The sequence below is a fragment of the Rhipicephalus microplus genome, unplaced genomic scaffold, assembly GCF_043290135.1.
Source record: "Rhipicephalus microplus isolate Deutch F79 unplaced genomic scaffold, USDA_Rmic scaffold_18, whole genome shotgun sequence".
Classification (NCBI taxonomy): Eukaryota; Metazoa; Arthropoda; class Arachnida; order Ixodida; family Ixodidae; genus Rhipicephalus; species Rhipicephalus microplus.
The window spans coordinates 3,371,406-3,493,301 of record NW_027464591.1 but is presented as its reverse complement, the minus strand read 5'-3'; the positions used below and the strand labels follow the sequence as shown (position 1 = coordinate 3,493,301).

Here is a 121,896-nt window from a genome sequence, read left to right as displayed (position 1 = left end):
GTTAAGGGGTTCAACTCTATCATGAGGGTGCGTGTTAAAGAACCCCAGGCGGTCGAAATTTCCTGAGCCCTCCACCATGGCGACACTCATAACCATATGGTGGTTTTAGGACGTTAAACCCTACAAATCAATCAAATCAACTGTATCATGAACCCCTACCTACTAGCTAAACTTTCTGCCATACTTGTAGTAACCCCACCCCTAAAAACATGGCGGCTGAGTCATCCAGAACTGCACAGCATGGACAAGTGTTTCATTTTTATTATCTTTGTTGTTGAGAAAACCGTAGCAAGCAGCACTAATAAGGGCTCCTTTCCTGGTCATTTGGGCCTGTTTATTTGTGCATCGGCCATGACTTTCTTGCGCAGGTGTTCCTTGTACGAGAGAATGTCCCCTTTCCACTTGGTGACTGTCTGGTTTTCGCACACCCAGATCTCTTCGGCAACGCGGCTGATGAGCCGGAAGTCGTGGCTCACCAGGACCATGCCACCGTCGAACTCCGCTATGGCCTCGGCAAGCGCATCGATGGTCTCCATGTCCAAGTGGTTGGTCGGTTCGTCCAGCAGCAGCAGGTGGGGCACCTGCCATGCCAGCCAGGCGAACACCACACGGCAGCGCTGGCCGTCTGACAGTTGCCGAATCGGGCAGATCTGCAACGTCACAAGTGAAGCAGGGTGAAACTGGGAATCTATTGAACACTGGACATAAATTTTCAATTCTCAGTTCTTGAGACAGACGCAAGAGGAAAGAAACAATTGACCTCAACTAGCCTGCATACATTCATAAGAGTGGAAACAGATTATATTGATAATAAATTTGGTTTCAGCAGAAAATTTCAAGCTACAAATGAAAAAAAAAATGATGTTCACCGGTCATAATTTTTTTTTTCCAAGCAGCTTTCATGCAACAATAAGGTGGATGACAACTTTCCTCCAATGAAAATTACTCTACCTTGCAGGCTTTGCTGAACCAATCTGACACTTAATTCAAACTTCATCGCTCATCATGCGTGTGCTTGACAGCATCGAGCCCCCAGAAGCAACTAAAAGTGGCAGAATAAGTCTGGGTGGAACTTAACGAAGTCTGCCTCAAGTAGTACTTCACTCCACTTTATTTCCTTAGCAATTGAATAGGTGAACAGAGGGGGTTATGGCAGCAAAAAAAAAAAAAAAGAAACAAGCTTACATTTATTAGGACTTAGTTTCATTAGCCAATGATTACACCATGTTTGTATGTTGTTAACGTCATGCTGAATTAATGTTTGGTCATGAGTGTTGGTTACTGAATGGTAAATAACACAGTCATCTGCAAACATGCAAAAGTTACACGATACATTCGTTGGTAAATTGTTAACATAAATAAGGAAAAGAAGAGGTCCCAGGACAGGGCACCTGACATTACAAGCAGTCGTTAGAACAATGATTGTCAATAAGAATGAACTCGGAGTGGTTAGTCAGGAAAGATGTGATTCATGCAAGTACGTTGGGGTCTAGAATTAAAACAGAGATAATATTAGAATGAGGCGTTTGTCAGGGACAGTAACGAATGCTTTAGCAAAATCTAGGAAAATGGCATCAGTCTGAATGTTACAGTCAAGGTTAGAATGTAGGTCATGAAGGAAAATGGCCAGCTTTGTTCGCAAGGATAACCTTTTCGGAATCCATGTTGACAGGGATGAAAGAAGTGTATTGAATCTAAAAGGTTGATAATATGGGAGTATATGACATGTTCCATGATTTTATAGTGGACACTAGGTAAAGATATGGGACGGTAATTTAGTGGCGAGTCCCTGTTACCCGATTTGAAGACTGGAATAACCTTCCCCACTTTCCAGTTTGGTGGCAGAATGCTTGATAATAATGACTGCGAAAATAACAGTTAGGTACGCGGCACACACATGTTTAATGTTTATTAAGAGTTATGAGTTAATATCGTCCTCGCCTGCAGATAATGAAAGCTTAATATTTGCTATGATCGAAATGACCTCGCTGGTAGAAAAAATAATTTGGGACATAGGCTCCGTAATACTAGAGGGGGAAGAAAGCTCAGAAAAGGCAATTTCGTTGGTAAAAACCAAAAAAAAGGGTCTCGCTAAAGATATTCGCACATTGAATGTTGTTATCTGCATCACCATTCGCCTTTAGAACACTTATTGTGCACGTCTCCTGAGGGTTCATCACCCGCCAAAATTTGTGAGGGCTGTTTGCAAGTATTTAAGTAACTCTTCATGAAAAAAAAAAAGAGTGCTAGGCGTTTCGTGTAGCCGTCAGATAATCTACTTCTGTGGCATAGTATTTGTCCCATGCAGACGAGAGCTTGGACTGTTTATCTGATCGAAATAGACGGTTCTTCTTGTTTTTTAATTTCTTAAGTGTGTGGAAAAACCATGGCTTATTTCGGTTAGCAGTGAACGTGGTTTTTGGAATAAACTTCTCGACAAGAGTGGCTAGCTTATCTTTAAATATGACCCAGTTTTTATCAACAGAGCGCATTTGACTTATTCTTTTGAATTCAGGAAAGAAAGACACCAGTTTGTTATTAAAGGAGCTATAAATGCCTTGGTCATCAAGGCGGATTGCTCTAGCGGCTGAATCGAGTTTTATAGGCCAAAACGATAAAGTCGCTTGTATTGCCTTGTGGTCACTAATGGTGCGTAGATATATTATTGATGATCAGCTCTCTGAATAACTAGTTCATATTAAATTTAAGATGTTAGAATTGTTTTCTGTGACGCGCGTTGGTAGGGATACCAGTTGGGTTAGATCGCAGTTGAGACAGAAGTCTACGAAATCTTTTGCAGACTCGCAGCCTACAGCTGACTGAATGCTACCACTCCAATCTATTTGAGGAAACTGAAATCTCCAAAAAGGAGTATCTCTGCTCTTGAGTAACGCTTAATAAGGTCACTCATATTGTTGTTTAGATGTGAAATCTGGAATACTATGTGGAAGCTTATAACAGACGCCTATAAGAACGGTATAGGGGCAAGCACGACAAACGACCCAGAGAATTTCAAGCTTGGGAGCGTCAGTCCTGGCCATAGAGCACGATAATTGTTGATTCACAGCTATCAGAACACCACCCCTTCGTGCGCCAGTGCGGTCCTTTTGATAAAGATGAAATCCTAGTAAGTGATCTAGTACCTCTGCATCGGTTACATCATTTGTTAGCCATGTCGTGGTAATTACCAAAACGTTACTGCTGGACGATAAAACAAGCTCAGAAAAAGCGTTCTGTTTTGGAAAAAAACTATGTGCATTAGAGAAGACTATTGACAGCAACAGGCTAGAATTAGGGTGAGGTATGGCGGTGTTCTAGGTGGATTAACGCCGAAGTAACCGCTACGATACTTCCTTCACAGTTTGAGATTGCTCATCGTAGACGTAACGCATGTGACCCATTAGCAGTGTTTTGCAATTCAACGAGAGAACAGCAATTTGGTTTTAGCGAAAGCAATCAGATGCCGACGGACGTGTGGAACAGGACGAGAAAAATCTTCGCCAACACTGTAAACAGTTACCTTAAATTTCCGACCATTAGAAAGTATCACTTATTTTGTTTTATAGACTGGGAATTTAGCAGTTATGGGGCAATTGTGGTTATTATCTTTATGGCAACCCAGACGGTGGGCACGCTCAATTTCGTTTGGATCAACAGAAATACCTAGATGATCACAGCAGTGCTTGATAACAAGTTGTTCAGCTTGGAAAAAGGTTTCTGATCCTGTTGATTCAAGAAGGCCATAAAAAATAAGATGACTGCACTGAGAGTGATTCTCAGCGTCATCCACACACGCTTCAAGCTTGTGCAAAGAAGTATCAGTCACGTTAGCGGTGCCCACTTTCAAGGCTTCCACATGAGAACGCAAAGAAAAAATATTTTGGTAATGTTCTTCTACATCACTCATGCGTCTAATAAGATCTGCGATAGATTTATCTGTTTATAATAAATGGGACTTAAGGTCCAGCACCTGGTTAAGTAATTCTGTCTGACCAGTAGATGCAGTTCAGTGAGTACAGCATTGGATGCAGGGCACGAGTTGCTTTCAATATAATTTTTTGTTCAAACACAGCTAAACGCAACTAAAGAATAATACACTGGTGGATACGACTCATGTTCCATGAACTCGGGTTAGGGCATATTTCAGTATGTTTTGAGTAAGTGCTAGAATATCTGAAATTTCGAATATTTTTTAAAGAGTGGTTTCTATTCGCACCAAAACTTCGCCATTCAATTTATTTGAACTTCCTGAAGACAAATAGAACAACCAACATCTGATTGGCAGTGGCTCTTCAGATTTTCAATATGCTTCATCCCATCACTCTTGCATGTCCCTTAGTGCACTAAGGGACAAAGAAGGCAAAGTAACTACCAATATGGATAGGATAGTTAAAATAGCGGAGGAGTTTTACAGAGATCTGTACAGTAGCCGAGACAACCACGACCTTAATACTATAAGAACTAGCAGTAACCCAGACGACAACCCACCAGTAATGATAGAAGAAGTCAGAAAAGCTTTGGAGAGCATGCAAAGAGGCAAAGCTGCTGGTGAGGATCAGGTAACATCAGATCTGCTGAAAGATGGAGGACAGATTGTGTTAGAAAAACTAGCCACCCTGTTTACGAGGTGTCTCCTGACGGGAAGGGTACCAGAGTCTTGGAAGAACGCTAACATCATCTTAATACATAAGAAAGGACATGACAAGGACTTGAAGAATTACAGGCCGATCACCTTGCTCTCTGTAGTGTACAAGCTATTTACAAAGGTAATTGCTAACAGAGTAAAGAAAACATTAGAATTCAATCAACCAAAGGAACAAGCAGGATTTCGAACAGGCTACTCAACAATTGACCACATTAATACTATCAATCAGGTAATAGAGAAATGCTCAGAGTATAACCAACCACTATACATAGCCTTCATAGATTACGAGAAGGCGTTTGATTCAGTAGAAATATTAGCCGTCATGCAGACACTGCGGAATCAGGGTGTAGATGAAGTATATATAAACATTCTGAAAGAAATCTACAGGGGATCAACTGCTACCATAGTGCTTCATAAAGAAAGCAACAGAATACCAATCAAGAAGGGTGTAAGGCAGGGGGACACAATTTCCCCAATGCTATTTACCGCGTGCTTACAGGAGGTTTTCAGAAGCCTAGAATGGGAACAGTTAGGGATAAGAGTTAATGGAGAATACCTCAGTAACCTGCGCTTCGCCGATGACATTGCATTGCTGAGTAACTCAGGGGACGAATTGCAACTCATGATTACGGAGTTACACAGGGAGAGCAGAAAGGTGGGTCTTAAAATTAATCTGCAGAAAACGAAAGTAATGTACAACAACCTCGGAAAGGAACAGCGCTTCGAGATAGGTAATAGTGCACTTGAAGTTGTAAAAGACTGTCTACTTAGGGCAGGTAATAACCGCAGAGCCTAACCACGAGATTGAAGTAACTAGAAGAATAAGAATGGGGTGGAGCACATTCGGCCAGCACTCTCAAATTATGACAGGTAGATTGCCATTATTCCTTAAGAGAAAGGTATATAACAGCTGTATCTTGCCGGTACTTAGCTATGGAGCAGAAACCTGGAGACTCACAAAGAGGGTTCAGCTTAAATTGAGGACGACGCAGCGAGCAATGGAAAGAAAAATGGTAGGTGTAACCTTGAGAGACAAGAAGAGAGCGGAGTGGATTAGGGGACAAATGAGGGTTAAGGATATCACAGTTGAAGTAAAGAAGAGGAAATGGACATGGGCCGGGCATGTAGCACGTAGACAGGATAACCGCTGGTCATTAAGAGTAATTAACTGGATTCCCAGAGAAGGAAAGCGGGTTAGGGGGAGACAGAAGGTTAGGTGGGCAGATGAAATTAAGAAGTTTGCGGGTATAAATTGGCAGCAGCAAGCACAGGACCGGGTTAACTGGCGGAACATGGGAGAGGCCTTTGTCCTGCAGTGGACGTAGCCAGGCTGATGATGATGATGATGATCACTCTTGCATAGCGGCAAAGCTGCCTTTCAGGTTCTGCTATAGTTACAAATAATAGACTTTGGAAGCACTGGTTCCACTATGAAGATGATAGATATGGCAGAGGTGGGGGCTCAATTATGTTATGGACCTGAAATTTGGGCAACAAGTCTGAAAGATCGAATGCAAAATATTTTTGGCACACAAATTTCAGGTGTTATATATATATTCATGTCCACAAGGCATATTCGAATCTCTAGACTCAAAGGGAGCAGACCCTTTCCCGCTACATCAGTTAGGCTTCCAAGGAAGTTGAAAGAGAGACTGAGGAAATGGCATCTTTGACTTTCACTCCTAAAGTGTTGTCAGCAAGACTTCGGCTGCACAAAGTTATGTGCATAAATACAATTCGGCCTCTGCATTGCCTTATTCTTGAGAAGACAATAATGAAACACCACCCTGCCAGCACTTCATCAACTTAGCCACTTTCACACACTTTCATGTTGTTCCCTCACATGAGTATGAAGAATTCTCTCCAATTTCTTTTCTCTATAGCTTCGCTTCGAAGTATTAGAAAAAATGCTCTAGTAGAACTATTTAGGAATATTCTAAAAATATTCGATCCAGTTCACACTAAGACTTTAATATTCGAATTCTCTTCGCAACCAAAATTTTTCTATTCGCAGATTTAGTTTTGAGGACTGCCCGGTTGTCTAACTGCACAGCCATCTCTCCCTTCCCGGTTCACGCAACTCTTCGTCGTAACCCACCTGCTGTCTTCCAGTGAGACCATAGCGGCCAATGATCTTGCGCATCTCTTCTTTTTCCTTGACCTCTGGGAAACTGGACATCATGTACTCCAGAGCAGACATGTTCAGGTTCAGTTGCTCAGACAGGTGCTATGCAAGAAAAAGCATAAAGATGGATGTGATCACACCCATTCAGAACATGCGCAGATGATGCTGGGGGCTATCAGTCACTGCATAACGAAATGTCAACCTTCTCATTTTACTGCTTTCAGCACTAGGTTGAATCGACAAGCACAAACAATTCATGACTAAGCAAAGTTATCGACAAGCACAACTGCTCACACAAAGCCGCTCTTATAACTGGGAATAAAACAGTGCTCAAAACAGGGCAGACACAGAAAGTCATGACGATCCTCTGCCCATCCTTTATGTAAATATCTATGTCTGTTATAAAAGATGTTATACTCTCATTGAAAGCGTGATGAATGGGTTATCGCTCATGCCCAAAGAGCTGACAGCTGCATAAGAAGCTGGCTGTAGTACACAGGTGCAGAAGCAAACAATCATCTTACCTGATGATATCGAGCAATCTTCAGGTGCGAATGTGTCCTGATTAAGCCGTCATTAGGCACAAGCTGTGTGGGAGAACAAACCGCATCAGATATAATGTTCAAAGACCACCAAGAAGCGAGTTCCTTGTACTGCGGCAACAAGCTCATGCACGAATGCTCAAGACTAAAATGACGCAGGAAACACTGTCACAGTGCACACACTGAGGCAAGAAAGCCCCGCGGAGCAAATCTCGTAAATAGCTAAGAATCAGTGGAGAGGCTAGACAACCAATTATGAAGTGAGAATAGTGCCACTGGAAAGGCTAATGAAGAGAGTTGCCGCAAATTACTTCATCGTAACCATCGTGTCACACTGCCCGCACTTCGTAGTGATCATGAACCACTAGACCGGTGTCAAACCAGCTGCCTCACCTCGCCACAAAGGAGCTTCAGGAGAGTCGATTTGCCGGCTCCGTTGGGTCCCACCAAGGCCACCCTGGTATCTAGGTCAATGCCAAACTCCAGATCTTTATAAATCCAAGGCTGCAAAAAACACCCATACGTCACGCACCATTCATCTAGATACGGAGAAATGACAGATAATCTCGTCGATGTAGCACCCACGCTCGGTGCACCCGACACATGAGTCGAAGATTAAGTACATCTTTGCACTCAAAAGCAGCTCCTGCATTCAATCTCCATCTCAGATTACAATACAGTATACTGCAATATATTGGACCTGTGTACAACAGATTTTTGGATACAACAGATCACTATTTAGCCCAAGTTTAGTCTGTGTATCAAATTAATAAAGCGAGTTTCACTTTAAGCAGGCCCCAATGATACGATGAACCATCAGCTACAGTGAACAAAATCAGAACCCCCCCCCTCCGAAATTCGGTGCAATAAGTGCACTTTTATCGTGTTGACGTGGACTGACAACGGACTTGACTGTGCCGCCCTCTGTGCACTAAACCCACGGGGATTTAAAATTACGGTTGGCAACATTGGTAGTTCCCGGTCAAGCCAAACCAGTCTCAGAGTACGTTGGTTATGCTCGTGGATCAAGCGTTACAGCTGACTGAAATGAGACTCAAAGCGATGGCATTGTCGCTAAACGGTGCTTCCCATTCTCTTACCACAAACTTGTTTGAGGCAAATAGAAAAAATAAGTGTTTGTGTTTTGCGTTAGATGTCTGTCACTCACTGCAGTAGCACTGTTTTGCACTGTGACCCAAGGTCTGTAAGTAAGACATTCTGGTACTCCAAGCAGATAAGTTCCACTGTCAAATTAGAATGCTAATGCGAGAGATGCTTTAGTGCAGCTCAGCTCAGAAGTTTCAGACCAACTTTGGTCTGTCCAGCGGGCTGTAGAAACTGCAAGGGCACAACAGTTCCTAGTGGCCTAATTTCAAACAAATGTGTGTTCCCGTCTGCACAAATAAGAAAGGATTTCATCCAAGCTGATCAACAGAAGGGGCTTAAAAAGCCTGCTAGAAACTCTTTAACATTGGGCTAAGCTTTGCTACTGTGCAGGAGCCGCATAGCATTCCTGCACCTACTGTAACATCACTCACTCGTTAAGGGGGGACACTGGTCTTAACAGTGAAGATTTTTACTATTAGAGATAATTTAAAGAATTTAAGTGTGTATATGTGCACCTTGCTCCTGTTTTCGAAAATGTGATCAGTTTTATTGTGCCTCAATTACTTCTCAGAATATCAAAAAATGAGCAAAGTGTAATTAGGCCATTTTTTATTGGTCATTATGGCACTTTCCCTCAATATATTTTGGTTCAGTTTAAGATGCAGCTGTAGCCAAAGGTTTGCCACGTGGAGCTATGTTATTTATATTGATGCTGATATACATTACCATATAAAAATTTCCAATTGTGTTGATGCCGTATAATTCTGAAGTGTAATTAGCTCACATTGCTATTCACAAAATTTCATATGCTCAACTTAGCCTTGCCATAAAAAATATCGTAGCTCCACAGTTTGACTCCTTACGAGTTAAACAGTACAACATTTATTAAAATTGGCATAACGAAAAGTTTCGTAAGGCTAGTCAGGCTGGCAAAAAATGTGAAGCTGAAAAAATAGCATTTGAAGTTGTTGACATTCACTGTAGAAATTTTTTAAAAGGAATTTTTAGTAAATTTTATTTAGATGTTCCTGTCTGTTTCTCTGCTAAACAAAACAGAAAGTGTCCTATTTCATTGAAAGAATCATAAAAAACAATTCTAATGAGCAAAGCATCATCTGAGCCCCACCATGGCAAGTAGCTGGGGGTAGGGTTGGTTGGTATTCAAATGACCATGGGGTATGAGACTAAAGCCATTGTTTCCTCATAAATGAATGGGAAGTCGATTATAATTAATTAACCATATGTATCTTTAACTGTCTGGATGTTAATCATTAATTAACAACCTGTAAGTTAGATAGCATGCTGCCCTATGTAATAGATTTCTATGAGCTGAGCATCGCTTACACTCAGCCACACGCAGATGTAGCGTCCCGAGACGGTACAGAAAAGTGCATAGATTTCTCGTTTCTAATGAGCAAGTTTTACCGAGAGGTGGTGAGCTCAGCTGCAAAACTGTGGTGAAACTAAGCCAACGCACCTTCACCCTTCGATATCGACCTCATATGCGGAGCATGAGGTGCACTCTATCCGCTGCTTCCGCGATCGTTCACACATGCGCTTCACAGTTAATTCTACGAGTCTGTGCGTAAATCGCTACCATACACAGGTCTGATCAGAGCGGATCGTGAATGCAAAAGTGCCTAATGGACACCGATTCCACCAAACTCTCGTCCCGATGGTGCACTTTTAGCAGACCCCTTCTTGTTCAAAGCCCACCTTTTACCGCTTCGAAAAACTTGTTGGGAAGGCAATTTCAGACAAGTCTCCGGGCATCTGGATTGTATGAAAGAACTACCAGCGCAAAGCAGAAACACAGTGCGTTGAGAAACATGCATGGGCACATAAGCAGGGGCACGCAATCAAACAGCCACGATGGCGAATGCGGAATAATATTAAAAAAAAAAAAGACCCGTCGATCACACCAGCCAATGGGAAATGCAAGATGACGCTCTTGAAAAAAGCGCCAGCCAGGTCAGCCAATGGGAGACTCGATACGACTACTCGAAATGCGCACTGAGTGAGAGCCAATCAGCAATTCGGGAACGACCTCCAGAAAACTTGCGGCAGCGGCCTTTCTGCTTGGACGACGCTATTTTGAGATTCGCACAAAGGAAACAGCTTCAAATCTAGCTTAATGTGGCAACGCTCGGCCCGCTGAAACGCTAATGGGCGCCCACGAAGTTCAAACAAATGTTTTTTTCTTCTGGGGGCATTTTACAGCTGCCGGAGCACTTTGAAGACCCTTACATCGCAATTCCAGACCAACTTTAAAGTGAGTAAGTATAATGTGAGAAGTATAAGTGCCCAGAAAATAAGTTTCGTAAGAAATATATTTTATGGCCAGACTTAGTCATTCCAAGACCTACGTCTCCAATTACCTATTTACTTGAAAATAGGTCAAGCACGAATATAGTTCGACCCCTACTTATAGTGTTCTACGAGACGAAAAAAAAAAAAAAAAATATGCGAATATAGGTCGACCAATGTTTTTTTTTTTAATTTAAAAATAGAGAAATTGAAATTTAAGAATAGAGAAATTGAAACATAGCACACCCTTATTTACATAACTCAGCGCCATAATCGCTGCCGAAGCTGTCATCTTGTCAGATGTGCAAGATGATGTCGTCATCGGATTCTTTGCAAGCATCCGCGACTTCCCAAAAAACAACGTCCTTGCTGCTACCACTGCCGATTTCTGGGCGGCGAAAGGCCTGACGGTGACATTTGCATGCAAACAGACGGTCCCGCTGCTTTCGCCAACCCCTAATCAACGTCTCATTTACACAGAACTCGTACTGCATTGCACAATTGCTCAAGTCCTCGGTAAAAAGTATCACTTGGCACTTGAAGTCCCCTGTGTAGCTCAGCCGATGTGACATCATCCAAACTGCGCACAACCAAATGGTGGTGGTGGTTAAAGGAAGAAAGCGCCAAATTTCTGCAGCCTAGGAGGGAGCATAGCGAAGCGTCTAAAGCAAGTGTGAACCATCACCCCGTCACGCCGACCGTGTAATGAACAAGGTGTTAGGCAGTGACGGCGAGGCCTCTGGCCAATGCCAGTGCGGCTGCGCCCCGGAAGGCAATACCTGAAGCACGGCTAGCGGGTAAGGGGCTTCACAGCCAATACCTATGAAAACCTTGGATTTCAGCGCAAAACACGGCGGAATGGCTGCATTTGATGGGGGCGGTTCGCTGCTATTGCAAAATAACTTTTTTCTCGATTACTTAAGTAGTCGAAAAGGAGGAGGGGGGTCTTTATTTCAGATTTTATGGTACTATATAACATGCGTATGCAGCAGGAACCACCTTAAGAACAGCAGGCGAGGCAGTAGAACGCCATAAGCTTGGTGCTTTTGGTCGGTTTGATCGTGAATTTAGGTCGAGATTTTTTTGGTCACATATATAGGTCATTAGCTGGTTATGAACAATATTTTTGGAAAAAAAAAATGAAGGTCGACCTATATTCGAATAAATACGAATGAACTTGCGCTGCAATTTTGTGAATAACTGCTGCTGATGATTGAAGTCTTTTGAATACACTCAGCATGTATTCAGACTCTGCTGCTCTTGCCTGAGAGGCAATAACCGCCAAGTACAAGACTTCGTGAAAACATTACATAAAGCCAGACATTCTATATTATAAAAGCAAGATCGCAGGTGCGTTCGATTGTTTATAATGTCAGAAGAGGTAACGATAAGTGATGCTTACCCCGTTGTCACTGTACCGGAAAGACACATTCTGCACCATGATCACCGGAGGAGGGATTGGACCACACGAGGGAAAGTAAAACTGCACTGTCTGTAATGATCAAGGCAAGGTCACATTGCGAATTCACCTGAAAAGCTAATGTTATGATGAATGTAGTCATTAGCCAATTGTTTAAACAGCTAAGCAGCTCTGCCAGATGCAAGATCACACAGAGAAGTCTTTGGAGCGAAGCAGACAGCACTCAAACCCGGACACTGTCTGTTAATGTCCAAAAATGTACCAAACAGCTCAGTTTTAGCACACTCTTGCCGCCCATAGACGGCATATGAAGAATACCGAAATTCGAGACACCTGCTACTGTATCGCTTGGTAAATCCAACAGCCTGCATATTAGTGTGGAAATTTTGGCAGAGATGAACAAAAATGGCGATACACTCAAACCTCATTATAACCAAGTTGTATTCCTAACACTGCAATTTGTTATAACCAAAAATTCGTTATAACCAACATATTGTTCTAAAAGTATATTCCTAACACTATAACAGCCTGCATCATAGTGGGCAAATTTGGGCAGAGATGAACAATAATGCTGATATACACTCAAACCTCTTTAGAACTAAGTTGCATCTCAGACGAATATAAGTTTGTTATAACCAAAAATTTGTTATAGAAGTATATTGCTAACACTATTTATTAAGACTATTGTTACTTACTTCATTATAAACAATATTTCAGTATATCCGGGTTTGTTATATCAAGGTTTGAGTGCACTAGTTTTCATATGTCACTAGCAAATTTGTTGTGTGAAGCTAAGACAGCCTTTCCAAAAGATAACCCAGTAGTCACACACATACAGCATTCCAATTGCAAAACATGTTAAGGGGGCAGACTGGTCTTAGACATTTTTTTGTTTATTTTTTCTGTGATCTTGGCCAAACTCAGCAGGATTATGGAGTTTTGCTGCTGATTTCAAATATTTATTTAGTCTTCCCGTAACTCATCTTGTTCCTGAAATAACTTAAGTTCATCCTTATTGTTTAAGGTCACCATAGAAAAAAAAAGTGCTCAATTAAAAGTGGTATTTAAGATATGCCAACATAGACTAATGACTATAGATTGAACGTATACAAGAGGTTTTTGTTTTTAGGCTTTTCTTGGCCATTTTACAGCAAAATGAACTATCCACTTTCAAAAGCAGCTAGAATTGTGATAAAATTTTCATAAGTTATTAATTGAAAGACTTGTGCTCAGAATTCTGCTCCCGTACTTGCATTCTACACACATACAGGCTTCCACTGCAAAAGGAATTATTGCTGTACCTGCCCTAGCTGTAGAGATATTGAGCCTCAAAACTGAACAGTCGTAAATTTACTTTTTTGAGAAAAAAAAGGAAAAAACTGAAAACGCAGCTTCTTCAAAACGCAACAATCATGGTGCGCATGTTTTGCGATACTCGTAAAGGCACTCATAAATTGGTAGTAGAGCTTTAGACACAGGTGCTGGCAAATTATAAAGAAGTCTCAAAGTCTGTTCCCCCTTTTTTGCAGGTTCTGCATGTTAACAGCACCAAGAATCTGGACAGCTAGAATGAAATTACAAAAAAATTTCCATTTCCTGGTATGTGAAAATTTGCAGAGAGATAGAAACCAAATATGTCAATTTAAAAGAAATGAATTTTTTTGTCACTTTTGGGCCCCAAAGACCAGTCTGCCCCTTTAGGCCACATTTGAGGTTTCTCATGCAAGTTTTGACTTTCCTGTACTAAATGAAACGTAGCTTTAGAAGACTTCTTCAAGCAGTTAATTATGGCGCAATGCTCACACTCGGTGTAAGTTTTGCACTGGCAAGGGAGTGGAGTTTTTTGGTCATTTCTTGCTATTCCTAGAGCCACCACGTTTTTCCTTGTGGGCAAACCCATAACTAGCATTACTGACTGAACAACTACAGTGTGATGAAGTTTGAAGCTTGTAAGCTCAACTACCTTGACGAATTCTGAAAAAATGATGAGTGGCAAAGGCCGCAGCACTTGAACGTGACCCATCTTTTCTCAACAGCAAAATCAAAGAAAGTACTCTACAGTACGCACCTTGTCTGCAATGACCTTTTCGGTCAAACCAGCTGCCACCATTTTGCCAAGTGTCTTCTCCTTGCTCTGGGCTTGCCTGGCCAGCTTGGCGCTGCCATGGCCAAACCGAGCTATGTAGTTCTAGCAAGAGGCGGAGCATCACATAACGATAAGCAAAGGGTTACACCCTAAGTGAGCTTGCACTTTTCATAAAAAAACATGAATATCTCAGTGGGCATGCACGAATATCACTCCTCGGGTTCTAAGCCAAGTTGAAGCAAATTCAAGCTGCAGCTGGATTTTAAAAGTAGTAAGGCGTAGGTTATAAGCGGTAAAATACGCTAAGTTTTCAAATTTTTTATATATTGTCACGGGGTCGTGACGTGGCCGAAGACAGGAGACTTCGTGTTGGGATTTAATTATTTATTTGGGCGAACCTGTGCCCGGTAAACGTAAAGTCCAATTACAGCAGCAGTCTCGCACAGATAGCAGTCTCGGACTGATAGCGGCGAACGGAGCGTCGGCCTTCGATCAACAACTGACAAGCGGCGAAGCGCGTCGGCATTTATACTCTTGCCGTCGAATGTTCTAGCATCATCGCTGGCGGTGGCGTAGGTTCCAGAACAATCTGTACCGTTCGCACAGTGGGCGTGATGTTATTGAAAAGATCTACTACAGTCTGGAACCTTCTCTAAAACTGCAGGCGCGGTTTGCGCTGAGAATCGTGTGGTGTTTTGGGACGATAACAAAAACTTAGGAAATGGAACGTGGCATTGCCCCCCTCTGAAAAAAGGCATCGTCCCGATGCTTTAACTAAAGATGAAAGTACAATAATAATACAAGAAAGTACAATGAATAAATTACGATACAACAATAATACAAAAAAAAACACTGGTTCAGTTTGTTAACGCGCATGAAACGGCTTGAGGCGCGCGACATGGACGACTTCAGGTCGCGATCGGCGTCGTTGAGAGTTCGTGATGCCGTCGGGGACAACCTCGTAATCAAGTGGGCCGAGACGTCGAACCACCCTGTACGGTCCGAAGTACCGTCGCAGAAGCTTTTCACTTAGTCCACGTCGGCGTATCGGCGTCCACACCCAAACACGTTCACCGGGCTGGTATTCCACGAAGCGTCGTCGAAGGTTGTAACGGTGGCTGTCGGTCGTCTGTTGATTCTTGATACGGAGCCGCGCAAGTTGTCGGGCTTCTTCGGCGCGATGAAGGTACTCGCTCACATCGAGGTTTTCTTCGTCGGTGACGTTGGGTAACATGGCATCGAGCGTCGTTGTCGGGCTCCTTCCGTAGACCAATTTGTATGGAGATATCTGCGTCGTCTCCTACACTGCCGTGTTGTATGCGAAGGTCACATACGGAAGAATGGCGTCCCACGTCTTGTGTTCGACATCGACGTACATTGACAGCATGTCGGCGATCGTCTTGTTAAGCCGCTCGGTGAGGTCGTTGGTCTGTGGGTGGTACGCTGTCGTCCGGCGGTGGTTTGTTTGGCTGTATGCCAAGATCGCTTGAGTTAAGTCGGCAGTGAATGCCGTTCCTCTGTCGGTGATAAGGACCTCCGGGGCGCCGTGACGTAGGACGATATTTTCGACGAAGAACTTAGCTACCTCGGATGCACTGCCTTTTGGCAGGGCTTTTGTCTCGGCGTAGCGGGTGAGGTAGTCGGTAGCTACCACGATCCACTTGTTTCCGAAAGCCGACGTCGGGAACGGCCCCAGTAGGTCCATACCAATCTGCTGGAAAGGTCGGCAAGGTGGATCGATTGGCTGCACAAGTCCCGCTGGCCTTGTCGGCGGTGTCTTGCATCGCGGACAGTCCCGGCATGTCCTCACATAACGAGTGACGTCGGTGGTAAGACGCGGCCAGTAGTACCTTTCTTGTATCCTCGCGAGCGTGCGAGAAACACCGAGGTGCCCTGCCGTCGGATCGTCGTGCAGGGCCTGCAGGAGTTCTGGTCGCAGAGCTGAAGGCACCACAAGGAGGTACTTAGCCCGAAGCGGTGAAAAGTTTTTCTTTTGTAGAAGACCGTTTCGTAGAAAAAACGACGCAAGTGCGCGCTTGAATACCTTCGGGACTTCGGCAGTCCTGCCTTCGAGGTATTCTATTAGGGCCTTCAGTTCCGGGTCGGCCCGCTGTCGTTCAGCGAAGTCGTCGGTAGTGATCGTTCCCAAGAAGTAGTCGTCATCCGGGTCGTCGGGTAGTGGTTGGTCGACAGGCGCACGAGAGAGACAGTCGGCGTCGGAGTGTTTTTTGCCGGACTTGTAAATGACAGTAAAGTCATATTCTTGAAGTCTCAGGCTCCATCGTGCGAGGCGACCTGAAGGGTCCTTCAAAGTGGCTAGCCAACACAAGGCATGGTGGTCGCTCACAACTTTGAAGGGCCTGCCGTAGAGGTATGGGCGAAATTTTGACGTAGCCCAGATGATGGCGAGGCACTCCTTTTCTGTTGTGGAATAATTTGCTTCTGCTTTGGATAGCGATCGGCTGGCGTAACTAATAACCCTTTCAAGTCCGTCAGCCCTCTGCACAAGAACGGCGCCAAGACCTACGCTGCTTGCGTCAGTATGTATTTCTGTCTCGGCGAATTCGTCGAAATGGGCAAGTAACGGAGGCGTCTGGAGGCGATGTTTAAGCTCCTGGAAAGCGTGTTCCTGTGGCGTTTCCCACTTGAACTCCACGTCGGCCTTGGTAAGGTTAGTGAGAGGATCGGCGATGTGGGCGAAGTTTTTCACGAACCGCCTATAATAGGCGCACAGGCCCAGAAATCGGCGCACGGCTTTCTTGTCAGTGAGCGGCGGGAAGTCGGCGATGGCGGCTGTTTTCCGTGGATCAGGACGAACTCCAGACTTGCTTATAACGTGCCCCAGAAACAAGAGCTCTTCATACGCAAATCTGCACTTTTCTGGCTTCAGTGTGAGTGTGGAAGTCTTGATGGCTTGAAGTACAGCTTCAAGGCGCCGAAGATGCTCATCGAAACTCGAGGAAAACACGACGACGACGTCCAAGTACACAAGGCAAGTCTGCCACTTCAATCCTGCCAGTACTGTATCCATAACGCGTTGAAACGTTGCAGGCGCTGAGCAAAGGCCGAAGGGCATCACCTTAAACTCGAAGAGGCCGTCCGGTGTTATAAACGCCGTCTTCTCTCGGTCTCTTTCGTCGACTTCGATTTGCCAATAGCCAGTCTTGAGGTCCATTGACGAGAAGTACTTGGCGTTATGGAGCCGATCAAGGGCGTCGTCTATTCGTGGGAGAGGATACACATCCTTTCTTGTGATTTTGTTCAGGCGGCGATAATCGATGCAGAAACGTAGGGTCCCATCCTTTTTCTTCACTAACACCCGGGGGATGCCCACGGACTCTTGGACGGCTGGATAATGTCATCTCGCAGCATTTCATCAACTTGTCTCTTCATTGCCTCACGTTCTCGCGTCGAAACCCTGTACGGACTCTGACGGAGTGGTCTGGCATTTTCTTAGGTTATGATGCGATGTTTCGTGATTGGGGTCTGCCGAATTTTCGATGACGACGAAAAGCAATCTTCGTATTGCAGGAGAAGGGCCTTGAGCTGTTCTTGCTTATCGTTCGGAAGTCTGGGATTGACGTCGAAAGCTATGGGAGGGGCTTGGTTCCTCTGAGCAGGTTCCGCAGAATCGGCGAGGGCGAAAGCACTGGTGGCTTCGACAATTTCTTCGATGTATGCGACCGTTGTTCCTTTGTTCACATGTTTGTACTCATTGCTGAAATTCGTGAGCATAACCGTTGCTTTGCCTCCCCGCAGCTCTGCAATTCCTCTTGCGACGCAAATATTTCGGGTGACCAACAGATGCTGACTGCCTTCAACGACGCCTTTGAAGTCGGGTGATTCAGGAGCGCCGACTGAAATAATGACGCTTGAGCGAGGCGGAATGGTGACTTGTTCTTCCAGCACATTCAAGGCATGGTGTCCAGACGGCGTGCGCGGCGGTAGTGCTTCTTCTGTGGATAACGTTATCGACTTTGTTTTTAGGTTGATGACAGCACCATGGAGGCATAAGAAGTCCATGCCAAGGATGACATCTCTCGAGCAACGCTGTAGGACTATGAAGTCTGTAGGATAAATACGGCCGTTAATGGTGACTCTTGCTGTGCAGATTCCTGCAGGCGTTACGAGATGACCTCCGGCTGTGTGGATTTCAGGGCCTTTCCAAGCTGTCCTAACTTTCTTTAACTTCGCGGCGAACGACCCACTGATGACACAATAGTCGGCTCCAGTATCGACGAGAGCGGTCACACTGTGGCCGTCGATAAGAACGTCGAGGTCACTAGTTCGCCGTCTCGCATTACAGTTAGGGCGTGGCGTCGGGTCACGGCTGCGTCGGCTTGTTCCGCTGCTTCCATGTTGCGTCGTCAGGCCACCTTCGGTAAGTGAGCTTTCGCCGTCAGGGCTTTGGCTGGTTGGCGTTGTGTTCGGAAAGCTCCGTCGCGGCGTCGTCGTCGTGGGAGGATCTTCGGTAGTTCGTCGCACAGCAACCGCACCTCCACCGGTTGCTGCCCTTAGTTTCCCGGATACGGGCTAGGAGACCGGCCCCGCGTTGGGCCAGAGTACTGTCGGTGGTGCGGTGACGTGCGGCGGCTGGGCGACGGCGAACGCGAAGGGCTTCGTGGTGTCCACCGAGTTCCTGTCAGGTAGTCGGCGATGTCACGTGGTCGTTCTCCTGGCTGTGGGCGTGGTGCATTGACGGCGAAGCCACGCAGTCCCATCTGTCGGTACTGGCAACGGCGGTATGTGTGTCCGGCCTCGCCGCAGTGGTAGCAGAGCGGGCGATGGTCAGTGGTGCGCCAGACGTCAGTCTTCCTCGGTGCACTGCGCTGGGCCGTTGGCGAACGGTATGACGTCGGTGGGGGTGGTGGCGGCGGTGGCGTCTGTCGACGGAAGTGCGATGGGGCGGCGTTTTGGCGTGGACGGGGAGGAGCGTTGTGGCGCAGTGCAGCGGCGTAGCTCATAGCTTCCGGCTCGTGCAGCGGTGCGTGGGGAATTTGAAGTGATTGCTGAACTTCTTCTCGCACAATGTCGGCGATTGAATCCACTTGAGGCTGCGCCGAAGGCAACAGCTTGCGCAGCTCTTCCCGCACGATCGCTCGGATCGTTTCACGCAGGTTGTCGGAGTTACTGGCTTGAGCAGCAGCGCATTCTGGAGTCAGGCGACGATTATACTGTCTGGTGCGCATGTCCAGGGTTTTTTCGATGGTGGTCGCCACGGATACAAATTCTTGGACGGTGTTCGGTGGATTCCTCATTAGTCCCGCGAAGATGTCTTGTTTGACCCCTCGCATGAGGAAACGAACTTTCTTCTCTTCAGGCATGTCTGGGTCAGCGTGACGAAATAGGCGGGTCATCTCCTCTGTAAAAATTCCAACCTTTTCATTTGGTAGCTGAACCCGGGTCTCTAATAAAGCAGCGGCCCTCTCTTTGCGAGCGACGCTCGCGAACGTTTGTAGGAATGCGCCACAGAAAACATCCCACGTTCGGAGCGTGGACTCCCGATTTTCGAGCCAGGTCCTTGCGGTGTCTTCCAAATAGAAGAACACACGACGCAGCTTTTCGTCATGGTCCCAGTGGTTGAGGGCGGCCACACGGTCGTATGTTTCTAGCCAGGACTCTGGGTCTTCGAACGATGACCCATGGAAAATTGGTGGTTCCCTGGGTTGATGCATGACCATCGTGGGCTGGGCGGGGGCGTCCGGTACGGCTTGACGGGGGCGTCCTGTACATGAACGAAGCAGCCCCTCCACCAGATGTCACGGGGTCGTGACGTGGCCGAAGACAGGATTGATTGATATGTGGGGTTTAACGTCCCAAAACCACTATATGATTATGAGAGACGCCGTAGTGGAGGGCTCCGGAAATTTAGACCACCTGGGGTTCTTTAACGTGCACCCATGGCCGAAGACAGGAGACTTCGTGTTGGGATTTAATTATTTATTTGGGCGAACCTGTGCCCGGTAAACGTAAAGTCCAATTACAGCAGCAGTCTCGCACAGATAGCAGTCTCGGACTGATAGCGGCGAACGGAGCGTCGGCCTTCGATCAACAACTGACAAGCGGCGAAGCGCGTCGGCATTTATACTCTTGCCGTCGAATGTTCTAGCGTCATCGCTGGCGGTGACGTAGGTTCCAGAACAATCTGTACCGTTCGCACAGTTGGCGTGATGTTATCGAAATGATCTACTACAGTCTGGAACCTTCTCTAAAACTGCAGGCGCGGTTTGCGCTGAGAATCGTGTGGTGTTTTGGGACGATAACAAAAACTTAGGAAATGGAACGTGGCAATATAGCACATTTATGCCTGAACAACATGGTTTAAATTTTATGGAAGAAAAATCATTTTGGGCAGAGGTAGTATGCTCACTTAACTCTGACAGGCGGGCTAGTGACAGTGTGAATTCCAACTGCACAAGCCGGTTCACGGTATAGCAGCCCCACGCCACACTAAAACAATCTTTACATACAGGCTGCACATAGTTAAACAAGTTTGTTTGTTAATTTCAAATACCATACCTACTCGCATAAATTGCACACCCCTAATATTCTGTCAGTTAAAAAAAATATATTACTTGGATATTTTGTGCTCCCAACTTTTGACACCGGATGCATGCGAAGATCTGTTGGGCCTGTCGCGCTAACTGTTTGCCTCGTTCTCTGCATCTTCGCTGCAACGCATGCTTGGTTGATTTTGGACGTTTAGCCTTCGTCATCCGTCCGTCGCGTTTTACTGTTCTCTTGCGAGGGGCTACAGCAATTATATATACGGCGAAATTCCAAGCTTTCCGTTATGGAGTTTGCCAAAGAAAACGAAAATCGTACCACCACCAAGCACTTCAGCGTAAAGTACTTCAACCTGTGCCTATGGTGCGGTCGGTAATGGTGAAATGAGAAGAGTGCACGCTTCCTGATAGAAGTTTCCTGCTGTCGCAGATTTCCTTTTCAATTACAGTGAAACTTGTACATCCCCAGGTTTCGCGACAACCTACATATTTAGATGAACCGGTTTGGTCCTGGCAAAATCCCTATAAAGATGATGTATTAAATACCTTGGTTATACGATGCAGCTTTATGCCCACCCCGCATTTTTCAATTACTTTCAGATTCCGGTTGAAAGAAAAAAAAAAAAGTTTACTTGAATCAAACAGCCACCATGTATACACGAGAGCAAACTATGAACTTGCGTTTCCCTAGGTTGACGATTGGAAAAGTAGAGAGACAAGATGTCTTCTTAGAATGGAAAATTTATTCTCCCCAAAGTTCATGCTCTTTTACATACGCCTCGATCGCGTGCGTACATATCCAAGGTCGTTACCTAGTCAAGCTCTATCTACACAGAGCAGCTTCAGCCGGCCTATACTCTGATATTTTCGCATTTTCGGTCTGTGGAAAGCTTTATTGGTTGAGATACAGCTGATCTCCTTGCCTTTGTCGCACTTGCAGTCACAGGCTTGCACAAGCATAAGGTCGCGACGCAGCTGTTTTCACCATGCAAAACCTTTCTCTAAATGATCAACTTTGGTCATCTTTCCAACGGACTGGTGCAACCGAAATTACTTTCACTTGATATTATTGTTTACAATAAAAGCACGAAACCACTAGTTGCACTTCACAAGCAACAAATTGGAACCCGCACAGCTCTGTCGTGCAAGAAGGTATTCTACAACTCATGGTCTGTCGCCATTATGTGATAGCCATGACACTGTGTCTCACTCTTCTGATAGGAAGCTGTTGGCAACATGAATTCGGGTTTGTTTCCATGAGCTGGCAATTTTTGGACTCTACTCATTGGCAGAAAGATGCACGTAGATTTAAATATTTTTTTAAGTTGGAGAATAATGATTCACTCACACCTCCTTTAACTAAGCAATGCTGCGATTAGCTGCCACTGGCGAGAATAATTTAATATATACCTTCCTCGCAGAAGCCTAAGGCCGTGCCGTGGGCTTATTCAGGCAGTTTGTAAACGCTTTTGGGCATGGCCGAGTGTCACGGCCTAGAATTTTAGTTTAGATTATGCGAAGCCCTAATTATAGCACGGTTTTGTGTGGTCCCCTACAAGTCTTATAATAGGGGTTCCACGGCATGTGCACTGCATAGTTCCTCCGTTATCACCGGGTTGTGGGACCTAGTTTCTCACAGCATCGTCAAAAAGAGCTTCGAGAAAATGGGACATTCGGACACGCTGGACAGAACGGAGGGCAATGTGCTTTGGGAGGGCGGCGGCAGAGGCCGCGACAATGGTTCTCAATTCGACCTCTCGATCAGCAATTTCGACTAGACCGAGCGTGATCGGATCTGACTGGTTAATATACGTGCTAATTCTGTTAGATAAACAAGTACACTTTGTTGATCGATTTATTGATATGTGGGGTTTAACGTCGCAAAACCACCATATGATTATGAGAGACGCCGTAGTGGAACGCCCTGGAAATTTCGACCACCTGGGGTTCTTTAACGTGCTCCCAAATCTGAGCACACAAGCCTACAGCATTTTCGCCTCCACCGAAAACGCAGGAGCCGCTGCCGGGATTCGATCCCATGACCTGTGGGTCAACAGCAGAGTACCTTAGCCACTAGACCATCGCGACGGGGCCAAGTACACTTCGTTCGTGCTCCAATTAATTTTATTTTCTGTAATGTGAGCACGTTAGAACCACTTCACATTACCGCATATGCGTTCGTGAAATCCCTGCGTAATTTGCACACCTCCTTCTCTCAGCCCCAAAATCGCAAAAAAACTTGCACAAATTATGGAGTAGATATGGTACCTAAAACTCTGAAAAGTTTAAATTCTTGATGAAACAATTTCGAGTACTGCAACATGCATTCAAAGATACAAAGTACCTGAATACTACCAGAGACAGATACTGTGTTTGCTTGCGTAATGAACCCACTCGCATAATGAACCCATCCCCACCTTAGTCCTTTAAAAAAAAACAAGAATCAGTCTTTTGCTGTATGTGCACATTTTATTTTGGTGTGATAGCCAGTGCCATTGAAAATCCAAACGATGTAAATTCATGCCTTTATATTACAAAATAATGATTCAATAGAAGCCAAAACATAGTTTATTAACAACCATGCTAAAAAGCTGCGAGTAGTGCGAACACAGACAATGTCGATCAAAATTTAAGCCATGCCTTTGCGGCAGAGCACCATTTGTTGAATGCAATAGAAAGTAGAAACCTTCTGCTTATAGCGCCACGCAAGCACAGCGGCATGAAAAGAAAGGAAAAAATAAAATTAATTTAAAAACAAACCGCAACTGCAATGTGCGTGAGTCGCCATCCGACATTTCATTTTTGTAGACGATAGGCCGGTATGCTAGCAACACAGTCGGTTTTAAACTTCAAGTTGGCCGAGCATGCACTGAAACATGGAAACCGGCGGGCTGGACAACACTTTCAGTATTGATCCATGCGCGTTGGCTGGTACATGTGCTATCCACACAGCCGCGCCGCACATGCCTGGACATCTGCCTCACGGAAGCGGAGGGCGAAAGAGCATCGCCGATACGCTTTTTCGCTTGTGTGCCGCATGCGTTCCGGCACGTGAAGTACGGCTGCACAGATAGCACATGTACAGCTTCAGGTTACAAAAAAAAGGTTCGTGACGGTATTTCGTGGGCCAAAACAAGGACAGTTTCCCCTTGTGCAAAGCGAAGGGGAAGTTCTCTGACAGGGCTCTGTGCTCCTGCCACTGAATTGAAGACCAGCAGCAGTTGGAGAGCGAGTTATTTAATATCGTCATGCGCAACTTTTGCTGTTAAAAATCCCTGATTATTATTATTTTTTGTTGCCCTGCATTATAAATCCTTCTGCCTGATTGGCATCAATATTTCTGAAAAAAATAAAGGGTGGGTTCATCACGCAAGTAAATACGGTATTCACAAGGATTTTGGATTCTAAAAGAACCGAAGTCCGTGCTGTATTATGAAACACACTGTTACACCAAACTAATCAAATGGCTTACTTACTTTCATGTGTGCTATCTGGCTCTGTTCCCAGTTGTAGCGCTTCATCTGGTTTTCCAGAAGTTCAATGCGTGTCTTCACAAAGGCATCATAGTTACCCTAGAGTGCGGGGAGAGAGAGAGCAAATCGACCATCACACACCATTGCAGCAGTGCCCTGTGCGGGATTGTTCTCAAAGTAAACAAGTAGAGGACAAGCTTACACCATAATACTTGAGCTTTTTGTTGTCTAGATGAATGATGTTTGTACAGACGCCGTTCAGGAAGTCCTGAGAGTGGGATATGATCACCAGGATTCGTTTGTACCTGTACAGTACGAAATGCCACCAAGAGCAAAAATGTCAAGCACAAAATGAGAGGTGTGGCAAATTTGTTTTTTCTGTAGTGCAGAGTACTTTCTTTTTTGGTTTGTAGAGGGAGTGCACATCTGCGCGAGTGCCCGCAGTGGCAAGCAGCGATATAGGCTCGTAGGGCGTAGGCCTACCTGTCTGCCTCAAACTCACCCGTGCGCATTAACGCCCACTGGTTTGCCCCTGGTGCGTCGTGTGCGCCACCACCGCTTTGTGCTTCATCAGCGAAAGCACACCCCCGGTAGGTGCATCCTTGTGTCAAAATGCCAAAATCAGGGGCGAAATTCATAGATTGACCATGGAGAAAATTGGTTTTACAGCCGAGCCCACATATAACGGCCCCACTTAAAACTAACTTTCACTTAAAACGAACAATATTCGCGTGACCGTGAAAATATTGCTACATGAATGTAAATTGAGATTCTAGGGGGTGACGCGCATGTGTGCCTGACGAGGAAGACGAAGGGTGGTCTCCGCTCTATGTCTAGTCTACCAGTCACGCCGTTGCTGCTGCTGGTTTGAAATATATTTCATCCACAGCCTCGTCGATACGGCGTCTCTCTTCGGTAACAATATGCATTGTTTCAATGCCACAAAATCCCAATAACAACGAACATCTCCGAGCACCGCCGATAGGTTACAGCGAACAGAGTCGGCGCTCTGCCGACTTTCCGGGAAACCACTTTCAACTACCGATCAGGCATCGGCGAGGGGCCCATAGATTCTCATCATTAAACCCCAACCCTGCCTCTGCGTCCCTCTAGTTGCCGCTCTTTCCGGACGCTTTATGTTACGCACCCCTTCGCCATTTGTGTCCCCCCCCCCCCCCCCCCGCTCTGAGCACCCCGCATTGCCTGATGAGGCCTATGTTTTTACACTGCCACCAATTTTTTGAAGACCGGTCGGCCATCTCCCCTGTTTTTGATCGCTGGTACTTTCGTTGGTATCGCCGGCCTGGAGTTACCAGACCATTTGCCGACATCGTCGGCCACCAACTCTATGCGATCGTCTGCATCTTGTCTTATCGTATCGTTCTAGTGCACGCGCTTACGCTACTTCACCCCACCTCTGATAATTCGAAGTTCGTTTCGTGTTCAGGACTTGTTCTCGCTCACTTCGAACTCGGCTCAGCATGCCCTCAGCGTGCATGCGGAAGCGTAAAAGCGGCTGTTAATTTGCGCAAAACGAATCGCGAAATATTGAAGTCTGCGAGGCCACGCAAACCTGCTGGGGCGACAGAACGATCCTTTGACTACGGCCGCCGATGCATTGCACACCGCCGCGTGCGCCTATCCAGGCGGCCGTCCTTTGACCTCTGCGCGCGTAGGCACTCTTTTCTACGCACGAGTTGCACGATTCGGGGACCTTTCAAGCAAGCTACCTGACCTACCTCCTTCCCGCGTGTTCAAGGTCACCTTCCCACCGTATCCTCCCCTCTTCACCTTATCACAAATCCTTGCCCTTCTTTTGCAAATCTGCTCTGCTCTCTTGATAAGAACTCCTTCACCAGTCTCCTCCGCTCCGCGAAACCAGCCAGCTGGTTCAAATTCAGAAGTTTCGGTTTCCGACTAGGAACAGACCCAGAGCTGTTTCACGCATTCTGGCATGTGTGTCACGTGTGCGCGTCTTGCTCGCTCTTAGTGTGCCTGTGTGTTCAGGATGACAGACGCGAGGCCTTGCACGCTTTTTCTTGCCGCTCAACAAAACGCCGAAAGTGGGACCGCTTGGATTGGGCGTGACCCGCACATTAGTGCCGCGTTGCATGGCGCTTGATCATAGCTGTTGACCACCTGACAGCGAACTTGCCTCTTCGGGCGTCCCGGTATTCAGCTGTGGAGATGGTGAATATTTCGTGGGCGGCGGTGACAGCTACATGTGCGTGAAACTGTTTTTGAGAGGCCAACTTCGTTGACGTCGGGCCCGATGCCGAGCCCGAAGCTTCTAAACAGGACCACTGCAGCGGCAATTTGTGGCAGCGTGTCGTCGACCCCGACATGGGAGAGCAGGTGGGAGAGCATCTGTTGCGATGGTTGCATTACGGTCGATGATGATGCCAACACCGTGGTACAGTGTATGGATTAGGGCATTGTGAATGAAATACGCGGCAAGAGCGATTTGAAGAAATCAGATTGTGAGAATGATGAAAATTTAGAGCCACAGTGCCTCATGCAGCTTATGCCACGGGCCTCGGCGAAGAGCACGCTGCAGATCGCCCTTATCGCTTCTGCTCTTCGAAACATGTGCGTCACCGACATTTTTGGGCGAAAAAATTGTGTTTTCACTCGCAACTTTCTTAAAAGCTGCGTTTCATTTATTACGAACTTCGGCATACAGCAAATGGATGCCGCGTCAGGCTCAAGTTCGTTATAAGCAGGCTCGACTGTATTCATCAAACTCTGGGAACAAGTGGGTCGCCGTTGCTACAGACCATGCGACCAAGTTTGCCATCACTAGAGCGCCCCACCAGCAGTCCTACCGACGTTGCCGTCTTTTTGCTCCTCGATGTTATTCTACACAATGGCGCTCCTCGGCAATTGCTCACCGATCGTGGACGTGCATTTTTGTCACGTGTACTCGGCGACCTTTTGCGCTCTTCCTCAACGCAACACAAATTGACCACTTCCTACCATCCTCAAACAAATTTCCTTACTGAACGCCTAAATTGCATTCTCACGGACATGCTCTCGATGTATGTCTCATCTGACCACCATGACTGGGATCTAGCACTACCTCACGTGACGTTCGCCTATGATTCATCTTGTCATGATACCGCGCAGGTTATTCGCCATTTTATATGCTCTATGGCCGTAATCCGACCTTACTCGCCTATCATTCATCTTGTCATGATACCGCGCAGGTTATTCGCCATTTTATATGCTCTATGGCCGTAATCCGACCTTACTCGCCTATCATTCATCTTGTCATGATACCGCGCAGGTTATTCACCATTTTATATGCTCTATGGCTGTAATCCGACCTTACCACTGGACACCCTACTACCCACTACTGCACCTCCGCTGAGCAAATACGCCCGTGATGCTATCACTCGTGTTGACCACGCACGTCAGATTGCCCGTTCTAGGCTGTTGGCTTCACAAGCAACCCAGAAGGCTCTCTGCGACAGTAAGCATGTCGACGTTGACTTCTCAGCTGGTTCTCTAGTTCTTCCCTGGTGCCCAGTTCGTCGTGTTGGGTTGTCAGAGAAATTGCAATCTCAGTACAAGGGACCTTATCGTTCATACGACAAATAACGGACGTTACCTATGAGGTCATTCCAGTCTCTGCGACTAACCTGTCTGCAAACACCCCCAGTGACGTAGTCCACGTCAGTAGGTTGAAACCATACCGCCCTCCTTCTGAAGAACACGTATGAAGTGCACAGAGCCGGTGCTTTTACAACTGGGGGTAATGCTACGTAGCTATCACACGAAAGATGAACCATTCTATGGACAGAACACGAAGAAGAGGACTGGTTTACTCGCTCTGTGTGCTGCGCTCCGATTTTATCAGTGTAAATACACTGGCAAATTGTCACGTCCCATCTCATTTTACGTAACAATATCAAGGTTGCTTCCCCGGTTACTTTCTCACATAAGAGTTTGCAAATAGATGTGCTTATATGAAGAAATGACGATGAATAGAAAACATCATTATATCGGGGAATCCCTTATATGGAGGTTCGTTATAAGCAGGCCCCATGTAAATTAAACACAGCTTTAAAAAAGTTGGAAGTAAAAACACAAATATTTTCCCTAAAGAAGTCCGTGATACTTGTGTTTCGAATCGCAGAAGCGACAACGATGGTCTCAAGTTTATTTAATGTGGCAGTAGGCTCTTCCCCAAAGCCCATGGCATTCACAAGCTGCTTGAGGCTATTAATGTAGCCAATTGCTACAAGCTCACTTGTGGCCATTGGCTCGAAAGGTTTGACGTCCTTACCATTCGATTCCTCCAAATCGCTCTTGCCGTGCCCTCATCTGTGCATTGTTCAGCAGTGTCACCATCATTATAGGCCTTAATGAAATCGCAACAGATGTCCCGCATGCCCTTCCATAAGGGAGTTGACAACGCGCTGCCACAAATTACCCCCAGAGTGGTCCTCTTCAAAAGCTTCAGGCTCGGCATCGAGTTCGACATCAACAAAGCCGGCGTCACGGAAACAGTTTCACCCACATGTAGTCGTCACAGTTGCGCAAGCTGCCTTCACCATGTCCACAGCTGAATATAGGGACGCATGTCACGGCAGGTGCTGTCGGGCGGAAGCGCTGCACAACGCGGTACCTATAGTTCGCGCGGATTACGCCTAAGCCAAGCAGCCACACTTACACACTTCACTGAACGGCAGAAAAAGTGCAGAAGGCTGCCATCCTAACCACAGGCACAGGAACAGCGAGCATGTGCGACATAGAAGCGAGCACATGTGGAACTGCTCTGGGCCCGTTTCTAGTCTGAAAACGGAACTTCTAAATTCGAGCCAGTGTTGCCGGCGGCTGGCATCGTGTGGCCACGGCGACTGGCAGAGTTGCCACGGCTATGGAAAAGTACCTTTGGCATGGGTACCGAAATGACATGGAATGGACGAAGACGACAATGTTGTAGTGGGGCAGAGTTTGAGCAGCCCTGCTGATCTGCATTCCTGTGAGCAGAGTGCAGTTTTAACCAGACAAGTGTTAGCTTACTAATCATTTCCCGTATCAATAAATTGAAGCCACACAAGGCATGAAATGTCGAAAAGGGAAATTATAAAGAGTCTGTACTGTACAGCCTACAACTCACAGGCAGCTTTTATAAATGCCACAAAAACGTTTTGTCAAAGGCGACGTGGACAAAATGCTGACTGGCTAATCATGTAATCTACCCACGTTTTCAGTTCTTCCTCCAGCCAGACGCAAGCGTCCAAGTCAAGGTGGTTCGTGGGCTCGTCCAAGAGTAACACATGCGGTCGGACGTAAAGTGCACGGGCCAGCGCAATGCGCATCCGCCAGCCTCCTGCATAAAGGTAAATACATAAAGGTAAATAAAAAAATGCACACAAAGTTTACCACAGTATTCGAGGACCTTTGCCATACTACAGTCTATGCTCACTATAACGAACCCGTGTACGACAACCTTTTGGATACAATGGACTAATCTTCAGCCTGAGTCTGGTTTGTGTATTAAACTGATAGAGCAAAGTTCCCTTTCAACAGACCGCGATACAGCAAACTGATACAGCAGACATGATAGATGTGGCAGAAGTGTGGGCTTGATGAACACTTTTTTGGACCTAGAATTTGGGCAGGAAGTATAAAGAATTGGTCACCGAAAATATTTAGCATCCAAAATTATTGATTTTCTTGCACATCTACAAGGCAGATTTGGAACTACGACTTGAAAAGAAGCAAACTTTTGTCCACTCCATTGTTCGGGCCTCCAGAGATGTTGAATAAGGAGCAGAGGCTGAGGAAATAGCAACTTTGCCTTTCATGTGTAAAGTCTTGTCTGCAACACTTTGGCTGCATTAAACCATGTACATAAATACCATTCTGCATTGCCTCATTTTTCATGAGACAACTATGATATGCCACCCCACCAACGCTCCATCAACGTAGCCAAAACAAACACTTTCACATTGCTAGGAGTCCTCTCTAACTTTTTTCACTTTAAGGTATTAGAAAAATATTCTACAAATATTCAAGAAATATCGTACTTGCTTTCGTAAAAGGTGCACCCCCAGTTTGGTCACGAAAAATCAGTTTTTTTTATTTCTGTGTATAATAGGCACAACCTAAACATGGCCGTGGTCAGTGGTTCTGTACCATATTTGCACAGTTGCAATTCAATGCCCTCTTACATCAAGGGGAGAGGCTACCATCAAATACCAACTTTTTCCTTATCGCTATGAAATTTTCAGAATATACTCACAGCAAAAGCATTAGAACCATGTACCATAAAAACCGAAATACAGGTCGAACTAAAAAAAAACGTAACAAAATAGCCGACTCTTGTCTTATACACCGGTCATTGGCAAAAAAAAAAAAAAGTGAAAGTCTCGCAACAATGGGGCAGGTGAAGTCGTGGGGCAAGGCTAGGCAAAACCTTTAGTGTACTAGAAACCCAATTTGCCTTGGTTATTTGCTGTCAGCCTGCTGTTTTCTTTTTTCTATTTCCTTAAAAATGAGTGGTAATGGATGGCAGTTTACGATAGGCTTTAAGAAACACGCTATTGAGTACGCCGAAGTGCACAGCAACCTTACGGCATAACAAGATTTCGGTGTATCAAAGAAAAGCGTCCGACACTGGAAGAGCCAAAAGCAGCGCATCACATGCTGCAGGGGAAAAAACAAAAAGCCTACACGTTTCGTGGATGGGTTGCAGTACACCCCTAACTCGTAACGCTACTCATCAAATTCATCCGCGAGCTGCATGCAAGGTCGCTATCCGTAACAGCGGAGTGCACCTTCGTAAAAACTCTGGAGACAGCACACGACTCTGGGCTCACGAGGGCACAAGTGAAGAGCTATCGCTCGCTCGAACGACGCCTAGCGCTTTCAACCGTTTGTTTCTGGGTGTCGTCAGCATAAAAATCTCTCCCGGAAGAGATAGCCTGCAAGTCTTTCTGCAAATGCCGCATCAACAGCGCATTGAATGGAGCGGAAGACGATTCCCTCTGTCGCGTTGCTAGCTAAAAACTGACGCCGTCGGACTCAAGTTAAGGCAAGCCTGAGTGACGGCACTTTGTGGACTCTTGGTGTTTAACTAATACACATAATTAGTGTCCAAATAAAAAGAAATGTCACCACAAAGCAGCTGGTCGTATTGCGTACTTACCAAGGTAAGGGTATGCCACGATAATTTGCAATATTTAAAAATTTTGTATTCAGAGATTCAAAGTTGGCAGCGTCGACATACATTCCAGTTTTTACGGTAAGACTTCATGAAGCTAAGTTCACTGGCTCTCATGTTACGACGGTATGTCAGAGTAGTGCACATGGTTCCCTTATTCCTGGTCTAGAGAACTTTCAAAAAATGCTGGAACTGTGAAATTGACTATGATGATTCCCAGATTGATAACTCAGGGGGTGACAGAGCTCTCTTTTTTTAATTTCCTTACTGAAAATATTTTCTATCAAATTTGACTAGGTATCATAAATAAAAAACACAATATATAAAAAATAGGCTGGTATCCTCCGCAGAAGTTCATTCACATACTACATTATAAATAAAAAGATCTATGGAAATACGATGAGTGTTTCCAGAGGCTGTGAGGCTAAAACAAGCAGCCTCACAGCCAAAAAAGTAATTTTGGGAAAACGACATTAGAAGTTGTGCCAACGATATTCCATTATCAAAAGGCACAGGGGTCATAATCTTTCAAGTACTTTGGAATGTACAGTTTCTTGTATGCACTGCATTTAATTTGAGGTGTCGTGCTTTCCTAAAACACAGAAAGAATATCAGCTTTGGCATGTTTTACGACGTCAAACCTCTTGCACATGTGGTCTTTCATTTATTGTGCCCTTTTTCCACTTATTTTTTTTCTTAAGCTTTTCTGACTTCAAAAAACATTTTTCTGTTTTTTGTATGAAGTATCATAAGAGACATGACAGAAAAACATCGTAATCTGATTAGGCCATATACTGCAACAATTTACAAGCTTTCTTGTATTGATATTATCCCTAACATAACTAGCACTCTTTATTGTATTTGATCCTTGAATCATATTTATTGGTACAAAGACAGAGTGGTCCTCTCAGTATGACAGTCCATTCCTTGATCCCAAATAACAGGCTGTTTTGGCCAAAACATTGGAAATAGGAATTTGAGCAGATTTATATATATATATATATATATATATATATATATATATATATATATATATATATATATATATTGTTACAGGACAGCACACAGAGAAACGACGTTACAGCTAAAATATATTTACACGACGCCAAGCCTAAGCCGAAATGGCAAGCTAGAGCGCGCCCCACATCACAGAATGACGTCTTTCTCGCAGTCTGTCTTGATTCTTCAGCGTGATGTAGTCTGGTAACATGACCCCCGAGTGCAGAAGCACCGTCTCGGTGCTTTCTATGATGTTGCGGAGTAGTAGAGCTTAAGTCAGGAGACATGAACAATGTCTGTAGACATTGGAGATGATGACCTCAGCGGGGGCTATCTCATAGGTAACGTCGGTCACCTGGCGCAAGACGCGGTAGGGTCCTGAGTACAGGGAAAGCAGCTTCTCAGAGAGACCAACATGCCGAGTCGGTGTCCACAACAACACAAGTGAACCCGGGGCAAAGGAGACGTCACGATGATGTGTGTCGTAACGTTGCTTCTGTTGCTCTTGCGATGCTATGAGGCGCTCCCGAGCGACTTCTCGTGCTTTGTGAGCTCTGGTGATAGCGTCACAGGCGTATTCAGTCGGCGAATCGACAGCTGCCAGAAAGATGGTGTCGAAAGGTAGAGTTGGGTCGCGGCCAAATAAGAGGTAGAATGGTGAAAACCCAGTGGTATCGTGGCATGAGGAATTGTATGCAAATGTGACAAATGGCAATGCAACGTCCCAGTCTAGGTGGTCAGAGGAGACGTACATGGAGAGCATGTCAGTTGAAGTCCGGTTGAATCGTTCGGTAAGCCCTAATGGGCTTGTTGTCACCACAAACTAATGTTTGTGGTGACAAAAGGACATGTTCAGAAGAGCAGAGACGAACTTGGGGCGGACTGGGCGTATCAGGCGTACAGGGCAGGTCAAGTTGCACCGTGCTAGCTGAACAGTAAATGAGGGCCGAATAGGCGGACAAAAAGTCTAGACCGAAGATAACATCATTGGTGCAGTTGATGAGAACAGTGAAGAGGACGGAGGTTTGATGTCCGGCTATAGCAACGCGTGCTGTGGAGACACCAACGACGGCAGTTGCACTGCCATCAGCAACACGAACACACCGTGAAGAGGCTGGAGTCAAGACTTTCTTTAAGTGGTCACGAATGTGCGAGCTCATAACAGAAATTTGGGCACCAGTGTCGACTAAAGCTTTAACAGGTAAACCATCCACTTTTACATCAATAAAGTTCTAGTTGGTCGGGAGGGTCAACAGAGGAATTGTAGGGCAAGTCGTAGCAGCAGCGTCACCTCCAGGAGCTGCACGAGTTAGTTTCCCGAAGGAAACTGTCGGGCGAAGGACGGGGATGGGGAACAAGGTGGCGGAGGAGACCGCAGGAATCTACGTCGTGGTGAAGGCGAGCGGCTGTACTGGCCATTGGTCGTAGCAGTCATGTCGTAATGAGCTGAGTCATCACGGGAGTCGGTTCTTGGCCAGAAGGGCAGGCTGATGTGTCAAAGTTTATGAAGTTTGGGTTTGTGCGCGAGGGCGAGGTCCACATGCTTAGGCAATGACGCAAAATGTGTCCCACTCGTTCGCAACTGTAGCGAATTGGCCTGTCGTCAGGCGTCCTCCATGCGTTTGGATCTCGGTTATGTGGAGCAGGACGCCGGTAGTGCTGACGTGTGTTCAAGGTAGGCAGACAGATATCTGGCCGGTGCACAAAACAAATCGTCTGAAGGCCCGCGTTTGCCAATTCTTGGCGCACGACGCTCTGTATGAGGGATATGGTGGGCTGAGGATCGTTCGGCGTCGGGACCCTCAAGGGTGCTGGTGACATCGCTTCGATTTCGAGTCGAACGACCCTCGTAATGTCAGCAGAGGGTGGATTGGGCTGGGTCTCAAAACAGACGGAGGTCCTCACAAGTTGATGTTGCTGCGGTGTTAGGAAGACCGGTGAAGTGGTGGGCGATGCAACGGCTTTTAGCCTCTTGGAAGCGTCGACACTCCTTAATGACGTCTTGAACTGTCGAACAGCCTTTAAATACAAGAAGGCCAAAGGCATCATCAGCGATGCCCTTGAGTTTGTGTGCAACCTTGTCGGCTACAGTCATGGTGTTATCAGCTTTACGGCAGACGGTCAAGACATCTTGAATATAGGCCAGGTAGACTCCGTGGATGTCTGGACACTGTTACCAAGCTCTTTCTTAGCGGCCTGCCTGCAACCGGCAGATTGGCTGAACAACTCCTGCAACTTCGTCTTACAGACATCCCAACTGGTGAGCTCTTCTGCATTGTTATTGAACCACGCCTTGGCCGGACCTTTCAAGTAAAAGATAAGGTTTGCCAGCATCACGGTTGGGTCCCATCTGTAGTTTTCACTCACGAGCTCGTAGAGCTGAAGCCACTCATCGACGTCTTCGCCGTCGCCCGAAAAGTTGCCAGGATCGCAGGGTGGAGTAGTGGTCACAATGACCACATGTGAGGTGGGTGCCGTTAATGCGCGAGGCGTGGCTGTTGGCGCAGCATCCCTGTCGTTAGACATGTTAGAAGCGGCAACTTGGCGTCCGCTGCGAAGTTGCGTCGTGCTTTGCTACCCGGCCCCCCCACCAAAATGTTACGGGAGGGCACACAGAGAAACGAGGTTACAGCAAACAAATATACACGACGCCAAGCCTAAGCCGAGATGGCAAGCCAGAGCGAGCCCCACATCCCAGAACCACGCCATCTTTCTCGCTGTCTGTCTTGATTCTTCAGTGTGATGTAGTCCAATATATATATATATATATATATATATATATATATATATATATAAGGGAAAGAAGTGTATACCTAAGGGCTCGTTTTTCCGTGTTTTAACACAATATTAATGAGATATAACAGACAGTAATTCCACACTCGTTGTTTGGCTTATAGATGGCGCTGACTGTCGCTCCTACTTCTAAATTCACAGATAAACCCAAAAAAGTGGATGGAGGGAGGGCCGCTGTGATAGCTGAGTGGTTAGAGCATCGAACGCGTAATTCGAAGGTCGTAGGTTCGATTCCTGCTCACAGTTGGTAATTTTTTCATCCACTTTTCCTTCTTCTTTCTTCTTATTTACATTCCATTGGTTCTAATAACTTCCCCTGTACATTCCTTGGCATTACTGTCTGTTATATCTCATTAATATTGTGTTAAAACACGGAAAAACGAGCCCTTAGGTATACACTTCTTTCCCTTATTTCATTGAACGAGGGTCTCGTACTGGCAGACTTGGTGTGTTTAGGTTGTATAAGAGGGACAATTAATCAGCTGCCCGCTCATAATAAGTTCACGTGCTACGTGACGCCAAACATGCGCATAAGAGTGTTTTCACACTCGTTGTTTGGCTTATAGATGGCGCTGACTGTCGCTCCTACTTCTAAATTCACAGATAAACCCAAAAAAGTGGATGGAGGGAGGGCCGCTGTGATAGCTCAGTGGTTAGAGCATCGAACGCGTAATTCGAAGGTCGTAGGTTCGATTCCTGCTCACAGTTGGTAATTTTTTCATCCACTTTTCTTTCTTCTTATTTAGATTCCATTGGTTCTAATAACTTCCCCTGTACATTCCTTGGCATTACTGTCTGTTATATCTCATATATATATATATATATATATATATATATATATATATATATATATATATATACACAGTCAAACCTCAATATATCGAACACGGATATATCGAATACGGATATATCGAATTATTGCCTATATCGAACGGTTCCTATATCACGCGGGAAATCGCATGCATTATTGATTTTTTATTTCAAACAAAGTTTGTTATATAATGGATATATCGAACTCAGCCACCCCAAACCGCCCGCACTCCATTGACAGGCGGCGAGCTTTCCCGCAACTCTCGAAAGTAGCCGTAGAGCGGCGGGCGTTTACGAATGCTGCACACATCGATGGCGCCGAGAGCGCCACTTTAACGTAGCGGCGTACGCGCGCCGCAGCCTTGCAGCTTGCAGTCGTTGCAGTCTCTATGGTGTCAACGGCACACTGCGCACTTGTTGCAAGCTCCTCCCCCGTAGCATCGGCAGGCATCGGTCGTTGTGCTCGCAGTGTTCGTGCGTTCGGACTTAGGCCTGTCGCGCGCTGTGGTGTGTGTAGTGATGGCTGCAAACGCGAAGAAACGGAAGACCCTGACTTTTGCTCCAAAACTGGAAGCTATACAGTGCGTCGAGAATGGCGAGAAGTCGAGCGTTGCGGATGAGTTACGCATACCAAGGAGCACCACACCGACGCCCAGCTGAGCAACATTGAAGTGGTATTCCTGCCGCCTTACACTACTTCGAAGCTCTAACCGTTGGACCAGGGTATTATCCACACGTTTAAGTGTAACTACAAGCCTCGGCTGATCGACATTCTGTTCGTAAAACTCCGGATGGGCCAAGATCTGAAGATCGATCTCTTGGGAGCCATCCAAAGGCTCAAAGCATCGTGAGAAAACGTCAAGCAGTCGACGATAGCCAACTGCTTTCGGCATGCGGGCTTTGGTCGCACTGATGAGGAATCAGTGGAAGAATCCGAGGAAGCTGGGTTGGCATGCGCAGATGAAGAAAACGAGCTCGCCGAAACGTGGAGCAAGCTGGAGAGCTTTGTAGGTGCCGAGCCACAAAGCATGTGCATCGAAGACTTCGTTGGAGGTGATGACATCACTGGTACAACGGCGGAGCTCACGGATGTGGAGATTGTCGCCGAAGCTACTGCTGAGAAGCCAAATGAAGACTCTGCTGAGGTGGATCCCGCAAGCGCTGATGGTGCCCTGCTCTCGACGTCAGCTGAGGTAGCTGCCTTGGCCTTTGTGCGCCACCACTGCGGCGCGATTGAAGGCACCGGCCTATCACTTATGGATCGCCTGGACTATATTGAGGACGCAGTCGTCAAACACGCCATGGCCAACAAAAAGCAGGCTACTCTTTTTCAATATTTTATACGAAAGCAATAAATACTATGTTTCAATCTTCAAGTGAGTATTTACTGCACCACGCTTGATCGGGTCGTTGGTTGTTTTTAGCAAGCTGTTGAATTTTTTTCGTGATTTTTTTATATCAAATTCTGGATATATCTCGCGATCGCAGCGCCGTTCGATATATCGAGGTTCGAGTGTATGTATATATATAAAGGAAAGAAGTGTATACTTAAGGGCTTGTTTTTCCGTGTTTTGACACAATATTATTAGATCTAACGGACAATAATGCCAAGAAATGTACAGGGGAAGTTATCAGACCAAATTGTAATGTAAATGTGAAGAAAGAAAAGTGGGTGAAAAGATAACACTCGCTGCCATGGCTACAGGTGGTGCTGACTGACACTCCCACGTTTAAATCCACATAAAAACCCAATAAAACGGCTGGGGGAGAGTCGCTATGGTAGCTCAGTGGTAGAGCATCAAACGCGTTATTCGAAGGTCGCAGGTTCGGTTCCTGCTCATGGCAAGTTATCTTTTCACCCACTTTTCTTTCTTCATTTACATTACAATTCAGTCTAATAACTTCCACTATACATTCCTTGGCATTATTGTCGGTTATATATATATATATATATATATACACACACACACACCTCACCTCTGATATACTACCCTTCATTAATGGTCGGTGTAATCTGCAGAATAAATCTACAGGGGATCAACTGCTACCATAGTGCTTCATAAAGAAAGCAACAAAATACCAATCAAGAAGGGTGTAAGGCAGGCGGACACAATCTCCCCTATGCTATTTACTGCGTGCTTACAGGAGGTTTTCAGAAGCCTAGAATGGGAACAGTTAGGGATAAGAGTTAATGGAGAGTACCTCAGTAACCTGCGCTTTGCCGATGACATTGCATTGCTGAGTAACTTGGGGGACGAATTGCAACTCATGATTACGGAGTTAGAAGAGCAGAAAGGTGGGTCTTGAAATTAATCTGCAGAAAACGAAAGTAATGTACAACAACCTCGGAAAAGAGCAGCGCTTCGAGATAGGTAATAGTGCACTTCAAATTGTAAAAGACTATGTCTACTTAGGGAAAGTAATAACCCTCGGAGCCGAACCCAGAGATTGAAGTAACTAGCAGAATAAGAATGGGGTGGAGTATATTTGGCAAGCACTCTCAAATTATGACAGGTAGATTGCCACCATCCCTCAAGAGGAAGGTATATACCAGCTGTATCTTGCCGGTACTTAGCTACGGAGCAGAAACTTGGAGACTTACAAAGAGGGTTCAGCTTAAATTGAGGACGACACAGCGAGTGATCAAAAGAAAAATGGTAGGTGTAACCTTAAGAGACAAGAAGAGAGCAGGGTGGATTAGGGAACAAATGGGGGTTAAGGATATCGTAGTTGAAATCAAGAAGAAGAAATGGACATGGGCCGGGCATGTAGCGCGTAGATAGGATAACCGCTGGTCATTAAGGGTAGCTAACTGGATTCCTAGAGAAGGCAAGCGGGTTAGGGGGAGACGGAAGGTTAAGTGGGCAGATGAGATTAAGAAGCTTGCAGGTATAAACTGGCAGCAGCAAGCACAGGACCGGGTTAACTGGCAGAACATGGAAGAGGCCTTTGTCCTGCAGCGGACGAAGTCAGGCTGATGATGATGATGATGTAAATCTGCGGTGCTTTCATTCCTTCAGAAGATTCAGGAGAACTTGTGGCGATACCAAGAATGGCTCTAAGCGCACCTAATATTGCATCATGAGTGCTTTATTTCACCTCGATATGCCCGAATTCAGAGTTCTGGAAGTCGGCACGCAATATGCTAGATGGCAGCATTTGATGATGATGTACAATATGCTGATATGCTTATGCTCAGCGACGACAAATAATTGCGCAACGCGTTGGGTCTCGCATTTCGAGGGTGGACGTGCTGCTGCTACATGACGAGCTCAGCTGGGCGGTCTGTGGCTGATGTGCAGTGTGCCCAACCATTGTTTCAAGGCACCATTGGGTGATTTCATTAGTTGCGTATGATGAAGCACACCGCGGATAGCCCGCTGGCGCGATGTCTTTGCCCGGAAAGTTCTCATTCGTCTCGTAGCAGCTAGCTCCGTAGAGTGGAGCTAGCTAGGCTTAGTAACAACTCTGCGTAGTAAGCTCGGCCACTATACCCGACGTTTAAAAAAATGTGTTCGACTGCGAGTACAAAGTGTGGTTCCCCGATGGTCTTTGTTAGGAAGTCTGAAATGCACATAAGCAGAACCTATCAATCGATGGGTGTCTGGTGGGCCGGTCCGAAACGCCCGTTTTGCAGGTCACTTGAAGGAATGTGGCACAGGTAGCGCTTGTAACGCCCGAATGATGGTTCGCGATTGAATTGCGATGTCTTGGATATGGCGCGCAAACCTGTGAAATTGAATGATCGGTACCGTTCAGCACGTGAAATTTCGGTTGTGATCATGCGTATAATCTAGGTGGTCTGAATCGTCATTGGCGAACTTCCACGATGGCGCTTTCTTTTTATAGCTTTTTGTTTTCTTCTATTCGTGTTCATTTTCTTGGCAACGCAGGTATTTTGATGTAAATTTTTCGAAATGCCCACCGCATCGCATGCCTCGATTCTCGCACATGAGACACTGCATGCTCAACACGTTTTACGCTAGTGTAGCCTATGAAGAAGGTTGTTTTGGCTGACATGCAGATATTCGTGACTTGGGCCAAGCATATATTATCAGCGGTCTATGCTGCGGTGAAATATAAAATTTTCGAAAATTTTACCCCGCGTAATAAGCGCACCCCAGTCTTGGAGTCAGATTCATTGGAAAGAAAGTGCACCTATTACGCGTGTAAGTACGGCACTTAAATATACAGTAAAAGCTCGTTCATTCGTATTCCACGGGAACGCTGAGCAATTTCGAATTAAACAAAATTCGAAATAAAGAAAGTGAGCAAAAAATGGGTGGATTTCGGGGGTGGGGGCACGAAAAATATTTATTGGCCAAAAAAGTCGGTGATGACCATCCCTTTCTTTTCTCTGAATGCCACAGCTGCGGCTCCCTGTTCCAGCACGCGGACGCGGCGCAGGGAATCCTCTTCACCCTCTTCAAAACTGAAGAAGAGACGCGCCACATTAAGTGCCTCCATCACCGCAGAAGCTGACGGGCGCACAGGCGCTTCGTCATTTTCGTCTTCCTCACCTCTTCAGTATCAGGCTGCGCACCGGCTACTTGAGCGATAATGTCCTCATCAGTCAGGGCACCACACACCGATGCACCGGTATCAACTTCGACATAATCGGCAAAACGTACGCACCGAAGAGTGTCGCGCAATGCCACTGGCATGAGCTCCTCAGCCCCATCCACGTCGACGTCACAACTATCCTGCGCACTTCCAGCTGCAAATCCACTGTGGCGGAAACAGTTTGCGATTGTGGTCGCGGTCACCTGTTCCCATGCGCGCACCAACATGTGCATGGCAGTGAGCAGCGTAATGCCGAAGTCCTTCCTGTCGCCCGCGCACAAAATCATTCGTGAACGAACAATGTGCTCGAGGAACAAAGTGACGCTGCCGGGAGCGGCCTAGGACTGCTAGGACTACTCCGCCGACTCCTCAGCGTCCCGTGGGTCCCGCGTACAAGTGGTGCCAGGCGCTGAGATAGCGGAAGGGCTACGAAAAAAAAAATTGCTCCCTGGATTTTGGAGGCCATACTTTGCTCGGAGGCCACTTGAAGCTCAAAAAAACTGGTCGTGCCACCTATCATTCGACCGTAAAAGCTACCGCTAATGTTTGACGATGACGCCCGGTGGCGCGCGCTTCGAATTATCCGTAAAGGCAGCAATTTCTGTTCGAATTAACGATTCGTTTTACACATGGTCTCCTATGCACTGCGGACCAGACTGCGGCGACCATTTCGAATTACCGTATTTACTCGATTCTACCGCGCCCTCGATTGTAACGCGCACCCGATTTCCACCGCGAAAAAAAAAAAAAGTACGACATCGATTGCAACGCGCACCCATTTTTCTCGCTGGCCCGCACGATCACACCACTCGAAAAAACGACTCCTTTAGGGAGCGTCTTTCATTTAAATATGAAGTACGGGCGAAGCTTGTGCCCATCTGACGTGTAACAGAGCATTGCCGTCACTGTAGTTTTACCGTGGACCGATGTCAGCACGCGAACTTGCTTCGCCCCCTTCTTCTCGACGGTTGTGGTGCCAGGCATGTCGAAGTAAAGAGGCGTCTGATCGGCATTCCCGATTTGCCCAAGCAAGTAGCCGTTAATGCGCCGCAAGTTTATAACGAACCTCTGAAAACTGTGAAGCTTTTCATCGTACTCCTCCGCAAAACTTTTCGCATATGCATGTTCCCTTTCGGAGGGAAAAGCCTTTCCTCTTCATAAAGTTAGTTAGCCAGCACCTGCTCGCTTTAAACTGGCTCCGCATTAGACCTTTTTCTAAGACTAATTGCATAGCCCGCACTTGGAGCAGTTCTGTCGCCCCGGGCCGCTGTGCCGCTCGCTGCTCAAGCACATACTCGCCGAGCAGCTCTTTAATTTGCGAAAACCGACCCTGCTCTGGTCCACTGAAGCCTTTGCGTGAGGCTTTGCTGTCGACAATCTTCTGCTTTTGTTTCCGCCGGTCCCACACGCACGTTTCGGGAACTCCGAACGACTGCGATGCGGCCCGATTTCCGTCCGTTTCTGCACACGCGATGACTTTTCTTTTAAAAGCGGCATCGTGGTGCGCTCGAGTTTTTGGAGTCGGCCCTTCGACGCCGTCGATGCTAATGCACTACTAGATGACGAACTCCTCAGCACACGTACGAAGTGCCGCACATGGGAAACACATAGGCAGAAATGGCCGACGCGCCATGCCGACGCACGTAGGGGGCGGCCATTTTGGATTTGCCGATGGCAATAGATTGACCGTAATTTTTTTGTTCGTACTCGATTCTAACGCGCATGCGATTTATGAACTGGCTTAACCGGAAAAAAGGTGCGCGTTAGATTCGAGTAATTACGGTATCCAAAATTTCGAATTAATGAGGTGTGAATTCACGAGCTTTCACTGTATTCTATTTTATTCACACTAACACTTCAACACCCGATTCACTTCACACCTAAAATTTTGCAATTCACACAGCTAAAGTAAAAGGTGCAAATGAATGCCATTTGTTCCGAGAGTCCCAACAAGGTGTTCTTAAAACATAGGATGGCAGTTTTTTTTTCTCAGTGCAAGGCAACCCTCATTTGAGAGCCAGGACAGATAATGCCTTGTGTGGGTTTTGATTAGTATCAACGAGGGTGTGCTTTCTTGATGGTGGTGCAATCAGCTACTGCAGAGTGAAAATTTTTCATGACAAGATATTTTGCACGTCTTCCGAAAAACCTCATGGATATGAGAGCTGCACAGTCCCCACCCTAAGAGGCGAGTGTCAGATTGCATAGATTTGGCATGCCTAAGTGAGTGAGTGCGAATGCCATGTGGGTAGTCCAGATCAGTTGGTCTGAAATATGAAGATGCTGTTGACCCTGTAAAGTGTATATAGTTGCATCTCAATCTGACCAACTTTAGGGCAAGCTGTGTACTATGAATACTACAGTCGACGTACAATTTCCCGTACGCCCGAAATTCCGGACATGTCCGATTTCCCAGACTCATCTGAGACACCGTCGAGTTCCCCAAAGAGTCAATATATTAAAAAGTGTGAAATTCTGGATGCTTATACCTTTTGGCATCCGATTTACCAGACTATTTATTGTTAACCGCCGACCCAAAGTCACCACCACCGCCGCCATTTTGGTTGTTTTCATATCCTCGAACCCGCCATACTCGCATTGCAGGTATGAGCAGCACCGCCGTCAACCGCCGTAACCTCGAAACCGCGCGTGTCCATTGCCAGCCGTAGCTTAGCGGCTTAGCCAAGCCTAACCTCACTGTATTCATTCATGTGTTGTTTTGTCAACTCTGCAATTGTCGATTGTTTGCTGCTGCGTGCTATCTTCAGTGATCACGTTCCCCGACCTTGAGCATCCACCAAGTTCCTAGCTGTTTTGCACTGCGCTATTCGAGCGGATTCGCCGTTTACAGCGATGGCACCGATTGCTCCTTCATCTTCGTCCGAACCTTTGAAGTGCACAAAGCCCCCTCGTTGGCTCACGATGAAGAAGAAAGCCGCCATCATTGAACAGGTCCAACGCGGTTGGTCGAAGGCAGACGTGAGAAGGGAGTTAAGAATTTCGAAAAAAAAAAAGTGTTTCGGACTTCATCAAAAACAAGGTGAAGATCTTGAAAGTGGCTGCCAAATCAACCGGGGCTGAAAAAAAGAATGCAAGCCAAGGTGTTTACCCAAAGCTCGAGGAAGCGCTCAACGTGTGGCTCAGTGCTGTGATCACCGAGAAAATCCCGGTGTCAGGCGAGATCCTGATGCAGAAGGCGAAGGTTTTTGCGCTTCAGATGGGCATAAAGGACATCAACTTTAGCGATGAATGGCTTCGTAATTTCAAGAGTCGCAATCACTTGACGTTCAAGAAGATGTGCGGGGAAAGCGTTGCCATCGATGATTCCGTTGTCGCCGAATATCGGGATGGAAAGCTGCAGTCCTTGCTCCAGCACTTTCCACCTAATGATATTTTCAACTGCGACGAAACTGAACTATTCTACAAGCTGCTGCCAGAGAAAACGCTTGCATTTGTTGGTGACCCTGCCACGACGTCAAGCACAGCAAGGAGCGGCTCACTGTCCTCGTTAGCAGCAACATGTCAGGCAGCGAGACGCTTCCATTATTTGTAATAGGCAAGAATAAGCATCCAAGATGTTTCAAGCGGGAAGTGGCTCTGCCTCTTTTCTATGAAGCTAACAAGAAGGCGTGGATAATGCAGCAGTTATTGGAAGCATACGTGTGTAAGCTAAACAGAAGGTTTGTGCAGCAAAATCGAAGAGTTCTGCTGTTTGTAGATATCTGCGCTGCACATGGCCACACGAAGGACATAAAGGCTATATAGTCGCACACAAATATATCGAACTTGAAGGGGATCACGAATTATTTCGATATATGAAAAATTAGATATAAAAATATACAGGCCCTGAGAGCTTACCTGTAGCGTATCATCACCTACAATAGGTGCACGAATGACAACTAATTCTGCACACTAACCGAGGCCTGCTTCCTCGTTTTTGAAATGTTTAAAACGCTAGTCTCAATTTTATCACACGCAAAACACGTCGCCTATGTGCTTGTCGTCGTCATCTTCACCGGTTTCCGCAAGTTCCGCCATCTCGAAGCCTGCCTTGCGGAAGCGGTTGACAACTGTGTCCCTTTTTACAACTCGCCTGGCATTGATGATCTCTGTGAGAGAAAACTTCGCGGAGATTTCTGGTTACTCCTTCCTCATCCACTGCTGGATGTCCTGGCTGCTGACAGCTTCGCTTTCGCCAGAAATTGCTTTGCCAACGTGTTGTAGCGCTGCTTAAATCGGTGAAGCCACCCCCTTTTGTTGGCGAAGTTGTTTCACTGAGTACAGCGGCGCACCATTTGACCTTGGCGATCAGCATTGGGCCATTCACCGGAATGTTCTTCAACTGCACTTCTAAAAACCAGGCATAGAGTGCCTTTTCTAGATTTCCGTGGGCAGAAGTGTGCACTTGACAGGCTCCCGACGTTTGGTGCTCCGCCTCCTTTGCCTTAATATCTGCCTTGTAAGGTACTTAAAGGGCTCTATGGTATCCCGATGTCGTCCGCGACGGTCGAACATTTCTCGCCTGCCGCAATACACCGAATAGCCTTCAACTTCGTTGCCAAGGCAGAGGTGTTGCGCTTCTCAACGCCGGCCATAGCTGCACTAGAAGTCGACAATTCAAGGAGTCCACAGTGGCTTTGCACACCACGCATGCAAAAGAAAAATGCTGCACATAGAGTGGTACGTAGGTGACGCGACAACTCGAGAGCAACAATGTGCTCGCGAGGCAATACCTGCAAGGGCAACAGCAAAAGGCGCAAGCTGTGGTTGGCTGATTGAACCTTGCAAAACAGCAACAAAAAAATAAAAGAAAAGGCGAAAAGAGGAGCACGTCGACTCTTTCGTTCCTGATCTCCGAGCCGACGCGTACACAGAGAAAGCATGAGAGAGAGAAACGAAAAAAAAAAAAAAAGGCGTTCCGCAAGTTGTAGATTGCGCAGTCCGAGCCCGGCGCGGCGTTCGATATATCCGAAGGTGGGTCAAAATACCGTTCGATTAAACGTGTCAATTTCTATAGTTTAACAAAGGAATTTCAAGGAGAGAACTTGCGAGTTCGATATAACCGTGTTCGACTGTACAGATTCCTGCAGCAATCCTGCAGCTGATGGACCAAGGCGCGATTCGGAATTTGAAGCATCATTACAAATCATGCGTGCTCAGCTGCATGGTGCTCTGCTCCAACAACGAGAAAAGCTACTCTGTTGACCTCAGGTCTGTCATCGGCATGCTAGCGGAATCGTGGAAGGCGGTCAGGCAAGAGACTCTGCGGAACTGTTTTCACTACGCGAGCTGTACACTCGATGCCGAGAGGGCCGTCTCGCTCCAAGTGAACAGCGTGTGTGACGAACTGCCATCCCCGGATGTTGCCTTCGACGATCTGCCGCTGCCGGCGTGTTGATTCCAGCCGGGATAACCTTTGAGGGCTTCGCCGACGCTGACAAAGACCTCGAGCTATGTGCGGACTTGACCAATGACGAAATCATTCGTGAAGTTACGGAGGATTCCGACGACTCTGACACCGACAATGAAGAGCCATCTCCTACACAACCAACGAGCTCAGAGTTGACGCGAGCACTGGTGACACTGTCATCGGTGTACAGCGGCAACGTTGACTTAAATTGAGCCAGACATGATCGCGGGCAAGCGGAACGCCATGCAAAAGAAAATAGAAGACTTCTTTGCGCCCGAGTGCACACCACCTATGAGATAGCGCTGGTCCCGTCGGTTTTTTTTTATAAACAGCTCTTTTCAGAGCCACCTAAACAATGCATTGACTGAATTGCAATGGGAATCTTGTACTCCGGCCGTCACTTTCTCAGTCAGCGAAAAATATCTACAAAAGAAGGTGCGTTTTCACGTGCATTCATTTTTCGGGACTGCCCGATTTTCCAGACGTTTTTGCGGTCCTTCGAGGGTTCGGGAAATCGGACGTCGACTCTATTGCACTGCATTTTTCTTCCCTTTTGAAAAGTAATTCTAATACAGTCGACTCTTGCCAATTCAAACTAAAAGAGACCTCTGAATTTTGTTTGAATTATCCCAAGTTCTCAGATAGACGACTCCAGGTGAGGTAACACCACACATTATGATTAGGCATTGATTTTAACACATTAAACAATTTTACGGTTTTTAAGCCCTAACTGCATGCAGTGAACAGAGAGCAGAGGTGTAAAGTCCACAAGTTTATTGGCAATTTATTGCTGATCACACCTTTTAAAGAAATTGTGAATTGCCAACTGCTTTATTGCTGTAGGTATGTGCCTTCAGCACAAAGCTCTCTGTACCAGTTGAGGAGCATCACAGTTTACTATGCGTGTGCTTCGTTTCAAACATTTGTTTATTTGCAAAAACTCTTTCCTTGAAGGCCTCGGGCATTTATTTTGCATTTTTTATACTGTTAGGACTATATAAGCACACAAATTTTTTAATATTAGTACCGGGAAAGCAGTAGATATTTTCTGGTATGGACCTGCAAAAACTATGAATTGACCAAATGATGGAGTTTGAATTAAGAGGCTTGAAATAGATTGAAAGAATAGAGGGCCAGCAAAAATAATTGAATTTTGTTTAAGTTAGCCGTGAGTATGAATTATTAGAATTTGAGTTATTGCGAGTCTACTGTATGTGGTTTTCTGTCAAGCAAATCAACCAGTTAATAAATATTTCTGCATAATTACAACATTTTACTCTATGTACTACATTAAGTGCAAAAGTATTCGCCAATAAAAGCCACGTCTTCACGTGGCTAACTGCCCTGCACTTACCCGAAAAGTCCTTGCACTTCTTTTGCTGCATGGCAGGTGTGAACCCAAGACCGTGCAAAATGTAGGCCGCCTTCGTCTCGGCCATGTCGGCACAAATGTCGTCGAGACGTTCATAGACGTCGAGCAGCTGCTCTTGGGCATCTGCATGGGTAACCAAGAAAGACCCGGATCAACAAAAGGTGATTATAACCCTTCCGATGATTAAACCATTCTGTTTCTGCAAAAGCAAAGCAAAGTGAAGTTAAGCCAAAACGATAAAGTCTGAAGAGGCTTTGCTACAAGGTGCCATAAGTGACAAATTGACATGCAGCAATGGGTGCTATTACCGTATTTACTCGCATAATCCTTGCTTTTTCTTTTTTGGCGGAAAACTGATGCAAGGTTAGGGTGTGCGAGAACTACGCGGGGAAAACTTTCCACGAAATCGTACAGAGCTGAAAAGAAAAAGAAGTGGCCGCAAATCGGGATGCTCACACCAGCAACTAACAGCAAACTTTGAGGAGTACTACTTAAAACTTACCTAAAAAATAAAACCACAAGTTCAAGGAAAGATTTATTTTAGACACAAAAAGTGCAAACAAATAGTCGAGAATTAGAATACCATACACAAAGCTTGCGGGCGTTGCGGTAGCATTCGTTACTCAACAGGAGCCCTCAAAAGGTAAGAGTAGCATGTTAGTATTGAACTGATGGCTATTGAACAGAATCGTCCACAGTTTCCTTCTGAATAAATAAAGTTTACCATCAATCTCAGTCTTATGCATACGGCAGACCCTACGCGTTTTGGTGGCTTTCAGCTGCTATCTCCAGTAGCGAACACAAAACTCGTCGATTTTGAAGGGCCTACCGGGCGAACACAAAACTCGTCAATTCCGAAGGGCCTACCGGCGGCCCTGTATCCGTTGTTTAGTACATGATCAATTACTTTCAACTTGAAAGCAGCCATGTAGCTTCTGTATCACCTCATAACGTGACAAGATTACCGACAAAACATAGAAAACACGCAACGCGCACTTGCCGCTTCGGCTTGGATCTCCATGCAATGATAGTACGCTTGATGCTTAAGAGATGTTGCCAGATAGCGTGCGCTATTATCATCAACGGCTGGAACAAGCAGACGACATTATTGCGGCAATTTTCGTGGGTGCGATAATTACACGAAGAAAAAAAAAATCGCATTTTTGTTGGGCGATGTGGGGGGTGCAAGAATTATGTGAGTGCGAGGATTACGGGAGTAAGTACGGTAAATGCACCTTAGTAGAAATAAAGCATCGGCAAGACTAAACCTACCCATAAACAAACACATTGGCAACAGCGAAATCTGTGAGTACAAAGATTTCACAACACTTTGTGCGACATATGCATACACAAATAAAAAAAGACTAAAGAAATGCAACAAATGAAAATGAAAGATGACCCTTATAGAATAGCAGATATGAAAATTTACAAGCATCAGTACATGCATTATTAAAAACAAAGGTGACGCACACACACAAGTAAAGAAAGTAAAAAAATATATGCAGTATTGCTCGCATAATCCTTGCACAATTTTTCATGGAAAACCGATGAGAAGGTAGGCGGTGCGAGAACTAAGCGAAGAAAATTTTCTGCGAGAACACACAGAGCAATGAAAAAAACGAAGTGGTTGCAAATTGGGATTTTCTTGCCAGCAACTAACTGTAAGCTTTGAGAAGTGCTAATCAAGACTTACCTTAACAATAAAACCACAGGTTCAACACAAGCCAAGATTTATTTGAGACACAAATTCCGCAAGCAAATAGCAGAGAATTCGAATACTGGACGCAAAGCTTGTGGACGTAGCATTAGTGTTCGTCACTCAACCAGAGTGTGCAGAAGGTTAGCATGCGACATCAACCTTAGGCTGATAGCTATCTAACACGAAATCGTCTGCAGTTGCCTTCTGACGAAATACAGTAGAATCTCGATAACACAAATTCGTAGGGAGCCCGCAAATTGGTCGTATCATCCCAGATTCGTGTGAATTGAAGTTGATTATGAAGATAGACAAGAACTTTATTGGGTGAACTACGACTTGCTGAAAAAGTCCACGATTTCCTTTCAAGCTATTCTGCCTTCGATGACTCTCAAGAAAGCAGTCTGAAAGGAATGAAACCTTACCATGGTTTCCTCACTCACGCTGCTGGCACTCAAGGCACGTTCACACTTGACCAACGAGGGAGCGAAAGCGGCAAAACTCACCGGAAGTTCACTCGCTTCGTCGCTTAAGGGGGCAGACCGGTCTCAGACATTTTTTGTTTATTTCTTCAGTGATCTTGATAAAACTGCGCTGGATTATGCAGTTTTTCCTGCTGATTTCAAATGTTTAATGAGTTTTCCTGTAACTCATCTTGTTCCTGAGATAACTTAAGTTCACCACTATTGTTAAAGGCCACCACAAAAAAAAAGTTTAATTAAAAGTGATATTTAAGATTTGCCAACATGACTATAGATTCTAATGACTATAGATTGAAAGTATGCAAGAGTTTTTTTTTGTTGTTTTTAGGCCTTTCTTGGTTATTTTACAGCAAAATGAACTATCCATTTTCAAAAGCAGTTGTAATTGTGTTTCAATTTTGATTAGTAACTAATTAAAAAAGCATGTGCTATATATTCTGATAACATACTTGCATTTTACACACATACAAGTTTCCACTGCAAAAAGAATTATTGCTGCACCTGCCCTAGCTGCAGAGATATTGAGGCCTCAAAATTGAACAGTCCTTAATTTCCTTTTTTTTGAGAAAAATAGAAAAAAAGACAAAACACACAGCTTTTTTAAAAAGCAACAAACGTGGCGTGCATGTTTTGCGATCCTCATAAAGGTGCTCATAAACTCATAGCAGAGCTTCTAACACAGGTTCTGGCAAATTATAATGAAGCCTCGAAGCCGATTCCCCATATTTTTTTTGCAGGTTCTGCATGTTAACAGCACCAAGAATCTGGACAGTCAGAATGAAAATACAAAAAAAAAATTACCACTTCCTGGTGTGTATGAAAATTTGCACAGAGATAAAAAAATACTTGCAGAAACCAAATATGTCAATTTTAAAAACGAAAAATTTTGTCACTTTTTGGTCCCAAAAACCAGTCTGCCCCCTTAAGTGGCCAGAAAACCGTGCCGTGAAGTAGGCGCAATCAGTCCTGGAGCACAGGAGAAGTGAAGCGAAAATGCCAGAGCGACCGGAAAAGCACATCTGAGCGCATCGAAACTGTACACATTCGTTTTGCACCTTGTACATGCGATCACAGACGCTGCCTTAGCCACTTTGAGAATGCATTTCATTTTGCCAATTTTCTATGCATTAAAATTCGCATCGTGTTCTCGTTACACATGCAAAGCACTGAAAAGAAACAGTTTGCACCTTTAAAGCGCCACGCACCAGGCCCCATACCAAATTTTAGTTAGATCGTGGAAGTTGTTCGGTGTCCGACGAGAAACACTTTGCCACAAAAATGTTTTGAATCAGTTCATTACGAACTGAGAAAACAATTTTTTACAAGCGGCGCAAAACGAGGATGAGACGAATTCATGTGAAAAAATGAAGAAAAAAGAACGCTCGCATTCCCTTATTGTGGCTCGTTATTTATTTAGAGGTTTATTAATCTCTTCAAGCAACAAATAAATAAACTACGCGTGTTGTGTTAAATAATTTTCGCCATGTCATGGGCCACTGTTGGCAACGTCAGAGCACAGTCGTCTACGTATAGGACCCACGTCACTGCATTGTCATGTACGTAGGGCCATTTATATGCGCACGTCATGCTCTCACTCTCTGGCGTGCGCCCACAAAAGGAAGGAGGAGCAGCGTTCATCTTGAAATTTGACCCATTTCCGCGGCGCGTAGCGTTGCAAATATTGGTAGACGTGATCATGAACGCCTCATCTATGCATTGCGCTTGTCAGCTAAAAATTGTCAAACCTGATGAGTGGCCCTTTAAAACATAGTTTGGGGAGATACACCACCACAAACTGCACGAAGCGGACGCACCAGCAGCGGCGGGTTCAGCTGACAGTACAAAAGCAAGACACCCTGGGGCATTCGGACTCGCTGCTGCTGCACCTTCTTCTACTTCCAGTGTTCTCAGCGATCGTAATACAGTCGAATCTCGATAATTCGAACTCGGAGGGGCCCGACAATTTGTTCGAATTAAAGGAAGTTTGAAATAGTGAAAGCTAAGTAAACGGAGGGCTCCCCATGCAGTGGCGCATGTGCATTGACCTAACACACGAGGGGGAAGTTTCAGAAGACTTGCATTTACTGACAAAATGCAGGACATCCGTCATTAATTGAAGTAATCGGTGATGCACGTCTGCACATTCTTGCCTTGCAGCGAGTCAATCAATTTCGCAAACAGCTTGCAAAACATGCCTACTTTGGCTTCAGCATTCTCCTGGCAAGATAAGTTGCACGCTGCCATGTCGAGCGTCAACACTCTTTAACAACGACAACAACGAGGCATCTCCGTTACTACCCTCTGTGCCAAAGCCACAGCGTCGCCAGCACGTGACGAAAAAGGAGGAGTGTCTCCACACGGAGAGAAGCAGATCGGCATTTGCGAGAAAACCAACACTTCACGGCAGCTTTTTTTTTGCTCTCTTTGCGTTTGCGCGTGTCGTTGAAAGAAGGGTTACGTGGCAGGGACGGGAATGGGGAAGCATGGCACCGGCGCGTGAGAGAGAGCCACTCTCCGTGACAGTTTTGTTTTCTTTCCTTCTTTATCTCTGCGGGTGGCGTTGCAAGTCATCATCATCATCAGCCTGACTACGTCCACTGCAGGACAAAGGCCTCTCCCATGCTCCGCCAGTTAACCCAGTCCTGTGCTTGCTGCTGCCAATTTATACCCGCAAACTTCTTAATCTCATCTGCCCACCTAACCTTCTGTCTCCCCCTAACCCGCTTCCCTTCTCTGGGAATCCAGTTAGTTACCCTTAATGACCAGCGGTTATCTCGTCTACGCGCTACATGCCCTGCCCATGTCCATTTCTTCTTCTTGATTTCAGCTATGATATCCTTAACCCCCATTTGTTCCCTAATCCACTCTGCTCTCTTCTTGTCTCTTAAGGTTACACCTACCATTTTTCTTTCCATTGCTCGCTGCGTCGTCCTCAATTTAAGCTGAACCCTCTTTGTAAGTCTCCAAGTTTCTGCTCCGTAGCTAAGTACCGGCAAGATACAGCTGCTATATACCTTCCTCTTGAGGGATAGTGGCAATCTACCTGTCATAATTTGAGAGTGCTTGCCGAATGTGCTCTACCTCTTATTCTTATATTCTTATTCTTCTAGTTACCTTAATCTCGTGGTTCGGCTTTGCGGTTATTACCTGCCCTAAGTAGACATAGTCTTTTACAACTTGAAGTGCACTATTACCTATCTCGAAGCGCTGCTCTTTTCCGAGGTTGTTGTACATTACTTTCGTTTTCTGCAGATTAATTTCAAGACCCACCTTTCTGCTCTTCTAACTCCGTAATCATGAGTTGCAATTCGTCCCCCAAGTTACTCAGCAATGCAATGTCATCGGCAAAGCGCAGGTTACTGAGGTACTCTCCATTAACTCTTATCCCTAACTGTTCCCATTCTAGGCTTCTGAAAACCTCCTGTAAGCACGCAGTAAATAGCATAGGGGAGACTGTGTCCCCCTGCCTTACACCCTTCTTGATTGGTATTCTGTTGCTTTCTTTATGAAGCACTATGGTAGCAGTTGATCCCCTGTAGATTTCTTCCAGAGTGTTTATATATACTTTATCTACGCCCTGACTTCGCAGTGTCTGCATGACGGCTGATATTTCTACTGAATCAAACGCCTTCTCGTAATCTATGAAGGCTATGTATAGTGGTTGGTTATATTCTGAGCATTTCTCTATTACCTGATTGATAGTATGAATGTGGTCAATTGTTGAGTAGCCTGTTCAAAATCCTGCTTGTTCCTTTGGTTGATTGAATTCTAATGTTTTCTTCACTCTGTTAGCAATAACCTTTGTAAATAGTTTGTATACTACAGAGAGCAAGCTGATCGGCCTGTAATTCTTCAAGTCCTTGTCACCTCTTTTCTTGCGTTGCAAATAGAAGGGTCTCAACGTGGCAGGAGTGGAAAAGGGAGAAGCGTGGCACAGGCACGTCACAGATCGGCATTTGAGAGAGAGCAAACATTTAACCGCAGCCTTTTTTTTTTTCCCTTTTCCTTTCCTTTGCACAGCGTTAAGGTGTCGGAGGTGCTGCGGCGGGATTGCGTGGGGTGCTGAGAACATTTTCGGAGCACGATATGTTCGAATTAGGCATCGCAAGTGCTTGCACGTTCGAATCACCGGGCGTTTTCACCAATTGGAATACACATAGCTTTGACGGGACCTCATTGTGTGTTCAAATTAACCGAAGTTCGAAGTAAGCATGTTCGAATTAATGAGACACGACTGTTTAAATCAAGCTCTTGATGAAAGCGTCTCTGTCGAGGCCGGGAGCTTTGTCGTGCTGTGCAGGTAGTTTGCGATTGCACCGATGCGAACCACCGCTGCCACCTTTACTGCCATGTTGAAGGGGTGGCCGGTTGTTCACATCACATGGTTTGAGCCGTGCCGTTGCGTTGGTTGCCTTCGTGAAGTGGAAAGGCGCTAAGCTACCATGTGACGAAAAAATTGGTCTGGGACCGTTTTTTCACGTTTCCATCATGGCATTGTTTTCCGGCCACTGACACGGTGAAGCGAGAAAAATTTTAGTGAACTTTTCTGCATTTACTTGCATGGAGGTGATTGCACGTTTGTATCATCCACAGAGGCTGGAGAAACCATTCATACAACACCGAATCACGGCGCATTTTATATGAATAGTCCATCTAAAGCAACCTTCAAATTCATATCATCCTGAAATTCGTATCAACCGTAATTGTACCATTGAGATTCTGCTTCAAAGTTTACCATTCATTCCAGTCTTAGGCACACAGCAGGCCCAACGCGTCTTGGTGGCTTTTAGCTGCTTGTGCTGCCATTTCCAGTGGCAAACACCAAACTCGTCAACTCCAAAGCGTTTACCAACAGCCCTACTGCCATTGTGTAGGGCATGATCAATCATTTTCAACTTGAAAGAAGCCGTGTAGCTTCCGTATTGCCCCATAGTGTAACCACAGAACCGACACAATGAAAGGCACAAGGAACAGACACAAGAATACATACAGCAATGCACACTTGCCACTTTGGCTTGGCTAAGTTTGGATTGAAGCTCCGTGCATTGATGGTACGCATGACGCTTTAAGGCACCCTGCAACACTTTTTGAGCATGGTAAAAAAACGCTGCCGATCGGTAGTAGAGGCTCCCAACAACACGCGAGCCAAATATTACAGAACAGCACGCGGCCTAGAATTCCCAATTTTATCAAAGTCAGCTAAAAATTGCTTGCTCTTCTCTCGACAAATCACGTGGCCCCACTTAAAACGAACTTTCGCTTAAAACGAACAATATCCGCGCGACCGTGAAAATATACATTGGTTCAATGGCACAAAATTGCACTTACAACGAACGTCCCCAAGCGCCGCTGATCGGTGACAGCAAACGAGTCGGCGGTCTGCCGACTTCCCGAGAAACCAATTTCGACCACCGATAAAGCACCAGCGAGGTGCCTATACATTCTTATTGTTAAATGCCAACCCTGCCTCCGCGGCCCACTAGTTGCCGCTCTCCCCAACCCACAGAGGAAGGCATGCCGCGACTGCTTTTTGTTACGCACCCCTCCATCCTTTGTCCCCATACTATTCTGAGAACCCTGCATCGCCAGACGAGACCCATGTTTTCAAACAGCCACCGATCTTTCGAAGACCGGTCGGCCAACTACCTGCTTTTGATCGCTGGTACTGTCGTTGGCGTCGCTGGCCCTAGAGTGACCAGACCATTTGCCAACATCGTCGGCCACTGACTGTATCCGATAGTCTGCATCTAGTGCACGCACGCACCCTATCCCACCGACTCTGATAATTTGCGATTCGTTTTGTGTTTCGGACTTGTTCTCGCTCACTTCGCACTTGGCTCAGCATGCCTGCCTTACGCATGCGTGTGGAAGCACAAAAGCGGCTGTTGATTTGCACGGAACGAATCGCGAAACTTCGAAATTCGAGAGGCCACGCAAACCCGCTGGCGCAACAAAACGATCTTTTGACTACGGCCGCCGATTCTTCGAACACCGCCGCATGCACCAATCCAAGCGGGCATGCTTTGACTTCTGCGCGCGCAGGCACTCTTTCCAAGTTTTTCTATGCACGAGTTTTGCGGACCTTTCAAGAAAGCTACCCAACCTGCCTCCTTCCAGAGTCTGAGTTTTCAAGGTCGCCCTCCCGCCGCATTCTCCCCTCTCTTTATCGCAATTCCTTGCCCTTTTCTCGCAAGTCTGCTCTTTTCTCTTGATCACAACCCCTTCGCCCGTCTCCCCCACTCCGCGACGCCCGCCACGCTGGCTCGAATTAGTTTCGTTTTCTGACTGGAAACAGGCCCAGAGCTGTTCTACGCGTTCTGGCATATGTGTCGCGTGTGCACGTCTTGCTCGCTCTTGGTGTGCGTGTGTGGTCATGATGGCTGGCGGGAGGACCAGCACGCTTTTTCCTGCCGCTCAACAAAACGTCGAACGTTGATTGATTGATTTGTGGGGTTTAACGTCCCAAAACCACCATTTGATTATGAGAGACGCCGTAGTGGAGGGCTCCGGAAATTTTGACCACCTGGGGTTCTTTAACGTGCACCCAAATCTGAGTACACGGGCCTACAACATTTCCGCCTCCATCGGAAATGCAGCCGCCGCAGCCAACGTCGAACGTGTGACCGCTTGGCTTGAGCGTAATCCGCGCGTTAAGTGCCGCGTTGCGGAGCGCTTGATCATAGCTGTTGACCACCTGGCAGCCAACTTGCCGCTTTGGGCGCCCCGGTATTCAGGTGTGGAGATGGTGAATATTTTGTGGGCGGCGGTGACGGCTACATGCGCGCGAAACTGTTTTTGCGAGGCCGACTTCGTCGACGTCGGGCCCGATGCCAAGCCTGAAGCTTCCGAACTGCGGCGGCGATTTGTGGCAGCGCGTTGTCGACTCCGACCTGGGAGAGCGGGTGGGACATCTCTTGCGATGGCTTAATTATGGCCGATGATGATGCCGACACAGCGGAACCATGCATGGATTGGGGCAATGTGAATGAAGTACGTGGCGAGAGCGATTTGAAGGAATTGGATTGCGACAACAACGAAACTTTGAAGCCAGTGCCTCATGTAGCTTATGCCAAGGGCCTCGGCGAAGGAGAACCCTGACGTTTTAAATGAACTCGAAACCACCCTTATCGCTTCTGCTCTTCGAAACACGTGCATCACGGACTTTTTTGGGCCATAACAATGTTTGTGTCTACCCTCGCAGCTTTTTTTAAAAGCTGTGTTTAATTTACTACGAACTTCGGGATACAGGGAACGGATGACACGTCACGCTCAGGTTCGTTATAAGCAGGCTCTACTGTATGTCCAAAAATCACACGTCAACGACCCATCTATGAGCCATTGGCTGATTTGAACATGGTGCGCTCGCTCGTTACAGAGATCGCCGCGGAGGCTGCTACTTGTCCACGCGAGCATGTGCGATCATACTTAAAAACCGTGCATTTGAAGAAAAAAAAAGTGCTCAAGGTCGCGAAGAGCGCGCGACGTTTTTCTGTGGCCTAGCCATCCCTACCTGCTTAGCTTCTAGAGTTTTCGACGGGACGAGAGAGGAGAGAATGCAATTGCAGCATGCAACAAACCTTTATAACTCCATTCGCACTGGAAGGATTCTTAAAATGTTTGCGTCGTTATTTGTGAGGCAATCAGCTCTTCTAGTTGTCTGTACTCTAATTCCCAGCCAAAGCGTTTCTTCTGTGTGCTTTTTGATTCATTTTTGTTGTCATTTTTGACCAAACTACCATATTAGAACTGTACTGTTTATAATAATTTGTTCAACTTGAATTATACACACTCACAGCGTATTTTTTGCCCCCCCCCCCCCCCTTATGTAATGCCCTCGGGCCTTTAAGGATGCTAATAAATGAAATGAAATGAATTCATTCTATGGTTACTTGAAGAAGTGTTTCAGGGACCCTTTAAGAAATGGCTTAGGCTGTCGTGCGTGATCATCATCAGTGGCTGGAACGAGCAGATGACATTGCCACTGCAATTTACGGGGGAGTGGTAAATAATCATGGGGAAAAATATATATTTTTGTTGGGTGATGCAGGGGGTGCGAGAAATATGCGAGTGCGAGTTACGAGAGTAAATACGGTATTTCCCTTTTCACAAGTACTGCAGGATTAAAATGCACTATTTTGAAGCCAGAAGAGCAGCAATCTATTGGACCACATTTTGTTTGCATCAAATGCTCAGGGGCAAAAATTAAATCCCCATAACTGCAGTCTAGCTGGCTACAGGCTCATGAATTATGACTAGTGTCGCCAGAAAATCAATGTCTCCCTCAAAATTTGTACGATACGGGATCGTATCACCCAAGATCCTGCTATACAACAAAATCGCCGCGAATCACTTCAGAGACGGGCATGTTCGCCAGTTTGCAACGATGTGGGCAAAGCAGAGTGAGAGACGTCGCACGTACCGTCGTCTTCAATGTGTGCCAGTTCTTCAGCGAGCTTCTCGAGACGATTACGCTCGCTGTCCACCTCCAGGACGGCCTGTAGTGCTGTCTTCTCACTGGGCGCAATCTCTCGTGTCAGGTGGTAGATGTCCAACTGCGACTGGATAGGCACCTCCCGGCGACCTAATGCCGACAGCAGCGTCGATTTGCCTGCATTTTTAAAGACCGTTGATGAAGCAGGGGCAACGTAACAAAGTCCGTTGTAAGAATGTTCCCATGTTGCCTGGTGCTCGATGAAGAAAACACAAAGCGAGCAAGCCTCTTACTGCAACAAACTTGCATATTTTTGCAATTTAATGGCCCCAATGTGGAAAAGTCTTAAGTGCAAATCTACTTGAAAAGCACTGGAGACACATTCAATGCCATTTCTGTACAAGTAATTAAAATCACGACTATGCTTATGGACCTTTTCACAAGACGAATGTGACAGCAGCAAACATGGGACAAATTGTGCGATCAAAATTCAGTATGAGGTCCAACAAACACAGCTCTTATCCCGTCGATCAGAAAAGGTAACAATCACTGCTACCAGTGGCCAATTACAGCCATAAATCATAAGACCTGTACACAGTTAGCATTGAGCCGTTGTACTAAAAAGAAAGACACGGAGCAAAAGGGAATCATTACTCTAGTATTTCAGTCATTGCTGTAAGTCTGGTCACTGCAGGGTGCTGAAACTTTGCTCCATGACTGGCCCACATTATTTTTGTTGGGTGTTGTGAAGAGAGTGTTTCAAAGAACACAAAGTGCACAGCGCTTAGCCGTTCAAGCATGACAATCACTTCACATGGCGATTAGGGTCCTTGCACAATAACTAGACACTTGAGGCCTCCGGGCTGATGCGTTGTGGTATGCATATGACAAAAGGAAGGACCTTTGTCACTCACTGTAACTGCATTATTGGGCCGTCTGGTGATCACCTACTGCTTACTGGCAGGCTATTATAAAGCTTTAATTACTGAGGGCTGTACACTGCAAATTACCACAAGCAACTTCTCACACATGGAACACATCTAACTGTACTATGCCACTCAATCAAATAAAAATGTTATGCGAAATAAACCCTGCAAAAGCTCTTTTTGCCTGCTTTATGTTCTTTATAGAGCTTGCTAAACAAGTATTAGCTCCACAATTATATTATAGTCCTAGTATATCAGCCTTTCTGTATGGCCTCAGAAGGCAACATGTAAAGCTGGTAGAAATGGTATTGACGTTGGGTTCGATATTAAGGCAGGCCTTGACAAAATCTCAATGCGCAAAACCATTCACCATCGCTCCACAAGCGCACAGGAGGTCAGCAAATGGGACCAGACACTCAACAAATGCTTGTGATAGTAGAGGGACACACACCGCTGCCGTTGAGGCCGATGAGCCCATACCGCTGGCCACAGTTGAGCTCGAGGCGCGTATCAACCAAGATCTCCACGCCGTGGAAAGTGATGGACAGGTTGTCAATCTTGACATCCCGCGAGCGTGGGTGCACTGCCAACACTCCTGTGCAGGCCCTAGCCGCCGCATTCAACCGCACGTCTTCCTCGAGGCGCCGCACGAGCTCACGCTCCGCCTCTGCGAGATTGTTCACACACACAACACGGGTATTAAATCAGTGTCAGCATTGCTGTCTCAGCGCTGCACCCCGAAAAGGCTGCAGGCAATGCAAATGCTTACAAAAATTATTTATCCGTTATTAATATGGTCGCTAGACATGCTTACTTATTTCTTTTGTTTTTTCCTCTTTTTCTTTAAATGATTTATGAGTGCCTTTTCATTTGAATTCTGTGTGTTGTACATTTTACTTTGCACGTAGGCATACAATTTTATACGCTCTTTATAACTTTGTGGTCACAAATATTTTGTTTATGGCCATTCTCTTTCACCTATTTTAAGGCATCTATATGTAATGCATCCCTTAGTAGCCAAACAGGCAAACAATACAGACGCAGGATAATAATATTACTGCACAATTTCTGTTTGCCGATAAATCTACCTTTAATTAATCTTTATCACAAATATACAAGGCCACTTTTTCAAACAACTGAGTGTTTCCAGAGATTTTTAGGTTATTCAAATGAGAAAACTGTAAAAACTACAATAGGATTAAACTAATCTATTGTGAGGTTTTCAATTGTTTGTCCTAAAATTAATAACTGCTCTTCATACTCCCCACCTGCAAGTGATTGATGGTTTCAACGGAGCCTGCCAACAAGTAGATGAACGCCATGCTCTGTTTTCATCACACAAAATGAAGCTTGCCAGTTTTTTTTTTTTCTTTTTTAGGGCAAAGTAACATGTAATTGAACAATACTATGGGAGAGCTCCCAAATTTGGGCCAAATGATGTTTTGTAACATGCACTCACACTGCACAATACAGAAACTTCCACCATTTCACCTCCACCAAAATGTGACCACCCCAGACAGAAGTGAACTTGCAACCTTTGGGTCAGCAGCCGATCACAGTTGATTCCCCGTGGCAGATGTGTTATGCAGTTCAGTGTCACACGAGCACTACCGACACAAGCTTGACGACATTTAGTACGACCAATGTCCATGAGGCAAACAGAACAAGTGCTCTCAAAAGCACCAATTAGAGACAGAAATATGTCTTCTCAGCCAATAACACCAATGTACATTGTTTGCAAGCTTTCCACGAAGTGTCCAGTATTTTTGTCCCATCGTCAAGTAGCTTGAAAATACTTCACTGAAGTTTATGAACAATCCTTGAAAACAGCACTAATTTAGTTGTTCGAGAGATGATATTGCTTGCACATTTAATTTTATTTTTGCATGTGCTTCAAAGAAATCCCTCAGAAACATAAAAAAGTTGCAGTAGCACTATGGCTGCATGCCACTTAAGATCAGGCATGATTTTTTTTTTTGAAGTTATATTCACAGGCTTTGTATGTCGATGTCACTGTGTTAACAATACCGTAATAACAATAATAATGATCACTGCGGTTAAACATCCCAAAACCATCATATTGTTGATTACGAGACACCGTAGCGATGGGCTCTGGAAATTTCAACAACCTGTGGTTTGTGCACCTAAATCTAATCACACAGGCCTCAAGCCTCTTGACCTCCATCTTGACCGCGGCAGGAATTCGATCCTGTGATCTGCGCGGCAGTAGCCGAGTGCCTTAGCCACCAGACCACCGTGGCGGGTTATAACGATAATACTAAGAAATTAACTGACAACTTATTATTGCAGTAGACTGAAGGAGTAGTATGTGGGCAAATAAATTAAAGAAGGTTTATTGAGGTAGTTAGCAGAAGTACTACCACATTTGGACTGTGGGTGTGTGCGACGCATCACTTGCAACAGCAGCAAAAGTACAACTTTTCCATTTTTCTCAATGCTCAGGGACCATGATATGTTACGCGCAAACAGGAAGTCTGTGATTCAATTGTTTTTATTGAAAACTGTGCTACAACTGATTGTGTAAAAGCATGTTATTTACATGGTAGTTTTCATGTACACATGGCTTAGGAAATGCTAATGAAGTGTGAATTTAATTCATGAAAGGCTTATCATAATATTTTGCCTGAAGGAGATACGAACATTAAAATAACAGAGACATTAAAAGTCAACATACAGGTGATATCGTTTGTCAAGATGAAAGTATTCATTTTGAAAATCTCGCTTCGTATTTTCTTAGACACCTAGCATTAATTCAAATGCACCTCCCCTGGAATCGCATCATGGCAATAGAACTCGAACAGCAGCTGTGTGACAAACACTGGGCGACTTTTGAATCCCTAGTTCACACCAAATTTCCAATGGCCCATGTGCGGTTGCAGGAGATGCAGCCACAGTCATGTTCAGCTTTTGACCACAAAACCCTTGCCTTCAAGCAGTTTCTTAATGGTAGAGGAACTCTGACATACAAAGGGTATCCCAGCTACTTGTTTTTAAGATAACTATGTGATGATACTTGCAGGAGACATTTACAGTATGCCTACACTCATATGTGACACAAAAAACCGTTTTGGATGATGCCCAGTGGTTAGAGATTGGTACAGTAGCATTTCACGGCAAGGCAACATTTAATCTGAAGCCGAATACTTTGTTGGCTTTTGACTAACTGGTAAAATTCGGTCAGCCTGCTTTAGACAAACCTCCGTATTCAGCAACGCTCCTCGACTTGAACTTGGCTGCTACCGCCTTCAATGCCGCTCAACTGTGTTCAAGTCAAGCAGCATTTCTGAATATGGGGGTAAGTGCCAAGAAGTGCGACAACCTTTAACACCCCCTCTGTATATGCACGAAAGATTTTTCCTTAATCCTTTTTTTTGCTTATTAACCACCTCTACACCTAAATAGTTGATGCGACAGTGACAAATTTCTTCAGGGAGCCGAACAAGGAATACTCTATTTCGCAAACAACACCGAAAAGACAAATGGGAAAGGATCCCATTGAACATAGAGTTTGACCTCTAAAGCAGAAAGTTAAACGAAAAATGCATCAAATGAAACTAAACACCTGTGCACAACACTATAATATTAATATCTGGAATTTTATGCCCAAAGACCACCATATGACTATGAGGAGACTTGGTGAGTTATACAAATTTCGACAATGTGGCGTTATTTGGCGTGCACAAATATCACGCAGTACACGGGCCTCTAGCATTCGGCTTTTGCCGAAATGCGACCCCCGAGGCCGTGGTCGAAGCCGCCACCTTAAGGTCGGCAGCCGAGCACCATTATCACTGCACCGCTGCTCCCCCTCCGCACCATAGAGTTGATGGTGTTCGCGACCTGTCACTCAAGACGGGTAGACCTGAGGTCACGTTTCCATTAAAAAGAGAAAACTTTCACGCCACACACCGCTCATGTTGTCGCCGTTCAGCAGACAGTCCCCCTGGCAATCCCCGTTCTCGATGGTTTTGCCGGCGGCGTCGGCATCACCGTTGGCCGCATTTTTGACGCTCTTCTTTTGCTGCTGTTGGTTCCTGCTCTTCACTGCCTCCTTCTTCTTGGCATCGCGCTTCTTTTTGGCGTCGGACGGCATGGCTCTCTGTTGAAAATGCAAAGAAAACAACGACGCTCGTGACGTAGTTGGTTTCGCCGACGCGTACATATTTTATAAGCCTAAACTAGGTTAGCGAGACACCCGATAGCAACTATTCCATCACTTTGCCTTCCCATATTTCAACTTCGGCAGAAGAAGCGTATTTAAACATAGTACGTCAAGAAAATGCCCAAGCGCCCGTGGCTTCCTGCGATCAGCTGTGACGCGCGCGTCCAGGCAATTTTTATCAGCGGCAGTCTCGGCTGTTGTGCGTAGGCTAGCAGACTATTTCTTTCTGCTTTTTTTTTTTTCCGTCATCGGGAACTTCAACAGCGGGCCGCGAAAGAGAACGACCCACTGGCTCGCCACTGTCTACAGGACAATAGGAACATTGCGCGGGATCTCATCAATTATCGACGAAACCTCGACTGACTCAAAGGGATCGGCCAGACCGGCTGATTGCCGAATACTCAATTAAGCGCAGCACCGCAAGATATTCTGCCGCGGACAGCAAACACGAAGTCCAGGCGCTGAATTCGCCAGATCAACGCGCTGTTTCTGTAAAGAATACGCCGTAATTTATGCTCAGCCCGCGAAAACAGTAAAATAAAAGTAAAAATAAGGGCGTCTGACGTATGACAAAGGACTTCCCCTACTAGGCCACCCATTCATTCCGCTGGCAAGGCGCTTCGGCTACTTGCGGTGAAAGTAGGCGCTTTACGTACGCTGTGAAGGTTTCATAGGCAAACTTTGGACATCCGCTTACCTTTGGTTTCTTCAAATTACGAGGCTCTGGTTGCTTGTTTCTTTAAACGCGCTAAATAGGCACGACCAGGTTACATCCGAATCTGAATTCCAGAGACAGACCGAAGAGCAGAGAGCGGCGTGGTGCAAAAAATAGCGCCGCAGCAAGTAAGTGCAAACATAAAAAATATACAACACCAATATAAAAATAAACTAAATAATATTTATGTTGCACGATTTTGGAATAGTTATGCCAAATATTTATTTAGTCGTTTTTTTATAAGTGGATTGACGTCATGGAAAACTTAAAAGCGTGACGACTGTAGGTTTGAAGCAAAAGAGCAGCCATGTTGCTTCAAGAGGCAAAGTGGCAAAGTTGCTTCAAACAACTCCTCCTCCTCAAACTAGCCACTCTACTTAAACATTTCTCACTTTCGTTTTTATTGATGCTACTGTCTAAAAACAACTTGTGCGGTTTAGCACATCTTTTGTTACACAGTGACAGTTGTGATCTGCTTACTTTAAATTTCTGTATTGCAAACTTGATGCACTTTGCCACCAAAAACGTAATGTCCGGTGATGTGACGCTCACTTGCGTTACAGCAATGGGTTACAATGGCTGTGCTTGTGTTGCGCCAAGATATCTCGTAATTTTTCTTACAGTCCCCAAAAAGAGAAGAAAAATCTAAGAGAGTCATTTTTTTTCTCTTTTCTTCTTTCGCGGTGATAGACAATGATGGGAAACAGCATGCGCATGACCCCCGGGCGCGAGAGTCACGACGGAGGTGATGCGCACCACGGAGGAAGAAAAAAGGTAAGTCGGATGAAAAACGCACCGCGTAAAAATAGCGGCCGTATGGATAATGTGAGTGGGGCGTGACGTGTGACTTATGTGGGTATACTTGCGGATATATATATATATATATATATATATATATATATATATATATATATATATATATATATATATATATATATATATATATATATATATATATATATATATATATATATATATATATATATATATATATATATATATATATATATATATGTGTGTGTGTGTGTGTGTGTGTGTGTGTGTGTGTGTGTGTGTGTGTGTTTACTGTGTGCATATATATACAAGTTAAATTTCTCAAGACAGAATGCTCCACTGCCGGCCTACAGCTTTGACACTTAATAAAAGAACTACACTTATATTACAAAACATCGTCATGAATTTGCTGGGCTTGCAATGGCCATACGCCAATATAATACTTGGAAAGCAGCACAATTTAAGCTGTGAATACAAAATAAGAACTGGTTACAGTGAATTTACGCAGATTAACAGACTGTCTATATATACAATCGGTACTTTTTATTATGTTTAAGATAACCCCATTCACGTAGAATTTATTACTCTTAGGTACACGCTTTCCTTCAGATCGGCCTCCCGGTATTATAAGCACTTGAAGCTTACATAAAAGAAGCAGAGTAAGCGCGAAAGCACGCGGTTTAAACAATACGAGCTTTTCAGAAAACATTATTTATTTTCTTACGTAACATTGACATGACAAAACTGAGTCGTCGCCGATGTAAATGTTGTGACAACATTAGTTATACTCGGGTTTCTCATGAAACAATCGAGCGCATGTGTGCTCTGGGTATCGTGTGTATCGTGTATGTGTACTCTGGGTAACAGTGCTCTGGGTATCATAGAGATTGCCGACATAGCGAGCGTATGATTTATTCGCAATATTGATACTTATCCTCTCTTTGTAGTTCGCCAGTAGCCACTAATAATGTCGCGTAGCTCAAAGGGCTGCTTTGAGTAAGAAGCTAGGCAGATCCGCTCAAATTACGACTTAACGTGTTCTATTTTTTTTTGTCGGTAGGTTTTTGAAACAGTGAATGTGTTGACGCAATTTCGGCATGTCTGCGTATTTATTTGTTCACCATGGCACGTAGCAGGTGTGCATACACTTGTGAAAGCTCGGAAACGCATTAAACGCGCTAAAACGAGCAATTACACGCTTTCGCGCGCGCGCTCCCAATGAAAACGCTTTTGAGATTTTCAGTACCATAGAACTACAGCGCCGCCGCTACTGTCACCCGCTGGAGAATCAGCCGAGATACGGCGCGGCCGCCTCGTTCACTCCACTGCCCCCTTCTAGTACACTGTACCGTCGTGACTGTACTACAGCGTACTAGAAGAGGGCAGTGGGCTTACTCCCCGGCGGAGAGTATGCGGCTGGGTGTCTCCACAAACGTCGCCAGTGAGTGTTTCTCTTTTCGCCCAGGCGGCGGCGCTGGCATCGCCATTAATCGATGGTGAAGTTACCGATGGATGGAAACTTAGCAGGATGAGCATGATCTATAAAGAAAAGGGGGACAAAACTGACATAAACAACTACCGTCCTATAACAGTGACGTCAGTGGTCTACAGACTGGCGATGCAGATTATAAAGGAAAGACTGCAGGCGTGGATAGAGGATGAGGGGGTGCTGGGGGAACTGCAGAATGGGTTTCGGAAACACAGGAGGTTGGAAGACAATCTGTTCTCACTGACACAGTGCATCGAAATAGCAGAAAAGGAACACAGGCCCATGTGGCTAGCATTTTTGGATATCAAGGGAGCGTACGATAGCGTGGTTCAAGAGGAATTGTGTGGAATACTGGACACACTAGGCGTGGAACATGTAGTCACTAATCTTTTAAAGGGGATCTATAAAGGTAACAAGGTAGTTATAAAGTGGGAAAAACAGGTATCCAAGCCTGCAGAGGTAAAACGGGGGCTTAGGCAGGGGTGTCCCCGGTCACCCTTATTATTGATGATGTACCTACAAGGATTAGAGGCAAAATTAGAGGGAAGTGGACTGGGCTTCAACCTCTCTTTAGTCAAACAAGGAAAACCTATTGATCAGGCACTACCAGCATTAATTTACGCAGATGATATCGTGCTAATGGCCAACAACAAGGAAGATTTGCAGAGATTGATGGACATCTGCGGTAATGAGAGAGATAGGTTAGATTTTAGATTCAGTAAGAAAAAATCAGCAGTCATGATTTTCAATGACAACGAAGGTAGTGAGCTTAGAATACAGGAGGGCACGCTAGAGATAACAGAATACAAATATCTGGGCGTATGGATAAGCAATGGGATCGAGTATCTGAGGGAACAAGAAATATACGTGACGACTTAAGGTAACAGGAATGCAGCAGTCATGAAATGTAGGGCACTGTGGAATTACAACAGGTATGATGTTGTGAGAGGAATATAGAAAGGGGTCATGGTTCCTGGGCTGATGTTCGGCAAAGCGGTCTTGTGCATGAGATCAGATGTTCAAGCAAGATTAGAAATTAAGCAACGTGGAATAGGTAGGCTTGCTTTAGGAGCTCACGGGAATACACCAAATCAGGGAGTACAAGGTGGTATGGGATGGACATCATTTGAGGGCAAGGAAGCTAGCAGCAAGATAAAATTTGACAAGCGATTGAGAGAAATGGGGGAAGAGCGTTGGGCTAGGAAGGTTTTCAGCTACTTGTACATGAAGAATGTCGATACAAAATGGAGGAAGCGAACCAGGAAGTTTACTGGTAAATACTTAGAAAACAGCAGGTGGCCAAACCAAAAAGAACTATCGGTTAAGAAGAAAGTGAAGGAAACGGAGACTGACATGTGGAGAATGGGCATGATTAAGAAGTCCGCACTAGAGATATATCGAACTTTTAAGCAGGAAATTGCCTAGGAAAGGATATATGATAATACTCGGGGTAGTTCTCTACTGTTTGAGGCCAGGACGGGAGCACTGCGAACCAAGACATATCGGGCCAAATACGAAGGGGTAGACACAGTATGCAGTGCGTGTGGAGAGGAAGAAGAAACTGCCGAACACTTGATAATGTTCTGTAAAGGGCTTCACCCTATAGTTCAGGATGATGGCGCAGAGTTCTTCAAAGCACTAGGGTTTAGGGACCGGGAGGGCAAAATAAACTTTAAGCGGGTAAACTTAACTAGAAGGAGGTTATCTGATTGGTGGCTAAAGTCAAGGCACGAGTGAAAATTAAACTCTTCACTGCAAAGTGTGAATCCTCAAACTCACTTTTTAAGGAAAAAAATTAATATAGTTTTTGGTTCATTAGGTATTACGGCTTAGTGGCGCTAGCCACCGCCCGATCTAAAGGGTACAGCCATATCTATCCATCCATTGATCCATTCATCCATCTATTTATCTATTCATTCATTCATCCATGGAATTTTGTGTGAGCCAAGGAGGATACGTAAAACTTGCTGGAGTGGAAGGAGCGCTGTGCGAGTGAAGCCAGCCGCCGCCATCTTGCCAGTGGCAAAAAGCGTGCTCAGCGCCATTGGGAGCTGCTGATTTCGTTCGTTCTTGTTTCACCTTGTCGGCATGTAAAGACAAATGGTTTACAATGGTTGCCTCTTGCGTCGTTTACGGATGTGCCAACAGGTTGAAAAAAGGTTGTGGCTTCACATTCCACCTGTACGTACACGAAAACGTCCTCGACATAGCCATTCCGCGCTCGTTACTACAGGGAGCTATATCTGACGCAATTTAAGCGTGCAAAACATAACAGTCCGGATTTGTTTTACAGGTTTCCTAAAGATCCCGTAACGCAGAGCCTCTGGGAGTGGGCCGTTCGCCGTGAGAAGTAGAATGCGAAAAACTGAGATCACTTCGCTCTGTGCACATCGCGCCAGAGTGCTTTGACCACCTCTTTGACATTGAAGGGAAGCATGTGAAAGTGGCATTGAAGGCACTTCAACTTGAAGAATGGTTGTGGATCAGAAACAAGCTTACGAAAGTCCACGTCCAATTGGAAAAGCAAGAAAAGGAAGGTATGATATGCTGTACAACTGATCGAGTGCCTCAGTTGCCGACGCTTTGGACTTCTGCGAACAAAAGCGAAAGCTGCCGCAATTCAAAGGTGCCAGCACAAGATTTACGTTTATTAGAACTTTTGATTGCTTGTTTGACATCTTAAACTCCAGGAACCCGCTGGCAAGGTCGTACAAAGCGCCCCTCCGGCAGGGGAACGAAGCATCCTGGAAGTCGTTTTTTGCGGATACTCGAGCGTACATAAACGGGCTGAGAGATCCGGCAGTGACAGAAGAACTGAAAATAAAAACAGATTCATTGGTTTTTGGATACGCATGGCAAGCACGGAAATAATGTTTGACAGACTTGTCACCCAGGGTCAGCTGAAACACTTACTGACACACAAACTCAGTCAAGACTATGCCGAAAACTTCTTTGAATAAACAAGTTGATGAGGCGGCCATAATAACAACGCAACAGCTTCGCAGTGTATGTCTGCATACAAGCGTCTATTGGTTCAGATGGAAGTCACGTCTTCAAGTTCTGGACACTGTTCCCAAGATGTTCTCTCCGTATTGAATGCAATGACTCCTGCAGCCATGGTAGATCCAAGAAGCAATCTCACTGACATGCGCAAGGCCCCAGTCCTGCAGTGCGATGACCGCGACAATACGCATCGCATTGACTAGCCCAAAAGCTTTTCTGCTTTTGTCGGTTCCGTGGTGCCATACATAGCAGGCTTCATTGTTCGAAAGGTCGAACTGCAACTACCTGTGAAGAGTGCATAGCAGCCATGCACTCAGATGAGCTGACACCTTTAATTAGATGTAAGAGGCGAGGTAGTCTTGTTTCACCGTCGCGAGATGTCATTAGCCTCTGTAAAGAAGTCGAGGACTGAGGCGGCTACAGGCTGGATGTGATTCCATCACAATGGTGAAATAAATAGCAAAACACTTCATCCTGAAAGTTCTATGAGCCTCCTCCGAGAAAAACTGATTTCATAAACTAGAGCAGCACGTCCTAGACTTTGATACGCTTGATAATCAGGTTTACATTTTGTGCAGGCAAATCGCCGATTAATACGTAAAAGTGGGGATACAACACATGACGAAGGAAAAAAAAAAACGAGAATCGGTAAAAAGTTAGGTGGGACCACTTTTGACAAGGGCAATAATTTTAAACCACCAGTAGGGCACACATGTTTTCGATTATGTGTTTGCTTTAGGCATCGCTATTTGATGCATATGCACTTTCATCGAGTTCTCTACATGCCACTTGGCTGCGTACAAGTCGCAATAAACATTTACAACCAGAATTACTTGTTTTAGTTGCTTTATAAACACACGAGTCACTTCACCCGCAGCGCGTTGAAGCATAAATTAGCAGCGCTCGGCTCTTTTCTGCCACTGGCAAGATGGCCGCCGCACTCTTACCGCGGCTTCACTCTCTCCCGTAGCGGCGCATAGGCGGCTTCCACTCCAGGAAGTTTTATGTATCCTCCTTGGTGTGAGCGTGGCGGCTGGAAGTGCTGGCCAGCTCTTACGCAGAAGCAGTTGTTGAGCGACGTGCTATTGCTGTGGCCATTGTAGCGCCCAGTTTTTGCCGGCAGCTGTGAGCCGTACGCACCGCTGAAGAAATCGGTATGTGCTTTAGTGTCTAAGCCATGCTGCGATATCGGCAAAACCACTGTTACGCGCCTGGGTGCCGACCTGGCTATGTGTTCGTGAAGGGTGGGCCGAAGCTGTCGTTGCTTGGCGTCCCGAAGGATGATAACAGTAAACAAACAATGGGAGAAGAACCTGCGCTGAGCGGACAAGCCCCTAGAAGACACCAGCGCTGTGTGCGAGCTTTACTTCGAGCCGCGTTATGTGCTCAGAGACGATGTGCATATTGCTGAGGGAAAAGAGGTGTGGATACCTCGCAAGAGAGCCCTTCTCCGCGCTCGTTTATTCAGACATAAATACACAGTTCACTCGTTTATTTCAGACATAAATACACAATGTGAAGTATGTCCTAGAGCTTAGGCAACAAATGACCTGATGAGGCCTTCACCCTAGACAACACCGTGCCCCAGACTAACCAATCTCCCTGCCAGCTAGCTTATAGAATGTTTTCAGTAAACATTCCTAAAAAAGAAAATGAAGGAGTTTGCAGTTTTTAGCTCAATGGCATGACGGTGGCTGTAACCCGAGAGGCCACGTAAACAAGAATTCAAGCAATGTTGTTTTATTCCATTTTTTCAACAAGGTGAGCCAGTTGATATCAATGATTGCGTCACGGTATGCTGCTGAAGCTCTCCGGCCAGGCTCCTTGAAAGAAGAAACCCTGAAGGACTTCCTGTCGTACCTTGATCAGTGGGAAAAGCATGCCAAAGGAGCTTGTGGATTTTTAAGTGACTCCACAGCAGCCGGATTGCGGGTCATCATTTCAAGCACTTTCGAGTTGCTTACCTACTTAACATTCAATGTTGGATACAAGTACCACGGCCGCTGAATCAAAGCGCACAGGGTGCGGCCTGCTGCGTGGAGTCGCCGCGCATTGGCGAGGGAGGATGAGCGTTGTTGACAGTTGCGGCCGCAAGTTTCGCGGGGGGCGCTAGTAGAAGAAGACACAATAGAGGTGTGCGCCAGCTGGTCGGCGCGCCGCCGCCAATGATTTTCACCTGAGTTTTCACCGCGCCGCCACCGCCGACATGAACTGATCGGCGCGCCACCGCCGCCGCCGCCGACGTTTTTCATCGGCTAGAGTGCCTAGAATATTTCTCCTAGCGTCGTGAACGGGCCGGCCGAGGAGAAATGGTATGCGATACAGCCGCCAGGTGGCAGTACCGCTCTCTGGCGCGCTGCTTTTTCGGCAAGCTGGGGAGGCAGCAAGCCGGAGCAGACGCTTTGCGTTCAAATTGCAGTGGTGGTTTCATGGCTTAGCACGCGATTGCCTTGTTATCCTGCGTTTTCCACGCAGACTGTAAATAAAGCGTGTGAATTTGAAAGAAATGTATGCGAGCTCTCTGCCTTGTTGAGATTTTGTGTCCTCCTGCCGTGCCGCCTCTTCATAGATTGGCCGCTCGCGCGTTACCAATGCTAATTTTAAATTGCGGTAATTAAGGGGTGGCCAACCGGGGGCTCCCAGCGGTACGACTGTTCAACACAAAAAATCACATAATTCTCTCCTCATCCACGACCACCATTCCCTCCCGTAGGCTGCTGTCGCGACTTTGTTGTCATGTGCAGAATCGCAGGCACTGTACAAACCTTCTTCTCGCAACTTTTTATATATACAATGTATTATGGACACTTACTTTCCCTGCACTCGGTGGCAGACCTGGACGCACCCACGTACAAGGGTCATTATCTCTTCGATTGGCCCTTCACGCCTCGAAGTAATCAGAAAAACAAATAATCCCTATTGAAAAAAACGAATGGTGGGCATGATGTAAACCACCACCCACCATTATAGGGGATTAATGTAGTGGGTGAATGGTGGGAAACGCCCACCATGACGCATAGTGGGTATGGTGGGTGCTGCAGTGCCGGCAACACTTGAGCGCGAAATGATGTCAGAATCACAGTGACGAGCTGCCACAAAAAAATAAAAAAGAATTCTATAAAAACAGTATAAAAAACACCAGCCCCGTAAAAAAAAAAAAAAACCCACAGGCTCCACGGCGGATCGAACGTGCAACCTGCGGATTCCCACTCGAAGATGCTAACCACTGCGCCACACCAATTTTTTTTTCTTTATTATCACTGCGCCACACCAACATGACGTTGATTGTGTGTTAAATACTTAGTTGGCATACAAACTTACGGTTCAACTTAAGTTATGTTTGTCGTGTACACAACATAGACAAGATCTACACCTGCTACTAAAAATTGCACATTTATTAAACACAAGCAACTGCGGCCTGTAACGATTGCACTATGTTAATGGCACTAGTGCTGTTTTTTTTTACAATTCACAACTTCAAGAAAAAAAACCAAGTGGACTGGGGAGCAGCAACAGTTTACCGGCGGGGTCTGCCAAGTTCAATATCCGTTTCGCGCTCGTTCTAAAGGGCGACATCTGCTCACACTTCAAGACGCTTCTAGGCTCATTCCATAGATACGCCCGCCTAATTTATTTGATTGAGTATTGGGATGCATTTTCCGCAACGTAGAGGGCGGTCGCGCCAGCGCAATGCTGTAGCTCTTTCGCTAAAGCAACAACTACATAACGGCTTGGCCAAAACGAATGCAATGTGCCGGAAACATTACGCTATCATATTGGTTCACCAAGCATACGAATTGCCACGTCTGAGTTCTCGTACAAAAGCTAGAAAAGTGCCGGCGAGTGCGACCGGCGGCTGTCGGTGAGAAGACACTTAATTACGTTCTCTGGGAGTGCTTTAATTGCGTCACATCGATGTTTGTTGCTTCTTGAGCGGGCACCATACACAGCGAAAAATGCTTCATTTAGGTTAATTGATGCCATGGCTGTGCTGTATAGTCATACTTAATCGTCGAAATCGTGTATTCTGAAACTCGGAAGCACGGATAACACAATTGTACGGGCTCGGTCGGTAGGCCTAACCTTTGGTGGAAATCATGGTGGTAGAACATGTAGTGTACAGATCCCAGCTTGGTACACTATATAAATTGCCCGCCATTATAAGCCCACCCATCATCTGCTTAGTGCCTCCCAGCATTATCGCGGTGGTGGGCAGAGCTTCTCAGCTTGGTACACCATGTGGCCCACCATAACAAGCAGCACACATCATCTGCTTAGTGCTTCCCAGCATTATCGCAATGGTGTGAAGAGTTTCTCAGCTTGGTACACCATGTAGCCCACCATAATAAGCACAACCCACCATATGCTTAGGGCTGCCCAGCATTATCGCAATGGTGGGCAAATTGTCCCATTATTGCCCACTATCTAGCCTCTGCTTTCCACCATCATTTCCACTTTACCCATCATCTGTACACCATACCACCCAGTATGTCCCGGCATAACCACCATATTTTCCACTACGTCCCACCATAGCCATCATAATTTCCACCATGCCCACTATTATTTCCACTACGCCCACCATGTTTTCCAGTATCCACCAAGGCAATTTTTCCGATAGGGATGCCAAAGCAATGACAGTGCGCCAGACGAAACCACTGGCGCACTGCCATTGAATCAGTCTCCTCAGGTACTTGCACCTCAAGCAAGCTTTCCCATCCTGCGTAGTAACCAAGCACTTGGGCGAAAAACATCCGCTTCCGAAACGGACGCACTTAGTGCCAGCAGCAGGCTCAATTTCGCAGCCGCAACAAAGAAGCAGATCGTCGGCCCTTTTCAGCGAAGCGAGCGCGTCAGTTTCGGTGCTGACATAGTGCTCTTCCACATTTATGCCGCGGCAGTAAGTACTGCAAAGGTACCCATCTGCAGCACCTACTTCCTTGCTTGACGAAAACACTACGTGTTTCAACACGCACACGTCACCCGGCACTGTATTGTAGTGCCATGCGAAGCACAATGCTTCTGGGTTACTGGGCAAGCAAATTTTGCTGCAAAATGCCGACGGCCGCGTTATGCTGTGAAACGGGTGCGGCGCCTGTGCTGTTTCCTCGCCAGCGGCAGCATCATCACAGGCTTGGGAAGTCGTGGGTTCATTCGGCGCTTTACGCTTAGCAGGCGGAGCTGTGCAGTCAGCAATATTCCTCTCTTTTCTTTTTCGAGGCACTGGTTTAGTCAGGTAAGCGGGGCCATCCGGGAAAATGGTAGGAACGGCGTCCGGCGTTAGCGATGGTCGTTCACGGTCGAATTCGACGTCCTCGCCGTTGATGACATGCTTGAAAGTTCTTTGGATGTAGCGATCATCAAAATGACGAGAACACACTACACAAGTTTCGTCTAGAACTTTGTCACCTCTTTTGATGTTTCGCGCCCATTCTTGAAGACGAACAGGGTCCGCCGGAGCCCTGAACAGAGACACCTTCTCCTTGAAAGACTTGTACCCGCCTTTGCACAAAGGCACAAAGCACGTTCTTCCTTTTTTTTTTTTCAGGCATAGTCACACACAATCGCTGCACGAGAATTCATGGCACATATTCGAAACGTAGCGAGAACACGCTTCACCACACAGACAAGTCGCCACCCGACACAACGTTGAAAGGCACGGCCGGCACGCAAACTGACGTGCCAGTTGCAAGTAGCGCCTCCTAACGCTGAATTCAAATCAATGTCCCAGTCGCCGATGGGGAAGGCGCCTGTTCATGACACTAGGAGAATATTCTAGGCACTCTACATCGGCGCAATCGGCGCGTCATTTATGCGCCAGTACTGACTTTTCACAGATTTGTTTTCTTTTTCATCTTGATTTATAGCTTCGTTCCACATTTTATGTAGCCAGTAGAAACCAGGCTTCTTAGTTATCTTCATCCAGCTTCAGAGACCGAGAGTACCACTACGAACAGCGGAACGAGTTCGGCGGCCGCTGCATGAAAGGACATACTGGACAAATTGACAAAAAATAAATGTAACAGTTACAGTAAAGCATAGACACTGCCATCTTTGGCTTAAAAGCAATTTTTGCTGTTTTTTGTGTCGTAATTAGCGATGATTATGGTGATACGACGTTGAATGTAATGGCCCAGCGTTTTGATGCGTGCGAGTTCGCCGTAGCACAATTCGAATATTCATACGGATGGAAAACGGCATCATTATCAGTCCAAGATGGCAGCCTATAATTGTGCCTGAAACATGGCGTATATAAAGAAGAAATGAAGTGGCAGCAGTGCAGCACGAATTCAGCGTGTTAGATGAAGGGAGGAGGAGGAATAAATGAGGAAGGACGGGGAGGTTAGGCGTTAGATGAAGAACTACACAAAACCCCGAAGGATGAAATCGAAAGGGAGAAGTTTAATGAAGATTAAAAGCGTCGAGGCATAATACATGCTGGAACCTACTCAGGGTATATTAGCACCTGTCCGCGGTGTTAAAGTTGATAATTTTCGAGGATGACCACTTATATGCAGCGTCTGAACATGCTGCAGAAAATATTCACCATCTGTTTTATTCTTTAACTTATCTGTTTGTACCGGCCTTTTAAGACATTGGATACCCGGGATGAAGATGCCAAGGCAGTAAGATGGCAAGAGAGAGAAAGGAAGGCTGGGGGATTCACCCTATCTTCGCATCCGGTTTGCTGCCTAGCACTGGGGGTTGAGAAATAGGGGCAAGAAAGGGCGAGTTGAGAGACAGAAAAGAAAACGCATGTGCACTCAGGAGTAAGATGGCAAACATAACAGAGGATTTATTACATTCTGTACAGACAGGGCGAGAGGTCTCTTGCGAATGAGCTGGGTGGCTCACTATAAAGTGTACGTTTTGACTTAATCAGGGAATGGGTCCAGAATGCGCTGTTGAATCACGAGACACACACGCCATTTCTGACGGTGCCGCTCACACTCGCTCAAGTCAAGGTCTTTGATTGGGGCGTGGCCACCACACTGCACCTGTGACACTAAGAAACCATTGTGGTCGTCTCGTCAAACGTCTTATGGTGTCGGAATGCCACCTCATTTCCCGGCTAAGATGGACAGTACACGGCGGACAGCAGGTTGGCAGCCCTTCGGTGACTTGTTCGATGAACAAAGAATGCGGCCCTCCCCCGTCGGCCCAGGCGCCGCGCGTAACAACGGCTATCCAGTGGTGAGAAGAGGCGTAATAAGCTTGTCTGAGACCACCAGTTTTAAAAAGAACAAAACAAAATTTTAAAAAAACTTGCCAGTAGACAATTTACAAAAGACGGCTGGATTCATTAAAAATGCAGAGACCTACATTTGAGCGACATGTCATATATGACATAGTTCAGCAAACTGGTTTTCATCACGTAACTTGAACGGACCTACTGGCACTGGGAGAGGTTAAGAATGATGGTCGCTGACAGATCTACTTCTGTTGCGAAGGTAATGCTCAGAGTCAACCAAATAAAACTTAACATTATATTCAAGTCTTGATAAAAAAATAAGTCAAGTTAGAAAGCTCCTCAGGTGGCCAAATAATAAATTACTTCACCATACTTTATGAAGAAGTAATTTGCAAATAAATAATGCAACCGCTGTTTAAATGACATTCAATGACGTGACCGCAATCAACGGTGTGTCGTCGCTATAAAACTGGAAAGTTATATGTGGACGCGATCGGGCAAATGCGGCGGAGAACGAATATGTCACGTAATAAAAGCGATGTGATGTTGCACATTTTCATCTTTACAACTCCGTGCCCTTCTGCTTGCTCGTGATGTGTTCGAAGGAGCTAGCCAAGTCTCAGGTAGAAGTCAAGCAGAGTAGCCGGAGCTGATAAGAGCAACGTTTATGTTCACTATTTACACACTAAAGGTAGCATCATGGAAGATGGATGAGAGCTTCTGAGAGCTGGTTCAGAGCGTCTCGGTGCTCGCGTTTTAAGCCGTGGTCTTCCTAAAATTCTCTGCAGGAGAAAACAATAGACAGTTTGCAATAATCTGCAAGGTAGCTTTTCTGTAAGGTTGGTTTTTCAACCCAAATCTCGGGTTCACAGACTGCTTTTCTCGCTCATTTTGTTTTTGCCATTCACCTTTTTGAGATCTTGTTGTGCTCGCGTGCCTTTGCTGGAATTCGGAGAGGTGACATTTTGTTGTACTCGCGTGCTCGCGTGCATTCGCTGGAATTCGAAGAGGTAAAGACACAATGAGGGAGAAAAGCAGTCTGTGAACGATAGTTTTTGGTTAGAAAATAAACCTTACAGGAAAGCCGCCTTGCAGATCACTGTAAATGGACAGACTGCATGTCCATTCAGTCCAGGGCAGTCCAAAGAAATTGTCGTCTTCATATCCATCCCCCAAATGGTGAGGGTAGTGGTTAGAAGAAGGTGCCTAATTTCTGCAGCCCAGCAGGAAGCACGGCGCAGCGAATAAAGATAAAAAAACGAGAAGGAGAAGGAGAGAGAAAGTCAAACACTGCCTTCTTTTCTACCCAGGAAATAGAAAGGATGCATGTTCAGTTCGTCACACGGCGAGAGAGAAACACAACGTAGGTCATAATGCAATAATACGCACAACACAGCACAGTGCAATAACGTTGCATCGCACGTGAAGAATAGGGCCTGCAGCGCTAAGCAGGCTAGGGCCTGGGGGAGTGGAAGACTTGAAAGCACCACAGAGTGTGGGAAACATACCTGACGACGGATCCCAACCTCTCGGCTAATTATCAGCGCGTCTCGTGGCACGTTGAACAAATCAAGCGGCCTCGATTTCCGACAGCTCTTCCTAGGCCGTCCGTCAGCCAGGCGTGTCCAAAGAGTTTTTGACGAGGGGAGCCAACAGCCCTAAAGAATTCGAAGTATGACTTTCGTGTTGTCGCCTCTTTTGGCGCACCTCGAGAACGTTGACCCGGAACAAATCAGGGTAGGTGAGGTGACTTTCCGCTAACCTTACCTGCTTTCCAAACCAGTTACTGCATGCAAGCTTCCCTAGAATGGATGAATGTGTGATTGAAGAAAAAGAAAAAGACACTATCTTTCCTTGCGAGTCTAAAAACAACTTGTGCGGTTTAGCACATCTTTTGTTACACAGTGACAGTTGTGATCTGCTTACTTTAAATTTCTGTATTGCAAACTTGATGCACTTTGCCACCAAAAACGTAATGTCCGGTGATGTGACGCTCACTTGCGTTACAGCAATGGGTTACAATGGCTGTGCTTGTGTTGCGCCAAGATATCTCGTAATTTTTCTTACAGTCCCCAAAAAGAGAAGAAAAATCTAAGAGAGTCATTTTTTTTCTCTTTTCTTCTTTCGCGGTGATAGACAATGATGGGAAACAGCATGCGCATGACCCCCGGGCGCGAGAGTCACGACGGAGGTGATGCGCACCACGGAGGAAGAAAAAAGGTAAGTCGGATGAAAAACGCACCGCGTAAAAATAGCGGCCGTATGGATAATGTGAGTGGGGCGTGACGTGTGACTTATGTGGGTATACTTGCGGATATATATATATATATATATATATATATATATATATATATATATATATATATATATATATATATATATATATATATATATATATATATATATATATATATATATATATATATATATATATATATATATTATATATATATATATATATATATATATATATATATATATATATATGTGTGTGTGTGTGTGTGTGTGTGTGTGTTTACTGTGTGCATATATATACAAGTTAAATTTCTCAAGACAGAATGCTCCACTGCCGGCCTACAGCTTTGACACTTAATAAAAGAACTACACTTATATTACAAAACATCGTCATGAATTTGCTGGGCTTGCAATGGCCATACGCCAATATAATACTTGGAAAGCAGCACAATTTAAGCTGTGAATACAAAATAAGAACTGGTTACAGTGAATTTACGCAGATTAACAGACTGTCTATATATACAATCGGTACTTTTTATTATGTTTAAGATAACCCCATTCACGTAGAATTTATTACTCTTAGGTACACGCTTTCCTTCAGATCGGCCTCCCGGTATTATAAGCACTTGAAGCTTACATAAAAGAAGCAGAGTAAGCGCGAAAGCACGCGGTTTAAACAATACGAGCTTTTCAGAAAACATTATTTATTTTCTTACGTAACATTGACATGACAAAACTGAGTCGTCGCCGATGTAAATGTTGTGACAACATTAGTTATACTCGGGTTTCTCATGAAACAATCGAGCGCATGTGTGCTCTGGGTATCGTGTGTATCGTGTATGTGTACTCTGGGTAACAGTGCTCTGGGTATCATAGAGATTGCCGACATAGCGAGCGTATGATTTATTCGCAATATTGATACTTATCCTCTCTTTGTAGTTCGCCAGTAGCCACTAATAATGTCGCGTAGCTCAAAGGGCTGCTTTGAGTAAGAAGCTAGGCGGATCCGCTCAAATTACGACTTAACGTGTTCTATTTTTTTTTTTTGTCGGTAGGTTTTTGAAACAGTGAATGTGTTGACGCAATTTCGGCATGTCTGCGTATTTATTTGTTCACCATGGCACGTAGCAGGTGTGCATACACTTGTGAAAGCTCGGAAACGCATTAAACGCGCTAAAACGAGCAATTACACGCTTTCGCGCGCGCGCTCCCAATGAAGACGCTTTTGAGATTTTCAGTACCATAGAACTACAGCGCCGCCGCTACTGTCACCCGCTGGAGAATCAGCCGAGATACGGCGCGGCCGCCTCGTTCACTCCACTGCCCCCTTCTAGTACACTGTACCGTCGTGACTGTACTACAGCGTACTAGAAGAGGGCAGTGGGCTTACTCCCCGGCGGAGAGTATGCGGCTGGGTGTCTCCACAAACGTCGCCAGTGAGTGTTTCTCTTTTCGCCCAGGCGGCGGCGCTGGCATCGCCATTAATCGATGGTGAAGTTACCGATGGATGGAAACTTAGCAGGATGAGCATGATCTATAAAGAAAAGGGGGACAAAACTGACATAAACAACTACCGTCCTATAACAGTGACGTCAGTGGTCTACAGACTGGCGATGCAGATTATAAAGGAAAGACTGCAGGCGTGGATAGAGGATGAGGGGGTGCTGGGGGAACTGCAGAATGGGTTTCGGAAACACAGGAGGTTGGAAGACAATCTGTTCTCACTGACACAGTGCATCGAAATAGCAGAAAAGGAACACAGGCCCATGTGGCTAGCATTTTTGGATATCAAGGGAGCGTACGATAGCGTGGTTCAAGAGGAATTGTGTGGAATACTGGACACACTAGGCGTGGAACATGTAGTCACTAATCTTTTAAAGGGGATCTATAAAGGTAACAAGGTAGTTATAAAGTGGGAAAAACAGGTATCCAAGCCTGCAGAGGTAAAACGGGGGCTTAGGCAGGGGTGTCCCCGGTCACCCTTATTATTGATGATGTACCTACAAGGATTAGAGGCAAAATTAGAGGGAAGTGGACTGGGCTTCAACCTCTCTTTAGTCAAACAAGGAAAACCTATTGATCAGGCACTACCAGCATTAATTTACGCAGATGATATCGTGCTAATGGCCAACAACAAGGAAGATTTGCAGAGATTGATGGACATCTGCGGTAATGAGAGAGATAGGTTAGATTTTAGATTCAGTAAGAAAAAATCAGCAGTCATGATTTTCAATGACAACGAAGGTAGTGAGCTTAGAATACAGGAGGGCACGCTAGAGATAACAGAATACAAATATCTGGGCGTATGGATAAGCAATGGGATCGAGTATCTGAGGGAACAAGAAATATACGTGACGACTTAAGGTAACAGGAATGCAGCAGTCATGAAATGTAGGGCACTGTGGAATTACAACAGGTATGATGTTGTGAGAGGAATATAGAAAGGGGTCATGGTTCCTGGGCTGATGTTCGGCAAAGCGGTCTTGTGCATGAGATCAGATGTTCAAGCAAGATTAGAAATTAAGCAACGTGGAATAGGTAGGCTTGCTTTAGGAGCTCACGGGAATACACCAAATCAGGGAGTACAAGGTGGTATGGGATGGACATCATTTGAGGGCAAGGAAGCTAGCAGCAAGATAAAATTTGACAAGCGATTGAGAGAAATGGGGGAAGAGCGTTGGGCTAGGAAGGTTTTCAGCTACTTGTACATGAAGAATGTCGATACAAAATGGAGGAAGCGAACCAGGAAGTTTACTGGTAAATACTTAGAAAACAGCAGGTGGCCAAACCAAAAAGAACTATCGGTTAAGAAGAAAGTGAAGGAAACGGAGACTGACATGTGGAGAATGGGCATGATTAAGAAGTCCGCACTAGAGATATATCGAACTTTTAAGCAGGAAATTGCCTAGGAAAGGATATATGATAATACTCGGGGTAGTTCTCTACTGTTTGAGGCCAGGACGGGAGCACTGCGAACCAAGACATATCGGGCCAAATACGAAGGGGTAGACACAGTATGCAGTGCGTGTGGAGAGGAAGAAGAAACTGCCGAACACTTGATAATGTTCTGTAAAGGGCTTCACCCTATAGTTCAGGATGATGGCGCAGAGTTCTTCAAAGCACTAGGGTTTAGGGACCGGGAGGGCAAAATAAACTTTAAGCGGGTAAACTTAACTAGAAGGAGGTTATCTGATTGGTGGCTAAAGTCAAGGCACGAGTGAAAATTAAACTCTTCACTGCAAAGTGTGAATCCTCAAACTCACTTTTTAAGGAAAAAAATTAATATAGTTTTTGGTTCATTAGGTATTACGGCTTAGTGGCGCTAGCCACCGCCCGATCTAAAGGGTACAGCCATATCTATCCATCCATTGATCCATTCATCCATCTATTTATCTATTCATTCATTCATCCATGGAATTTTGTGTGAGCCAAGGAGGATACGTAAAACTTGCTGGAGTGGAAGGAGCGCTGTGCGAGTGAAGCCAGCCGCCGCCATCTTGCCAGTGGCAAAAAGCGTGCTCAGCGCCATTGGGAGCTGCTGATTTCGTTCGTTCTTGTTTCACCTTGTCGGCATGTAAAGACAAATGGTTTACAATGGTTGCCTCTTGCGTCGTTTACGGATGTGCCAACAGGTTGAAAAAAGGTTGTGGCTTCACATTCCACCTGTACATACACGAAAACGTCCTCGACATAGCCATTCCGCGCTCGTTACTACAGGGAGCTATATCTGACGCAATTTAAGCGTGCAAAACATAACAGTCCGGATTTGTTTTACAGGTTTCCTAAAGATCCCGTAACGCAGAGCCTCTGGGAGTGGGCCGTTCGCCGTGAGAAGTAGAATGCGAAAAACTGAGATCACTTCGCTCTGTGCACATCGCGCCAGAGTGCTTTGACCACCTCTTTGACATTGAAGGGAAGCATGTGAAAGTGGCATTGAAGGCACTTCAACTTGAAGAATGGTTGTGGATCAGAAACAAGCTTACGAAAGTCCACGTCCAATTGGAAAAGCAAGAAAAGGAAGGTATGATATGCTGTACAACTGATCGAGTGCCTCAGTTGCCGACGCTTTGGACTTCTGCGAACAAAAGCGAAAGCTGCCGCAATTCAAAGGTGCCAGCACAAGATTTACGTTTATTAGAACTTTTGATTGCTTGTTTGACATCTTAAACTCCAGGAACCCGCTGGCAAGGTCGTACAAAGCGCCCCTCCGGCAGGGGAACGAAGCATCCTGGAAGTCGTTTTTTGCGGATACTCGAGCGTACATAAACGGGCTGAGAGATCCGGCAGTGACAGAAGAACTGAAAATAAAAACAGATTCATTGGTTTTTGGATACGCATGGCAAGCACGGAAATAATGTTTGACAGACTTGTCACCCAGGGTCAGCTGAAACACTTACTGACACACAAACTCAGTCAAGACTATGCCGAAAACTTCTTTGAATAAACAAGTTGATGAGGCGGCCATAATAACAACGCAACAGCTTCGCAGTGTATGTCTGCATACAAGCGTCTATTGGTTCAGATGGAAGTCACGTCTTCAAGTTCTGGACACTGTTCCCAAGATGTTCTCTCCGTATTGAATGCAATGACTCCTGCAGCCATGGTAGATCCAAGAAGCAATCTCACTGACATGCGCAAGGCCCCAGTCCTGCAGTGCGATGACCGCGACAATACGCATCGCATTGACTAGCCCAAAAGCTTTTCTGCTTTTGTCGGTTCCGTGGTGCCATACATAGCAGGCTTCATTGTTCGAAAGGTCGAACTGCAACTACCTGTGAAGAGTGCATAGCAGCCATGCACTCAGATGAGCTGACACCTTTAATTAGATGTAAGAGGCGAGGTAGTCTTGTTTCACCGTCGCGAGATGTCATTAGCCTCTGTAAAGAAGTCGAGGACTGAGGCGGCTACAGGCTGGATGTGATTCCATCACAATGGTGAAATAAATAGCAAAACACTTCATCCTGAAAGTTCTATGAGCCTCCTCCGAGAAAAACTGATTTCATAAACTAGAGCAGCACGTCCTAGACTTTGATACGCTTGATAATCAGGTTTACATTTTGTGCAGGCAAATCGCCGATTAATACGTAAAAGTGGGGATACAACACATGACGAAGGAAAAAAAAAAACGAGAATCGGTAAAAAGTTAGGTGGGACCACTTTTGACAAGGGCAATAATTTTAAACCACCAGTAGGGCACACATGTTTTCGATTATGTGTTTGCTTTAGGCATCGCTATTTGATGCATATGCACTTTCATCGAGTTCTCTACATGCCACTTGGCTGCGTACAAGTCGCAATAAACATTTACAACCAGAATTACTTGTTTTAGTTGCTTTATAAACACACGAGTCACTTCACCCGCAGCGCGTTGAAGCATAAATTAGCAGCGCTCGGCTCTTTTCTGCCACTGGCAAGATGGCCGCCGCACTCTTACCGCGGCTTCACTCTCTCCCGTAGCGGCGCATAGGCGGCTTCCACTCCAGGAAGTTTTATGTATCCTCCTTGGTGTGAGCGTGGCGGCTGGAAGTGCTGGCCAGCTCTTACGCAGAAGCAGTTGTTGAGCGACGTGCTATTGCTGTGGCCATTGTAGCGCCCAGTTTTTGCCGGCAGCTGTGAGCCGTACGCACCGCTGAAGAAATCGGTATGTGCTTTAGTGTCTAAGCCATGCTGCGATATCGGCAAAACCACTGTTACGCGCCTGGGTGCCGACCTGGCTATGTGTTCGTGAAGGGTGGGCCGAAGCTGTCGTTGCTTGGCGTCCCGAAGGATGATAACAGTAAACAAACAATGGGAGAAGAACCTGCGCTGAGCGGACAAGCCCCTAGAAGACACCAGCGCTGTGTGCGAGCTTTACTTCGAGCCGCGTTATGTGCTCAGAGACGATGTGCATATTGCTGAGGGAAAAGAGGTGTGGATACCTCGCAAGAGAGCCCTTCTCCGCGCTCGTTTATTCAGACATAAATACACAGTTCACTCGTTTATTTCAGACATAAATACACAATGTGAAGTATGTCCTAGAGCTTAGGCAACAAATGACCTGATGAGGCCTTCACCCTAGACAACACCGTGCCCCAGACTAACCAATCTCCCTGCCAGCTAGCTTATAGAATGTTTTCAGTAAACATTCCTAAAAAAGAAAATGAAGGAGTTTGCAGTTTTTAGCTCAATGGCATGACGGTGGCTGTAACCCGAGAGGCCACGTAAACAAGAATTCAAGCAATGTTGTTTTATTCCATTTTTTCAACAAGGTGAGCCAGTTGATATCAATGATTGCGTCACGGTATGCTGCTGAAGCTCTCCGGCCAGGCTCCTTGAAAGAAGAAACCCTGAAGGACTTCCTGTCGTACCTTGATCAGTGGGAAAAGCATGCCAAAGGAGCTTGTGGATTTTTAAGTGACTCCACAGCAGCCGGATTGCGGGTCATCATTTCAAGCACTTTCGAGTTGCTTACCTACTTAACATTCAATGTTGGATACAAGTACCACGGCCGCTGAATCAAAGCGCACAGGGTGCGGCCTGCTGCGTGGAGTCGCCGCGCATTGGCGAGGGAGGATGAGCGTTGTTGACAGTTGCGGCCGCAAGTTTCGCGGGGGGCGCTAGTAGAAGAAGACACAATAGAGGTGTGCGCCAGCTGGTCGGCGCGCCGCCGCCAATAGTTTTCACCTGAGTTTTCACCGCGCCGCCACCGCCGACATGAACTGATCGGCGCGCCACCGCCGCCGCCGCCGACGTTTTTCATCGGCTAGAGTGCCTAGAATATTTCTCCTAGCGTCGTGAACGGGCCGGCCGAGGAGAAATGGTATGCGATACAGCCGCCAGGTGGCAGTACCGCTCTCTGGCGCGCTGCTTTTTCGGCAAGCTGGGGAGGCAGCAAGCCGGAGCAGACGCTTTGCGTTCAAATTGCAGTGGTGGTTTCATGGCTTAGCACGCGATTGCCTTGTTATCCTGCGTTTTCCACGCAGACTGTAAATAAAGCGTGTGAATTTGAAAGAAATGTATGCGAGCTCTCTGCCTTGTTGAGATTTTGTGTTCTCCTGCCGTGCCGCCTCTTCATAGATTGGCCGCTCGCGCGTTACCAATGCTAATTTTAAATTACGGTAATTAAGGGGTGGCCAACCGGGGGCTCCCAGCGGTACGACTGTTCAACACAAAAAATCACATAATTCTCTCCTCATCCACGACCACCATTCCCTCCCGTAGGCTGCTGTCGCGACTTTGTTGTCATGTGCAGAATCGCAGGCACTGTACAAACCTTCTTCTCGCAACTTTTTATATATACAATGTATTATGGACACTTACTTTCCCTGCACTCGGTGGCAGGCCTGGACGCACCCACGTACAAGGGTCATTATCTCTTCGATTGGCCCTTCACGCCTCGAAGTAATCAGAAAAACAAATAATCCCTATTGAAAAAAACGAATGGTGGGCATGATGTAAACCACCACCCACCATTATAGGGGATTAATGTAGTGGGTGAATGGTGGGAAACGCCCACCATGACGCATAGTGGGTATGGTGGGTGCTGCAGTGCCGGCAACACTTGAGCGCGAAATGATGTCAGAATCACAGTGACGAGCTGCCACAAAAAAATAAAAAAGAATTCTATAAAAACAGTATAAAAAACACCAGCCCCGTAAAAAAAAAAAAAAAAAAAAACCAAGGCGCCACGGCGGATCGAACGTGCAACCTGCGGATTCCCACTCGAAGATGCTAACCACTGCGCCACACCAATTTTTTTTCTTTATTATCACTGCGCCACACCAACATGACGTTGATTGTGTGTTAAATACTTAGTTGGCATACAAACTTACGGTTCAACTTAAGTTATGTTTGTCGTGTACACAACATAGACAAGATCTACACCTGCTACTAAAAATTGCACATTTATTAAACACAAGCAACTGCGGCCTGTAACGATTGCACTATGTTAATGGCACTAGTGCTGTTTTTTTTTTTACAATTCACAACTTCAAGAAAAAAAACCAAGTGGACTGGGGAGCAGCAACAGTTTACCGGCGGGGTCTGCCAAGTTCAATATCCGTTTCGCGCTCGTTCTAAAGGGCGACATCTGCTCACACTTCAAGACGCTTCTAGGCTCATTCCATAGATACGCCCGCCTAATTTATTTGATTGAGTATTGGGATGCATTTTCCGCAACGTAGAGGGCGGTCGCGCCAGCGCAATGCTGTAGCTCTTTCGCTAAAGCAACAACTACATAACGGCTTGGCCAAAACGAATGCAATGTGCCGGAAACATTACGCTATCATATTGGTTCACCAAGCATACGAATTGCCACGTCTGAGTTCTCGTACAAAAGCTAGAAAAGTGCCGGCGAGTGCGACCGGCGGCTGTCGGTGAGAAGACACTTAATTACGTTCTCTGGGAGTGCTTTAATTGCGTCACATCGATGTTTGTTGCTTCTTGAGCGGGCACCATACACAGCGAAAAATGCTTCATTTAGGTTAATTGATGCCATGGCTGTGCTGTATAGTCATACTTAATCGTCGAAATCGTGTATTCTGAAACTCGGAAGCACGGATAACACAATTGTACGGGCTCGGTCGGTAGGCCTAACCTTTGGTGGAAATCATGGTGGTAGAACATGTAGTGTACAGATCCCAGCTTGGTACACTATATAAATTGCCCGCCATTATAAGCCCACCCATCATCTGCTTAGTGCCTCCCAGCATTATCGCGGTGGTGGGCAGAGCTTCTCAGCTTGGTACACCATGTGGCCCACCATAACAAGCAGCACACATCATCTGCTTAGTGCTTCCCAGCATTATCGCAATGGTGGGAAGAGTTTCTCAGCTTGGTACACCATGTAGCCCACCATAATAAGCACAACCCACCATATGCTTAGGGCTGCCCAGCATTATCGCAATGGTGGGCAAATTGTCCCATTATTGCCCACTATCTAGCCTCTGCTTTCCACCATCATTTCCACTTTACCCATCATCTGTACACCATACCACCCAGTATGTCCCGGCATAACCACCATATTTTCCACTACGTCCCACCATAGCCATCATAATTTCCACCATGCCCACTATTATTTCCACTACGCCCACCATGTTTTCCAGTATCCACCAAGGCAATTTTTCCGATAGGGATGCCAAAGCAATGACAGTGCGCCAGACGAAACCACTGGCGCACTGCCATTGAATCAGTCTCCTCAGGTACTTGCACCTCAAGCAAGCTTTCCCATCCTGCGTAGTAACCAAGCACTTGGGCGAAAAACATCCGCTTCCGAAACGGACGCACTTAGTGCCAGCAGCAGGCTCAATTTCGCAGCCGCAACAAAGAAGCAGATCGTCGGCCCTTTTCAGCGAAGCGAGCGCGTCAGTTTCGGTGCTGACATAGTGCTCTTCCACATTTATGCCGCGGCAGTAAGTACTGCAAAGGTACCCATCTGCAGCACCTACTTCCTTGCTTGACGAAAACACTACGTGTTTCAACACGCACACGTCACCCGGCACTGTATTGTAGTGCCATGCGAAGCACAATGCTTCTGGGTTACTGGGCAAGCAAATTTTGCTGCAAAATGCCGACGGCGGCGTTATGCTGTGAAACGGGTGCGGCACCTGTGCTGTTTCCTCGCCAGCGGCAGCATCATCACAGGCTTGGGAAGTCGTGGGTTCATTCGGCGCTTTACGCTTAGCAGGCGGAGCTGTGCAGTCAGCAATATTCCTCTCTTTTCTTTTTCGAGGCACTGGTTTAGTCAGGTAAGCGGGGCCATCCGGGAAAATGGTAGGAACGGCGTCCGGCGTTAGCGATGGTCGTTCACGGTCGAATTCGACGTCCTCGCCGTTGATGACATGCTTGAAAGTTCTTTGGATGTAGCGATCATCAAAATGACGAGAACACACTACACAAGTTTCGTCTAGAACTTTGTCACCTCTTTTGATGTTTCGCGCCCATTCTTGAAGACGAACAGGGTCCGCCGGAGCCCTGAACAGAGACACCTTCTCCTTGAAAGACTTGTACCCGCCTTTGCACAAAGGCACAAAGCACGTTCTTCCTTTTTTTTTTCAGGCATAGTCACACACAATCGCTGCACGAGAATTCATGGCACATATTCGAAACGTAGCGAGAACACGCTTCACCACACAGACAAGTCGCCACCCGACACAACGTTGAAAGGCACGGCCGGCACGCAAACTGACGTGCCAGTTGCAAGTAGCGCCTCCTAACGCTGAATCCAAATCAATGTCCCAGTCGCCGATGGGGAAGGCGCCTGTTCATGACACTAGGAGAATATTCTAGGCACTCTACATCGGCGCAATCGGCGCGTCATTTATGCGCCAGTACTGACTTTTCACAGATTTGTTTTCTTTTTCATCTTGATTTATAGCTTCGTTCCACATTTTATGTAGCCAGTAGAAACCAGGCTTCTTAGTTATCTTCATCCAGCTTCAGAGACCGAGAGTACCACTACGAACAGCGGAACGAGTTCGGCGGCCGCTGCATGAAATGACATACTGGACAAATTGACAAAAAATAAATGTAACAGTTACAGTAAAGCATAGACACTGCCATCTTTGGCTTAAAAGCAATTTTTGCTGTTTTTTGTGTCGTAATTAGCGATGATTATGGTGATACGACGTTGAATGTAATGGCCCAGCGTTTTGATGCGTGCGAGTTCGCCGTAGCACAATTCGAATATTCATACGGATGGAAAACGGCATCATTATCAGTCCAAGATGGCAGCCTATAATTGTGCCTGAAACATGGCGTATATAAAGAAGAAATGAAGTGGCAGCAGTGCAGCACGAATTCAGCGTGTTAGATGAAGGGAGGAGGAGGAATAAATGAGGAAGGACAGGGAGGTTAGGCGTTAGATGAAGAACTACACAAAACCCCGAAGGATGAAATCGAAAGGGAGAAGTTTAATGAAGATTAAAAGCGTCGAGGCATAATACATGCTGGAACCTACTCAGGGTATATTAGCACCTGTCCGCGGTGTTAAAGTTGATAATTTTCGAGGATGACCACTTATATGCAGCGTCTGAACATGCTGCAGAAAATATTCACCATCTGTTTTATTCTTTAACTTATCTGTTTGTACCGGCCTTTTAAGACATTGGATACCCGGGATGAAGATGCCAAGGCAGTAAGATGGCAAGAGAGAGAAAGGAAGGCTGGGGGATTCACCCTATCTTCGCATCCGGTTTGCTGCCTAGCACTGGGGGTTGAGAAATAGGGGCAAGAAAGGGCGAGTTGAGAGACAGAAAAGAAAACGCATGTGCACTCAGGAGTAAGATGGCAAACATAACAGAGGATTTATTACATTCTGTACAGACAGGGCGAGAGGTCTCTTGCGAATGAGCTGGGTGGCTCACTATAAAGTGTACGTTTTGACTTAATCAGGGAATGGGTCCAGAATGCGCTGTTGAATCACGAGACACACACGCCATTTCTGACGGTGCCGCTCACACTCGCTCAAGTCAAGGTCTTTGATTGGGGCGTGGCCACCACACTGCACCTGTGACACTAAGAAACCATTGTGGTCGTCTCGTCAAACGTCTTATGGTGTCGGAATGCCACCTCATTTCCCGGCTAAGATGGACAGTACACGGCGGACAGCAGGTTGGCAGCCCTTCGGTGACTTGTTCGATGAACAAAGAATGCGGCCCTCCCCCGTCGGCCCAGGCGCCGCGCGTAACAACGGCTATCCAGTGGTGAGAAGAGGCGTAATAAGCTTGTCTGAGACCACCAGTTTTAAAAAGAACAAAACAAAATTTAAAAAAAACTTGCCAGTAGACAATTTACAAAAGACGGCTGGATTCATTAAAAATGCAGAGACCTACATTTGAGCGACATGTCATATATGACATAGTTCAGCAAACTGGTTTTCATCACGTAACTTGAACGGACCTACTGGCACTGGGAGAGGTTAAGAATGATGGTCGCTGACAGATCTACTTCTGTTGCGAAGGTAATGCTCAGAGTCAACCAAATAAAACTTAACATTATATTCAAGTCTTGATAAAAAAATAAGTCAAATTAGAAAGCTCCTCAGGTGGCCAAATAATAAATTACTTCACCATACTTTATGAAGAAGTAATTTGCAAATAAATAATGCAACCGCTGTTTAAATGACATTCAATGACGTGACCGCAATCAACGGTGTGTCGTCGCTATAAAACTGGAAAGTTATATGTGGACGCGATCGGGCAAATGCGGCGGAGAACGAATATGTCACGTAATAAAAGCGATGTGATGTTGCACATTTTCATCTTTACAACTCCGTGCCCTTCTGCTTGCTCGTGATGTGTTCGAAGGAGCTAGCCAAGTCTCAGGTAGAAGTCAAGCAGAGTAGCCGGAGCTGATAAGAGCAACGTTTATGTTCACTATTTACACACTAAAGGTAGCATCATGGAAGATGGATGAGAGCTTCTGAGAGCTGGTTCAGAGCGTCTCGGTGCTCGCGTTTTAAGCCGTGGTCTTCCTAAAATTCTCTGCAGGAGAAAACAATAGACAGTTTGCAATAATCTGCAAGGTAGCTTTTCTGTAAGGTTGGTTTTTCAACCCAAATCTCGGGTTCACAGACTGCTTTTCTCGCTCATTTTGTTTTTGCCATTCACCTTTTTGAGATCTTGTTGTGCTCGCGTGCCTTTGCTGGAATTCGGAGAGGTGACATTTTGTTGTACTCGCGTGCTCGCGTGCATTCGCTGGAATTCGAAGAGGTAAAGACACAATGAGGGAGAAAAGCAGTCTGTGAACGATAGTTTTTGGTTAGAAAATAAACCTTACAGGAAAGCCGCCTTGCAGATCACTGTAAATGGACAGACTGCATGTCCATTCAGTCCAGGGCAGTCCAAAGAAATTGTCGTCTTCATATCCATCCCCCAAATGGTGAGGGTAGTGGTTAGAAGAAGGTGCCTAATTTCTGCAGCCCAGCAGGAAGCACGGCGCAGCGAATAAAGATAAAAAAACGAGAAGGAGAAGGAGAGAGAAAGTCAAACACTGCCTTCTTTTCTACCCAGGAAATAGAAAGGATGCATGTTCAGTTCGTCACACGGCGAGAGAGAAACACAACGTAGGTCATAATGCAATAATACGCACAACACAGCACAGTGCAATAACGTTGCATCGCACGTGAAGAATAGGGCCTGCAGCGCTAAGCAGGCTAGGGCCTGGGGGAGTGGAAGACTTGAAAGCACCACAGAGTGTGGGAAACATACCTGACGACAGATCCCAACCTCTCGGCTAATTATCAGCGCGTCTCGTGGCACGTTGAACAAATCAAGCGGCCTCGATTTCCGACAGCTCTTCCTAGGCCGTCCGTCAGCCAGGCGTGTCCAAAGAGTTTTTGACGAGGGGAGCCAACAGCCCTAAAGAATTCGAAGTATGACTTTCGTGTTGTCGCCTCTTTTGGCGCACCTCGAGAACGTTGACCCGGAACAAATCAGGGTAGGTGAGGTGACTTTCCGCTAACCTTACCTGCTTTCCAAACCAGTTACTGCATGCAAGCTTCCCTAGAATGGATGAATGTGTGATTGAAGAAAAAGAAAAAGACACTATCTTTCCTTGCGAGACCACGGCTCAGTCCCTGGAAGGGAAAGGGGAGAGTGGAGAAAATAGTTTAGAAGTAGGTAGGAGGAGAAGGTTTGGAAGAACGTGACAGTCATGGCTGCTAGAGCAGAAAGAAAATAGGGGCCGTTGGCAGGGCAGTCCGAGTCGTACAACTTGGAAATGTGGAGCTGCAACCACGTACGCACATACCTATGGCCATTCCCACAAGAAAAAAATGTCCTAGATCACCTTTCTTGGGCAAGAATACAGAAAACTAGCTAAACGGGAAAACTAAAATAAGTAAAGAAATAACCGAAAATCTAACCACCAATTGTCACCACAGCTGCGGAAGGAAAGAAGGAAAAACGTAATCCGCGACCTCGGCACCAGCGGCTACACAGGGGCATTTATTCGCAGAATACTGTGTATAAGAAAATACACGGGAAACACGACCCCAATGGCGCCGCAACGACGCCGCGTGTCAACCCAACTTGAGCTCTGGCAACAGCGAACGGAGTGCAATGGCAGAACACTGCGAGACCACTCGAAACATGTTTACCCCATACCAGTCCCGATGGCACGGTGTAGAGCTCATTGCGTTGTTTTGTAGTCTTTCTGCATTCCTTGAAGTGCACAAAGAGCGCGAAAGCTTCGGTACGAGAAACCTGAGCATGGAAACAACTTTGCCTTCAAGCCTTTTGCAATGTGGACTGGACGAATGCAACGACGTGTGAGGGGCGACGGGAAGTTCTTACGCGCTTCAAAGATGTCTATGAATGGAAAAGTGTCTAAATGGGAACGAAAAAAAATCTACAAAAACACGGTCATTGCTATGTTGTGTCACTACAACAGAATTGCAAGCCTGTTGGAAAAAGATGGCAGCAATATCTCATAAAGAGACTCGAGAATTAAAAGCCTCTCTGATTGCCGAGAGGTAACAGAATTCTTCGACCAGGTAACAGAATTCTTCGACCAATAAATTTATTTCCGCGAGTGATAAAGGATTACGTATGACATGAACGGTGCGTTTCTGCCTCCTTTCTTCTTGAAATATGACCGCGACAATTTTCATGGTACCTTAAAATACGCCGCCGCTGTTGAACTGGTTGCAAATGACATGACAAAAGCCCACGGTCTGTGCCATTGCTACATTTTAACAAAACTTGAAATTAAGCCAGATGGCGCATTGCTATCGGGAAATTCTGAGCGCAAACTAATGCTTCCACATGACGTTCACAAGCATCTGTCCTGTCTCTCTCGTTCTTGTTAACGTCTTGTTTGGCGCTCACAACTTTCCCAATCGCCACAATTATTGAAGAAAAAACTGAAGTGGCATCTGATGGCACAAGCAGTTCAACGCAATAGAAAGACAGAATGGGTGCTCGATTGCTCGCGAATCGTGCTGCTTTCTCGTCCTTGAAGCCACATTAATAATAAAACCGGAGCTTAGCACTCATACTCCGTTGATTAAGTACATAATCATAGATCAAGCTATGTGTGGATTCCGATGTCACGTAATAAATGTGACCTGCAATGCCACATGCGTCACAACATGCTGCAGAACCCAATTCCATGCTTTCGTACCGTCATGCTCGTTTAATACGAACGTTTGTAGATTGGACTACAGAAACAACATTAAAGACCGAGAATTATTTAATTCTTCCGTTCATTAGTAACGCACTTCGTTATGCATTCTTCTGTTCTCTGGGAGCAGGTCACGTGAGTTTTGTAGCATGAATTAACATAAATTGCTGTTTCTATTTTACCACAGTCACCGAACGGTGTACTCTATCAACACATCACCTGCATTAAACTTCGTGTCAGCACAATATATACAATGCTCAATTACATCGTAAAGTAATACGTGTTTCATGCAAAGAATTTCCTAATGCTGCGTTAGATATTCAACCGTTAAAATTAAAAATAGCACCACCGTGAACGGGATTAACTCCGTGACCAAATTTCAGGTCAAAAAGCGCTTGAATAACTGCACCTTTCAGGTATGCAATATACATTGCATGAGGTTTTAGATGTGTGGTGACTTCATTAGTTCAGGTTGCATTGTTTTTGTAGAATTAGCTTTTTAGTCACGTTTACTATGCTTTTTAATGTTAATATTTCACCTCATCAGTCATTTAGTGATGGTCATTTCATTTCCACATCCTTAAATGATAGTTATGAATAGTTAATATCCAAGCATTTTTAAAAAATATATGACTGGTTTTTATCAAAGGACCAACCCTAGAACGAGTTCCGGGGAGGGGGGAGATAGTAACAGTCTTATAATTCGAAAAATAAAATTTTCGGCTTTACAAGCCGGAACGTCAATACGGCAATAAGGTGGGAGGTTTTAAATATTCGGAACAATAGGTCGGCAAAATAAATAGAGCCCACATAGACTCACTCAGTAAATGTGCTTTTATCTTAGGACTCAATATAGGGCCCATCCTATAGCCGGAATTTCGGTCACATATAAAAATATCTTTCTCTGCAAAACATTTTCGCCATATACTGCTTTCAATAGAGTAAATCAGCGCGACATTTTTCGAATACACCTGGGATAGTGGAATGACCGATGAAACTTTACGTGAATACCTATCACTTTTCGTCTACACTGTCTCTTTCCAAGTTCGTGTTCTTCCTTTCTTGACATTCAGCTTCACAGTAATTTAACAAATCCGCATCACATTGGTTCTATAGAAGAAAATAGCTTGTGGTATACGCATCTCAAATCAAACTTGGGCGTGCACTTACGCCCCATCTCACTGTTTTGTATCGATCATTTCAGCGTTCTCATTTCACTTACGGCATTGTCACGTGTTTGCGACGGCAAAGAATATGGTACGTGGGTTTCTCAAGACGACACTTTTTTTATTGAGTGAACATGTGCATAGGAAAGTGCAAAGTACTAGAAATTCGTGCTCTACACAGATAGCGGTAATTTTAGAGCATTGGTCGTCGGTAAAATGATCTGCGCGAAGGTACGTCGCCATTTATACACGTAGCGACCATATCGTGTCTCAAGCTTATCAGAAGATTCTAAAATAATCTAGAGTTTTCACAGACAGCCAAGCGTCCTTTGCGCAAGGCGACTGATTAATATGTGGTGTTTAACGTTTCAAAACCACCACATGATTATGAGAGATGCCGTAGTGGAGGACTCCAGAAATTTTGACAACCTGGGGTTCTTTAACATGCACCCAAGTCGCAGCACATGGGCCTACAGCATTTTCGCCTCTGTCGAAAATAAAGCAGCCGCAGGTGGGACTTGATCCCACGACGTGCGGGTCAGCTGCCGAGTACCTTAGCTACTGAACCTCAACGGCAGTGCCTTTGCGCAAGACAGTGACATAAAAATACAAGTGAGCGTGGCAGTATAATAATGTTGCGATAAAATTTCAGCAGATGCAACATGTTTCACTGTGGATGCCATTTTCATACAGAACCGTCAGCGGGTGGCCACGCGTTGCAAGGTGGATCGACGTCTTTAGGTATTTTGAGTAGGCTAAATTTCTTCTACCTAAAACATACGGCGTGACGACAGCACTCACGTTGACTGTAAATATTAACGAAACGAAGTGCATGCTTCGGTGGGATTATATGGATATCATTAAGAAGCTGTTGTGTATTTCTCAAAGGTCGAGATCCTCAATGGTCGAGCGACCCTTCCCTATCATGTGCTGGGTGAAAGGAATATATCCATGTAATGTTTACAGCCAGCCTATAGACCGCAACAACTGACGGTGTGGGCCGACATCACTCCTGTAAGTCTATTTAGTGATGTATCCGTTACAGTAAAAAGTAACTAAATACCTCACTCGTTACTCAAATAAGAAAAAGGGGAACGTTTCACGGCTCCACTTTATATAGATACATAAAAAAGGTAACGCATTACCGTTACCGTAACCGAAAAAAAAAAACAGAACGAATGTTACCTCTGGCGTAGCTCCGGAGTCATCAGTTTTAATCAATGTGTCTTTGCTGCAGAAACCCACAATGATAATTTTAAATCTCAAATTTATGTTTCACACATACTAACCCAAGCAAAGATTATACTCAGAATGTTCAATTAACGAGAATTATTTGTACGAATGTACTGAACCTTAGCAATGTCATATAGAAGCTTAATGATGCCTGCACATGTGATGGCTTCTGACTCTGCAGTGACACAGGATGAAACCATTTTTTTTTCATTGGAGCATTATACACAAAGTGAGGTCCAATAATCCACGGTATTCATGAAGAAACTATCACTGAACTCCCAGGAAATTTACAAATATCGGCCTTTTCTTGATCCTTCAGCACCTCCAATAAAGCAAGTCGAAATCGCCACTGTTGGACCTAGTTACCGGAATGGCCCGCCGCGCGCCAGTAGGCAATCACGGAGGCCTACGGAGGCCTACATTGGTGCCTTTTTATTAGAGAGGGGGGGGGGGGGATCGGGAGATGTCGTGGGGAAAAGGGGGGACACTTACAAGTTTGTGACACCAGATGTGCCTTGCAGAGACGTAAGTCTAGAAAAATCACGTCTTGTAACACACATCTTGCAATAGCAGCCTTTTTTTTAATATAATCCACGGTATTCATGAAGAAACTATCACTGAACTCCCAGGAAATTTACAAATATCGGCCTTTTCTTGATCCTTCAGCACCTCCAATAAAGCAAGTCGAAATCGCCACTGTTGGACCTAGCCACCGGAATGGCCCGCCGCGCGCCAGTAGGCAATCACGGATGCCTACGGAGGCCTACATTGGTGCCTTTTTATTAGAGAGGGGGGGGGGATCGGGAGATGTCGTGGGGAAAAGGGGGGACACTTACAAGTTTGTGACACCAGATGTGCCTTGCAGAGACGTAAGTCTAGAAAAATCACGTCTTGTAACACACATCTTGCAATAGCAGCCTTTTTTTTAATATGTTGCAGGTTTTATTTTCGTTTATATAAGAATGCCAATCATGCCTAGAAATCAAATATACACAAGAACAAAGGTTCCCAGCACTCGTAATTGCATTGTTCTATTGTGTTTTTTCCGGAACAAGTCGAGAGTGGCAGTTGCTGTTTCGGTTTCTCACACATCTGATGGGTATTGAGCACATGATTTGATTGATATGTGGGGTTTAACGTCCCAAAACCACCCTATGATTATGAGAGACGCCGTAGTGGAGGGCTCCGGAAATTTGGACCACCTGGGGTTCTTTAACGTGCACCCAAATCTGAGCACACGGGCCTACAACATTTCCGCCTCCATCGGAAATGCAGCCGCCGCAGCCGGGATTCGAACCCGCGACCTGCGGGTCAGTAGCCGAGTACCTTAGCCACTAGACCACCGCGGCGGGGCTGGTATTGAGCACATGAACACGCTACAAAAAACATTGAAAAGTTGAATGTTTTATACATACTTATCAAGCATTCTTATTTGTGACGTATTTAAGAGAAATTTTAATGGGGCCCACTTGCAAGGGGTGTTCCACTCCCCTGACCAAACACCAAGGGGTCGGGGAGTCAACGTTCTCTGCAGGCGTGGTCAACCGACGCCCAGCCCATGACCAGTATGGGCTGTGTATCTGAGCAAATATTGCATTTGCTCTCATCTGAACATATGACCATCGACAGGTTTTTGTCTTGGGGGGATGCAAACCCTTCTTTCAACTTGCATCACGACTGAGGGAGTAGGTCGTGTTGGTGTCGCTAGAATGGGTAGCAAGTGCTGGTAGAGCTTGAAGGGTTCAAGTGTCCTTTTTGCACCACCCGCCTCGCCCACGCCCATGTCTACACATGATTCATTGAACACCGCTCTGAGAACTAGTTGAATAAATGCGCAGATTTGTTTCCTTCCGCATCCTATACCGCTGCATAAAAGATTCTCACATTGTGAAAAGTAGGTATTTTGATTCGTTTGAAGGAAAGTTACATTCAAAGCATGACAGATACTCAAAAAAGCGGTTTCATGCAATTGTAATAAGAAAACTCGAAGCAGAGGTGCTTCTTCTTTTGTGCAGCGTACAATGTAAAAGTAAGATCAGATCCGGAAAAGCGAAATGAGTGACGTGCGTCACTGCTTGCTCATTGTTCAATGAAAGAAGGTTTCATGAAGTATGACGTTGCCAGCAACAACAAACTGATGCATCTTAATTTAAAAAAAAAAGCAAAGTGCTGCACATTTACCGTAGAACATGGACATAGATTGAAATACGCGTTATTTTTTCATGAAAGCGAAATAAAAAATATTTTACAAAACACTTTGCATTCATCGAGATGTCGACACATCTGTGTAGTGTCATATGCTATTTGGATTAAAATTCTGGATTTTCAACTAATTCAGTAACCTGTGGCAGAAGAGCCTTTTGAATTTTCAGTTTCGGTTTCTGCGCTGCCGGCGCCGCCGCCGCCGACGAAAATTGGCCGCGCGCCGCCGCCGATAAAAAAAACCGGCGTGCGCCGACAACGCCGCCGCCGCCGACTCTGAACGACCCCCACGCCGCCGCCGGTCGAAATCGCCTCGGCGCACACCTCTAGGACACACCGAAGAGACGCGCGGGCGCGCTACGGCGAACGCGGCATTTTCGCGCCAATTTTTCGCCGCGGAATGAGGTTACAGGCTCCAAACAAATATAGTCGTGTTCATCTTGATGCGATCTGCCTCACAGTCCAGCTAGGTAGTTAGTGTGGCCAGTTAGTATGCCAAAAAACTGCTGTGTTCCACTGTGCGTGTCGGAACGCAAAGAAAAATCCCGGTTTGAGCTACCATGAATTTCCATCGAGCGCTGAACGACGACAAGCATGGCTCACCTACATCTCCCGGCAGGGATCTGGCGGAAAAGAAACGAGGTGGGTACGCAGTGACCGCTCTTCGGTTTGTTCCCTTCACTTCACCGAAAATGACTATAAGAAAGGCACCAAACTGCGAATTCTCCTGCCAACTGCTATCCCGACGGTGTTCCCCAATTACCCGTCCTATATGCAAAAGCCAAGGGCTCCAAGGATAAGAAAATGGCCTCGAAGATAAGTATCAGATGGTGTTTCAGCAGCTTGCGCGAAAAAGAGTGCACAAAATGGCCCAGATGAAAGCAGGCATGAAGATGTCGAGCCTGATCTCTTCGGAGATCAAGAACATGTTGCACCAAGCGGGTCTTCGGACGGAATGTGGGACTGTTCATTGCCTGCTGATAGTATGTGCCAAACCAGTTCATGTACAGATAAAATGTCTCAAACAGACCTTGACCTTAAGCGGATGTTAGAGGATGCGAAGAAAACGACGAACCGCCTGCAGCGGAAAATTTCCCGCCTCAATAAGTCACTGCAGACGCTCCAAAGCCAGCACGATACGGTTCGTGAACGGCTTCAAGCTTTCGAAAGCAACAAAGAAATCGCCTGTTTTGTGAGTGTACTAAGAGCCGCAGACGAAGGCCATAAAACCGCCGAATTTATGAAGAATCAAGTGTCGAATTTCGCTTCCAAGAAACCAGCGTACACTGAATCAATTCTGAGGGAGTGCGTCCTCTGGAAAGCGTGCTCCAACAAAGGTTACGAGTATGGGAGAACAAGAGGCCTGTTCAAGTTGCCTTGCCGTGCCACACTACAGAAGTATATCGGGCACTCAACAGGCGAAATAGGCGTCACATCACTCATAACAGAACGCCTCCGCGCAGAGTTTCAAGCGCTACAAGTCGAACAAGAAATCTTCTGCTCCCTAATCATCGATGAAATGGCGATACAGCAGAAAGTTATGTACGATCGCCAACTTGATAAGGTTTTCGGTCTCGTTGACATGGGTCCTGAGCAGCAATCATGTGCAACACCTGAAGTGGCGAACAGGTTGTTGTGCTTCGTCCTACGAGGGCTATCAACTGCCTATGTAATAACAGTTGGGTACTTCTTTACCCGGTGCCTCAGGAGTGAGCAACTTCGTTCTATGACAACGAATGTCATGAAGGCAGTCGAAGATGTGGGTTTCCGTGTAACGAGGATTGTTACCGACAATCACCAGTCAAATATTGCGCTCTTCAAGAGCCTTTCCGAGGACGGAATGCTTGCGCATGTAGTGCCACATCCATTGCGACAAGGTGATCCTCTTTTTTTGTCTTTTGATCCGAATCACCTCATCAAGAACCCCAGAAATAATCTTGTGGAAAGAGAGATGATGGACGGAGATAATCTAATTCAAGGTGGACTGTACTTGAAGAAGCTACTCAGCATTCAGTCACAGCTACTCGTAAAGCCAGTGAGGTTCCTAACACAGTCACACGTTGAACCGAACAACTTAAAAACGATGAAAGTGTCAAGGGCTACGCAAGTTTTCTCCCCAGTCGTAATAGCAACGCTTGAGTTCCTACAAGAAAACCCGCAATTGCACCCTGATGCGACAGAATTTCAGGACTGTTTGCCCACCATCACCTTCATGAAAATGGTGTCGAAGTGGTATGACCTTCACAATATTGGCGCTGTGAAGCCGCGCGGTCAAAGGGAAGAACCATTCTACTTGATCGACAACGACCGTCTTTCGTGGCTTGAAGTATACTTCATCACGTACGTTGAGGAGATTCAGCTTTCTGGTGGCAAAACAAAAAAGAAAATGACGAAAGAAATATGCAAGGCAACGATAATGACGACGAGGTCAACTGTGGCATTGATTCAACATCTATTAGACAACAAGTAGGTTTTTCTTTTTTCACCTTCATATTTTTTATCGCAGTTACGTATATGTGTATTGACTTAGGTATCAAACAAACTTTTTTCCAGCTTTCGCTACGTCTTGACCCGTGCCTTGAACAGCGACCCCATGGAGTCCCTCTTCAGTTGCTTTCGACAGTTTAACGGAGGCAACGATAGAGTTGATGCAAGAAACGCGGTATTCACAGCCGAAAAGCTGTTAAAGGTATATTTGGTGCCCGTTGGAGAGCACACCCATGTAATCTACGCACTTTTTTTCCCATGTTGGAATCCTCCAAGCTGCTAAGAGTGGAAACGCTCCCCATAGCTCCGAAACAAATGCACCTCTAAAACTCAAAGCCCGCGCAGGCAACACCGCGGCCGTGCCACTTGCGGTCGTCCTCGGTGCTAAGCGGCTTTCCTATGAGCTAGAAGTATTAAATGTTTGGCTTGCTGTGCCGGATGACCTCGAACTAGCACCCCTAGTATACCTGGCCGGATACATCGCGCGTGCATGTGAGAAGGTAAGGACGGTTATATTTAAGCTTTGCATTATTTGCTGCATTCTTTCGAACGCGTCGCTAGCGCGCCAGCCAGTCTTAAACAATGTTCACTTCACTTTCGCCTTTTTCGAATGTTAACTATAATATGCGAACCAGCAGTTCTCCCTCTTTCTCATATTTTTCTCCTTTTGCCCTCCCTTTCGCCACTAAAAACCAAGGGCAGGGTTCCAGGCTGACCTCGAGTGAAGAAAAACTCAGGTCAGTTTGGAGCCAGGGTTCCGGCCCGAATCAGGATGCGGGTCCCGCCCCGCCGGTGTGCCACCACTGTAAGGGTCGACACCAGATATGCGTGTATGCCACTCTTTTTGCCGCAGGTTGTTTCATTCCCACTCTTACGAAATTTAGATAATATTTTTCTTTAGCTAAGCGAAATAAGAAAAGGAGCCTACATACTTGTTGCATAGTACATTTGATGAAAATTTTACTTGGCTTGATTTTATTACTTGCAGTTGCCCTGCGAATCATGCAAGGTTCTCCTGCAAGAGACGAAACCGTGTGGCAGCATCTACGACTTAGTGAAGAAAATCGATAACGGACAACTTTGGTATCCCAACATGGAGATTGTGAAAATTTGCAAACTCGCATGTGACTTTGTCAGTGAAGTGATGAAAGACACTGAAGTTCGAAGAAGTAGAAATCTGTGTAAACTTCTTCACTCAGCCCTCCTTCCACATTTGGTTACCTGCCCTGCATTACGGTGTGGTTTGGGCAGCCTTCAGCACACGAACCAGATCTGTGATGTTTTTTTAAAAAAGCTGCTTCGATCACTCCTAGCTAACTGGGCAGGGAATGTGAGTGCCACTGTGCAATGTCTTGTAAAGCTGGCACACAAGCCCCTCTCCAGAAAAGTTCTGCGCCTTTGAGGACCATGGCACCTCCATTTTTTTTACCTTGTAATGCAGGCAAAATTGTTCTGTTGTATTAGAAAATATACTGATCTTTTAGAGATTGTAGAGCTCCAGTTAATAAACGCACGTTTCATTGTAAGCACAATACCTGGCATTTTCATTATTTCCACATGCACAGCAAAGACGACAATTTCACATTCAACAGTCTTCGAACGGGAAATATACAGACGGATGCTAATTTAGAGTTATTATAGCTCCTGAAATACTCTGGAATGAATTGAAGGTTATGTAATCCACCGTCGCGCCAGCGGACAAAGGCAAACATAAAATCATGGCCTTTATTCAAAAGTGATTTTAACGAGAAGCTAAAACGTTGTGCTATAGTTAAATGCCGTAAAAGGAGTCTGAAAGTTATTTCAAGTCCTTTTGTAAAATAATATGAAATACGTGTATTAATCCTGTGGCCTGAGGACGGGGCAAGCTTGTCATAAGCATGAATTTAAAGCTGACTGTCACAGGGGCGGGAGGGCTTAGTCGAGGCCACTCAGTGTACCATAGTAGCGATAAACCATTTGTCACAAGGGAATGGGTCCCGTAGTGGGGTAGAACAAAGCACTGAGAGGATATCAAATTCAAAGTATCCGCTTGCAGCACGAAGAGTCGCGAGTTAAAACCTCCCGGGAATTCGCGCGCGTACCGCTACTCCGCCGCTTTTCATTGTCCTTGACCGGTGGCGCCGCGGCGGCAGGCGAATGAACTCGGCCTCTCCCGCTGTTTCGGGCGCACGCAGCAGGCCGCACCCTGTGCGCTTTGATCCAGCGGCCGTGCAAGTACCTAATGACATAAAGAACCAGCCAGGACCCACTCGAGAATTTCTTCGAAATTGTAAGACAAGCTTCTGGCAATAATGATCACCCGACTCCAACGCAGTTCCCAATCACTGTGAATTGCCTCTTATGTTAGGGTCTGGTTAGGTCTGTTAGCAATGGAAACTGCGAGGAGGGTACCCTGGCCTCCTTGCTGGAAGTTGACTCGCTCGAATCATCAACTGATAGCGAGGAGTGCAGTCAAACTGCTGCTACCACTGCAGCTGAAGGGAAAGCAAAAAAAAAAAAAATCGTGGTACACCAGCATGCTGGCCCGCAGGCTTGAATGACCATAACCGACACGTAGTCAGAAGCGACTTCAGGCACATTTACCATATTTCGGGCTGTGTTGCACGAAAATGCGTTGTCAATGATAGAACAAAATGTCAAGATTGCGTCAAGCTGCTAATCATGAGCTCACCTGGTGAAAGTTTTCTGCGTGCTTGGCTAACGAACTATTGTGACCGAAGAGGCCTCCTCCATTCCTCTAGTCAGCTGTACGGCTTTGTGAAAGAGCTTGAAGATATATTCACAGATTGTTTCTGCCAGAGCGAGCTGCACTCTGACAGCATTATGGACATGCTGGCAGTTGTTCAGCACAGACTTTCCATCGAAATTGGTTGAAATGTGCATGCAGCTACTCTAACAGCGAAAGTAATTAGTTTTTACGTTGTCACACGTCTTCATATTTTTGTGAAAGGACTGAACAGTGACAAAGGAGGAAAGCGGCAGAGGACCAAGCAGCTGAAGCTGAGCCGTTCCACATGAAGTGAATAAAGTGTGTTTAAAGCAGTGGTTGAATATTGTGCTTCAGTTTTGAAAATAAGGGCTTCATGTCAGGAACAGAAGCTTGTACATAGGTCTAACAGATGTGTAACTGTGTAACTATAGTTATTAAAAACCTCGAGAAAACTACTCTGCCATGTGCAACAACCAAATTAGAACAAAAGATGGTTCAGCAACAATTTCATTTCATCATAGCAAAGGCATAAACTCAGCCAGCACGCCTGCATGTTAAAGCTCGGCTAGGAAGCTAGCGTGCACTGTTTTCTAATTGTCTGGTGGAAGGCAGGGCACAATCTTGCTACAAAGTCATTTTAGGTTAGGTCTACGCAGCATGTAACCGTATATCTGGTCACTGTAATAATAATATTATTCGAGGTTTAACGTCCCAAAACCATTACATGATTATGAGAGACGCCGTAGTGGAGGGATTTGGAAATTTCGATTATCTGGGGTTCTTTAACGTCCACCTAGATCGAAGTACACGGCTGGTCACTGCATGAAACCGTATATTTTGAGGGGTACACCGTCCTTTTGGGCTCAGCGAGGTGTTATATTGGGGAAAATACGATGTGGCTTGAATAAATGTAAAGTTTGTCAAAATGTGCAAAGAATTCAAGCTCCCCCACCTCCAAGAAAGAAAAATTATTAACTGCGTCGCACTATAAAGGAGCGAGCATATCTGCATAAGCTGCCATTGGACTGACTTTCGGCAAATGTATCGCAAAAAAGGAAAATAATGGTAAACCGAGAGCAACATACGCTCTCAGTAAAGTCAAAGGGAAGTCAATAAAAGCAAGTTTACTAAAAATATTGAAGAAACGCGCGTCGCAACTTGTACGAGCGGCGAGCAGCTTCTGCAGGCGAAGCTTTCATTGAAGATGCCTGAGGCGCCATCTCTCCTATGCGACACCAACTGCGTCAGAGGAGCGGCTGAGTAAGCCCACTGTCCTCTTCTAGTACACTGAAACTGTACCACTGTAATGAAACCCGCACTATGGTGGCTGTAAGGTAGAGGTGTGCGTCGAGGCGGTTTCGACCGGCGGCAGCGTGGAGGTCGTTGCGAGTCGGCGGTGGCGGCGGCGTCGTCGGCGCACGCCAGATAAAATAATCGGCGGTGGCGCACAGCCTCTTTTCGTCGTCGGCGCCGGTGGCGTGGAAACCGAAACCAGAAGTTCAAAAAGCTCTTTAGCGCGTCTTTTTTTCTTAATTGGCTGAAATTCAGAGCTTGTAGCACTAACTGCAAAATACGACATAAGCGATTACTAGTGGAAAATTATCAAACGTTTCGTAAAGGCTTTGTTTTTGAGCATGCACACTGAAATTGGAGTAAAAAAGTGGGGCGAGGGGGGGGGGGTACTTATCTTAAGTCGTGTATAGTACATTATTAATTTTTGGGGATGTTTTGACCACCCGTTCAGCGTTCGTCAAATAGCGATTACCGTGGCTGGGATTGATGATGATGACTAGTTTTTAGTGGCGCAAGGGCCAATTGATGGCCAAAGAGCGCCATTTCAATTGACTACAGATATGAACAATGATATGGTGCGTGGCTGTAAAGAGGCCTTAAAATTCCTCGCTCTAACGCGGGTTAAAACATGAAAGTAATGAAATCATGACAGTGGCGTGACATATGTGTGGTGATAGCAGATGGCAAAATGTCATGATAATAAAACCATGATGAAGATATAGTCACCGCAGCCACGACCACTCTATAGAGGTCGTGCTACGGATGACCTCGAAATATCGGGTGAAAGCTTTGCACATCTTTTAAAAACGTAAAAAGCGTTTGCAGTTTAAAAAGCGGATCCCTACCGATGAGCATCTCAAGGTGTAGAGGGAGCTGCTGTCGGTAGGGCAGTAAAAAGGGCTTTTTTCTTAGAGCATCTAGCTCATTGCACTGGACGAGAATGTGGAGAACCGTAAGGGGCTCTCCACATCTCTCACAATATGGTGGATCACCAGCAGACAGAAGAGATGAATGTGTAGAATGTGTGTGTCCTGTTCTAAGCCTTGTTAGTATTACTTCCGTGGGTCGTGATTTTGATAGTGGCGGCCAATAACCTAGTTGCGGCTTAATAGCATGGAGTTTATTATCTGTGTGTTTATCCCACATGCTCTGCCAATACCCCCTGAGCTTTCGTTTTATAAAAGGTTTTAAGTCAAATGCAGGGACTGGTGTTGATGCATTGGCAGTAGTGACATTGGCGCAAGCAGCCAGATTGTCGGCCAAAACGTTCCCTTGTATTTCACGGTGCCCTGGAACCCAGCAGACAACGACATGCTGTTTTGATGTGTAGAGTGTGCACAGAAGTGAGTAGAGTGACACCAGCATGGGGTTCTTGTGTTTTTTAGGAGTTTTCAGGGCCTTGACCACGCTTAGGGAATCTGTGTATATTACCGCCTTTTGTAATTTTATCTGTTTAATGTGTTTTACACAGCCAGTATTGCGTAAGCTTCTCCTGTGAAGATCCTTGAATTAGGATGAAGAATACCGGCCTCGGAAAAGGATTGGCCTATTGCTGCATATGACACAGAAGTGTTTGACTTTGACGCATCGGTAAAAAACTCAGGGCATGTGTATTTATGTTGTAGTTCTAGGAAGTATGTGTGTATGTGTGCAAGTGCTGCGTGCTTTGTGACATCAACAAAAGAGACATCACAGTCTATAAGCTGCCACTGCCACGGTGGCAGATATGTTGCAGGAGCCATCAAATTGTGTTCAAGAGGCACACCTGTTTCTTCGGCCAGGCTCCTTACACGCAGCGCATAGGGCTGCCTAAACGAAGGACGGTTCTCGAACAAGCCAGAACAAGACAAATCATTAATTGTGAAATGGGAAGGGTGTTTCTTGTCTGCCTTCACCTTCAAAAAGTACAAAAAGGACAGGGAACATCTTTGTAGGTGGAGCGACTATTCATTCGAATCCATGTACGGGCTCTCCACAGGGCTGGTGCGGAAAGCACCCGTAGAGAGGCGAATGCCTAGATGGTGGACAGGGTCGAGGATTTTCAAGGCTGATGGTGTTGCCGACTGATAAATTATAGCACCGTAATCTAGGCGTGTGCGTACGAGGCTCTTATATAAGTTAATTAAACATTTCCTGTCACTACCCCATGTAGTGCGTGACAACACTTTCAAAATGTTCATTGTTTTAAGCACCTGTCCCTTAAATACTTGATGTGTGGGATGAAGGTTAGCTTAGTGTCTAATATGAGACCAAGAAACTTGTGCTCGGTCTTCACTGACAGAGGTTGACCATGCAGGTCAATGTCGGGGTCAGGATGGAGACCCCTCTTTCGGCTGAACAAGACACAAGTGCTCTTTTGCGCGTTGAGTATAAAACCATTATCGTTTGCCCATTGAGATACCTTGTTCAACCCTAGTTGAACTTGACGTTGGCACATTGAGATGTTGTACGATTTGTAACCAATCTGCACATCATCGACATATATGCAGTAAAAAATATTTCGTGGGAGAGACAGGTGCAAGGAATTGATTTTAACTATGAAAAGTGTGCAGCTCAATACACCTCCTTGTGGCACTCCTGTTTCTTGGACAAATACTCGAGATAAGACAGTGCCAAATTGGACCCGGAATGTACGGTTGGACAGGTAGCTTTCGATAACTGTCAGCATTCTACCCGGCACACCTAAATGTGACAGGTCTCGCAATATGCCGAAGCGCCATGCAGTGTCATATGCCTTTTCCATATCGAGGAACACAGACAGAAAAAATTGCTTATGAACAAAAGCATCGCGAATTTGTGCTTCGATACGGACAAGGTGGTCAGTGGTGGACCGAGCCTCTCGAAACCCACACTGGTATGGGTCAAGTAGGCCTCTAATTTCAAGGAAGTGCATCAGGCGCCTGTTAATCATTTTTTCAAAGACTTTGCAAATACAGCTGGTTAATGCTATTGGCCTGTAGCTGGAAACTGAGGCCGGGTCCTTGCCTTGTTTTAGAATTGGGATAATGATAGCTTCCTTCCAGGCTGAGGGTAGCTCGCCAGAAGACCATATCGCATTATAGAGAAAGAGGAGAGCTTTCTGGGTTTCAGTGGGCAAGTGTTTCAACATTTCATATGCCACACGGTCCGGGCCTAGGGCAGATTTATTGCAGCAGGCAAGTGAGGCCTGCAGTTCAGCCAAACAGAAAGGTTCGTTGTATGCCCGTTGTTGTTTTTCTATTGCGGTTTTGTATCGTCGGAACGCTTCACTATAGTGTGTTGAGCTGGAGACCTGTTCAAAGTGCGCTCCGAGAGTGTTTGCCTGGTCTTCCAAACTCTCCCCTTGTGTGTTCACTAGAGGAAGCGAATGTGCTTCTCGTCCTGCCACCTTACCAACCATGCTTCAGACTCTCGACTCATCTGTGAATGAGTTAATGCCCGATACAAATTTGTGCCAAATTTCTCTTCTCGGTTGTCGGCGCATCCTTCTTACTTGCGACTTGACGTTCTTAAAGTTTACAAGATTCTCGGCTGTGGGCGAGTCTCTAAGCAACCTCCATGCCTTATTTTGTTTTTTTTTGAGCATCACGGCACTCATTATTCCACCATGGGACTCGTAGTTTGCTTGACGGTCCACATGTTTGGGGAATACATTTTGTTGCAGCATCAACCAAGAAAGCTGTAAAGTAGCATACAGCATCCTCTATGCTCAATGCCGCCATGTCAGTCCAAGATAATAAAGTCATTTTTTGAAACTTTTCCCAATCGGCTTTGTCAGTGAGCCATTTAGGAACTTGTGCAGGACATGTATTTGTTATTGATGAGCTGATAACGATAGAAAAATGGTCACTACCATATGGATCAATAATAACTTGCCATTTAAGTAGAGGCAGGAGTGATGGGGATATTATGCTGAGGTCTATTGCTGAGTACGTATTGTTAGCGATGTTGTAGTATGTTGGCGCTTTCCGATTCAGCAGGCATGCGCCGCAAGAAAAAAGAAGCTGTTCAATCAGGCGACCTCTAGCATCGCAGCGAGAGTCACCCCACAGATTGCTATGTGCATTGAAATCTCCCAGGAGAATATAAGGTTCTGGAAGTTCGTCTATGAGGGACTCGAATTCATGCTCTTCAAGACGGTGTTGTGGAGGTATGTAGAGAGCAGATGGTGACGAGCTTATTCAATAGAACTGCTTGAACAGCCACCGCCTCAAGGGATGTTTGTAGTGTTAGGTGTGTGCATGCAATCCCTTGATTGACTATAATGGTAACACCACCGGATGGCACATTGTCATCATTGTGGTCTTTCCGAAAAATAACGTAGTGACGTAAAAAGTTGGTGTGTTTCGGTTTCAGGTGTGTCTCTTGTACGCACAGCACCTTAGGTGTATGTTTGTGTAAAAGTTCCTGGATATCGTCGAAGTTTCTCAACAGTCCTCTGACGTTCCACTGTAGTATTTGTGTCATTTTAATTTAGTGGGGTGCTGTGCATACAGAGGTGTTGCGTTAGTTTACAGGGCCTTTTGAGGGCCCTGTGATTCGAGGTTTTTCTTTTTTGGCGCGCTCCAAGGAGTCGCGCCTATCCTTCGGCGTCTGAGGCGCCAGAGGTGATGGACCTCACAAGAGGTGATGGATTTTATCCCTCCTTTGCAAATGTGGCGCGGCGCGTCACATCTGCAAAGGAGGGATAAAATGGGTTGTGTATTGCGAAGCGTTGGCGCGCTTCTTGAAATGTGAGATAGAATTTAACCTTAAGTTCTACTATTTGTTTCTCTTTTTTCCATGCGGGGCATGATCGTGAGTAGGCAGCGTGGTCTCCTTCACAGTTCGAACAATGAGTTGTTTCTGAGGTGCAGTTGTCTGTTATGTGTTGAATGGATGCGCACATTGCGCAAGTGGCACGCCCTCTGCAACTCTGCGATCCATGACCGAAACGTTGGCACTTGAAACATCGATGAGGGTTGGGAATGTATGGTCTTACACGAAGCTTACAATAGCCGGTTTCGATTGATTCTGGTAGGTCACTTGTTCCGAAGGTAATTATTACGGGTTTTGTAGGGGCCAGTTTGTTGTTGCGTCTTATTGTTATTCGTTGGACTTTGACCACGTTCCGGTCCTGCCAGCCTTCGAGCAGCTCACTTTCAGAAAGCTCAGTAAGATCATCATCAGAAATTACGCCACGGACAGTGTTCATGGACCTGTGTGGGCCCACCGAAACAGGGGTTTCACCAAAGGCTACAAGCTTAGACAGCTTTTCATACTGAGCTTTGTCACGAACCTCCAGAAGAAGATCGCCACTTCCCATCTTTGTTACTTTGTAACCTGGGCCTATTGCTTCTGTGAGAGTTTTGGAAACGAGGAAAGGTGAAATAGCTCGGACTGTCTTCTTTTCGTTTTGACTGTGGATTACATGGTACTTTGGGAATGTCGGCTTTGGTGTGTTAGGCAGGAAAGTATCTTCGGTGCGCCACCTAAAATTTTTAGGGAGCGATCAGGAAGAAGGGGGGGGGGAAAGATTTTGCCATAAAATACAATAAAGTTCGGCGGCGATGGTGGCCACCCACCACCGAGCCCAACAAGGGGACGCTACAAGGTTGACTAGTGAACACTTGGACACGCCAGCCATGCATCGCCGCTATAACCGAATATAACTACCCAAGGTTGGGTAACTAGATAGGGTTAACCCTCGCCGCCAGGAAATTCTGAAGTAAACGGAAAAGAGGAGATCACAGGACAGATAAAAAGTGAGAGATAAAGACGAAGATGTAGGAAGACAAAGATAGGAAAAGGCGACAGCCGATTTCCCCTGGGTGGGTCAGCCCAGGGGTGCCGTCTACGTGAAGCCGGGGCCAAAGGGGTGTGTTACCTCTGCCGGGGGGCCTTAAAGGTCCAATCACCCAGCATTGGCTCAACCCCCAGGATCCCCTTTTCTCCGGACAAGGCAAAGCCACGCACGGCTAGGCGTGGGAGAGAGTCAAAACTCCCTCGTTAGCTCGGGTCCGTGGTGTCGCTACACACCAAACGCCTACTTGCGCAGGCACCCCTGCGGGGCCGTGGCTGGGATTGAACACGCATCAGAACACAGTGCCACTACGGTACATATGTTGAATGTATGTTTATTGCTTCCACACATGTGCAGCATTCTTTTTTTAGGGGTGAAACTCCTTAGGGTGTGGGTCTGTCCATCTTCTGATGGCGTATGTAGTCACCGGTGCCACATACCCGAAAGAGCGGTCCTTAACATGTCCGCTGGATTTAGGCACTTCTATATGATGAATACATGATGAAAAGATGTGAGATGGCTGTACTTGGGAGTGGTCAGTAGATAGATGGATGGACGTACAAATAGACGGACGGACTGATGGACGCACAGATAGACAAAGGGGCGAGGACGCACGGACTGATGCATGAAGGAACGCATGGACGGACGGATGCACCGCGGGTCACATGGATGGATGGACGCACGGACGGACGCATGGACTAACGTAAGCAAGAACGAATGGGCGGCGAAAGCACGAACAGACTGATGAACGCTTCGCCCCACCAATCATCTTCACTCCGTGGATATGGTGTCTTTTTTTTTGGTGCTGTTTTCGCATACGTCTCACAAGATTCATGGCGGTAAGCTGCTGGCAGATCCTTTCAAAGAATGACGAACCCAGCCTTGAAGGACGCGCGGACACAAGATTTAACACGCAAGCTTGGGCGTCAGTATTTTCGATGAAGCAACACGGTTCGAAAAGAAAACCAAGACGAACATGCGCTACACGTGATGCAGCTAGTACAGATGAAAACACGGTGCATGAGACAATCACATAATAAATAACCAACACGTGCCCATGCGCTGTACAAACCATAAAGATTTAACACAGGGCACGATGCATTCTAAATTACATTTCTCTAAAGAGATGATCAGCGTCTTTTCGTGATAACGCTGTGGGAGGTACACGATCAGGATTATGTTTTTTCCGTGAATTTTATATACTTCAGTCAGTTCCCTATCGCATATCGTGGCATTTAATATATTCTTTGATCAGTTCCATCTCGCATTTATTTCATTGCTGGGTATCGTTAAAAACTGGCGAGCAACTGCACTCTCTGCAGTCGAGCAGGCGAGTCTCCTCCCCATGATGTGATGGACATTTCAGGTTCTTTGAGCGTCCCGCCTGGCCTATGCACATTCTACCACAAAACAAGGAATGGCTAAAATATCTCCCCCTTCCTTCTTCCTCATACAACAAGGAAACGGTATACGATACGTATGACATCTAACAAAATAATGAGCCCTTAAATGTGCACTTCTTTTCTCACGTTAGCGAGTAATTCAGTTAATCTATTACGTGGCCAGTTGTACCTGCTCCTTGATTTCCGGATTTGATGATCTCACAAAATCGCGAAAGCATTGCATGACGCCATGAATTAGGCAACTTTTTTTTTTCACGCTATGAGAAATCGTGTACTACCGCTCGCCTACTGTACACACTTCAACGCGTATCTGAAGTTCCATCTGTTTCTTTTTTTAACTTCCTTTTCGTTTCAACTCAACCTTGGGGCCTTACAAAAGGTGACTCAAATTTTGCAGCTTTTCAACGAAGGCTGTCCAAGCGCTGCCTAATTCCCTCCGCGAATGTAGGTATGCGTGACCCCATAAAAATGCACGTTCTTTCGACTAAGAGTCCTTGCAAACAAACAAAACAAGTGGGGGATGCGGGGAAGGTGGGGCAGGGGTTACAAAACACTAATTTACAATGCAAGTGTTAGAAAATTTTTCCAGCTTTTTCTTCTTTTTTTCCTTAAATTGGAGTGGCTTAGAAAATAGAGAATCAAGTGACTTGCCGTGAGCTTGACGCCAAAACAAGGTCCACACAGTTTTCACTTTGATGACGCAGTGTTCTCCGTGAAGTCTCAATGCACTAAAGGTATCGGCAACCATTGTTTTTATGACTTGCGCAGGCAAGGTCTAATTTTACAAGCAAGACATTTATTTTCAGGAAAGCGAAAAACAACATGAAAAATAAACACAACATATGCATTAAGGTTGGAGAGAACTGCAAGTTATACGAAACTCAGCTAAAGCAAGTGAATAAGGCAACTAGAAAGAACAGTAAATATACGATGATATAATGAGCATATATACACACATATGACATTTAGATTCGATTGGCAAACGTACAGTCACAAACCAGTTAACTAGAAAATTGATTTCTTTATATGGGAAACACAGCCAGACAGTGACATCACAGTGTTAATGGGAGATTTGTAACAATGTGAACATAAACAAGACAATCGTCTCAACTTCAAGAACTTCATTTTCCCTCTCTCTTTTTTTTTGATTGGACGCATTTTCTCCAACAACGATAGTATACCGTCTGGCAAGTGTAAAGAATCTAATGATCTGATTTATCACTTCTAGTTCGTGGTGTCCACAGCCAACCATATTTAACCTCTTCACAGACAGGCAAGAGGTCTGTTTTGCTAGCTGTCACTTCTCAACTTGTTGAAACTGAAGCAATATGTGAGTGCATCTTCCATGGCTTTGACCAGTTCTGCTAAGGACTCGGACGGGTACAGAAGGCATGATTCTGCCGGAAGGAAGCTGGAATTCTCAGAGTGGAGCGACAACATGCTACTTTCGTTGCATTTCGTCTTTTTCACCATCTTTCGGGTGACATAGCCACTGACATAATAAATGATCCGGGAGTCACTTTTGCGTCCAATGAGATGAGTGTGGTCAGGAAGGGCTTCACAAATAAGAATAATTTCATGAACCTCATTGAGGCACTCCCACCTAGCAGCACGGTGTACGTAATTTCAGAATAAGCTGAATGCTTATTCTGCAATTTTATTGAATTGTTATGGATGCCCTGTCATAGAAGACTCCTCAGAACTCCAGAAGGTATGTTTCCACTGGACGGTGACTGCCAAACTGTAAAAACTGAAGCCATTCACAGAGATAAAAAATTTTGTCTGTGAAGGGTGAACATTCGAGTCGGACATTTGCTTCAGAATTCCAAATAGATTTTAAGCGTGCCTTGGCAGAGGCGAGACATCATCAGGTATTTCTAGCCCAAGGTTTTCGTGACATTGTGCCATGTGGAAAAGGTGCTGGTTAGAGTGACGCGGAGTCCTTTGGCAGTTGATTCACTCAGGAACCCACCCTCCTTATAAGTACATTTTTTCCCAAGTTTCTAAGAAGCAGTTGATAACATGCTTGTAGCTACGGATGATGAATTTTTAGTCAAAATGAGCTTCGCACACAACGCAGTTTTTTTTGCCAGTGGTTTGTCAGCGCGATAAATCGCATGCTCCCAGGCCTTGCGCCGTTCATGATCGTCGGCGGGAGCAGAGAAAATAGACGCTGTCATCCCATGTTTGCGGGACGAAACATATCCCGCATTGCATCCAGGTGCAAAGCAGTGTCTTTGCTGCTTACCCATCACTGTGGCATGGTCACATTGACTCGTATTGATCCAGAACAAGTCCAAATAGGAAAATCACAGATGTTGCGACTAGCGAGCACACGAGCAAGCGACTAAAAGTGCCGCGCTATAGCAGCTGGCGAGCGCTCTCGACTGATCACGGTGGCGACTTGCGCACCGCTCCGCGGCGAAATGAAATACCAGCACGCCTCCTTTCAAGGCTTGGTTGGTTGGTTGGTTCCTCAACACCTTGGCGCAACCTACCTAGGGGAATAGGCCATGAATGGGACGGTGCCTTGCTTTTTAAATTAATTCACTTCTTGAAAGAGAGGGTTGGATTAATTAGGTAATATAGGTAATAATAAAAAGGTGTTACATTTCAAAAAAAAGAACCTTGAAAAGAAAACATATAAACATACAAAAAACAGAAAAAAAATATAGATAAATCAACTGAAGTTACCCATTTTTTTTAGAATTCCATTCTTTTAGATTCTCGTAAGAAATTTGTAACAGCGGTAAAAACGCTCTCGTGGCTGAATCCAAATGCGACTGCGCCAAATGAAAGAATCACCGTAAGTGTCAAGTTTAAGCCCAACTTTCGTAGGGGTTCTTCTAGTAGATTTTCCCTTTGAGTTTTCAATTTTCGGCATGCAAAAAGAAGTGCTCCAAAGATCACCTCTCATTACAATAAAGGCACAAAGGCGAGTGTGCCAGACCCGACCTGTGAAGGTAAAAGTTCAATGAGGGGACTCGACAACGCAGCCTGGTAATTACTATTTCTTCCTTCCTTGATGAACACCACTTGTTCTTCCAAGGGAACTTTAGCGGTGTGAAGTCTGTTACAAACAAAGGGGATTTTTCAAAGTTATTGGCCGTTGTGCGTTTTTCAAAGCGTGCTGCTGTTATATATTCAGAAGTAGGCAAAATAGGTAAAACAAGACAATCAAGGGAATATACAGCTAGTACATCTGCATGCTCATTTAGAGCTAAACCTTTATGGCCTGGTACCCAAACTAGTCGGACGAGTCGCACATGTGTAGGAATGAGCGAGTAGAAAGTTTCTAAGGTACGCGAAAAAGTTGGTGAGCTTAAGGCAGTACAGACCGAGAGACAGTCTGTTATAACAATCACCGCTGATAGATCTTGCGGCACTTCACGCAATGCAAGGACTATTGCCAGTAGTTCTGCTTGGTAAATAGGTGTAAAGTCGGGTAAACGAATTGCGAAAGCCCAATCTAGAGAGGATGATACGATTCCTACACCAGCCTTCTCACCATAAACCGAAGCGTCAGTCGCTATCACAGTGGATGTTTCTAGATTGGTCAAATGATCTTCCAAAATGCCATTTATATACTGGTATGGTAAAGTTTTTGCATTCTTGGGATATATATCGTCAAATTATATCCTAATTGCACCTACAGTGTTGAGCACAAGTGTTTCCCAAAGGTTAACTCTTAAGGGCTCCAAAAGTTTCTGAGTAAATATTACTTGAGGACACCTTAATTTAGGCCATTGGTGGTTGAAGAATGAGGTCTGCTGGCTAATGAACACATACTGTGCCCTCCGCTGAGGTGATGCATAGATTTTAAGGAATGTACGTACTGTTAGAATATGAAATCTTTTGATAAGAGAAGGCAGGCGGGATTATTCGTATAGGATATTGTTGGCAACATATTTGGGTAGCCCTAGGCATAAGCGTAAAGATTCGCGTTCTAGCAGAATCAGTGGTCGAACTCTGCAGGCCGGAGCGCCAGAAAACAAAACACAGCCGAATTCTAGTATCCGTCGAATGTACATGCAATATATCATAATAAGCACGTCTCTACGCAAACCGGCACGATAATTACTGAGCCTGCGCAGCATCCCTACGGCACGTGCTGCTTTAGCGGCCATGTTTTCTATGTGGGGACTCCAGTTTAGTGTTTCGGTGTAGATTACCCCCAAGTACCTAACTGACTCGACCTGAGGTATGGTGTCCTGCCGGTACGTTAGTGAAATTTGCACTGGGGCATTTTGCGTGAAAACTATGATTGTACTTTTGTTTGTATTGAGGCATAGGTTGATATCCTCCAGCCACGTTTCCAGACTATTCATGTATGTCTGCAGAATCAGGTACAGTGTGTGAATATCCGCCGACGCAGCAAAAAATGCAATATCATCGGCATACACATAGACCTGTACATCTTGCTGTATGGGAATGGAACATAGTAGAGCATTAAATAATAAGGGCGATAGTACAGACCATTGAAGTATACCTCTCGTTTGCCTGTATACTGAAGAGTTGACACCAGATTGCGAGCAGTAAAATTCTCTATCACCTAAGAAAGCATAGATCCAGGCCACAAAGTATTGAGGCAGTCCTAAATTCTGAAGTGAATCTAGCAGTTTAGCATGCTCCACGCTATCATAGGCTTTTGTGATATCTAAGGTTACCAAAGCGGAGTATTGTTTCTGATAGCGAGCAAGTTGAATTCTGCTTTCGAGATCCACGTGCGCACACCAAATGGAGCAACCACGCCTGAATCCAATCTGACATGGGCTCAGTGTCAGTTTTTCTGACATCCATCGATCTATACGTCTATATAAAATTCTTTTTTTTCTATATAAAATTCTTTCAACTAGTTTTACTAGGTTCGATGTAAGTGAAATGGGCCTGATATTATCTAAGGTAAACCCAGCGCCTTGCTTTTTTAATAATGGAATCACTTTTGTCATTCTCCAATCAGGTGGGATCCAAGAGCTTCTAAGTGAGTGATTAATAATTTCGAGTAGGCCAAGTGGGAATATTTTATGCACAAATTTTATCACTGATGTCGTCATGCCATCAGGACCAGGAGCCGAATGGGGTAGTGTTCTGACTACGTTTGCTAATTCTGCAGGCGTAACCTCTTCAAAATCCTCAGCCCTTTGGGGGGACTGGGCTTGGTATGAGAAAAGTGTCGTAAAGCGACTTTCTAGGCCCTGAGCTATATCTTCTAGAAGGGCCTTCAGTTCAACTGTTGATGATACTACAGATTCTATATTTATTTGTACCGAAAGAACTTTCTTAGTTCTCAGAAAGCGAAAAAGTGCTTTTCTATTGACCAGCTTTGACAGGAACTCACATCGGTCGTTGTTAAATTTGTCCTTCGCATTAGCGATGGTTCTCTTAAAAATAGCGGTTGCATACTTATAATCACTCCAGTTCCTGGGACACTGGTTGAAGATTAATTTTTTCCATGCAGCTTTTCTTAGTCTATAAGCCCGCGAACAGTCTGCATTCCACCAAGGGTTGGTAGACGGTTTAGCGCTTTCAATGGTGAATTTCGATTTATTTAACGACTCTTTTAAAATGTCTCTAATTCTGATGGCGTCTAGTTCTGCATCATTCGTTTTATTAGATAAAGCACCTCGTAAGGATTTCTCGAAAGCATTAAAGTTTACATGTGTTACGGCAGATCTATTCTTGGAGGTTGTTGGACATACCACCTCGAACAATATTGGCATATGGTCACTACTTGTTCCCGAGTTAATCGCAGACCATGATAAGATGGAGAGGTTAGCGTTAGAAAAAGTTAGATCGAGTACCGAGGAGGACTGATTACACATAAAAGTAGGAGTTTTTGTGTTTATGCATATAAAGTTATTATTGTTCACCCAATCCCATAAACGTTTGCCATTCAGATCAGTTTTAAAACCCCACGATATATGATGAGAATTGAAGTCACCTACTAATACAATATCTTTTTGGCAATATTGAACGGCAGTATCTAGGACGGAAGAATTTAGAACACCCGCAGGAAAATAAGCATTAAGAAATGAGAATGGGAGGGACCCAGGAATAGTAATGCTTATTGATAAAATCTCGCTTTCCGAAGCTAATGACTGATAAATAATTTTAGCTCTATGGGCGATTTTAGATGAGATAAATATTGCCAAACCTCCACCCCGAGTTGGGCGGTCTAAATGAAATGTGCGGTAATTTTTAATCCTAAAATACTTATTTTCTGCAAGCCAAGTTTCTTGTAAAGCAACAATATCAGGGGAGTAATTATCGCAAAGTTGAAGTACATTTGTGGCTGCTGAAAAAATGGAGCGGCAATTCAACTGTAGTACTTTTAAATTCCCTATTTTGAAGAGATACCAGCAGCACTCACTGCTTTCTCTAAGATGCTATCCTTTAAAAAATCTTTTTTTGGTGGGTTTTCCTTCTGATATCTCTTATTTCTTGATTTAGGACTAATTGAGGACCGTTCTGCCTCAGGAGAAGCACGTCGTTTCATATTTCTTGAGTCAGAGTCCATTTGTTCTGGTTGTGAGACATGAGAATCGGAGTCCGAGCTCCAATCTAGGTCTTGTACAAGAGGCTTAATTATTCTACGGCCAGTGTTCGGCGTGTCTGGCTTTGACTTCGAGGGGCCTGGTTCCGATGGAATATCAGTAACCTTAACTGGTGAAGGGGGCACGGTAGGTTGGTTACCTCCCTGTAATATCTGATTCAACTGAGTGCTCACTATTTGTGCCAATGACTCCGTTAGGCTCACGAATAGAGATTCCATAAGTTTCGTCATGGCCTTTTCCACCGTTGATGTTATTAAATCAGGCAACGATGAGTCAAGCATCTGGTTTGCCCGGTTGGCAACGGAGGCATAGCCACGTGAGCGCTCAGAAAGAATAGATCGGGCCTCACGCCGGGAGCATCGTTGTTGTTCGATGATCTCTAGACGTTGCAACTCACATGTCCTCATGGGGCAACTTTCATCGTCAGCCGCGTGATTTCCTCTGCATAGACAGCATCTCACCTCTTGGGTTGAACATTCGTCGGGTTTATGTTGGTCAGAACATGTGCGACACCTCACATCCGATCTACATCCCTTGATGGTATGGCCATACCTCCAGCATTTTTTGCACTGCAGTGGACGAAGGGATAGTGCATCAACACGATAAATTAGTGGCCATGCTTTAATTTCGGTTGGTCGAGCCGTGCCGACGAAAGTCACAATCACTGATTCTGTGGGGACCTTTTTTTTCTCAACGTTACGCGAGCATCGAAATACAGAGACTGCTCCTGCGGCCGCAAACATTTCAAGTATTTCGGGTGGTGTAAGGCTCAAGTCCACTCCTCGAAATAGTCCCTTCACACAGGCCAAATGGGCAGGTACAAAACAGCTCACCGGATTTGAGGCAAACGTTGGGCATTTTAGAAGATCTGTGATGCAGGCCTGGTCCAGCGAGCAGCAAAGGATGCCTCCACGCCCAAATTGACGCACCTCAGTAATCAATTGGTAATGATCGGAAATCTTCCGGAGTTCTTCCTGAATTAGTTTCGGGTTTTTCATGCGAATAGACTCGCCGTTGGTTGGAACCAGGGCCACAGGAACGCTCTTCAGACCACTGCGCAAAAATAGATCGATTGGTAAATCACTGTTAGGAAGGGACGCCGACCAGGCAGAATTTACCTGGCCGGGAGAGGAAAGAGACATCAGGTTAATAGGCTTAACAGCACCGCCCGATCCGGCCGCTCCCCCACAGGAGGAAGCACGAAAGTGCCCTTGAAGCAGTCAGGAAGCACCGGAATGAAATCTGCTAGCTCACGACACCAGGTAGTTCACGACACCAGGCCTGGATGCGAACGGCGTGGGGCGGCAACCTCACTGAACGGCGTGGGTGTGTGCCAGTCCCGTACCCAGAGACGGGTGCCGCGCCTTTCAAGGCGCGGCCGGGACGATGCTGACACCTCTCCTTCTAGCCACCATACCCCTACCACACTTTCCCAACGAGATACCCGTTCAAAAATTGCAATACGCAAAGTTGCTAAACAGCTAGTGGCTGAGATTACTGTTACGTGGTCGGCTGCGACGCTATGAACTTGAATGAAGTGCTGAAAAAAAACCACGAAAAGAAAGTGCAGCTGCCCTTCGCGGTTTCCCCTGGAGAAGCACGAATCTTGCGTTGTAACTGCTGTAAGCACATTTTCTGGGTACCTACTACGCCATAAATAATCATAACTGTTGTGTAGTAGGCTGGCATTCACTATGCAATCCTTCATCATTCTTCGGAAAAGCGTACGCTATACACACTTGCTAGGAATGTTGTGCAATATTTCGATGCAGTGGCTGGCGACGATGAAGAATTATGTTTGAAGTGGGCATGCGCCACAGCTCTTGTAATGGCTTGGATAATATGACGAGCAATTCTTTACGTGATTCGCATTATGGGACGCTTGGCTGTTCCTTTGATGTTCTAAAACGCGACATTTGCGCGATTCCTTTCCCGACATCAAGGCTCAGGAAAGGTACTTTTGAAATGAGCTTTAAGCGCCGGCGTGGCTCAGTGGTAGAATGCTTGGCTGGCACGCAGTGGACTCAGGTTATAATCTCATTGTCTTTGGCGCTTTTGATTTACCGCGTTTTTTTTTCTTTTACAGCGAAAGCTGTTATGAGATCACATCAGGGGTCTCGCGAAGCGCCGCAGTTGTCCGCCACCGCAGGTGTATACGTAACCACATCACGCGAAATCGGCAAAAAAAGAAAAGAAAACCTAGTATTAATGACAACGTGGGGCTCTGACCCGGGTTCGTTTAGCGCCAGTCCAGTATTCTACCACTGAGCCATGCCGGTGCTTGGGATTTGTTGGTAAGTAAGCTTGCCTAAGGCAGGCTTGATGTCGAGAAAGCAATCGGGTTAATACGACTTATAAAATGTTTTAAAACAGCGAAAGAACAACAAGTCGTCGCAATGCAAATAGCGCGACGATTAGGTCGTCCAATGCTACAACCCATTACAAAAGCTCGATCTTGTTCAGCTATTAACTGTGGCGCATACCCACTTCAGGCATAATTCCTCGTCGTCGTCAGCCACTGCATGAACAATTGGCACAAAATTCCTCGCAATAGTTTAGCGGATATTACGCTTATCAGAAGAGAGAGAGAGAGAGAGAGAGAGAGAGAGAAATCAACGTTTATTTAGAAAACGGCGTTCCGAGCGAGGCCCGGTGTCACCCTAAGGTGGGAGGGTTTCCTAGTCCAGGAACCCTCTGGCTTCGATTGCCCTCATGGCCCTGGCGACGAGTTGTCTCTGGTATTCCAGGTCCTCGTGGACGATCTTGGCCTCCCACGTTTCCATTAGTTGGTCGTCGTTTATTCTTGGGGCTTGGTCCCCTTCCAGTTGCACGTCGTGGTTAGCATGGCACTGGCATTCCAGGAGCAAGTGTGCCAGGGTGTTTGGTATGCTGCAGAGCGGGCACATGACCTAAACTCTTTTAACCTAGACTCTTCTTTTCAAACAGACGTAATATACCTCGACTTTTCCAAAGCTTTCGACCGTGTTCCCCACCGCCATCTAATAAGTAAACTTTCTTGTCTCAGTATAGACCCCTTAGCCATATCTTGGATTAAAAAAATTCTAACCGGTCGTGTTCAGTATACTGTTGTCACGAATAATGAATCAACCCGTGTTGATGTAGTTTCCGGTGTACTGCAAGGTTCTGTTCTTGGGCCTCTTTTGTTTATAATCTGTATTAATGATATTCCAGACAAAATTTCATCCACCATCCACCTTTTTGCAGACGATTGTGTGCTTTACCGTCGCATCTCATGTTGCACTGACCAAATTACACTCCAGAATGACTTATCTAACATACATAATTGGTGTTCGCGGTGGCTGATGCAGCTTAATACACAAAAATGTAAATTCATGCAAGTTTCGCGCAAGCGCACTAACTTTTTCTTCCAGTATTCTGTGAACTTCCATCCCTTAACCCAGGTCGACTCCTATCGTTATCTTGGCGTAATAATAACAAGTAAACTAACATGGTCCGAGCACATAGAACAACTAGTCACCGCTTCAGCAAAATCACTTGGCTATATT

The 121,896-nt window shown here is 45.6% G+C and overlaps 1 protein-coding gene, 1 non-coding gene and 2 pseudogenes across 2 annotated transcripts; 2 read left to right on the top strand and 2 right to left on the bottom strand.

Annotated features, from left to right (window-relative positions):
• Positions 1–243: 243 nt before the first annotated feature.
• Positions 244–63,887, bottom strand: LOC119178777 (ATP-binding cassette sub-family F member 2). The gene is made up of 14 exons (XM_037430020.2): positions 63,748–63,887; positions 62,798–62,987; positions 59,319–59,534; positions 57,930–58,118; positions 47,315–47,455; positions 29,423–29,549; positions 24,414–24,516; positions 24,215–24,310; positions 14,215–14,334; positions 12,129–12,218; positions 7,706–7,816; positions 7,295–7,357; positions 6,744–6,872; positions 244–650 (listed from the first exon to the last, which is right to left on the bottom strand). Exons 2-14 carry the CDS (start codon positions 62,979–62,981, stop codon positions 321–323), a joined length of 1,899 nt encoding a protein of 632 aa, XP_037285917.1. The 5' UTR covers positions 62,982–62,987; positions 63,748–63,887; the 3' UTR covers positions 244–320.
• Positions 28,127–29,114, bottom strand: LOC142785152 (uncharacterized; annotated as a pseudogene).
• TRNAT-CGU (transfer RNA threonine (anticodon CGU)) lies at positions 35,813–35,885 on the top strand. The gene has a single exon. It is a non-coding gene; the product is annotated as a tRNA-Thr (tRNA).
• LOC142785151 (uncharacterized) lies at positions 36,658–37,342 on the top strand (annotated as a pseudogene).
• Positions 63,888–121,896: the final 58,009 nt, after the last annotated feature.

What these genes read in the sequence shown, in the direction of transcription:
- LOC119178777 (XM_037430020.2), bottom strand. Translation starts at nt 62,981, where the DNA reads ATGCCGTCCGACGCCAAAAAGAAGCGCGATGCCAAGAAGAAGGAGGCA. An exon ending in TGAAGCTCCTTTGTGGCGAG is followed by an intron (nt 7,358 to 7,705) that starts GTGAGGCAGCTG and finishes TCTCCCACACAG; the next exon opens with CTTGTGCCTAATGACGGCTT. An exon ending in AGATTGCTCGATATCATCAG is followed by an intron (nt 6,873 to 7,294) that starts GTAAGATGATTG and finishes TTTCTTGCATAG; the next exon opens with CACCTGTCTGAGCAACTGAA.